Raw genomic sequence first — 144179 nt, forward strand, 5'->3', positions numbered from 1 at the left:
ATTCCTTTCATTTTCATAATATATGCTATGATATGAGTAATGCATGTTGGACATGGCCCTGGAGCACAGCTGGTTTGAGTTAGAGGAAAATCTCTGAAATCTCATCCATGCCAGCAATTCCCACCCAAGCCCTGTAGCACATACGAGTGCTAATTCAGCTTTCCTAAACACAGAGTGATAACTAGGGAGGGTTTATCTCCAAGGGATGGAAACAATGCTTGCTTTTAGATAAGGATTGTTTATGTGTGCTCCTGGCATGAGGACGGGTAGTTGCTCCTGCAGAGCATTTCTCCTTTTCCAGATGCAGTCTGGGCTAGATCTGAGCACTCTGGGCTTCTCACCCCAGCTGGATGAAGCCCATGAGGGATGCTTGCTGTGGGATGGTCCAGCTGGCAATGACATGATTGGTTTTAACTGAGGAAAAGCCATCTTTAGTCTGTTCAGCATCCTGCAGGAATACGTATACCAAGGGTGGGATTTTGAAACTGAAGCATTGCTCCCTTTGGTCTTTTTAAAACCCTAGCGCTTCTGTAGCATTTGCTTAGCCCCAGTCTCCTTTTTTATAGTAAGAAAAGGAATTGTAAGCTAAAATTTAGGTCAAATCCTGTGTTCTTTATGGCCACAAGAAACTGCTGAGTGAACCCTGACTTCTGTGAAGGGCTGCTTGTAGGAAAAAAGCTGGATAAACTGTTTTTCAACATTTGTGGCCTTTTAGACTCACAGCTGAAACCTAAAAGCTGGAGTTATTCTCCAGTTCTTTGCATTAATGAAAAACATAGGAAATCCCTTATAAGCATATGAAAAAAAGGTATTGCAGGAGGGGCATTGAGAAATGATCCTTAACGACAACTTAATGATTTGGAGGTTGTGTTTGGCATTAAGTGTGCACTGCCATCCAGTGGGCACCGGGAAATTCGCTCCCTGTCACCCACTTCCAATGGCCCAGCGCTGCACGCAGGTACCGCGCGTCCCTCCGCTTTTTCAGTTAACATAGGGGGAACCCCACATGGTCAGGGGTTCTTGGTGACCCTCCTACTCTGTCCCAGTGAGAAGATGGGGATGGAGGAGTGACAGTACCCTGGGGATGCTGCCAGTTGTCAGCAGGGATGGCTACAGAAGCCCACAGCCCTTCATCTGCATCGCCCCATCCTGGTCGGTGCAGCCCCGTGCGGGGTCGTGGCACAGCCACAGGTTATTGTGGGGCTCAGCGGAAGATACAGGGTGTTGGGAGTTTCTGAGGCAGTTACCTGCAGCTCTCTGAGCAATCCTCCTTTTGCATTTCCAGCCCTCTACAAGGAGAAGCCCTGGCCTGTGGGCAGGAGTGTATTTTAGAGCTCCCTCAAAAACTGCATCCTGATTATCAGCAGGTTTATTAAAAGGTTTTTCCTGATTCCATATAAACTCAACTGGCCAAAAATCCTAAGAGAAAGCTACATTATTCACTGTGCCAAAACACTACGTGCACCTTCAAAGGAATTTAGAGACACAGCCACTCGTGCTGGGAAGCTCAGGAGGTGGTAAGCATGAAGATTTCAGTTGCACTTTACCTGATGGTCTGTTCAGACCCTAACTTTTGCATGTTGCATACTTGCTTTCCTGCTCAGTGATTTCATTTTTAATGGCTATTACTTGTTCTTCTAGTTGTCTCAGTTGCTCTGCCTTGTCTTGTTTGGTTTGATTCAGGTCCCGAAGCTTCTTCTCCAAATCTGGAAGAGCAGAGACATGCAATGATGCTCATATTTGTTGTCTAAGTAAAATCCAGGGATTAACAGTGTTTCTTTTCCCAGCAGTTTCAGAAGCAATAAGCCCATTTCAAATGAGGAATGTTATGTATGCAACTGGAGGGAAAGTCTGCCTTCTAGATTGTGAGAGAAATGTGACAGAAATTAATTTCTCAGCATGTGCTTTTTGTCCATCAGATGGTATGGGGCAGGACATGGAGCTCTTAAAGGAGTTGCCTTAATTGGAAACACTCAGAGGAACAGTTCGTCCACCGATGTGTGTAAAGCCTGGACAATTCGGGCATAATGGGCTTAGGTCTCCCTCATTTACAGGACTCTTTCTGCTGTTTGCTGTGAAGCTACACCAATGTAAATATACTGGTAATGAGTCAAAACCCAATTCACTGCCTGTTTCCAATGCACTTATTGTCTGGGCAATTTCGAGTGACTGGGATGCTCTTAATACTGTTCCTCAAGGTATCTGCTTAAAGTATTCATTCGGATCCTGTCCTGAAGAATTCACTCTCAGGATGGAGTTTCTGCTTCTGTTTTGCTGATATTACACAGTATTTTTGGACGTCAAGCCTGGAAGGATCCTAGGCCCAAGGATTCCCAGTGGAAATGGCCAGACCTTCAGTACAAGCAAAATTTGGTCCCTGATGTGCAATTACATTACTCTTCTGTTTTGGTGACCCTCTAAACCCACCCAAGAGGCTGTGTGAGGAGTGGTGCCACGGCAGCCACCGTCTCCGCCACCCACGACCCCTCTGCCTCCCGTCCACAGCCCCGCAGGTCCAGGGCACATTGGCTTCATCCTCCACTGTGATGCCTGTGGGTGGTAGCACCAGAGTGTGGACGGATGTTTCCCTGTGTGTTCCAGCAAGCCAGTATTTGCCCCTGGTTTGGTCTGCCATTGCTCAGAGATAATGTCTGAAGGGAAACAACTGATGAAAAACAGCTGCCCTGCAGCTCTCTGTATCATGAGCCGTCACTCAGGTAATGTAAGAAAAAACAGAGTGCAGAGGAAAGATTCAAGGTCCAAATGCCCAGACCAAGTGTATAAACGAAAGCTCCCAGGTATATCTGCAACCATATTTTATGCAGATTTTGTACTTGTCCTGTTTTTAAACTGTCAGAAGCAAATCACCGCAAGTCCCTGTGTGGACACTTCTTAAACTGTTTAGTTTTTTAGTTTTTTAGGTTTTTTTAGTGTTTGCTTATAGCAAACAATTTATGTCAGAAAAAGCACATAAGCCAAATAAATTTAACTGGTTTTAAACTGTTCAGGTAGCTTCAAGCAGGGATTTTCACCAGTTAAATTGTTTTAAACCTGATTTCAGGTGAACTTAGTCTGTTAGTGTCTGTGGGCAAGGACTTCAATTCAGAAATGTCATGATTTTCACTGCTAGCTATGGAAGTGAGAACACCACCTGTTATCCTTTTAATTTTTCTTTCAGTCTCCTCAGCCAGTTTTTCTGCTGCTTCTTTCAGCTGCTTCACTTTTTCTAGTGTTACTTTTGGAGGTACCCGGGCTTTTAGGTTTTCTTGAAGAATGGTGTACTTTCTTTTAATGTCAGCAAATTCCTGTAACAAAAAGCCGTTACTTAGTTTAAGAGCATCTCATAATTAATCTGGCTTGAATAGCTTCTTTGAATCAAACTTTAAGTCTTTCATTCTCTTAAATCTTAAAAAAAAATCCATGAGTATACATTGAACAATGCTTTGCAAAACCTGATAAAAATCAATTAAACTGCCAGTGGAGCAATGTAAAATGTCAAGGGAGGGTGAGGATGTAAAGAAAATATGGTTTAAGATTTCTAAAGCTTATGCTGGTTTTACTTCTTTTGATAGGGCTTTTCTGTACATTTCATTTTTGCTATGAGGCTTAATTCAAATATAATGAATTACCTGTAGCATCTTTTTTTTTAAAATTTTATTTTTTTACATTTTTGGCTGTAGTAATATTTACTGGCTAACTCCATTCCATGCCAATTTAGATTGCTGTTGAGGCTGCAGTTTAGATTTCTACCAGGTTTCTTATAACCTGGAAGCTTGGTCATGCTCCAAGGTTGCACTGTGGGTGCCTGGTTCTCCTTGCGGTTTAGCAAATTTCTAGCTGCCTTAATGCATTCTCAAAAATTGGAGCTACTGAAAAGCACCTGGCCAACAAAAACTCCAAGTAACTCCCACAGCAATTTTCTCTGAAGGAGAATGGCATGGGATGAATGGCCAGGCTGCTTCCATCACGCACATATTTTAATATCTGGTTTTGTGATTTTTCTGTTGTGTTTACTGGTGCCCATGGTGACTACAAGTCTTATACACAGTGTAAGGAAAAATGCCATGGAGTAGCCAAAGAAATGTGTATGTTTTCTTTCATTCAAGCAAACAGAAGTGTTATTTGCCAGAAGCCTTAAAATAAAAAAAAGAAATTATTCTTAACCTGTGGCATTTTACACTGCATGGAAAATGTTAACACAGTTTTGAGGAGAGCAGGGCAACACAATTACACTTCTGAATCAAAAATACTATCAAACATGGAGCAAGTATTTTTCCCCTTAATATACAGCAGAAAGGCTTACATTATCAATATTCTGGGCTTGCTTGTGTGCTGCTTCTGCCTCTGCTCTTGCCTTCGTAGCTTGATTCTTGTTCATCAGCATTTTTGCCTGCAATGTGGCAATTTCATCTTCCATCTCAGACTGTTTTGCTGACAAGTCATTTAGTTCATCATTTGTCTTGTTCACTTTGTTCTCAGCCTAAAACAGAGCAATTGAATGCTGTGGTTTCTTATGCAATATCCATCCAGCTTGCAGTGCATGACAATGAAGGAGATTTATGTAAACTGATTAAGAAGAGGAGACCCTTAAACATTATGGAATCAATGTCATATCTGCGCCACATTCTGGTTTTATTTATTTAAATTTACATTAAGAAAACATTGAGATAAAGTATCCTTTTCTAAAATGTATGTAGTATATAAATTAAAAGATTTACAGCGAGATACCTGTGAGATTTGTGTTCTGATGGCCCGTATCTCTTCATTTAACTTTATTAAGGTGTTTTTGGAGCGTCCTTGGGACTTCACAACATTTTTTAGTTTATTATTAATTTCATCCACAGGCAGAAGAGCTTTAGCTGCTTTGCTAAAATGGAAAAATAGAAGTAAGTGTAATATCATGGTGTGGAGAGCAAAGCAAGAGCATATTTCAAATGCACTCATGTTCACATGCAGGAATGTTCTCCCGAGTCAAACAACAACTGTCAGAATTGTGGTTCCTAAGTTGGCAAAGCAAAACCTCAGTAAGGGACGTTGTGTGGGAGCACATGTGCTGCTGGATTAAAGGTGAGGCTGGATGCTGCCCGCTGCCAGCTGGTGCATAAGTAAGGACAGCTTGCTTATGGGTGAACATATTTTCTATCTCCGTATTTTAAACCTCCCAGTGAACTATAGGTAATGATCTGTAGGTCCAATGTGGACGCACACAGCTACCTTCTCAGTGTCATCCTCAGCAAGTTTGCAGATGACACCAAGCTGAGTGGTGCAGTTGACAGATGTGAGGGACGGCATGCCATCCAGAGGGACCTGGGCAAGTTCAAGAAGTGGGCTCATGAACCTCATGAGGCTCAACAAGGAAAAGTGTAAGGTCCTGCACCTGGGTCAGGGCAACCCCCGGTATCAATCCAGGCTAGGGGATGAAGGGATTGAGAGCAGCCCTGCAGAGAAGGACTTGAGGCTACTGGTAGATGAGATTGGACATGACCAGCAATGTGCTCCTGCAGCTCAGAAAGCCAATTGTGTCCTGGGCTGCATCAACAGGAACATGGCCAGCAGGTCAAGGGAAGTGATTCTGCCCCTCTGCTCCGCTCTGGTGAGACCTCACCTGTGTCCAGCTCTGGAGCCCTCAGTACAGGAAAGACATGGACCTGTTGGAGAGGGGCCAGAGGAGGGACACCGAGGTAATCAGAGGGCTGGAACAGCTCTGCTGTGAGGACAGGCTGAGAGAGTTGGGGTTGTTCTGCCTGGAAAAGAGAAGGCTCCAGGGAGACCTTATTGTGGCCTTTCAGTTCTTAAAAAGGGCCTATAAGAGAGATGGGGATGGACTTTTTAGCAGGGCCTGTTGTGACAGGACAAGGAGTAATGGTTTTACACTAAAGGAAGGGAGACTCAGGCTAGACATGAGGAAATTTTTTACAAGGAGGATGGTGAAACACTGGCACAGGTTGCCCAGAGAGGTGCTAGATGCCCCATCCCTGGAGACATCCAAGGCCAGGCTGGACAGGGCTCTGAGCAACCTGATCTAGTTGAAGATGTCCCTCCTCGTTGCAGGGGTGTTGGACTAGATGACATTTGAATGTCCCTTCCAACCCAAACCATTCTATGATTCTCCTCTTTGACTCAGCAGGCGGAGGAGCCACGAGCTGGTGGGAGCTGCCTCCTTGCAGCAGGTCAGCTCCTGCAGTCAGTGGCGGCTCGTCCCTGCTGGAGAGACTCTGTGGAAATGCCAAGCTGAAATCTGCTGCCGTCTGAGCTTTCCCTCCAGTACTCCTGCCTGGGGTATGGAGCAGCCCTGCCGTGCACTGTGCCACCCCAGCTCAAGACGTCACATCAGTATGAGAATACCCTACTCACTCAGCTTCTTGTGCCTCCACCAGCAGTGTCTGAGCTTCTTCCCTTTTTCTGTTTCTCTTACTTGCATTCAGTTTGTACTTCTCACAGGGCTTCATAATGCTCCTGATTTTGTCAAGCATGACTGTGAGCTCTTGAGAAGTCAGGGGAAGGTTTATTTGCAGAATGTAGTTTGCCACCTTCTCTGTGTCTTCTGGAGGTGCGCTCTCATCTGCAACAGAAACAGAGCTGAGAGTATCCTGAAGCGGCTCCTTCCTCCTAGTGAAATGTAAATGATCATTATGGCTGCCTACTCTTTGAGTTATGTGGGAGAATAAAGCTGACAGGCACAGCAAGGGGGTAAGTGAATTATCTCCAACATTTTGTAATTTAATATTATGCTTCCAGGTACTGCTGTTAGTGTTGTCAGAACTGGCCAAATGAGGATTTGAACCCACTTTGAACTGGGTTATTAAAATTCTGATGTAGAACTGAGCCTGTGGAAGGTTTTAAATCAGTGCATGGCACAGCTAGATGTGTCAGAGCCCATTTCTCTGTCAGCCACCAGATCAAAGAGGTGCTGGAGAGAGTGGAGTGTGAATGGAGTTTTCCAAGCCAGCTGGTGGGTGTAATCCCTTCCCTGGAGCTGCCACAACATTGAAAGTGGGTCCTTTGCTGGTTAATGAGAAAGGCTAAGCTACAGAGGGAACTTGGGTCAGACTCAGATAGGATGGGAATTTCAAGTAGAAAAAACGTATTTTGACAACTCCCCTTACAAATGATCTTGTCCTAGTTCTTTGCTAAGAGGCAGAGGCACACAGAACTAGAGTAGTCAATGCCTTGTGAAGTCTCAGCATTACTTCTGTTTTCTGCTCAGTTCCCTGTATAGACAAGACTTCGGGTGATAAAACAGTTGAAACATCTTATATGTTTGTGCTAGTGCCACAAAGTAACTCACCAAGAATTAAATAGAAGACAGTTGCTGTGCGAACAGTTGTGTATTCCTGAAAGCTATTTTCTGTAGAAATATATTAATCTAAAACTACCATTCACGTCATTATAGAGTACAGCAGATTTAATGTAACTGTACACATCTCAGATGTTACAGTTCTTAAATTCAATTTACAAAACAAAAATTCACAAAAAAATGCTTTTGTAATTGTTAGTAAATGCCATATGTCTACTAAGAAACATGAAAGAAGAGCCAAAGGTGGAATTTGCAATTGCTATCAAATAAAAATCTGAAAATCTTAAGGACTTAAATGGACTTTTTCTTCCAATTCAATCAAATAACTTAAATATTCACCAACAAAGGAGGTCCTCTGGCCTCTGGCCTTACTGCCGTTTGGATGTAGAGGTATAAATGCTGAAGGACTGCCAACATGCAATCCTTAGAAACTATGAGATCAGCTGCATTCAAGAGATTAAAAGAATCCTACCACATTTGAACTCCTTTGATGTGCATCTGGTAAAAAAACTTAGAGTCTGTTTCTTAGAGCATTTTTCTGCAATTGCGAGGGTGGAAGAAGTTTTAGGGTATGTATGGTTGTTTTGTTACTTTTTTACGAGAGCTATGAAGTTCTACCAGAATCCTTTGATTCCTTGAGTTACAGCTTTACGGAGATGACGGAGCAATATGTGTCCTAATTCCCACGCTCCCTGCAGAGAGCCTCTATTTAGGGGCCTGGAAGAAGGGGGTGGAATAACAATTTGAGGATGTATTGGACAGGCCTGAACATTATATATGATATGAAATTGTGGTAGTAGTCCTTTACTCAGATACACTAGGAGCTGAGGGAATTACTTGCATTCTTCAAATAAGTAAATTAATAAAAGCTGAAAATCAGAACATAATAGATCTATTGGAAAACTAATACCAGGTACTGTCACCTGGGAGAAAGAAGCACTAAAAAAAGAGATTGAAAAAGATTGCACAGATCAGGAGGTAGACAAGAAATTTGATGCGTATACAGATAGTTTTCTGGCCATCTATTATCCTATATTTTATTGGAATGTATATTAAAAATTAGTCAGAAAGAACTTTGCATGTTTACCTAACAAGAAGTCTTTCACTTTTCGGATGAACTCCTTAGTGATCTCTTGGTCAACTTCAATTTGATTCTTAGCCCTCTCCAGTTGCCCTTTAAATTGTGAGCCTTTCAACTTGCTCTCTTCTGCCATTTTCCTGATGCTTTTGACCTGGAAGTATTATTAGAAATAGTGCCATTTTCTGGAAGTTATCTATCATTGCTTGGCAAGTTGAGCTCTGACACAAAAATGAGTTTGATCCAAGCCTCAGCTGGAATCACTTGATGTGGCTTTGAAAAGTAGTAGGAGACCCCTTTGGGGAACTCCAGAAGTTGCTACATCATGGCCTTCATCTGGCCTCAGAAAAAGCCTAAATCAAGCATTTTTTTCTCTTCACAACCACTGCTAAACCACAAGCCCTTCTGTTTCTGAAAGAAGGTGCTGACTGTTACTTTCTGTTGCAGTATTGCAGCATGTCAGTGATCAGGTTCAGTACAGAAAAATGCACGTAATTTCATTTGCCTTTTCATACTGGAATTGCTGTTAAAAATACACTTAAGAAGACACAAATAAGAAAGGTAGAGTTTAAGGGCTGTCTTTAAAAGTTACATTTTGCCATTAAATTAGTATTCTTGATCATTTAAACGAGAGTTTTAGATTAATCATCATATTCCAACAGTATTTTACTTTTTTCAGGCTATGCTTTGCCTTAAGGAAATGCACGGGTACAGCTGCTTTGCAGTTTGTGCGGTATAGCCAACTACTTGACGCCCTTCTAAACATCACTGGGGGCAGAAAAGCTTTGTCTTGAAATCACTTGCAAAAGTTATTTAATGGCAAATGTAAGAGTAATAAGATGTTGTATAATTTGAGCTTAATGCTATGCGCAGCAGCAATCCCATTGCAATAAGCATAGGCCATACTCTGGCTGCTGACTAATGGCAACATTTGAATCTTTCCCAATAAAAATATAGACAATATTAGCCTGATGCCACCAACTTCCATAGGCACAGGGCATCATGACCCATGGGATGTTGGCAGTTGTGAGGAAGAGGAAAGCATAGCTAGAGCCATAGTCGCTCGGTGGGACTGGCACCTAATACTCCCAGTACCGAACGATGGTAGGTCTATGGTGTTGGGACAGAGTCCATCACTAGGTCACTGCTTTGACCAAGGAGCAGGTGAGTTTTTGTAGATTTGAGACCTCCCAAATGTCATCCTCCATCCATTTAACTGAACAAACGTAGGTTTGACATACAGTACCTGATTCTCAGGTTCCCGTAGCTGAGTAGTCAAGTTATTTAGCAACAAAGCGGTCTCCTCAGCTTTCCTGAAGGCATCAGTGGACAGTGGAAGAGCTCCACCACAGTTTGGGCCACCGCACTGCCTGAGTCCGTGCCTGTCCCGGCACAAAGTCCCCCCACAGGCTGCTGTGACACAGGGCTGGTCTCCTGGCACACCACAGATCTGCAATAAGTAAGATGCTTATGTCAGGACTCCTCTGGGCACCTGAGAGACACTCCTGAGGGAAGGAAGATGTTTGACATCATATGAACAGCGAACATAGTATGGGATTTTCCCAAAGAGTGAGTGGTCTGGTCTCTCCAACGATGGGTATTGCTGCCAGTTATGGGTCCCCCTTCCCCAATTTGAAAGATGCAGTGGCAGCCCATGGCTCCAAGCCCATCCTTGCAGGAGCTGTTTGTTTGGCTCCATGTGTTGCACTAAGACCCTTGCTTCACTCCTTTATGACAAAAGGGCTGAAACTGTTCCCTGGCCACATCCAGCCCATGGGTCAATGGCTTGTTCTAAAAGATCCAGATCACCTCTCACAAAACATGGTACCATGTCTAGCCCTCCATATATTTTGACACAGATGTTGAGACTAAAGGCCTAGATGGATGATCTTTTGCAGATCTGGCAGTGTTGGCTGAAGGTGCTTACAGGTACTAATTGCTGCCCTGCAGGACAGAAATCCCTTCCCCTCCCATGGGTGATGCAAAGGTTGTGTGAGCATTCCCCATCCACTCCAGGGCAAAGATGCTCTGCTTAGTTTAAGTCACTGATGGAGGAGGTTTGGGTTAATCTTTCTGAATATATACTGAAGTCCTCTTGAGACTAGAGAGTGCTTAAACAGTTCCTTGCGCTCGGCCTGCCCTGGGAGCAATGGCTTCCAGAAGGCTGGTAGGAACCACAGCTGAGACGTGCAGCTGTTTCTGACATGACTGCAAGCCTGTGCCAGGGACGTTTTGTTTTCCAGATTTAAAAATGCGTGTAAGCACCCTTTTAAAACAAAAACTACTAACAGCACCAAAAAAGAGACTTTTGTTTAGCTCCTATTCAAAATTCACAGTGCCTACCTTTTCATTCAATTTTTGGATGTTGGGGCTCTCGATGCTCCTGAGCTGCTCCAGCACACGGCTTGCTTTCAGGGCCTGACGTCCCAACATAGCGAGTGTGTGGTTCCTGGTGTACTCTGAGTATCTTACAACAGGGGTTGTCCCACTGGTCTTCCGCTCTGCCAGCAATGATACTTCAAAGTGTTTCCTAATGTTGCTGATGGCCTCTATAGCAACAGAAATAGGGCTTAGTACTGATTGCATTTTGATTACATTTAATTCATGCATTTACTTCAATTCTGGACAAATGGTGAGTGGCATGTGATTCAGTTTGGTGTCACTGGTGTTTGATTTGGGACACTAGGGAGGGACAGGAGCTGTCATTTTCTCAATCAAGCTTTTTAGTCCTTTACTCAGCCAGTTGCCAAACAGGAATAGTTACTGATCCCCATAAAACCTGCTAAAGTAGGTGCACACACAGTGATCCCATGTCATTCTTCAGAGACCAAGGTGTATGAGAAGCCAATGGAAGGTTAAAAAGTAGGAAAAGGATCCCATTAATGACACAAACAGCTACTGATCTGCATTCATCAGTAGCACATGCATTGCTGCGTTGATTCGATAAAGCTCCTGTCATTTATGCTGTTTTGAAGTTTACGCAGGAGAATTGTTTCTGCCAGTTGTAAGACCTATGAAATGATCAGCTGAGTGCGAGTCAGGAAAACATTTGTCCTGTCTCTGTTCAGCACAGCACCCAAAAGGTAAATGGTCTGCTGAACTGAGGCCAAAATTTAGATTACAAATGGGAATTTATGAGTTTTCTTTGGCTCTGGAAAATCTAATTTCAGAGTTGATGCATTAAAAAAAAGCATTTCCATGATAAGCTTGTAGGCCAGACAAAAATTACTTTCCAGCAAGTCTTCCTTGTTTGCTTAGTGTAAGCTTTCCCTTAAGCAGACTCAAAAGTGTTGGAGAATATTACATTTTTTGCAGATTCATAGCCTAAGGAAAGGACTCAGGCCGTTTGCAAAACACATAATTTAAAGCTGCTGCTGTCAAGGCTTCCCAGATCTCCAGAGAACCCAAAGTTTTCCTCAAATCTCCAGACAGAAGTATGTGCAATGAGCGAGAACTGATGTGTCTGCAGTGAAAAAGCATTAGAGATCATTGATTAACATCCCTCTTTGTGCTCACTGGCTGAAGTCAATGACAAGGCACTCGTCAAGCCCTGCATGCTTTGAATCAGGCACTAAAGCCCTTGACCTTGCTTTGATTAAAGCTGAACAGTGTTTAGTTATCGTGTGGAAGCAGGGCTATGTATTTTATCTTGTAACTCTGGGAAACAATATACAGTTTAAAGTTAGCTCCTCATACAAAATACCTGGCAAGAGGCTGCTGTAACTCCATATATAAGCCAGAGACTGTTTTCTGTGCAACGATTCTATAACAGCAATATTTTACAGTGGTTCAGCTCTCCATTAAGTGGCCCAAATGCATTTTCCATGCTTGGTTTCTGATAGAGCCGTAAAGCTTCCAAGTTCCTTTACGTTAAACACAGTGTCTTTGCACAGGCTTGATTTACAGCCTAGGAAGCCGTACTCACTGCATTACCATACCACAGTGGCTGCAAAGCCAGGGGCCAAGGCTGGAAAGCCATAATTTAATGAGATCTCATAAACTGCAAACATTCTTTTAAGGGCACTTGTATCTTGGTTTTTTCCAGTGATTGAAATTCATCATTAGATATTGACATTTCCAGGTCAGCTGGCTGAGTTTATGCCTGTGAGGAAGTCTCTGAGTCCTGAATTCTTGTTCACTTGATCTTCTGCAAAGAGAGGTAGGTAAGATTCATGTCTCTAGAGCACAAGTGCCAAATGTGCCCCAGATGGGGTACATGGCACATCCTGCTCTACCCCACCTGCTTGGGCCAGCAAAAAAGAGAGGAAGAAGCAGACAGAGCCATATCGAGGATGTGCTGCCAGTCCTGAAATGCAGACGGGGTGAAATGCAGACGGTGCAGGCTTTCTCCCAGATACCAGAGAAGCTGGTTTTCTGGAAGGAAATGCTCTTTCTGTGCTGTTAGATGCTTGGTAGCAAGACCAATGAATGGCCCTGACCAGAAATTCAGCTTAAATTCAAGGTCTTCTCCTCCCCACACCCCCGTGTACTTTTTATAGGGCTGTTTATCTGTCTCCTGAGGCTGAAAGATGAAGCGGGTTTGGAACGTGACCAGACAGCACCACGGATGCTTCAGCTGTGTGTTCAGTGACCTTGCTGGGATTTATTGTTTCTTTGCCTTCCTTTCTCAGAGTCTGTACAAGACTCAGTAGAATTGGGAAGCGGAGCCTGGGAGAGCTATGATGGCTGCTCACGTGGGGACCCGAGTGGAAGAGCTGGCCCCAGGGAACTGCCAAGTACAATAGGGCAGGGGAACCCTAAATCTTAATTAATCCCTCTTTCCCTCTCTTCCTGTCCCTCGGCTTTGTATTCTGTTGACTTTTCCTTCTTTTTTTTTGTTCTTGTCTAGGCCAATCTTTTTCTCACCCAAACGAAACACAGAGGAACTGTAAATGGGAGCACATTGCGTGTAGCTTGTGTCTTCTGTGGTGTGCACATTATCTTTTGGGGGTTCATATGTTGGCAGTGGTCTCTTTGGAGAGTATACTGCTGACAATCTCCTGCTGCTGTGGTTGATCTAGCATCTGTTTGAGACTCCTGACTGATATGTCTCTGTCTTTCTCCAGAAACCAGTCTGTGACATTGTCATTACTGCTATTAGCAGCTGATGGAGACTATACTTAGCTCAAGCACAGACAGTGTAATTCTTTCAAAAATTCCAAGGAACTCAGTTCTGACTTGACAGTTTTTGGTGATGGAGAGCTAGTTCCTTACCACATGAAGTCATGTATTTTCCCATGGGAACACTACAAAGTTGCACTATGACTCTCTGCTTTAATTAAACAAACCATTGCTGTACAACATTCTTTAAGCATTGCTAAGAGCAAGAGGAGCCAGAAGTGGGGAAAATAATCCTTTGCTGTTCTACAGTATGATCTGTGAGTCTTCACTGTCAAACGAGGTGTCTTTTAAATCCTGATGTAAACGTCAGGATTCATGAGACTTCTGACTGACGTGACCCTGGCACATGCATCTGAAATTTAAGATGCTAGAAATCATGGCATTTTAAGATAAAAGGGAGTTTGGAAAGTCAGTATAAAATGTTGTTAGTATTTACATTTTTGCACTACTCTAGGAAGCTAAAATCTAGGGATCTTTGAAATGTTGTATGGTTCGATGGTGAGAAAAGCATTCTGAAATTTCACAGAAAACTTCACCTACTTCAGTTAATGGCTGCCTTACCTTGGAGGTTCAAGTAATGAAAACTTTGGTGCAGATGTATTTTCTGCCGTAGAAGTTCATACACTAGGTCGGCTTCTTCCCCAATGTCTTCTATGTTCTTGTTAAGGTCAGGAAACTCATACAGCGGACTGTGAAGGGGACCCATTTGTGCAACTTTTTGTCTGAAAGGGAAATGGCAGTTATGCAGAAGTCAGACTGGATTGTTCTTAAACTAGAACTGAGATACACAATATTTTAGAGGACAAGAGAAATTTCTAAATGATCAGAAACATTTACTTGTAATGTCTTATTTAGAAAATCTTTAGAATGAACTGGAAAATTCCAGCATTTAAGTATATGCCTGTGAGGGACAGATAACATATATAGGTAATATTTTGTTCACAAATCTATTGAAAACAGTGGTTTAGTAGGGTGCTGATCAGAAGTGGGACTTGATGTGTAGGGGTGGCTGGTGTAGCCCAGGGGAAGACTGCTTTGTCAGACAGGGGATTTTTTCAGGAGCAGCCGAGCCCTTACTGAATGTAGCCCTGAAAATCCCTGATGTCTGAGAGGGCCTCCAGTGAAAGAACAGGATGTCTCAAAATTCTTTCAATTTCAGAAATGGCATCTTCAAAGGCTTTGAAGCGCATGTCACAGCCGGGCCTTCGTCCTCCTTTATCTTCGAGATTTGCAGCAAACCTCATTAACACCTGAACAGTCTGAGCGAGGGCAGTAATTTCAGTGTCCCACTGATCAAAACAAAGATGACATCGATGGCAAGAGGGAAAGTCTTTCTCAAAGCCACGGCCACACTTGTCGCAGAACCGTCCGGTGACGCCAGCACGGCAGTTACATGCACCGGTGGCTTTGTCACACATGGGCTGGCTCGTTCCCTCCGGGTTACACTCGCATGCTGCAAGAAAGGGACAGCGAGTTACATCCAGTTGTTCCTTTTCTATGGGATTAACACATGCAAAAGGTACAATGGTGCATTTCAAGACAATAAAAGCAAATGCAAAAGGAACAATCATGCATTTCAAGACAATAAAACAAACTGGTGCTTGAGTTAGAGACACATGGACTGCCTGGCTAATGGCTCTTCTTCATCTCTAACTTCCGTAGCCCCATCATAATCATAGAAGGAACAATACAGATAAACAATATAAACACTTTCATCTATCTCATAGACACAAATGTATGAAAGCCTTCTTCTCTAGATACATGTCACATCTTCCCTATGAATAAAAAAGGTAAATGCTTCTTTTGAGGCAGTTTCTAATCCAGTTGTCCCCACTTAGTAATACTTACAAATGCAATGTGTCTGTGGATTGCCAAAATAATTTTCCTCACATTCATCACAACATCTTCCACTGTAACCTGGCTTACATGGACACTGGCCTGTAAGCTGTAAAGACAATTAGGATTAAATAACTTCCTGCAGAGTCATATGGCTGGATATACATTATCTACTGTGTTTCTTTTTCTCCCTGTGACTTATGTTATATAGCTGTATGGGCATTGCAGTGACACTGCTTGCACATGATCTTTGAACGCCACGGTTTATAGAGTATTGGCCCACCCTTCCCATCTTCCTCCTGAAGGCTGTGAAAATAAAATGGGCTTTGAGCGGCATCTTTACTTTACTAATATGAAAGACTTTGTATGTTCCAGTCTACAGATGCTCTTTGACAACTCATCCTCTGACTATGATCTGAGAGAGGATTCTTTTTCTTTACGAAACAGATTAATTTCTTATTTTTTGCTGGAGCAAAGTACTCATCTTAACATTTCAACTTCTAACTATATGATATATTAACTGAAATTTAAAACCTTGAGGGCACATTATGGACACTGCCCTAGAAAATTTATTTTGGAATTCAGCTCTTAAATTAAACTGCAGGGAATTACAGATCTGATAACTGGTACAGCTCAGAAAAACAGTAGTAGTTCTTTGAGGTTAAGAGCTACATTTGCTAGGAAAAATAAATCCCCTATATAGTCTGCAACAAACACAAAGCATATTGAAAGGAAAATGTGAAAGCACATCAACAAGAGCTTGCAACAAGTTCCTGGTCCTCTGAAGTCAGTAGCAAAATTGCTGTCCACTCCATGGGACCACAATTTCACCTCTCTATTCTGAAATGTTGGGGTTTTTTTCCTACATTCTAGCCCTAAAAAGTGCACAGGAATTAAAGATGAGAAAAGGTACTCCAGCAGTCTGATAGATGAGGCATGATTAATGTAATGGCCACAGCTGCTACTTTATGAAAATAAACACTTAAAAAATACTCATAAGACTCTTGGGTCCAAGCCTGAACTTCCTTCTTCCCTATATGCATATTTACAAGGCAGTTTTTTTCCTATGTGACATTTTCTTACAGAGTATTTCTAAGACCCATTTGACAAAGAAACATACAGGCAAAGAGAAATCACTTACAAGAAGAGCCACATTATCAGAACAGCACATTTGATATAATGACTCAAAGTGTCATTGCATCAACTGCAAACTTCTGAAGACTTCTTGCTTTCAGGGAGCACAACAGAAAACTCTCCTCATTTATAGGAGGGTCCCCACTGTGCCATGCCAAAACACTGCCACCCCAGTTCCCAGAAAGCAGAGTGATTTTCTTGCCTGGTTGCACTGGTTGCTTTGGGAGTTTTTTGGATCACAGTCACAGATCTGACATCCTTTTCCACTAGCCAGGTCCCAGTAGCCAGGGGCACACTGGTCACACGTCGTGCCCACCACGTTGGGCAGGCACGGGCAAGCCCCGCTGGCTGGGTCACACAGACAGGCTGCGTCCCCCCCCGGGCACATCGCAGGGTGAACACCCGCCGGATTGCACGTGCACTCTGGAAAAAGAAGGGCAGTTACTGCAGCAGACAATAATATGGACAGCTGATGGACAATCAGAGCTGTATATAAAGCCTACGCTGTATGTTTACTTCTCACAAGCTTGAATACATTTTTAATCTCATACAGTTTACTTGTCTTTCTGTTGCAGCTTATATATCGCTTTGAGCAAACTTACCAGGAACTTTCAGTACTTTTAATACAGGCACAAAAAAAAGAAACATAGATAATTCTGAGTCTTATTAGAAAGAAATGTTAAATGTTTTGGACAAGGAGAAGCTGGTTTACAGTAGGCACTATCCAGCGTGGGAAACCCCAGTCAGCCAAGTAAGATAAGAAGTCTTCCTTGTGAAGAGCCAAAAGTTAGTGCTCAACCACTTCTAATGGACATTGTCTAAAAACGAATGAGGAATGGGCTTGAACTGTATTTTAGAGATTCCCAGAAAGAAAGTTTATTGAAAATACCTATATTTGTCTGGCCTGTAGAAATCAGACTCTCAACCAGGCACATTTGTGAAAAGAGTCTTTGAGAAACATTGGGAAGAAACTTATGCCCTGCATCTTCTTACACTCCTGCCTTTCTGTTAAAAGTGGGGAGTTATTGACTGTGTCCTCGTGGAATCTGTTAAATTGCCTGAACAGTCTCATTCTAGCTGCTTAATGAGCACAACTGGTAAGGCAGGGAGCTCAGCAAGGGATCATCCAGTTAACTAAGTATTGCCAGGTTGGCATCAGCCAGCAACATGGATAAACAATTACCTTTGATTCCTTTACTTTTGATTCCTTTCTGAATGGGCTGAGTGCATGTTTATTTTCCTAATATTTTCATTTCACAAATGAGTATTTCCTAGGACTGATATTCAGTATGAGATTTAGTGAGACTTGGATGACAAAGAATTTAATAGATGCCATATTAACGGTTATTTGTATCACTGAATAGAAATGTATTTGGTATTTTCATATTTTGCTCCATTCATCTGCTTTAATTTTACTGTCCATCCAAGGTCTAAGCTCTCTCTATATCCTAATTTCTTTAAAACTTTTCTTGGTGGAAATACACAATTGCAGTGCTGTTGCTTACTTACTTTGACAATCTTGATTGAGGGCTGAGCCAAAATACCCTGGTTTGCAGAACTGGCAGTTTGCTCCATGGGTATTGTGTAAACACTTGGTGCATTCCCCGGTGAGCCTGTTACAGGACTCTGGGTCTGTCACATCAATGTTGTTATTGCAGGGACACGGCGCACAGCCATGCCCAGGGCTGCCTGGGTTTTTGTAGAACCCACTAGGACACTCGTCGCACCGATCGCCTGTGAGAGAGGAAGGTAAAAACATCTGCTGGCTGATGGGAATACAAGTGAAACATGTAATTCCCAGTAATAGTGTTAAAAGATTCAGATTGTCTGTTCAAATGCACATTTCCAATGGAAAATATCCAACTGTTTGAGACTGTTGCCCTTTAATCCTATAATCAGATAAATTACATCTCCTACACTGAAATCTGACTGAAATGCACTCTCCTTATCCCAAGTCATTTTTACCAAGGAAGTCCTTTCAGTAGGAAAAAATAGGTACTCCTCAGACAACACCTCCAAATATCTTTTTTCCAGCAAAGTCCTTTCAATGGCAGGGTAGTCAGGGTTGCCCATATTTGCAGGACATTCCCTGTGGGGCCTTCACCCCAACAATGTCATGGGAAGATGTGGGGTGCCCTTTCCCACAGCAACCCAGAACCCATCAGAACTGTCCTCCATTCCATAACCCAGAGGAGGATCCTCAGGAGGCCAGACAAGCTCTGGGACACTCTGTCCTTGCTTGCTGGCATTGCAATTACTTCTGCACACTATCCAAATGCCCACTCTGATTGGGGTGCTACTTCTCTGCATCTCAGAAACCTTTCTGGACAGGCTGGTGTTGCTGGCACCTCATCCACTGATTCATACTCAACCAAGGACTCTGCTCCTTCGCCGTGGTCCCCAGGACCAGAGCCTTTCACGGTTTCTGAGGAAGTGAGCCTGGTGCCATAGAGGTGACAAAGAGCCTTTCTGGGAAGGAGCAGGAGGAAGGAAGTCCAGAACTGAGGATTATCATGGTTTGTGAGGACAGAAGTCCCCTGAGTAAGTACCAACAAGGATCAGTTTGGCCCTACAGCAATTACTCAAGCAAAATTGCTCTTGATTTATAAAGGAACCTGGCCTAAGTAATGATGATATCATTGGTTTAGTTTTTGGCTGTGTTTCCCATTAGGATTTGCTTCCATCACTGGAGATCTTTCTAATGCCCAAGGAAAGGGAAATATCTCCAGTTTTGCTTGCAGAAATTTAAGCTAAGTCAATGGGATCTTAGGAAGCAAGGCAAAAGTCTGCTGCAAAAATATCTGCTGAGAATGGAAACCTAATTTCTAAATCGACCATTTAAATGGTAAAACAGTCGCTTTCGGGCATAATGTCAAAGCAAGATCCTTCTATATGAGGAAAGATCTTCTCTGATTATGAAATCTTATCAGCTCCTGTTGGTCCCCTGTTCTTTCTGAGTTGGGATTCCAATGCTGTTTTTTTGGAGGTAATGAGCAACTGCAGTTCTCCTCACCTCTCCCCACCAGGTTAACATAGTGTCCCTGGAAAGGAGGAGGTTTGCAGAGAGTGCCATCAGACTAATCATCTGTATCTATATAGGTGAACCCCTTTCTCGAACACTAATTGCACAATTTCCACTCTTCTCAGTCCGGACTTCCTCACCTCATTTCACTAAATTTGGATGTTAACTTTTCTTATCTATTTGATTACAATTATCTTACTTTTCATTTCTGAATAGAGGATGGTAATTTTTCCCTCTTACATTCATTTTAATAGAATCAAAACCAGTCCTTATTTTGCTTTGTACCTGAATATCCTTCGAGACAACTGCAGACTAGTTGTGCAGACTGGGAGTCCTGGTAACAGGAATGTGCAAAATACCTATTGCTTGTAGGTGCCCCTGGGCACATGCATGGGCGGCAGGCTTCTCCCTTCAGAGGGTTTCCATAATAGCCATCCATGCACCTGTCAAAGCAGTCAACACAAAGCAGTAGGGATTGTCAAGTGCTCCTTTCAGTCTCTGCAGGTGAATCATTATATGCATGTATAATTAATTTAACATTCCAGGTCATTGTAATGCTATCCCCATTAATTGGTACAGATTATGTCCAGCTTCAAAGGTGTTCTAAAATGGAAAATCTGAGCTGCACGCCCAAAATCTGAAGCAAAAAGAAAAAAAAACGTGGTTTCTTTTAAAGGGGTATTTCTGAAGACTTTCACCTACCCTGGAACAATTTTAATCTAAATGATAATATATACGTATGACACATCAGAGCTGCTCTGCATAGACAGTTAAAAGATACCAGGTAAAAACTGTGTGTGTTCACCAAGTGGCTGGTGTGACACTAGAAAGTCCTGGCATGGGCAAAAAAGCAATGATTCATTCAGAGCACCCAGAGAATATTGCATATTTTAGATGCAGCATATGTATTGAAATCAGTGCTCTGACATGTTCTGCAAACCCGGGGTGCTGACTTTGTCGAGGTGGTGGTGTCTGTGCTGCTACCCAGACAGACAGGGGGCTCTGGAGGCTCCCCAGGGGCTCAGCCACCTCCACCACCCTGCCCGCCGCCTCCGCGTCCTGGCCCCCCACAGCCCCGCAGCTGCAGCAATGCAGCGGCTTCTGAAACATCCTCAGTCTTTGATCTGCTTCACTATGGCAAATGGGAGCTCAATTCTCTGTGTGTATACAAGCCCGGCTAAAAGTCTTGGATCTTTGATTATCCTCGCCTTAGGGTCTGGAGCTCCTGCAGAGGCACAGGGCAACAATTAGTTCAGCCTCCCATTTTTAATCTATTTGCCAAATGCAAGCACAATAGGCAAAGGCTGTATTGTCCAAAAGCACTGCAATAGAAGCTCAATAGGTGTCATGGGGAAATCCTCTTAAAAGGGAATGACAAAGTACAATCCAGACAAACTAAACAGCTAACGAATTTAATTCTGATGTCTGTGTTGAACTCTGATACTGATGCCAGTGTATGGAATAAAAAAGATGAGCATTTTGAAAGGAGCTGGAACACATGGGAAAAGTAATTTGCTGGTCATATGGAAATAATACGAACCAGCAAACAGGGCATGTTTATTTAAGCTCCTCAGAGATAATTGCAAGTACTAAAATGAGTTTTCAGCACGAGATTAGCCTCTTGGCAATTGAAAAGCTGGCAGGAGTCAGTGTGTCTTGCATGCAGTGCTTTGCACGTCTCCAAGCACATGGGGCCGTGGCGCTCATCTCTCAAATGCCTTCTTGCAGGGAGCCCACTATGATGCCATGTGTGTGCCGTGTCTGCAGTCCTCCCACAGGCGTTACACACACCTTTCCACTCACATTTGCCGAACAAATAGTTACCTGCCAGTAGGCAGCGAGGCCTACTTTAATCCTGGGCTTGGGTATGTGTTTCTAGTTAGGGTCATTGATGCATTCATGGAGATGCAGGTGGGTCTTCAGCTACACATGTTTCAGAGCGTACTGGTGTTTGGGTGTACTTTGCAGTGCTGCCCATCACCCTACCTTTCACAGTGGCTTCCAGCTGTAAACCCTCGGCAGTTCAGGCATGCTCCAGTCACCAGGTCGCAAAGCTCCGCGTAGCCGTTACATGGGCAAGGGCGGCAGTGGGGAAATCCAAAATAGCCAGCCAGACATCGGCTGCAGCGCTGGCCATCCACCTCCCGGCGGCAGGAGCACTGCCCTGTCACCTGGTCACACAGCGTGCTCAGTGAGCCTTGAGGGTGGCACTCACATGCTGGAAAACACCAAAAGCAAAGCTGCGTCCCAAACATGTTGTCACCAACCCTGCCCATTGCTGATGCTGCTCAAAAGCAGTGTGAGCAGCAGGGATGGAAAATTCGTTATGCATGAAGAGCCAGATACTGGTACTGGTGCTGGCTGCCAAATACTCACCATAGCAGCCATGGAAGCCGAAGCCATAGCTGCCCACAGAGCAAGTGTCACAGCAGCGTCCCACAACGTTGGCTTTGCACTGACACTGGCCCCCCAGTTTACTGCAGCTGGCGCTCAGCGACCCTTGGGGATTGCACTTACACGCTGCCAAGGGGAGAGAAAATCAAAATGGGTTTGGTCGTAAAGGAGTGTGACTGCTCTTGTAAACTTGCAGGTTTTACACCTAAAAATAGGAAGGAAAGAGTTTGATTATTCTCATCAGGGGTTCACTAACCATGGCTTAGATTATTTGATGCTGTGGCATTGATGGTGATGGTGTATCAGGCACAAGCACAAGTCTCGGTGTTGGAGCTACCACATTCAGGACACTGCCTTCAGCACATATTTGGGATAGGACAGAAGAGAGGGTAGCAAAATGTAGACCTGAATGGAGATATCCTGTAGTCTAGAAGGGTTTGATATATATCTATGTCTAACTGCAGCACGGGGCATAACCTGCAATTTAGACAGCCGGCACCTGTGTATTGTTTGCTGCTTTCTGGACACCTTGGACTAACTTGTTGAGTGCAGCTGGTCTGCTGACTCACAGAGGATGTTTGTCCAGGATGCTCAGACGTCAGTGCTAGAAAGCCAGAGTGCCACGTTTCATTGGGAGAATCCCATCACTATGGGAATTGGGCTAACAGGGAGTCAGCATGGCCCAAACTTAAATGAGGGGTGTCTGTGGCTGCATAGTCACGACCATATCACGTGATGTGTGGAGTGATGCATCAGTCCTTCTAATGATAGCTCAAACCCAGCAGATGCTATCAGGTCCATTGGACACAAAGCTCCCTGAAAGGAGCTGGCCACCAAAGTTTTCCAGAAAGGCCCTTCCTGTTATTTGAAGTGCAGAGAATTTCCGTTTCTCTGGGCCCAACACAAGCGAAGTCTCCTGAGGCACCAAGTCCATCTGCCTTTTCTGCAGTGGGTCCAGGAGAATGCCTGGGGCTTCAAACTCCAACCACTCTCTTCCTGAAACACTACCAAGGTTTTCTTGGTGAATCTTTTCCAGAACATCAGCTTCAGTGCCGCCATGCCTGGATTCCTACCAGGGCATCCAGCTGGCTTGCAGCATCCAGGGAGAGGGCTTAAAAACACCTCTGTCATTTTACAGCAACCAGAAAAGTACAAAAGTTACTGCTTGGGCCACCTGGTAAAGCTGTGTCTGATTGAAATGCTCCTCAGAAACCACACAAACACTACCATAGTTCCTGTCATGATGCTCCATGAAGCTCATCAGGTGTGATGGACTCCAAGAGCCATGGCACCAAAGTTGTTTGCAGTGCACTCAGGGTTCAGCAGGATGTATCCTGCACGTCCGTACATACTACGTGCTGATCAACCTCACTTACCTACACCACCATGGGCTGAGAGTCAACATATCCTACAAACTCAAGGGAAAAACAGTAAATGTCCAAAAGAGCTGCCTGTGCGGGTTGCTCCTTACCGACGGCACCATTGTGAATACGGGCTGACATGCTCACTATGAGCCGTGCGCATGCTTTGGGCAGGATGTGAGGTCCAACTTCTGATGCTATTTCAATACAGTGATACTTCTGGTACTCGTCTAAATCCTTTTCACTGCATAAGTTCTCCACGGAGCTGATTCTGGGAATAAGTCCAAGCTTTGGCATTAAGAGGGAAAAGAAAATATTTTTGCTTAGATATACTGAAAATCAGAATTTCCCACATTCTCTAACTGTGCTCCACAGTGCAAGGACAGAGGCCTGGAGCACCGTATTTCCAAATCTGCCATTGTGCTGCTTCGTCATCTGAGTTCAACATTTATTCTGAAGGTCTAGACATTCCTTGACTTATTCAAATAAAAGAGACTGTGTATAAAAAGAGTCAGATTACAATAAGACCTCAGATACACGCTCAGAGCTGCTTTTCCTTCTAGGAGGTGCTGCATTGATGACTCCAAAAGCAGTATCTGGCCAAAACTTTTACTTGTATTATCAAGACAGAAAAAAATCTGCCAAAGGTTCTATATCCAAGTATGGACAGCCCCTGTCAGGTCCAGCTCTACAGAAGCAATTAGAGGAATGGGCTCAAAAATATTTTTCTCAAGAGAAGGACCCAAAACTAACACCCAGTTCCTGACTTGGTGGAAACTTGGGCAATGTTTGGACCTGATTCCCAGGAAAGTACAGAACTAATTTTACTTTTCTAATGTCATCTTTAAATATATCCATGGGTTTTCAATTAGATTCAGACAAATTATAGAGATTTTAAAAAACCTAAGAGATTAAGAACTCCATGAATTTATATCCCTAACCACAGCATCTTGTCAGCATATGTGGAGTGAGCTCATAATAAATGAGCACCAGATAGAGGTACATACCCTGACTATTAACACATGCAACAAGTATGACTTGATGAGCTTTTATGGTATTACTCCATGAAAATTAAAACAGATCCAGTTCTGTCTTTCCATACAAGAACATGCAAACACAGCATCAACAGAGGTAAGCGGGAGCATGCTTCCCTAAATTTCCATTAAAACACATTATAAATGATTTTAAAATGTTTTGAGTAAGTCTGTATAGAAAAAAAAATCACACTTGTATAAATACAGTCTCAAAGGAATTGTGCCAGAGCTACTCACTGAGTCAATCAAGATGAACGATTTCACCTTTGGGTCAGAGGCAGAGGGCTGAGAAAAATACACATCCACAGAATATTCTGTTCCTGGCTCCAGGCAGATGGGAGTTTGCAGAAGTGCAATCCTGTTTAGCAGAAATAAAGCACATTTATAGCCAGGAGTGGAGACAAGGCAAGTTTACTGGATGTTGTGAGCACTCCCTTCCCACTGTGTCCCCAGCACACCCCACGGCTGCTGCTGCTGTGGGGAGCACCCCCAGCCCTGCTGCTCCCAGGCTTTGGGAAAGCTGCATAACTTCTGCCTGGATGGTTCACCAAGCGCAATTTAAAACTGGTGAAATCAAGCTGAAAATGGCAGGTTTTCCTACTTCAAACAAAGGAGTTTGTAACTCGCTCTTCCTATTCGTCCTTTCCTATCTCTGTTTGATCAAGACTTCGATCACACCCTCTTTGCTCCTCTCTATTCCTTTACACAGGTCCGAACTGAAAAGCTGGTTTTGAAAAGAGGCTAGGACAGTGACTTTAAGTCAGTATTTCCTTTCTATACTGAAAGAGTTGCAGCTGGATCTTTGCCAAAGCAATGACTAACCCCAGCAGGATCTCAGGCTGCTCTCCTGGCTTGGGCAAACCTTTGCCAGGCTGAGGACTGGAGCATCAGGCTCTTCCTTAAGAGCGTATTGCAGTGCAACAGCAACAGGAAAGGCCACACATGTGTTTCTAATATTCCCATTTTCCCACACATTTATTGCTCTGCAGCACTTCAGTAAAAGATCTGTACACAGAAAACCCACAGGCCAAAGGACAGGAATAGTCAGACCTCTTTGTAGCTGGGAGAGGCAACACATGTGGTTCCTGTGAAAGGCTCTTGTTTTTGCAGTGTTGACTTGACAAAATACCAGCGGGCTGGATGGCAACACTTGCTATCCAGTCTTCCAAGGACTATAAACAAAGGACAAAAATTATGGTCATTTTTCACATCTGAAAAAAACACTTTGCCAGGATTAACAAAAGCCATCTGAATGATTGCACACTGCAGCGACAGAACAGATTTTCTCTTTGTTCTTCACAGAACTTAAAAAAAAAAATGTTATTTGTGAAAAATGCATTGTATAATATTTGCAATGGATAATTGAAGAGCAGAGATGGAAACGGGACCTCAGCTGGTGCAAATGGAAACAGCTCTGTTAAAGTCATTGGAGTTGTTTCCTTCTTAGCACAGTGTTGTCCCAGAGATATTGTTCATTATCTGCCTCCTCTTGCATCTAATAAGGAATGGCAAACATAAAAGACTTAGTAACAAATGTCTTTAAAATTCAACTGTTTAATCTAATCCTTAGAAGGAAAAAGCTACATCAAACCAGCCCACTGCAAAATTGTTCTCACGTTTTAAGACACTGGGAGTTTTGTTTGCCTCGGAACGGCAGCAAGAGAACAGAACACAATAGGCAGAAGGAGGATCTCGAGTGGTGGGATTGTCCCAGGGAACTGCAAAAGCAAAAGAGCAAGTACAAATACTGGTACCGATAAAACACTTGCCTGTGTTTTTAAAGACATGGGTGCGGACTTGGGTTTAATGAGATTTGGGTTAACAGATTTTCCTAGACATGTCTTCATCATTGAGAAATTTCGTCCAGGCAAAAAATAAGATTTTGAATATTTTCCTACAATTTTCACACATCACAGAGCCCAGCTGGAGCAACTGAGAAGCTGGATGTCTGCAAAAGTCCTGGATAAGTATCTACTCAGTTCACTCCTGCCTGTGCACATTTATCTGCTCAGAAAATCCCAGCTATAAATACAGAACACCCATCTAAAAGCAGCTGCATTTTGCACGTGTCTGATTTGTGAACAGAAGTCCAGTCCAAGCAAAGGTACCCAACGAGGAACTTCAGAAGATGTAATCTTGGCCAATGCTTAGAAAATATATGTGATGCTGATTTTTCACATATGAGTGGAAAGAGTTAAGGGGATTGACAGAGAGCATGTTGCTCTGTTGATAAAGATTAAAAGGCAAACAATTTTAAATTGAAATATAAAGAGTGCAACAAGCTGCTGTGTCCTATTATTGACAAAATAGACCCTGCATGTGTCACAACATCACAAGACACACAAGACATCACAAGTACCTCAGGCTCATAACGAATCGTTATACCAAAGTCCATAGCAAAGGGAACGTTGTTGATGGCAAATCTGAGGCCAGCTCCGCTGGGAACGCGGGCGAAGCCAGGTCCTGTCCATGTGACAGACCGGTCGGTGCTGGGCTGCCTGAAAACCACCGACACAGCCGAGTCCTGTCCAAGCTGCGCTGCTCCCTGCAAGGGCATATTGACATTTTCAACAGCAAGCAGAGTCAAGTTACAAAAAAACCCCAACCCTCAGAAAAACAAATGAAGTATTTTCGCCATGTAATTTACTTATTTCAGCCAGCCTCATTTTCTGAACAAGCACGTGATTGACACTCTAAGAACTCTACCATATGTAGGATGTTGAGGCTCACATATAAAGAAAAACTTCTCCTAGCTTTGCAACAACAGCAACAAGAAGGACTAGAATAATTCAGCCATCTCTGTATATGTGTCGTCTCACACTGCAAACCTTAAACAGATTAAGCTTGATTTCATACATGGCTGGACTTTTACTATAAGTTGAATAAATAAATTTCAATACTTAAAATAACAAAGCTGACAGCATTTGAATGGAATAGGTACCATGTTAACATCTAGGTACACCTAAATGTTGGAAATGTCCTGAAAGCAAAACAAAAAAAAGGATTTCACCTTTCATGGGGGCTCTTCCCTCCTAAACAATTCTTTGAACCTGAGCCTACAATGGCACTGGACATAGCAGAGCAAATCTGTTGATATGAATTATAAAATGTCCAGCCCAACTGCATACAAAAAAATTTATTTAATTTGTGTCAGGATTGTAACATCTAGGATTGTGAATCCCACATGCTCAGCCATTTCCTTGCCCTCTGTTGCAAAATAAAATTTTAGTATTTGGTGTAACCTTAAGTAACTATTAAAGTATAATACCTATTTACCTGTTCCAGTCCAGATTTTCTTACACTTCGTTTCTTGCTCCTGTTTAACACAATCCTTCCATTTTCAACCATGAACTCATAGCCTTGCTTTTGGAAGTAGATGTCACACCTTGGAAGAGTGCTTGGTTTAACCTATGAAGTAAAAGTAATGAGAGAGGGGACAGCACTGTCTCAGCAATGTTGAAGGGTAGGTAAGCAGCTAAATGAAAATGCACATTTTAAAAACAAGCTCTATTCTCTACTGGGTGAAACTGTAAACTATGGCCCAGCAGCTGCTGGAAACCCTTTTCCCTTACTCTCTTACAATTAACTTGCACTTCCTCTTAAGCTATGTCCCAGACATCTGTTTTCCATTTAATTATTGGACTGTAGGATGATTACTTGTTGTGATTATAGCTAAATATTTGAGGATATGACCTGCAAATAAACATTTTTTTATTATTCCTTCTCTATAGCTTCTGGGCAACACATTGGAGAAGAAACATCAGTAAAAACGTAGGCAGCAGAAGGAATGCATTCCAGACTTGCACTCTGCATAGGGAACAACTACCCCCATTTTGAGAAAAAAAACCAAAACAAACCCCAACAAACTATTTTTTCTAAAAACACTACAGATAGATGCCAAATTCTTGAGGAAATTGGGCTACAATCAGTGCCATTATATAAGGCAGCAAGAATGAGTCCATCAGGGCAGAGAGGAATTAGACTCTTCCCCCATTAGAGATTCCCAGAAATATCAGTTTGTGATAGCTGTTGGCAACTCAGACACTTTCCTCTAACTTAAATAATTAAATTAATTTCTCTTAATTGACACTAGACCAGCCCACACTTGAGGAGCAGCAAGGACAGCTCTGCAGGTCACACCATGCTGCAGCGACTGTCCCCCACAGTTAGGGGACAGTCATGTCTGTGAAGAACAGGCTGGACTGAGGATGGGCAAGAGTCTTGCTCTGTATCTCCTGCTGAAGAGCTGCTCTGGCTGCTCCCTGAGCGAGGGCTCCTCTCCTCAGCCTTGGCTCCTGGGCCAACATTGTATGGACCCCCAACCAGTACACCACCTAAAAAGCCAACTACGTACCAAGGGTGCAGAGCCAGAAAGGGGCTTTGCATGCTCAGCTTCATAAATATAATAATCCAGGGGTAAAAAGAAGTAGCCAGGGGCTGGCTCATTACACTGGCGGCTCATGATGTTGGGAAGACACTCGCACTGACCGTCCTTTGGTGAACACCTGGGGTAAGAGTGGGTAAAACGAGGACGTCAGAGTGCAGCAGAGCTGGGTCCTCATGGCATGTGAGCAGCTCAGCTCCACCCTTGTTTCAGCTTCGCTTTGTTTCTTCCACTGCCGGATCACCTCCCCTATTAAACTTCTTCCTACCACCCACCTCTTCTATTTCCTCCTGCCGATGCTGGATTTACTCAATGCCACCTTTTCATTGCTTAGGAGATGTGATATGCTTTGTCTTTCTCTGTCCATTCCATATCTGAAGCACAAATCTCTTTGTTTTCTGAGCATCCGTTATTATCTATTCCTGTATCCATTTCTTGTATCTGTTCCTGGATCTATTACTGTATGTATCACTATTCTTAAGTGTTTATCACCCATAATTTTAGAGGCAGGACATGTGATTAGAAGGACCTTTGATTTGATGTGATATGGTAATTTTCATATACTTACACTCTTATTTAACATGTCAGATGATTACTAGCTTTGATTTATCTGCTCACGAGGAGCTGCTCTATGGCATCAGACTATGTGGTCCTACATCTGAAGTCTAACAGCAATAGTGAAGATCCCTGCCCAACAAACTCCTGAAGGAACCCAACTGAAACCAAGCTTGCTTCTGAAATTATATATTTTGAATAGGAGCCAATGCAACAGAAAAAAAAATTCTATCTTTTAAAGTAGATGTACAATGCTAAGTTAAAAATGTAATCTCTAATTTACTTGTAATTTCTATTAATATTAGGGCCTTCGGTTCCCTCAAACCATGCAGTTTATATTTTAAACAAATCTTGACTCAGGCTGATTCAAAGTTGGCTTCAAATGAAAAAAAAATCCACTTTAAAATCACACATAAATTTCCAAGATCCCAACATGACTTTATGCTGTTTGTATGTGATGAAATTACATCTACAGTCTATTCTCCCATTTGTACTGAGACCCTGTTAACCTAATTAGAAAGCGCAGCCTAAGAGTTTATAAAATTAAAACCAAGAAAAACTTGAAGAACACTAACTTACAAGTTATTCTGGGATCCACCAATGTCACAGTCACATGGAGAACAGCCATGCAAGCTGTTGCCAAGACCCCAGTATCCCACCTGGGATAAAAAGAAAGTGAAAGATTTTTTACAGCAAATATTTAAGTATGTAAAGCACAACAGAACTCATTCCCCTGGATGAACGATGCTCCAGAGCACTCCTGGGCTGCCTGCCTGTGCTCGTCCGTGTGAGATTGCTTCTTTTACCAGATAGCATGGGTGCTCAACCACTGCAAGAATAGCCACATATTTACCCATTTATGCAAGCGAGTTGCTCTAGAAATAGCAAAGATGGTCTGAGAACATGGTTTTGCATTTCCTTTGTTTCCCGTGAGTTCTCCTCCTAGTGGAATTTGATTGCATAAATATTTGCAAGCAGTAAAAATGAACCAGATGTGTCCGCACAAAATGGTAACATACAGCTGTAAAATTCTTTTGAATTTTCACTAATTGTTTACTTTTCTAGCAATGAAAAGATGGGAGATGGGAGAGGGGACTTCTAAAACCACATGCAGAAGTAATAACAAAACCTGAGTACGTACAAGGCATTTTTCACAGCGTCGCCCTGTGGCAAACTGCTGGCAGAGACACTCTCCGGTGGCCGGATTGCAGATGGAGAAAGGCAAACTGCCGGCGGGATCACAGTTACAGGCTGCAGGGAGAGAAATGCGTGGTTACCTCTGTGTGGCGGCAGCAGGACTGGCGTCAGCTTAAGATGCGGCATCAGTGTGGTGGGCAGCCTTTCTCCTCTGGACAGATGCCCTGCAGATGGACATGGCCTGGCACCCTGCAGCCCTCGGACTGCCCCCTCAGTGGGGACCCTCTCCGGTGGGAGCAGGGGCTCTGGTGGAAGGCTGGTGTGGTGGTTTGCCATGTGCTGATCTGCACTGTGCAGCCCTTGCACGCTGCTGAGTACCATGTGGTGGGTGTAATGTGCTCACAAACCCACCGTGTGCCTGGGTAGGGGCAGGATGGGTTTTTCAGTGAGCCTCGCTCAGAGGAACAGCTGTCTGGAAGCTCTCAGGGCAACTCAGCAGCTCTTGCCATCTCGGTGCTGGACCATGCAGTGCAGAGTCCATGTATTCTAACAGTGATTCCTGGGATTCCCTCTGTGGCTTTTCATTCACTCTTGTGCAGATTTTGATTCTAAAAATATTTTCAGGTGTTTCAATCTCCTTTTTCAATTAAATTGCATATCTAACAATGCTTCTATTAACAACAGTCTGATCCATTATTATATACTAGGTATTCTGCAAGTGATTTTGCATCTTTTCCATCTCAGATGCTCCACCAGGTACACTAAATTACATTGACATTAAACTATAGTAGGCAACTGGGTATTTTGTGAAGCAGGTAGTATCTGTGCATTAGTGTGTGCATCTGTGCATTTGGCTGCCTCCATCTCTTAAAAGTGCTTTGGAAAGAACAAAAGAGGTGGTTTACATACGCTGGCAGCCCAGAGGGTCGCTGCCACTCAGCCTATAGTAGTTCGCCCTGCACTTGTCACAGCGGACACCCTCCACGTTCTCCTTGCAAAGGCACCGGCCCGCGACTGTTCCCAGAGCAGGATCTGTGCGGCTCTCACACACGCCGTTGTGCAATGTACCTTCTGGGTCACAGTTGCACGCTACAGGCATGGCCAAGGAGACATATAAAAAAAGCACATTTAGATATAAGCATGACAACGCAATTACAGAGTTACAAGTAGGCATAAATACAAGATTCTTTTAAAGATCAGAGATGTTTATCCATGCTTGGCATTACTCATGCACTCCCCACCCTCTCCAGAGTACCTGGGGATGAGAGTGCCCTATAACTTTAAAGTATAGCTTTTGAGGATGCTCTCATGAAAGCTGTAGGGTTGCAGAGGGGTAGCAAGCACAAGCCACCTCCCCAGAGCTGGGATGAGTTGGCCATAGCTGAATTATTTACTGGAAGCAATGGATTCAGCAGGAGACACTGCCTTCATGACACATCCCATTTTTTCCCAAGGCACTAGCCATTTCTCACAGCAGAGCTAACATCTACCACACTGCTTCCCGGGGTAATCTCCCCTTGGCTCCTTAAGGACTTGTCATGCCAACCAATTACTACAATTAAATTATACTCAGAGCATTTTTCCCATCTTATGTTAATACTGAATTTAGCTCCTCTTTCAGAAGAGACATGCCTGAAAGCTCATTTTTCTTATATATGGCAGGTATCTAGCAAAACTTATTGCTCCTTCCATCATTTTGTACCTCTCCTGTAATCCCTGACTATCACAGAAGCAACAGCACTATTGCTATTCATATTTATATTGATGTTGTTCAAGAAAGATGATAGACCTGCAGGATTTCAAAGCTCAGTTTAGCAATGAGTTGGCATATGCAGCCCTGGTTCAAAGATGCTACTTTATAAGGTAGTTTGGATCTTATAGGTTTGGTAACATTTTTACAATCCTATGAACATTTAAGCATGGAGACGCCATGGGGCTGAGAGCAAAGAGAACCAGAACCACTCAATTTTGAGTCATTCTTGCAAAAGCTAAAGAAGCAAAGCATACGGAGACATGCATGAGGGTCCGAGATGACTTTGAGTGGATCCTGGTAAAAGAAACGTTGACACTGGTCACAGTGTTGCCCCATGGTGTTGTCCTGGCAGTCCTCACAAACACCACCGCTGACCCCACCGCTGGTCTGGTACACAGCCATGTCAAAGTGGCATCTGCCAGAGTGGCCGTTGCAGTTACACCCTGAAAACAAAAAAAAAGTGGGATATTTCACACCACGATTCCTGTTATTGTGGTCTTGCCACCATCGCTGTCCACTGTTATCAGGGGGTTACTTGTTACCCATATGATTTCAGTGCTCCAGCAAGATTGTACCTTCCCAGGTCTTGTGCTTTACAGCTGAAGGGAAACAATGGAGATTCAGGACAGAACTGGGGCCTACAACTGGGAACATACCCATGATGGTAAGTGTGCCTGACACGCAGTGGGGAACACTGCTCCACTCAAGAGAGATCTGGCTGAATATTTCTTACAGATCTTAATAATTTATTCTCATATATCCTACATTACTCATTATTGTGGAAATACATATTTTAGCTTTGTCTAAATTATTCTTTCACAATAAAGACCCTATGCAAACCAACTAATGACCTTCTTTTTTTGCAACTAATAGTTGCTTTTTCCTCTATTGTTTTTTTTAGTCTTTATGAAAAATAAGAAAATGAAACAGCTCTCCTTCTTGTAGAGCAACACAGCACCGGTGGATAGAGAAATCCATTTAGTTTTCTAGATGAGGCATGGAAAAGTCTCCTTCCCAGAAACCTAGCCACTTGGTTACACAGGGATTGTGCTACACCCACCCCCCAGCTATTGAAAAGGAAAACAATACGTTTGAGTTACGTTTGCAAGCGTTATCTTGTGCCCCTTCAGCTGGCCTCCAGGGAGCATCATTGTAGAAATCTTTACATCTTTCACAGGACAAACCTTCAGTGTTATGGTGGCAGATACATCTCCCATGGACCTGCAACGTGGTGAGAACAGAGAGGAGGTGAGGTGACTTGAGGAAAGGAGATCATCTGCTAGAGTTCAGCCAGCAAGATCAGGAAAATTCAAAGCTCTTTGGCTCCCTCAGCTGACATAATTCTCAGTTATTTGAGTAAAAGGTCTGGAGAATACCTGCAAACTTTAACCAAATAGCTTTAAAGCCACTGAACAACATTTAGAAAAAAATACTTCTAGAGATATCAAAAGAGACTTCAACTTTTAAAATTCTATATCTCTCTCCCTACATGTCTCTATATCGAGACACATTTTCCAGGAGAAAAAAACTCATTCCCAGAAGGAAAGAAATCACAATCATGTTCCTGAATTTTTTAATAATCCATTTTTCATGGGTTAGCTTTGCACTATCAGCTATTCTTTGTGCCAATGCCTCCTCTCCTGCAACAGAGCCTCTGGGCCCAGCTGGAGTGTGGAATGCACCCAACAAGTGGCCATTCAAGTCTGCACACACCACAGGCTACTTACTGTATTACCTTTGCACCATTACAGCTCTGGTATTTTGCTGCTATTTTCAACATGTCTTGTTCCAGTTGCTTTTGAAACACTATCCTGGTGCCAACCAAGAGACAGCTTCTGAGCTATTCAGCCCAGACTTTTAAAGGAAGAAGCTGTATTGAAACATTTCACAACTTGGAGGTCCAAATGGTCAATCCAATGGTCATCAGAGAAATTCCTTCCTCTCCCTCCTCCATCTCCTCCTTCCCCCAAAATACCAGATAAGGACTGCCCTTGTTGGAGACAGTGCTAAAGACGCACCATCCCAGACTGATGGAAAACATCTCCCCGCAGATTCTGCACAGGAGCACACTGGCTGGCGTGGCCATTGCAAAAGCAGCTGCCCCGTACAACCATCTCATAGACAGCATAGTAGTACTTCTCAAGGGGATCACTGTGCCTTCTTCCAAGCAGAGCATCCCCAAGGGTGTGGAGTTTTGTAAAATTGATCCTTAGGTTTGTCAACGTAATGAGCTCTGGAAGGAAAGAAGAGAAATCAAGAACCCAAGTTCACTCAAAGATGAACAGTACGAAATCTTCAGCTTGGATCAGTCATCCAATAATTCCCTCACACTGAAGAAATACTGAAAGCGATCTGGTATTGGCCGAGACCAGTAACCCAGACAGTGCCAGGGCATGGCCCACTCCTGGCACACAGCTGCGTAAGTGTTGGCACCCTCCTTCTTGACTTTCCTAGTCAATGACTTCGTGGGTTCATGTACAGCTCTGGGACTGCTCCCAAAAGGCACTCTGGATTGGGCCACCCCATCTCAGAAGGAAAGATAACTCAGTTGCATACATGACCTCTGCAGAGCTGTGCCATTTGTCCACAGGGCTAGAGAATAAGACTGGCCCATTTTATTTATTAATACAGATGTCTCCCTACGATTTTTGGTACCTGATTTTCAACATCTTTGACTTACAGCAGCTGAGCTTTTCACCCTTTCAGTGTATAAAACAAGCAACACGAGCAAAGTGTCTCTAGAGAAACCTGTACTGTTCATACCTTGGATATGTGGCACATATGGATTTTCTATTTCAAAGGTGGGATCCAAAGCTTTTAAAACAACCTGCAAAACAAATTAATACAGCTCTACAGATCATTGAAGCTATTCTTTCTGGATATAGATAAAGACTGTTACCCGAGACCCATTAGTTACTAATGCCACCTGACCGATCCCATAAAAGAAAAAACACAAGGCTGTGGCCCTGCTTCAGCAAGTGCTCAAGTGTTTTATGAGTTCATATGGATGTGAAACAGAGGGTAAAGTGCAGTGTTCGTCTTTCCTTCTTACTTCAATAAGGCAAATAGCACTTCAGGTCTCAGAACCTGTGTAAATGGATCTGATAGATACAGACAAGAGACCCTCAGCTCCAGAGAAATAGCCGCTTATGATCTGAACTCATACAAACACAGACACGTGGCAATACCTCGCCTTCAGTGGAGGGCTCGATGTCTGAATATCTTGAATCACAAATGATGTCTCCCACACTTTTTGCTGGACCAGAAGGGATGTTGGGAAAAGAAGCTGCACAGTCCTGTGCAAAATATCTAAATGCTTTCCAGGTCTGACCAAAGTCGGTGGAGCGCTCAACCAGCATCGCTGCAGGTCGAAATGTCTGCAAGAAACATTATTTCAAGAATTCCTTAACCAGGTGTTGATAAGACACCTCAGGGATTGTTCTGTTGAGATTCCTGTTTGGGAGATGTCGACAGCTGTCAATCAAAATTCTGTGTTTGGGAGCTTGCGGGCTCCATACAGGGCTACTGTGATGGTTACATGATTCTCTGACAAAACCAGATTCCTTGTCTGAACCCTCTCAGCAAAAGGGAAGGATAAAGATTACTTTCTAAGGATGGACATTTACCACAACAATATAGGAATTTTGTAGAAAAAGAATTTGTAACCATCTGGATCATAAAGGATATGCGTGAGAAGACTGAATTAAATGGGAAAGAGCAACCTCAGTCCAGAAATGTCCTAAATTCTTAGAGCTTAATTTTTCAATTTTTTTTCAGGTTTAATTCTCACACTTATAGAAAATAGGACCAGAAGGCCCATGAATAGGAAACTACTCAGTCTATCCTCCTCCCCTAAGGCAGGATCAGCTATAACTTAACCATACTTGACAGGTGTTTATCTAACCTGTTCTTACAAACCTCTAAAGATGGAGCTTTCACTGCCTGTCTAAGCAATTTATTCCTGTGGTTAAGTACTTAGTGTATAACATTACATAAAAGCTCTAGTAAAAGACGTACCTTAAAAGTCAGGATAAGATGGCTGAACTGGAATAAAGTTTCTAGGTCCAACCTAATGCTGACGTGGTTAATGCCTGAAAAGAGAATGAAAATGAAGAGCACAATGCGCACATTGGAGGGGTTGCTGAGACAGCTTTCCTGTGGGGAATTTAAAGATGTCTTTTCCAGCATGGCAGCAAGCTCTTTAGGGCATCCCCTATGCGCAAACCCAGTGTGTGGCTGCATCGCTCTCAGGGGGCAATGCGATGTGCTGCCTTTGTGGCACTGGCACCGGCAATGGCAATGCCCCATGTCACTGAAACTGCATGAGATGGCTAAAGGTCCTGTTCAGACCATTCGGACTGTAAGTGATGATGATGGTGAGGTGACGGGTTTACATCTTCCTGTATCCAGTCAAATTTTTCTTAAATCCATGCAAATAGTTTGCTTATTTCTAAGACAAAAATGAAACCCATCAAAAATATGGGGTTTTCTTCATACTAAAAAGATCTGCTAAACCCTTCTATACTGCCAGACCTGAAATTTGTCATGAGCAGAGCTATCACACCAGGCATCTTCCAAAATTGCAACAAGTATGGAAAAAACCCCACAGTTCACACATTCTCTGCAAAGAGCTGCAGGAGCTCAGCGGATATCCCCATTGTTCACATCTGCATGCAGCACCCCAGGGCTCCTGCTGCCCAGGCTCTGCATGAGACCTCATCCCAGCAGAAAGATGGCGAGAGTAAGAAGAGACCCTCATAGCTGGCCACAGCTTCGTTGACATTGGCGTACAAAACTGGTGAAAATTTCTTGCTAAAGTCCATGAAAAAACAAGGCTTATGAATTTTAGTTGGATACCCCAAATAGAGGTAGCATATTATCTTAAGTTTTCTATGCCTTAATTTCCAACCAGTCAAATATTTTTTACATGTTCCCTATATGTCAACTAAAGTACAGTAGATGCTATTCCTCCTATCATGCCTTCACAGAGAAGCTGTAAGGATATATAAATCGATATCAGTGAAGAACTACTACAGAGAAGCTTGCGACAAAATTAACATGTGGTAATAAGAGCGTTAACAGCCAGGTAATAAGGGTGTCAACAGCCAGGCTTCATTTAATTATTTCCTTAAGTACTCATGCTTTACACTGCAAGCGCTATTTTTTTTAATGGATGATTGTGTTTTACACACTCTGTCATACTTTTTGCCACAAATCACATTTCCCTGAAAAGCAGACACCTTGTGAAAAACACACAGCCACCATAGATAACACAGCACTGTCACAGGTCCTCTGGCCAGCTCTTGGAGATACTGTGCTTAAAATTCTTCTGTAGAAAAACAGAATTTTTCAAATCTTATATTGTTACACACAAATAGGTTTAAATCACTCAGTGTTACTGAATCAAAGAATGATGCAGTTTTGTCTCATCTCTCATAAAAGCAATGTGATGAATCGCAATTACACAAATAAATCTCACTGTAACATTTCACAGTAATATTTTCTGAAAGAAACTCACCATTTTCTGACTGCCACCACCTTTTTTTCCTATCAGGCTCAAAAGTTGTGATAACATTTTCGACCATGTGACTGTTGTGATGTGTATAGGGATTATATGGGTATCTGGAATCACAGAGAAAGCACTTCTGTTCAGCCTAGAAAACAAAACGATCAGGATAGAAGATGAATTTATTCTCTTCCCTAAAGATCCAGATGTACATGTATTTATGCCATTGCAAGTTTGGAGGCTGTCATGTTGCTTTGGATGCCTGTGCTTTTAATAACTCATGCTTTCATATAAAAGGGACAATACCAAGAAAATCATTAGAGGGACAAACCATGCTTATAGCAAATGTTGGCCTCAGTTTGCCCCAGGTACTCTATAGACAATGCACTTTTTTGGTTGTGGAAAAGGGATCTCAGCAAGAGCAAAGAAATAAGTTTTTCAAGGTGTTGATTCTGGGTTTAGCTGCCAGAGGGTTTATTCTGCAAGAGTTTCTTGGGAGACATGTATTTTTTTTAAAGTTGAGCTTTTATTCGTGTCTCATAAAAGCTGTAGAAACTTTCAGCCAGAGGCAGCAGTGAGGATGCAGAGGGGATACAAGGGAGGATTGATCTTTCAAGATCTGAAGAAGCCTTGAAGAGGAACATTCACTAAATCATTTATAGACTTTTTTCCTCTCTCTTTTGCACATTTTCAAGCAGCTTGGAGACCCAGCCAGGAGCAGCAGACAGGTGCAAATGGAAGGCAAGGCTGGATCCAGGTATGATGTCAGGTGGTGGTCAGGGCTGACACCACCACGCCGACCACTGTCAGTGACTTTTTGTAGGTGTACAGAAACAAGAAAAAATTAAAAACAATGCAAAGGAGGAAAATCAGGATGTCAATAAGATGAAAAGGTCTTGTATGAAAATGTGACAAACAGAAGACAAAGGTGGCAATGATTAGCCAATATCTCAATGCTGAATGAGAGGCTTTTGTCTGCAAAAGGGCTTTGGAAGCAAGGGCAAGGAGCTCCTATTTAAGGTGATGAGATTGAGTGGGAGATGTAAGGAGAGGTGACAAGGTTAACACGCGGGGCTGGGAGATGACCCGTGCTGAGCCATGCGGACGAGCCCAAGCAGGATGCGACTGCACCCCGCAGAGCCATGGGGCAGCGAATGGTGGTGGCTGCACTGGGTGGGCAGGGGCGGCTGCGCTACACAGAAGGTTTCCACAAGATTTGGGCAGAACCTGAGTGCAAGGACGCAGGGATAAACGAAAGCAGAAGGTGATGCCCAAGCTGTGTGCCTGGCTGGCAGGGATGCTGGCAGGGAGAAGGGGGATGACACAGCACCCCAGAGGGAGCTGAAGGAGGAGGGACAGATTCGGTGCCCTCTGCTGGGAGCTGGCAGGAATGCTTCAGAAAACAAAGAGTGGAAGTCAGCAGCAGGATCTGGGCTGGAAATGACCCAGAAGGGGACAGGCAGAGAGGCAGCCCACCAGGCATGCTCAGGATATACAGAGAAGTATTAGGAATGGTTTGGACATCTTTATATTATGAAATCACCTTGGAATTATTCACATTTAAATAAACAAAGTTATATAGATTTACAGGTATGGTATAATTTATGTGCTTTAAACATTATGAGAAACAGATATTATATTCATTCTATACCACATTTGACAAATGTATGGATGTGCAATTTAGAAGACAAGACAGAAATATGAAAAATTCTCTGTCACCTGGTTTCACAAAGCTCTGATAAGAAGAACTTGGGTTATCAAAGCATTTGGCAGGACTGTGCACACCCACTCTCTGGTTTATATAGATACATATAATATGACACTCAGTCAACTTCTGTTTAACGTTGCTCCATAAAAACCCTTTTGTGCCCCAAAGGACAAGAATGTGCATGTCCACGCAAGGCAAGTCTGGAACATCTCATTTGCCTCTGAAGTGTGCAGCTTTACACTCTCCTCAATACTGAGTCCTCTTTCCTTTCCTTTTAAAACATGCATAATTAGTAAATTCAATCATAGGGCTAAAAACCATTTGACTTACATTTAGAAACAATAAGACACATTAAAGACAGAAAATTATTTGCAGTGCTTCTTTTCAAACACAAAGCAGTCAAACTCTAATTATTTTCAATCTGAATTTTCAATAAGACATCCCAACTGAGTCCTGGCTCTTGGCAGCTTGCCACACTGACTAACAAACTTTCACAAGTAAGGTTTGCTCTAGTCATGACGCCTGACACAGGTCATCAGGAGGGGAGTTGAGGGAGGAAGTATTTGGCTTTGCAAGATTCAAAGCTTCCTGGCCTGCCTTCAGCAAAGCATTCAGGAATGTGCCGGTGAGAATCAAGTTGAGTGGGACTCACTGATATACCTTTGGTGACACGCATACTTAAGGGGAGCTGGTACAGCAGATCACATTTCCAGAGCCTAAGCCTCTGTCTCCCAAGCTCTGCAAAGCAGCAGAATTTGTAGCGCTTATCCTCTTCAGGAGACAGTCACCAGGGGTCAAGGTATGTTGAAGCAGTATTAAATCACAGGGATTATTGCAGAACAGCTGTTTCTTTTCATGAGCTTGTATTTACATAATTCAAAGGATAAGTACAGGCAAGTGAAAATATTAATTTTTTATTCCTCTTTGATCTCCTCTTAAAAAGATTTTTAAAAAGGCAATCATCCAGCTGAGGGCCAGAAAGACGATGTCTCTGAGATGGCTCTTTGTGCCCATCTACCAAGCAGTGCCAAACTCTGAGCACAGCCAGCGAGTTAGTGTCCAGGATCCACTTGTTCAACCAACGTGGGGAAAACCAGCAAAGGGTGAAAAGTGGCTTACAGGCTCTTTTGGAAAAGGAAAGAGGTAAGAGGTATTTACATTTTGCAGAAAACCATAGTTGCAATGAATAACTTGGAGCTGTGCTTGGTGCCACCTCAGTGTGGCAGAACTTTGCACTGTAAATGTGTCACAGTGTTTTGCCAGAAGATCATAAACCGTAACCACTTTCAAATGTTTATAAATTAAGCTGGTTTTTATTAACTTCCTCTTCAGCCTACAGCTGGTATTTCATGAAAATATTTCTATTTGCGACAATTTATTAGCTCAGTGGGGGAAAGTCCTCCAGGACACGCAACAGGGGTATTCCCATTTCTGCCTGCCCCTGGCTCCTGCACACCTGCTGGTCCCCCATGGCCTCATCACTGCGGCCAGGGAGCGAGAGGGATCCCTCTGATCACCCTTGTTTTGGATTTGTCCGCCTACAGGGCCAAGGACTGGACTGCACCATTACCTTTTCGCTCTGCTGGAGATGGCTTTCTGCTTTTATCAATGTTAGTCTAATTTCAGATCAAAAACATGAGAGGACACAGTGTGAATCACTTAACAGGCTGCCTCAGGTCTCAACACCGTATGGAACATCTTCTCCAGCAAAGGTCCGTCGAGGCAGTGCCTACAGCCTGCAGGACCACACTCCTCCTGCTAAGTGCTCACACACACAGAAACTGTGGTCTTCACCTCTGAGGCATGAGTGGGAAAAGGATCTGCAGAGCAAAGATCCGTCAGAAATCCATGTGCTCATTTGCATCTCATGGATGTTTCTCCCTCTTGAGAAGCTATACATCACTGTGGAGCTGTTTGCTGCCAGACTCTCCATATGAGCTGCAATAAGGCACAGCCTTCCACCAAACTTACACCACGCTGTCTGGTGTTTTTTCAGACAACTTCCATAGAAACGTCCTAGTCTGGACAATTTCCTTTTACAGATGAGAATATTGTTAGTAGGCAGAGTTCAGTTTATTAAAAAAGGAAGAGCAAACCAACCTCTAGGTAGCCTAGAATGCAGTACTTCTGAGGGCTGTTCATTCCACAGGTTGACGAGGCCGTTAATCGCTTGCTGCGACCCAGGAGAAGGTCCCCAACGGCTGGGTGGCAGGACCCAGCATCACAGTCATCTTGTGCATGCCGAAGTCTTACCAGCGCTGAGCGCAAAGGAAGATCAGAGAGACTAAATTGTTTTGTATACCCAGCAGTATTCTCCAGAGAAAATCAGTTACATTCTAACATCGTAAATTATCCTTTGCCTGTGCTCCTTTTGTCCTTAATAATATCGTTTCATGGAATATTTAAGAGCTTTGGTAATGAACATACCTGCTGCAAAATTATTATAAAAATATAGCTAACATATCACAAATCTATGCTAAAACTTAAATCTCATCACATTATTGTGCAGCAAACCAATCTGCTATGAGCAATAATTTATTATGCTTCCTACCCTGGCACAACCATAGCCAGCCCTCCTGTAGCAGAATCACAGGCATTTCAGTTGACTATGTAAGCAGAGCCAGATTTGGTTTAATTCTGCTGATTTCTAGTGATTTACAAGTGATAATGGTGAAACTGAGACCAGGATTGATGTCTGTGATCCCTCAGATTTTCTGATTTGCAATGGACCTCCTGGTCCAGTCTCAGAACCCTCCATTCAGACCCCATGGCACGGTCATTAATAATTAAACAGAATAATTCTGACTTCTCTAAGTAATTGCAGGATCTTTTGGTTTATTTTGCCTGAAACAACTTTAAATATTTTCCCTACTATGTTAAGACTTCCCTTACAGGGCTTGTCCTTTTAAACAAGTTCCGTCCTGAAACTCTGAACAGGAATGGGTACCTTGGAGGCTTTATCTGTTCAGCTTTACTTGGCTTAACTTGTTATAAAAAGTGCAGTTAAAAAAAAATACAATCAATACATGAAGATCCCACAGAACACTAGAAGCAGTAATGCAATTACAACAGTAAATATACAGTATTTTACAGCCAGGTTTCAGTCTATGGCTCAGGCTATACTTCAGATGATGAGTGAAGCTTGACTCTTTAGGTATACAGCCATGCATATGTTTGGTTAGCCTGTCCTTTATTTATCCAGATCCATGATATTAGCTGTCAGGAAATAATGATTGTCCCTTTCGGGACCTGATTCTGACTCAATTACAACAGTTACTCAATTACTCAATTAACTTTCCTTTGTATTTAAACGTTTCACGTCATTCATAGCTCCTCCGCAGGAGAGTGAGTAACAGGGACACACTGTCATGTGTGTCTTAATAGCGTATAGAAAAGAAGTACTCTAACAAAACCTTGGACAGAAATGTAAATCACATGGTAATATTTCAAAATTGGCCTGGATGACTGTAACATCTGTACTTACTGAGGTGTAACAGGATGGCCAGCCCCAGCCTCATGCCTCCCCGTGAAACTCAAACCGGTGCCACTGCAAGAGAAGAACTGGTGGGTCACCCAGTGCTTGGCCTCACCAAGGCAGCCCCTGCACATCGGCTTACCCAGAGATAGACTTCAGTGAAGCGACAGAGCCATAACGAAAATGTAACGCTTAAAAGGATATCCTGGCTTTGATTTAGTTTTATTAATAAACTCTCCTGACAATTTTCAGCACTGAAACCAGGATTAAAGGAGAGATACACCTCACAAGAGCTTTCAGAGAAGACTGTAAGAACATATTCACACTTAGTTTAAAGTAAAAACAAAATTCTATCCAGAAAAATATTGTGAGATTTGGATATAAGCTATTTAATCCTAACTAAATTCAGCAGGGCTGTTTGCAGAGATCTAACCTTCTCTGGAGGCTCATGTTTCTTGCATTGACTTAAAACAAAGGCCAAGGTCCTAATGAAGATGCCACTGAGAAATGCCTGAAGTCAGGTTCTGTGAATTTTGGCAGAGACAAGATTATAACCACATCTTCTAAGTGCTGTGAGGAAAATATGTAATGTCTGTATCAGTGCAAAAGACTCATACAGGGAAACCTCAGTGTGAACCCAAGAGAGGTTGATTTTGGCATTTACTTCAAACCCCTCCTCTTCCTACTCACCTGGAGGAAAATAACACTTGCCAACACAAAGCCTCTGTTGAAAAAACAGAAGGCAGCCATGGGTAAAAAAGACAACCCAGCATCCTGCCACTAGCTAGAGCTCACAAACAGCAGCCTGCCCCCCCATTTTTGTGCCTTCCACCTCTTTCTCCATCTGCAGGCACCAGCAGGGCCAGTGCATCCTGATGCAGCTCCACTGCCAGGGCATCCCCACATGAGCGTGCAAAAAGTGCCACTTCCCAGCTCTGTTCTTGTTCCTCACCTTCATACAGCCATCACTGTGCTGAATGAGCTACGATGAGCCAGGGAACAAAGCAAAGGCACTCCAAGTATTTCAGATGTTATGGTAAGAGTAATCTTGGAAGTTATACGTCCCAGTCTCTACCCTAACACTATAATGTTACTTCAACACCAGTGACGCTCTTTAAAGATGACTCACTTTAAAAGGGAAACAAGGACTGGCAAAACCTCAACATGTTTTAGTTCCATGCTTAGCAGAAAAATTAAATACCGAAGAGGTCTTACCTGGGTTTCAGACAGCCAAGTGTTTCAGCTGGAAATGAGCAGAGCCGACTGAGGGAAGCAAGCAAAGGCATACCCGCACGCTTCAGCTGGAGAAGACAGCACGTCCCCCCAGGCACTGAGGTGTAGTTGAGAATGAGACCCAGCCTACAACCTGCCAAAGGCTTGATTTGTGAATGCTTCCTGCCAGGGCTTCTGGCATCAGCAGATCTGTGCAGTGAAAGAAAATTGTGACAGGTTAAATTAACAGCAGAAAAACTTCATGCAACTGAAAAGACAAGGCTGGGATTCTTAAAGTGCTGGCAAACAACTCTTCAGTTGGTCCACTTTGCAACCAAACATCAAAGTCTTTACAGCTATTTAACATCAGAAGTCTAGTGGCACTGGTTTATCCGAACGCAGGCTAGAAAGGACGATTCCTCACAGTAGGTGTGCAAACGGTCTGGAAAGGCTGATTTGGGGTTTTGAGGTGACTGTAAACGTCCCCACCTGAAAGCTGTGATTGCACCCATGTGACATTTTGAGCCAGCTTCAAATTAGCTCAAGCTCTGGATCACTGCCGTGAGCACCAGTTTTTTTCCAATTTCAAGCTAAAGACAACATGGCAACTGGAGTCCCAGCTTTGCACTTCAGCTCAAGCTCTGCCTGGAACTGCTCCCAGCCACAATCCAAGGGCAGGGGCTGTGCAGGGCACCCCGTGGTCACGGGGAACATGGTGATGGAGCAGCTCCACAACCGCCTTCACCAGCTCACGCACATCACTGGCCACTGGTGTCTGATGTCTTTGTTGAAACCTGTGGTGCTTTGATTCCAGTTTTCAGAATGACAGGCTGTCTTGGATGCACTTTTTTAGTTGTGATATATTTGTTATCAGTTCTCCTCTGATTTATTGTAAGGATTAATTCATGATTGTGTCTGGAAAGTATCATCACATCCTCAAATACAAGGTTTTCTAAATGTATGAAATACATATTTCATAAAGTATTCACTGCTTTTCATTGGGTAGCTCCTGTTGTTTCGGAGAAAAAAAGAAAAAAAAAAACCACGAAAATCCCCCCCAAACCACAAACCCCCCCAAATCCACAAAACAAAACAAATACATGTTCTTTAATCTTATTGCAGTGTGTAAGTACTAAGTATCCTCTGCCATTACTATGATTGTTCACTCTACCAGAAATAGCCCATATACTTACATTTTTGGAAATCATCTTCCTCAAGTACACGTGGAAATTACTTGTGGGAGACTTTTTTCAGGCTAATTTAATCTGCATCTGGTTTGTATTCATGCATGATTAACTACTGTACAGATGGTTTATATTTAGTTGGTTTCAATATTAAGAAATAGAAGACTAAATGATATATTAATATATTAATTTTACTTTTTATGTATAAGCAGTATGTCAAGCACTTTCTGAAAGAGCGATATATAACTGAAGAAGGTATTATTATGATGCTACTAAATTATGGAATGGTTGACATTTTATTAGCATATTTGGTAGTGAATTCAGATTTTGTTACAGAGAAGTTATGTGAGAAGTAAGTATCAAGGAAGATTTATTTGCAGAATATAGTCAGTCCTGTGTTTTGATTTATGTAGGACCCCAAACAAGAAGGAGGTTTTAAACTGCTTGAGGCAAGGATTAAGAAACTTCTTTCTTTCTTCTTTAATCTCTGGACTGGTAAAGGATCTGGATTTATAATGCATCACTCATCCCATGCTGGCTGGAGGGCAGATAACATTGCTGCATGGTTTTTCAAGTCATCACAGGTCCTACAGTTGTCATTTCTTAGGCCCAAGGCATATCCGTAGTACAAAGGAGAGGAATTGCTCACACTTCGGCATATATTCCCTTCTCAGACACCAGCCAACAGCGAGGGAAGGCGGCCGGAGCGGAGGCACCAGCCCCGCTTCAGGGTCTGGCCCTGGATGCTGCCTGACCAGTAGCTGGCACCAGCCCATACAGATCTGCACTTTCCTCCAAGGGACATTCTGAATAAAAAGGTCTCTTTGGGTACATCGATTCTTTCCCCAGTAATGAAAACGTGAAAAACATCAGGAAAAAAAAAATCTGGTTTTCTTTAAAGTTTCAATATGAAATAAAATTATTTAAGCCTGGGATTATTCTTGGCGTGTGAAAAATAAGTATTTAATCTAAACAAATCACCTGGGCTTCCTTTAGAGTAAATGGAGAAAGACAGGAACCCCTATAGGGTCCATCCTACCACCTTCTTTAGATACATACCTCAAAGGCATAAATCCTCCTTCGGAGGTATCTGCTGCTTTCCTTTGGTCATGCACAGCCCAGTTCCCTACATTAGGACAGGTGCCTGTATTTTAAGCAGCTAAAGTGTACTGAGACGAATCCCATGCATAAAGAACTGGCCAAAATCATAAATTAAATCTAATGGTTCAAAACCCAAAACAATCTTGCTACATTTGTGTCTCTCCTCTTTTGCTTCTGCTCTAATTTCCTCAAGTGTATCTTATGCTTAAAGTGCAATTTCTCAAAGGCAAAGTCTGTGCATTTCTTGGTTTTCTACACATTGGGAGAATGGAGCACTGAATAATAAAAACAGAATTAAGTATAAGCTTACAATAAAATAAGAGAAGTATTTGATTTGACAGATCTGATCACAAGAGAGCTAAGGACAGCAGAAGAATATGCTGCAGAACTCAGGGCAGGCATGGAGGGAGGCCACCATGTCCCGCGGCCTCTTCACCTCCACATCCCATCAGCCAGCTGCTACTCCATACCTTGCATCCTGGAGCAAACAGCTACTTCTAAAAAAGTATTTGACAATTGCTTAAAAGAGCTTTTCCACATTCCAGAACAATGTAAAGTCTATAATTCATGAGAAGCTTCTTCTTTTTCTAACAGCCACAGCACTCCATGGTCCCCTTCACCTTCTGTGTGCAAGTCAGGTGTTTGAAGTCTTTGTTTTTTCCACCACAAACAAGAAATGCAATTTTAACTTGAATATTATCTCCCTGGCAGGCACGGCATTGCTGATAGTAGTCATCAACACTTAAGACAAAAAAGACAGAGCGGATGATGAACTGTACTGTTTTAACATAGCGTGATTTTCAAAGTGCTAGTCAAGACACAGTATTTCATGTTATTTCCTAAGGTCCTGACATTTCCAAGCTGGCAGTACGACTGGCAGGATGAGAAGTCTGTCACATTCCTTGTGGCGATCTTATCTTAGTTTACTCAGAACGGGTGACTTCATGCAGAGCAACTGGACAAGTTTGTTTCTTAGAACCTTTTCATATCAATAAACAAAAGTGCGTGATATTTTTCATTTTTCATTGCTTTACTGGCCTATTAATCAGAAGTAATTGCTCTCCCTAAGTTCAAGAGAAAAATAGATTATTGCACATGAAAACACAGCAGAGAGGACTTGGAAAGAAAAGAAAAAAAAAAAAAAGGAATATGCTCAGGCAGAAACAAATGAAGACACACATGAGGAAAAGGAAGCAAAAGAGTTTTTCCAACCTGCACAAGGTGTTGCAGCCTGGTCTCCATGGCTGCCTCTGGCACATCTCCCTCTCCTTCCCTCCCAGCAAGACCTCCTGGATGAACCCCAAGCCTGCTTCACCCTTTATAGAGCATGGGCGTCTATTGACGAACTCCACTACCAGTGCCCAGCTCTGGCTGGTGTGTCCAGAGGCTATTGCACTGTGCCCATCACTGCTGTGGGACTGCACCCATCACTGCCACGCCGCATGGGGTGAGACACAGCAGTATCCATGTGTGTGGACAAAGGCTAAAGCCAGAGCACCAGCAGTGGAGAACTATTAGATCAGCACAGCCATACAGTGAAGCTGAACTTGTAGGCACTCTGGATGTCATCCCAAAGGGGCCTCTGCCCTCGTGAGTAGTCTTTCCCTCTTGTGTCGGTAACCACGGTTCCTCAGGGCTTGAGACACAGCCCCGCTTTTTGTTTTGTACATTGTCAGGACAGCTATGGTGAGCTTTTAAATATATTTCTCTAGTGATGATTGATTATACCTGAATAATAAACTGCAAAAACCCATGGAACTGCAATCGGCCTGCTGAAGGCTGCCTTCCAGGTGGGAGCACAAAGCAACGTCCAGCCTGGGGAGCCACAAATACCACTCCTCCCTTGGCATGCCCAGCTCTTTTCTTGCACATAGCAACATTTCCACAGCTGTTGGCCCTGCTACAGGTTTTGAGACACCAACAAAGACCCAGGTGGAAGAAGTGCTTAACCCTGTGGTATTTGGAGTTGTCACCCACAGCTGCCCCGGGGCATTCTGCTGTGTCCCTGCTGACCTTCCACAGCGGAACACAGGGAAAGTACACCAGGGAAAGCACACCAGGGAAAGCAGATTTACCCTCCCAAGCACACACTCTGGGTTGCTGGCTTTATTCAGCCCCATTAAGTCCACACGCAAGTTTCCTTCATCATTTTAAGGAGAAAATTGCATTTTGAGGCTTTAACAGAAGTGCTGTAGGATATATATGTAAACCCCACAACTGTAGGAATTCACCTTGCACATTTCTATTCTAAACCAGGGTCTCCACTAAAAAATGGCTATTTTTAAAGACAACCAATTTTTTTTAAAGTAATTAATTCAATTACTTTCTTCAAGGAAACAAAAACTGCAGAGTACACACAACACAGGCCAGAGCGTATGGTCCTTCCAACGCTGCCAACAGATTGACTCGAGCAGCACGAAGAGCAGTTGTTGAATTAGATTTACCTTTATGCTTTCAAAGAGTCAATCATACTTTGTTCTAAAATATCAATCTATATTTTGGCAAACAACAGACCAAAGAAATTCCTTAGTAAACCAGGGATTAAAATTCTATTATAGCTCTAAAGTACAATTTGTACAAGGACAATACACACAAGAGCTAGGATGATGGCAATGGTTTTCCACGTAACAGCCACTATCCTGCAACATAAAATAATGAAGCTTCTCAGTGGAAAGCTTTTTCCAGCGCAGTATCTGTTAATAGGGCATAACAGTGCTCTTATTCTGCTAATGGTCTCTGTACTGTTGAAAGTGCTAAGAAAAGATTGTCCCATTTTTACTCACCCATATTTGTGGCAATGTTGTTTTAAATACCTATTATTAGATTTTTCATACCTGTCAGCCTAAATTATCTGAAGTATTTTTCTCTAGGTTAAAGGAAATTCTTCTATAAAGGTTAAATTGATGTTGTTTAGAAATTATCCTGGGCTCAGAAAATCTCTCTGGCCCCTGAAAAACCTTTGAGGCCAACTGGCTTAGAAACATTTTGTTACCAATGCAGAAACCTTCCATACTGTAGTCTGTTTGGGAATTAAGGTGCATTTTTTTGGTTTTGTTTTGGTTTTGGGGGGTGTAATAAACAAAATTGTGTCCACTGGAGAAGAGCAGCAGCAAGAGCATCCACTGCAGAGCCACCAAAGCCTGGTGGTCAGAGAGCTCCCATGAGAGCCACTGGCTTCTGTCCTCCAGTCAGAAGCATGAAGTGAAACCAGCTCTTCCACTGTCAGGGGGAGCATCGGAACTACTTGTTTCTGAAATGGAAGAAGTCTGCCCTCATAGTTTCTCCTTATTTTTTACAAGAACCGAAAAATTAAATATTTTGGTTTAGACTGACCTGGAATAAAACAATTTTGATTCATTTTGGTTAGCAAACCTGAGATGGACTGAAAACCACTTTTTGTTCTCATTACTTCATTGGCTGGAGGAAATGTTTTCTTTCTCACATAATTGGAAAACAAAAGCAGCGCAAAAGCACTAGAAATCTGATGAAGTATATTTAGACTGAAACGAATAAAGCTGGATAGCGAGTGTGCTTCAGGAAGCTGTGGAAAGGTCTGCATGGGTATAACAACTGGGAGATTTGACGTTTTCTACCTGTAATCACCAATGCATGTGATACACATGGTGTCTGGCTGTGACCACAACAGCACCCTCTCACACGGCCCCTCTCCCATGGTCACCTGGGAGGTTCCTGGTTGCAGAAGACAAACTTGGGAGAGCAAACAGGCATTAGATGAACCAGAGCTCAGTCAAAGGCCTCAACAGCTACCCTTGCCTAGTTTGGCAATATAAACAGCTAAACTAACAGTTTGGAGATTCCCTGTTTTCAGTCCCAAGTGAAATTCAACACAAATGCTTCTGGGGAGTATTTAAATCTATCAAAATACACATGCTAATTACCTAAAAGTATGACAGAATGATGGCTATGAGCCATTTAATTTTACCTGGGTCTGTCCTGTAACAGCATAGATCTTGATCTTCCCAGGATCAAGAATATATAACTTCTGCTTTATCTTTCTCTCAAGTATTTAATTATACCAGATGGGAGAAAGTAGAAAAATTAATGTCTCCCTTCACTTTCCTGATCTCCCCTTGTCATTTGGAAGGGAAGTGTTGTCATCACCAGGCAGGAGCAGCTGGGTACGATGGAAAACCAGCCAAGCACAGAAAATGCCAGCAGCAAACCTGGAGAGAAGGAAATACCTCTTGCTTTCAAATGCTATGATCGTGAGGCAGTTCCTTCTTGGCAGAAGGCATCAGGAAGAAATATTTCCCTCGCTGACCATCTGTGCAGAGCACATTTCAACAGCAATCGGTTTGCTTGCACGTTGCCCATCCTTTCTCACCAGCCAGCTTGTGACCATTACCCTGAGCTCCCTGCAGCGGAGTTAAGGCAGTAGGTGTCTGTGAGCACCAAGCCCAGTGGCATTTCAGACTCTCCGCTGTATCTTGAAGGGTACACAGCCTGCAACAGAAAACAGGGTAGAAAAGGACCAGAGTTTTGGGGAAGCCCAGGTCAGTTTGAAGTTGGTGATTGAGAGGGTGGGAGAGGGAAGAGAAGCAGTTGATCCAGTAATCCTGGCAGGGAAAAGAATGTTTTGAGAAAGTTCACAGGTCTCACAGGGACACAGACTGGGCAACGAAGATGTGGAGAGAGCTGGGCTGGGGATTACAGACAAGATGTTGGAAGTTGTGGCTTAATCAGATGGACATGACAGAAGTGTCCTGTGCTAGAGTTTGGGAAAAAAAATACTGTCACCCAGGAACAGAGGCTGAAGAAAAAAGGGCTTACCAGGGCTGCAGGGTCTCCATTCACTGCATGGGAAGGTCTATGCAGAACACAACATCTTTTAGAAGAGCTGGGATGCAATGGACCTACTGCACATCTTGTGGTGCTCACGTAGGAGTATCTGGTCCCCTTCAGATTGCCTTGCAGACATGTCCTAAAAATTAATTGAAACCCTGGTGATTGCCAGATTACGCTTAGACTAGATAAAGCTTAATTAACAGTTGTTATCTTTGCTAGGTTCAGTTCTCACCAATCATATTAAAATTGCCAGGGAAAACAACTGGCATGGTTAAAAAAACCAAAACAAAACAGACCACACAAAACAAAAACCACCAAACCATGGAGTTAACATTCTTTATTATTAAAATCAAAAGAATATTTTTGTAAAGCAAAACATTTCTAGCAATTTGCCAAGATTTTCTTACAACCTGCTGGGCCTGGCAGAACATCGAGGGAATAATTGTCAAGAAAACTCTAAAGATTTATTTATTTTAGAGCCCAAACAATCAAATATGCATACTTACCTGCAAAGATTTCACAATAAATTTGGGGAACCTTGCTTTTCTGATTAAGCACCAACTTACATGTGTCACAACAACTTGAAAAATTTTGATAAAGTATTAGTAAGACCATGTCAAACTTCTTATTTATGAATATCCTAGCATTAAATCAGCTCGCACATGGCTTAGCCAGAACTTTCCAAACCCTGTATTTTATGCAATTAACAAATAGCAATGCCTTTAACTCTATCAAAGGCAAATCATTCATATCCCTCCACTATGCCAGACAACACCGTTCTCAACTAGGCAGCCCTGCAGAAGCCCAAATCTTTCCTACCATCCAGGCTTTTAAGACTAGCAATACTTTTCAAGACTAAGCTTTATGCTGGGACACAGCAAACTTGTAGCAAAAGAGTAAAAAAATCTGATTATTTATTAATACAACTACAAAGAAACTTTGAGAAACCTTTTTATTAATGGTCATGTGTTTTATCAGGAAAACTGTGTTCTGAAGAATGGAAAACAGGATATTAAAATCAAAGGAATACTGAATGTCACAATGTACACTAGCGTGTCTTTGTCTCCTGATAATTGCTGGCCGTGTCCTGAGTGTTTAGACAATTCAAGAAGCCAGTATGTGAAAAGATTAGTGGTTTTATGTAACTTAATCAATGATCAAAATATTTCTGTTTTGTAATCACGATCTAATTACTAAAAATAGCCAAGTGGTGATAGATTAGGATTTATTACTAACCTGACATTTGTAATCTAGACAGGAATTCAGCCAAGTGACTGATGTTCTCTTCCTCCCCACACCATACAATCTATCAACAACACATAGCAAATCTCTGCTGAATGAAAAGCACAGCTTCAAATTAGTTATCTGTCTACAACGAACAATTTAAATTCTCGGGAAAAGGAAAAAACCAAAAACAACAACAAAACCCACAACAAACCAAGATTACACTGTAGCATTTTTAACTGCAGTACTTCACTTGAGTACAGTTCTTATTCGAGCTTCCCTGTGAGTGAAGTATGAACCTCATTAAGCAGCTGTACTAAATTGCATTTTAAATGTTATCTATGTCACATATTTTCAAAAGAAGAACTAGAGTTAATATCCCTTAAACAATTCATAGTGGTAAATAATTTTGGATCCTGTATTAAAACAGTGGCGATTTTGTAAAACAGCGTTGTTATATTTACACAATGATTAACAGAAAACAGGATTTTTTCAGATAGCCTAAGTAGCTTTAACATATTTTTCCTTTCGGTGAACTGGACTGTTCTGCCTTTTGAGACCCTATGAAAAGAAATTGTCAAGAAGACCAGTTGCGGGATTGCGTTGAAAAAACTACGCAGAAGACTAATGATCCATGTCTCCTTTCATTACCATCTTATTTTTATTTAAACCGGCTACAGATGCACCAAGAAAATGGAAGACTGCAAATAAATACCACCACAATGATGACAGCCACTTGCATTACTGCATTGCCACCCCTGCTCGTAGAGGGGCGGTAACACTGCCCAGGTTTTGGGCAAGTAACCAGCACCTCTGGACACAGGAATTGCCACCGTAGTGATGGGGCAGGGCGAGCTGACGGTGGGATTGCCAGCTCCTGCTCCTTGGCTGGCGGCTGCCTCTGATGAGGCCTCAGCAGCCCTGCACCTCCACCCTGGCTGGCACGGGGTCCCTTCACTGGACAGACAGACGTACATGTGGCGATCTGTGACTATACAAACCGGTTTCAAGCATTAGCTAAAGTGGGGGACGTATAAACACCGAAATCCACCTGCGATCTAACAGCTCCACCGCCGAAGGGGTGGCCGCCGGGCACAGCCGCCCCTCAGGTAGCACGGCGGGAACGGCGGCCGGGCGGCAGGGCGCAGGGCCGCGCTCCGGGGGGGCCGCGGTTCACCCAGCACCTCCCCGCACGGCACAAGACGGACTCCGGCAACCGACAGCGCGACTCCGGGACAGGGTACGGCGGCGGCCGGCTCCCCCCAGCGCACGGCGAGAGCCAGGCAGGCAGGAGCGCCCCTTCCCGCCGCCTCGTCTCGCCCGTTCCTGCGAGCGTGGTTCTCCCTGATTGGCCGAGGGCATCTCCCGCCGCCATGGCGGCTCTGGGGCGGCCGGCAGCGGCGCGGGCTCCGACCCCTCACGGCCGACCCTCATCTCCCCTCACCGGCGTCCCTTCCCGCCCTCATTGCCCCCTCACTGGCCCAACGGCGACAGCCACCGCCATTCACCCTCCAAATCTCCCAATCCCTCCAGCCCCCCGCCCTGGACTAATTTTCTTCCCCTCCACCCCCTTTCCAGCCACTGCCACCCCCTCATTTTCATGTTCGCTCTCCTGCACCTGAGTCTCCTCCTCCTTTTTACTAAATGCCACCTCGACGCCTCCACGTTCTGGTAAAGCGGCTGCTCGCTGCCCTTCGCCCCGGCCTCGCCTCATCCCCCCGCGCCGCCCCGGTCGCCCCGCTGCCCGCCCGCCTCTGCCGCCCGTTTCTCTCGCCCTTTCTCGGGAACAGCTTCAACGCGCCTTTCCAGCCGTCGCCAAGCACCTGTGCAGTGGCTGTAGAGCAGCAGGCGGGGCTCGGGTTTGGTCCCGAGGTGCTCTAGCCGGGTTTTTAAGTCTTGTCTTACGTACCTTGCATACGGCTTCCAGCACGGTAACGCTGAGGTGTGTTGGAGGGCAGGTGGGAGGTTTGTGCATGTTCACATCTGCTCCTCTTGTTTGGTCTTCCTGCTGTCTTTGGTATCAATGTGTTTCACAGCCTAACATTACTGGGATTTTTTTTTTTTTCCTGTCCTGCTTCGTTTGTGGTTTGCTAAACTGTACGGATATGAGACATCTTATGTGATTTCCCTTCTTTGCATACACCAATGGACTTCATAAATCACCAACGTTAAAAAGCGCTGGGCTTTTTGGCAGGGCAGCTGTATTTTTACATAGATGACTGCACTAAATTCTCAGGGCGCTTTGGGATCTTTGTTAAACACCGTAGTCAAACAAATGTGTATGAAGAAGCAGCAGCTGGGGAGCAGCCCCTTGGTCTGCCTGCCTGGCTTGCAGTTGACAGCTGGATTTCTTCCCCCTTCCCTGCTCCCTTCAGGCTCTCAAAGGTAATTTGGCAGGTGCTCCTAGGCTACCACCATTGAGGTGTGATCAGCAGAGAAGAAAATGAACACGTAGGGCTGTAAGGACAGGAGCACAGTTTGAAATAGAATAGTGTGGTACTTGATGGATGCAGTATGATCACTGTTCTGTCACTTCAGTGCAGTCAAACATATAACGTCAGTGTAATGCACAGTGTTGTCACTATGTAATTTTCTCTTTTTCTTACATTCTGAAAAATATTTACTGCATTTGCCCTCAAAATCCTGTGGAGACATCTGTAGTTAAAAATATGACTGTAATGCTGCAAAGCTGCAAGCGGTTTTGTCCCATGCCACTTCTCCTCCATAAGAGGCATCTCAAGGCGGCGTTGAGCACTAATGCCAAAACGGTTTTTGTCTGTGAGCAGATTGGACTGCTTTAGTTCATAGCCTGTGAGAACATCTGCTGAGCATCTCTGATGCACAGCTAATAACCAGATATGTCGGTTGCTCTTTTCAGGCCTCAGTGCTGAGAGCATTTCAAGGGAAGATAAGGCTTAGGCAGCGAAATCCCTGGCTGCTGAATTATACCCTACAACCACTGGCATGTCAATATAAGAGCTTTAAGTGCTATAGCTAAAGCTGTCTGCTGTTTCTGAGATGAGGGGAAAAATGTACAGATAACCATATTTTCTGCCTGGTTATTTATCTCTTGTAGGATCATTCTCCCACCCTCTTTTTATTTCTGACTCTCCAACCCAATTGTTATTCTAGTTGCCAAAATGATCAAAACAGACGGATCAGAATTCAGTGAGAACATTGGTGTATTGCTGTATCTTCCTTGAAACCCACTGTCTGCCTATCCCTAAAAAGCAAAAAAAATTACTATTTGAATCTGTTTGTACTACTTTCTTGTTTTCAGGTTCCTTTCATTCTCAAGTGCTGTAGATTCCAAAACAAATAGTTGTTTTATTCAAATTGGCATGCTACTTGAGTCTACTTGGATCTACTTTTTCTTCTAAGCCATTAAAAAGAGCAAATCTCTATTAATGCTGTGGAATTCATCACTTTCTGTGTTTCTGGGGTGTGGGTTTTATTTGCTTGCCTCATTATAAAAAATAGTGGAGTCTTCAGTCTCTCTCCTTTCTGATCTATGGATATAAGTGTTTGGTATAATGCTTTTATTTTTAAAAAATCTTACGTGGAGCACTTTTCTTTGAATAATTTTGATGTCACCTAAGATGTCAGTACTTCTGAAAAGATCCTGGAGAGCCCCTCTTTTTGCTGTAGGAAGACATCTGGGTTGGGTCAGCCAGCTGTGGACTTGGGGGCACAGTGGCAGTACCATGACGTAACCCCGTTGCAACTGACTTTGTAAGTCTCTTTTGGTAGCAGGGCAGTTGTAAAGAGTACAGGGGACACCGGCATAGAGGAGAATGAATTGCTGCAATTTTAAAGAAAAATCTGGAGATAAACTAACAATGCTGTTATTAAGGCGTGTTTGGTGAGAGGCAGTGCCTTTTTATTAGCTCCACAGGGAAAAGAACAGATATTTTGGGCATAAATAGTCCGCTTTTTTTCACTTTGGTACTGAAGACTGGCTTGTGAGCTTAAAATCTGTTTTACCCCACTATTATAGCCCACTGTCTTAAAGCCTTTCCCCTCATAGTTAACCCGAAAGAAGCTAATTGCCTCTTTTCAAACATCGTCTGCTTTTATATCCATAGCGTCTAAAACAGTATTACCGCTGCAAGCCAGGTTATAGTGCTTTTCCAATATGCTTTTGGAGACACTTGATATACATAACTTTAAACCATCACTCCGTAACTCGCAGCTTCACAGATGCCTCTCCATGCCTACTTTTCCTCTCGGAGCAGCATGTTCCTTCTGTTTGGATGTTACTGTGCGGGCGGCTCCGGACCCGGCGCTGCAGGAAGCCCCGGGCGCCTGAAGGCTCCGCCGCGGGGCTGTGCGGGGAGCGGAGCTGCGGCCCGTGTTTCACGGCCCCAGGGCTCGGCCCCTCGGCTGTTCCCGGCTCTAAGGGGCCCCGGCGCGTCCCACTGGCGCTGCGGCCGCCGCCGCTCCCTCCGAGCCGTGCGGGCGGGGAACCAACCTCTGTTGAGCATGCGCGCAGGCGGGGCGGGCGGGGCGCCGCCGCCGCTCCCGTCGGCCTGTGCCTCCCGCCGGGCGTCGGCGGCGGAGCCAGCCCGCCCCGGGCCACGCGCGCTGCCATGGTCAGCGAGGCGAGCGCCGGGCAGAGCGTTGCGGCTGCTCTCCCCTGTCCGGACTCGCCCGCGGCGCTGGGTAACGGCGAGAGAAGCAAGAGGTAGGGGAGGGCGGGGGCGAGGTGGTCGGTGCGGCCTGTCCCGTCCCGCGGCTGCCCGGTGCCCGGCCGCGGGCCTGCGGCGGCCGGGAGCGCCCGCGGCCCGCACCGGCGTGTGGGCTCCGAGCTGGCGGCCGCCTCCCGGGCCTCCCTCGGCGCGGGCGGCCGGGCGGCGCTGGGTGCGGGGCCCCGGGAGGGGGCTCGGGCGTGGGTGGGCTCCGCGGTGTGGGAGTGGGAGTCCAGACGCGCACCGGTAGCGGCTTCGCTTCCAAGTTGTCTGAGTAAGCGAGAAGTGCCCGAGCCCCCCAGGTGGGTCTGAGTTGAGGTCGCTTTGCGTGCGTGCTCTGGTCTCAAGTGGCGTTTGTGCTGTGCTTTTTCCTTTTTTTAGCTTGTAGTAATATCTATCTATATATTTTTTTTAAACGTAATCGATGCTTGGATTCATAAGATGTTATTTTCGTAGCAATGGATTCCAAATTTTATATTTGGTGTTTCTGAGGCAGGTGTGTTGAGATGGGCAGGGGGGAAGATGCCAGATGTCTGTCTCACTTTGTAATGGAAAGTGAGTCTCGGTATTTGGGATCAAAGAAACAAGTGAAGAAGTTGGATGCTTCTAGCTGGATTACAGAAATCCGTGTACTCACTGATGGCAGGATGATTTAGAAAGTTTCTTAATAAAGTGCTCTCAAATGTTCTAGGTTTACCTGGTACCTCTTTGCGGTGTGCTGCTCCACACGTGATAGCGGAGAGGACACAGGGAGAGCAACGTGTTGCTAAGCTGACCTCAGTGCTGTCCGTGTAACACAGCGGGCAGCCCCCAGTCATTGTGTCCAAGCAGCTGCTTTGCCATATCTGTGCTCCTAAGTTTTGCAACTTTTCCTTAAGCTACTCTGAGTGGAGTTGAGATGATTCTTTAAAACGCCGTTATGTAGTGTAGTAAGGACACAACCTTGCTTCCCTGAATTTTTTTTTTTTTAGTGCCATATAACCAAACTTCTGTTAAGCACCCATGTTCTCTGCCTGCTTTAACTGTGGTTCCTTTGGATCCTCTACAACACACACAATATCATTTAGTTGGTCTCTGCAGGCTGACTTGACTGATGCTTCCACCAAGTGCAGAGTCTCTGTCTTCTCACCAAGGTCTGAAGTGAATTTGTGTACTGAGGAAATTGCAGGCATAGATTGTGATTCTGCACATGTGAACTTATATTTCCAGTAAAGCATATTACTTGGTTACTGCTCAGCACCAGGGAGTGGCAGAGCAGGGAATAGCTCTCTGGTAATTTCACTAGGCCACACTGGAGGCTTGATGTGCTCTTGGAATGGGGGAGATGAGTTAACAGATTGTGCAAGACAATGATGAGGAGGATTCACACGTTGGCAGTGTAGGTTAGTTTGCCTGCTGTGGTGTCTTTAAATAGGGGGTGATAATACAACATATTCTCATAATACAGTAAATGCACAATGGTTTTTGTAGCTTCAGAAATTCTGGGCAAAGTGCAGCATTTCCTCAGAAGGAAGACAGCAGTGCCAGCCTGTTAAAACACACAGCATATTGGCAGGACTGTGTTGTGAGCATATTTGCATGATTTGGAAACAGTTTAAGACAGTAGTTCCTGGGCAGGCTGCTTCTTTCAGCATCCTGCTGCTTGGTGTATTGACAGCTCCAAGCAGGGCAAAGATTGTGTCATGGACAAAAAGGATTCTGAGGGACGGAGTTAGGATTTGATACTCAATTTGCTTTGGGGGGCATTTTTGTAGAGGAAAAAAATGCTAATTTTATTATGACTTTAAAATTCTACAGCTGTAAAAACGTGGAATGCACTTTATTTCCTTTAGCATATAGCGTGTTCCCACATTGTCTCAATACAGGAGCCCTGAGAAATTTGACATCCTTCCGAGTTTATGCAACCTATTAGATATTATCTGCTAAGTCAGTGACTTCCATGCATTGTCAGGTCTGTTTAGCAAGCTTACTTTAGAACTGAGTTTGGTTTTTTTAATTTAAAATTCAATATATCCAATACCAATAACAATTTAAGACAAATAAATAAATCATAGTAATTAAATGGTGAATGTGCTGGATGTGGCTGCCGTGTAAGCAGCAGTGTACAGGCCAATTTTAACTTTTCTTGAAGCAAGAATGACCATCCAGTTGTCTAGCATGTGTTTCTTGAAAACATATTTCTTAGGTTTTAATTGTCTTATTAATGCTTTATAGTTATAGCCAGTCAATTTGAGCAATGTTGCTTCTGTCTTTTAATCACAATCATTTGTTCTCAAATCAGAGGCAATATATGAAGGAGGAGGTGGAGGAGCGTGCTGAAGATGAGGCGACTGAATCGGAAGAAGACCTTGACTTTGATGAAAGAATTGGATGCTTTTCCAAAAGTTCCTGAAAGCTACGTGGAGACTTCAGCGACTGGAGGCACAGGTAGGCCTTATTAAGATGCTGACATGATTGATGTTGGGGGTTAGCTCAGTGTAGCATGCTCTGGGAGTAGAAGCTTCAATAGGAGGAAGACAGGCATCTGTGTTCATTTGAAACTACCCAAAAGTGGTTTCTTGATTTCTCTTGTGGACTGACAGAGCTCATCAGCTTAAAGACAGGGCATAGTATCTTATCCAAATAGATGCATCACAAGGGAGATTTTTGTGTAAAACTGGTGTGACTGAAACCAATGTAAAGGTTTGAGGTAAAAACTTCTAACCGGTTGCCACTGGAAGTTCACTGTACCAAGGCCATATTAAAACACTCCAATTTGTTGTCTCATTAACTCTTTTCTCTGTGTCAGGTTTCTGGATGATGCTGTGTCAGCATGAGCTGAAATGCAGGTTGTATTTCATAAAAGAGGGAAAACATTCTCCAGTGCTGTCTAAGAGCTGGCTAAGTTAAGCAACAGGATGAAGAGCAGCTCTCTAAAGCTTTTTGTGTTGAAGGTGTAGTTGATTTTAAGAGTAAGGAAAGCCCTTTGAAGAGCTAAACACTTGGCATGTGCTTGTATTGTCCTTATTAGTCACTTGAGCTTCTTTCAAAAAACTGTAGCTATAAGAAATACCTTTTCTATATGTATCTGAACAGAAAATTGTTCCTGTAAGTTGGGTTGGGTTACAGGCAGTCTGATCTGGAAATGGTGACTTAATGTGTTGGACTATTGGAATTGTTTCCAGTTAGATGGGGAACTGCTAGCAGTTAGTTTGAAATGGAGGACAAAAATCTCTCTCGTGTGATTGTCTGAAACTCAGGTGAATAAAAAGTACAAGAAGCAATTGCAATCTGCAGATAAGCCTTTGAAGTCATTACACCACTTGTAGTATAAAAGTAAATATCACAAGGATCTGTATTACTTTGCTATGTTTCCTGAATTGTGCTGTTAATAATTAAAGGATTATTGTATATAAAATAATCTCTAAGAGCTGGTTAAATAACTCTTTGTTAAAGTTAGTCCCAGTGCCTGAGAAAGCAAGTGAGTCGTTTTTAAGCAATAAATGCTTAAAAATTCCTTTTTTTGTAATATAACACCAGAGAACTTCACTTTAGTGAAGGAATGCCTTAAGGATTTCTCAACATTCTTTGGTTTATCCCAGTAACCTTATAAATGACAATATAGGATTGTCTTATTCCATGCTGTTATAAAATTTGAACGTAGTATTCCTGTTGCATTCAGGATTCAAGTGCCAGGCTTACATTCTGGTGTGTCAGGGATGCCAAACAGAGCAAGACTCTATTCTCAGACTTGCAGTGCCTTAAAACCCATTGCAGAAGAAGTACTGGAGTCTTGAAAGGGCTGAGACTCCAGCTGGGGGCTGGGAGAGCCTTCAGAATAGAGGATCTGTCTTTGGAAATTCTACAGACTTTATTTTCCTGTCCAGATCCACCAATCCCTTTGCTCAGAATTACCCAGAAAGCAGCTATGGCTCTATTTGTTTCCTCGTGTTGGGAAAGACAGTGTGGCTCCGGCTTTCCTCCTGGAGTAGGATAGACTGTGCTCCAGCTTTCCTGGGCTTAGTCTGGCCTGCTGGGCTCCAGAAGGAAATGGAAAGCCAGCATAATTAACTGACTAGTGCATCTGCTTTCACAGTGTGCATCGCCATGAAGGTTTTCATATGTGTGATGGCTACATAGCTTCAGCAGAAAGCTAGGACTTGAAACGTTGCTGATCAATGCAGCAGTCAGTGCTGCAGCCAGTGGCTTCTTTTGTGGATCCCGTAGGACCGTGCCTTCTTGTCCCTGCTGCCACCCCTCAGCTGCAGACCACTGTGTAGTCAATCGATGTCCATCAACAACAGGCTTGGTTTTTTTTTTTTTCAAGCTGCCCTTCGCAGAATCCGTAGAAATACTCCCCAGAATGCAGATGGAAAATGCGTACTGCCAATAAGCTGTACAAATCACTGCTGTGCTCCATAACTGAAGTTTCTTTTCAACTTAACAAAAGTCACGATTGTAGCACGCGCTTCTGTGCATCTGTTACTATGTTTCTGACTATGTGCAGCAGGATAATCTTCCCTTTGCATTGTACAAGGTTGCAAGTGTGATGAATAGGCTTCTTTGGAGATAAGTGAGGCACATATCCTGTTAAAATACACCATTTAGTTTTCTTCCTAAAAATAATTTCATATCAGTTCATCACTTATTTAGCTGTTGGTAGAATGGATAGCTATGTGTGGCTTATCTCCAGAGAGAGAATTGTTTGAAATATTGGGGTGGAAGTCCTGACTGTGCATCTAACTGCAAGTAATATAATAAGGGCACCTTTTGCTAACTGGACAACGCATATAATGCATGTTATTTCTGTTATCTGCTAGCTGCTTGGCTCTAAAACTACATATAAAAAAAAGCGTTATAAAAACTTGGGTTGTAGGCAAGTGGAAGCTTGAAGGGACTTCAAGGTGCACCTTCTCCTAATTTCACTCTTGAATTTAGGATTGAATGTGCCTAGACCATCCCTGACAGTGATTTGTGGGCACTTTGTTTTATGTGCAGAGGAGGATCTATCCTGTTAAATCTTCCATAAAGGGATTTTACAATCTCCCCATCATTGTAGGATTTTACTGTAGTTAATGTAAAAAGTTCTTTCTTGATGCAAAGGTCGGACTTGTTCTTTTCCCCTCCTATGTAAAAACAAATACTGTAGATATGAAAACATTTCTCTAAGAGCAGCTTCTGGATTTATGAATCAAATATACCAGTATTATACTGTTAATGCTCAGATTCTGCAATGTTAGAATTTTGTTCTGCTTGTGTTTCTGAATAATATTTCTCACAATCTAAACTTATTTTTTCTTTTGACCACTCAGTTTCCCTGATAGCATTTACGACAATAGCTTTCCTGACTATAATGGAGTTCACGGTGTATCGGGACACGTGGATGAAATACGAATATGAAGTAGACAAGGATTTCACTAGGTATTTTTTATTAATTATAATTCCTTTTAAAAATTAAGTTGTCTGCATTTCAGGAAAAAATACATTTGAAATGTTCACGTGACTTGCAAGCAATTTATGACTGAAATTAAAAATTAAATACTGAAAGGACTTGATTTTTCTTCTGTTGATTGATTTGGATTTTTTATTTTCTGGAATCTACAAATAAGAGAAATTGAGATTTCTGCAATGAAGAAGTCAAAATAGTGTAGATTTGTTGGTGGAGTCCCTTGAGGAATTATTTGTTAGCAACTCAGAGGACATTGTAATACGTAACTGCACATCAGCTGCGTAAACCCACCAGATTCACATGATGCACACTCTAGTTCATACAGTTAGTATATCGCCATTATACTTTGTGCTGCTGGAGATGAACCTTAAGCACTCAGAACTTTGACTGCGTTATCTAGAGATTGTTGCTGATCTTGTCTTCAGTTACGGCCTTCAAGATCAGCTGAAGATGCATTTGCTGTTGGTTTCATGCGCTTGTCTGGACAGCTCTCCTTTCTTCCTGAGGTGGTCAGGCACCCGTGAGTCCTTGTGAAGTTAATGGAGAGTTTGTGTGCTGAACACCTTTAAATATCATGTGTCTGAAACTGAAATAATTTTAAAAGCTGTTTGACTAGTTGCTGTGGTAACAAGCTAAAAATATGTATATTAATTGGATGTCATGAACAGCAGAAATACCATAGGTTTCTGTAGTAAGAAAAAAACAACCAAACAAAAAAAACCCCCAAAATTTAAGGGAGATGCGTCAAAAACTCGAGTTAGATTAAATCCATTCAGTCAGATGGTGGTTTCATATTCAGGTCATTGCTAAAGTAGGTTCTTTCCCTAGTGAAGCTATTGCATGGGAAGGATAGTCTAGAGGTTAAAAGACTATTATGGGGCTTGGGAGTCATCGTGCTGTAGATTTTCCAGTTTGATTGTGGGTTAATCAGTCAGCCTGCAGTTCTGTGACAATTTAAACCAGTGGCGATTGGTATCACTGTAACTGCTTTTCTCCTGTCTGCTGACCGTTCCTGATCCCAGGTCGAGCCAGTGTTGAATCCCATGCTGGTGTGATTTGTTTGTGGTCAGCTAAGTTCCCAGAAGATCCCTGGGGATTTATTCATTATAGTTTAAATGACTTTTGTGAAACTAACATGAAAACCAGTAAGAAATGCCCAGAATATTGGGGAATGCCATACAATCAGACTTTTGGTGTGATGGAGTGATTTTGGATTTTTTTTTTTTTCCCCCTTACTCAATGGGAAGAACTGTGTTTCACCTCGCCTCATTATGGAAACATTCAGGGTAAAGATTTTAACATACAAGGCATTTAGCTATTATAATATAGGAGCATTTTTGAGAAAATAACTATTTCCAGAAGCATTGCTAGCAAAACCAGCGATCTTTATGACATTGCAGCATTTTCTGGGAAGTGGTTTTAGCAGCTTCCCAGCCTGATCCTGAATGTCACTGTCCTGAAGAATTCTGATTAGGACTGGAAATACAGTATCCTGTCTTAAGGACTAAACAGGAGGAAAGTGGTCAAATATTTACTCAGGTTTAGATTTGTAACTCCTACGTAGCCCTGATCCATTGCATTCTGTGGAATTTATTGCACTGTTGTTGTGTGGGGAAAAAAAATGTGTAAAACATTGAGAAAACTGTGCTTAGAGATGAACTCTTGGGCCAGAGGTATTTAAAAAAATGTTAGGAGTTTCATGGTAAACTTCAACAAAGAAATCTGATGGTTTTATCTCTTAAGTTACCAGTGGTCATCAGTGCTTTCATAATTAAAAGTCCACATTTGTTTGCAAAAATTTTAAACAGCCTAAATTTATATTTACTGGTGTAAATGTTATTTGGCTGTGTTTCTGCAAGTAGTCTGAGAAGTTTAGTAGTATATCTCTTGATACTTGTCCTCCATATTACTTATATAGCTATTTGCCTTCTTTTTTTTTTTCTTTCCAGTAAGTTAAGAATCAATATAGATATTACGGTTGCCATGAGGTGTCAATGTAAGTATTCCATCCATTAAAGTTTTGAAACGCTTTAAGGCTCTTCAGAGTATGCATTTGCTTGTACTGTAGTTGGATATTGTTAAAAATATTCTAACAGTGAATTTTTTTCTGATCTTGATGGTATGTAGTTATCTTCATGGCATATGGCTCACTGAAAGAATTGGTAGGAGATGTGAAGAAAAATATTTATGCCATCTTGTTCACATCTTGCAGAACTTTGCTTTGTCTGTCAGGAAAAAAAAAGGATCTGTTGTTGCAATCTCTCTAGCTGGAGTAATCTAAAAGCTCATGGTGAGGCACAGCTCAGCAGCAGGAATTTATCACAACTTTTTATTTATTTATGAACTTGGCAAATACTAACCTAGTCTATTGTGTAACAATACTGCAACCCTCAGGTAATTTCATCCTCCCAATGAACATATGTATGCCTTCCCTTTTAAAGGCAATGCTTACTGTTCTTTTCAACCACTATTTGTGGTTTTGGTCATCCTGGACTGAGAAAGAGAGACAATGCTGCTACCAGGAATGTAAGCAAGTCTTAAGACTCACTTTTTTGGCTAGATTAAATCTTGCATTAATTGAATGGTACTAATGTACCGTACAATTTGTGTTTGTCTTACAAGTATTAATTCATAAGTCATTGCTCCTTACTCTTAAAATTTATTTTAATATTTTTCAATTATTTTCCAGTTAAAATAAAAGTGTTTGAAAATTCCGATTTTAAAAAAAATTTGAGAAATAAACAAAACTTTATCCTCTGTTTTGGCTAGTCTTAGTTTGGTTTCAGTGCTTATGAGATCCTAGAAAGTTTGTGTATCTGGTTCATGAAAGACCTCTGAAGGTGTTACATCTGTGAGACAATACTGCAAATCTGAAGAGTTTGTTTCTGGTCACTGTGCATCAGTTGATGATACTCTGGTATTATGTCTATGATTCTATGATAGGTTGAAAAGTAGCATTCTGTGGTTTCCCCCTACCTCCCAGTTATCTGCTTTTTGCCAGAGTTGTTTTTCTTTTGGTTTGGACTTTATTAACAATGAACAGTAACTTACACTTAAAGTTTACTGCTGTACTGTGAAATTTCATTTCAACTTGAACTTTTTTTTGTTTGTTTATGATAATCTGTAAGACTCTTAATATTTTTCTCCCTGTTAAAAATAGATGTGGGGGCTGATGTTCTGGATTTAGCAGAAACGATGGTTGCCTCTGCAGATGCACTAATCTATGAACCAGTAAGTTGACACTTAGCTTTTTATTTAAAAACGAAATTACTCTCTACTTGGTGCAGAGCACTGCTGGGCTGGCTTGCTTGCTTGTATTTTTTTGCCCACAATTGGGCTCCTGGAGTAAGGTCTGCAGTGGTTACCCCAGGAAGCTGTTAGGGAAAAAGGGTAGCACTGGGATTTCTAGTGATTTCTACAATTATTTTTACATGTGCAAACTCTAGGGATAAATGCTAACAGTATGTGATATGGAAGGAAAACTATTGGAGTTCTCATCAAAGGAGAATTTATGTAACTGCTTTTTAACTAGAAACAGACTATGATTCTAAAAAGCAGTAGAAACTCACCATTATATCCTTATAATATGGAATGGCATTAAAGATTGTAAATTGGGTTAGTATCTTTTTAATTTCTATATTGTGAACTGAAGCCTCTGGAACTGTGTAAGCCTATGCTCTTAAGGTGGTTCTGCTTGCACAGTACAGTAAGCTTTGAAGTAAATATGCTGTATGAAAATAATCTATCATTTTGTCACTGTTTAATTGCAGAGTGACAATAAACCGTGGCAGATGCTTTGTTAACCCTCCCCCCACACCCCACTAAGGAAAGGCAATAGGAGGGCAAAGAGAGGCAAAGAGAGAGAGGACTTGCAAGTTGGAAAAAGTTAAAAATGTTTTACTAATGCTACTAATAAAATAGAGAAAATAATACAAAATATACAAAACCCATCTTGAATTTCTCGGCTCCGCACTGCACCAGCAGCTGCAGGGCAGGCACCCGCAAGTCCTGGGTTGGACTCTGCAGCAAACCAGAATTGATTCAGGGATGCAGGGTCTGTCACTAGGCCTCAGATCGCAGGGACGACTGGCAGGATCCTCTCCAGATGCTGGCCATAGTTGAAGAGAACGAGACCCTTGTGATCTCCCACGTTTATATGATGTATGATGTGGATGGGATGGAATACTTAGTTGGTCAGTTTTAGTCACCTGTTGAGTTCTCTCCTCCTTGCTAATATGCCCCTCTCACTTACAGGACGTGCATTCTTATTAGCGACCTTGCTGTGTCTGGAAAAACATCTATCCAACTTCAGAAAAGTGTGGTTACTTAGAAGAACTTGGCTGAAAGCAAAACTCACTGGAAGAGAAACTGGTCTTGTTTTTAACAAAACCAGGACACATTTGCAGAAAAATTATTGGAGAATGTAGCTTCCTGCTGGATTTACTACGTTCTCTAATAACTGAACCATATTCCAAATTATAACAGTTTTGTCCAAATTCCTACTCATGTGTGCGAGCAAGAGGAGATGGCTCAATGGAAGGATGGGCTCGGGAAGGGGAAGGAGCTTGGTTTTGTTTATTTGCTCTCCTTGGGACACTTCCCCTTTCTGTCAGGACAGTCATCTCTGTGCTGCCGTAGCTGCTGCATGGTAGCAGTTGCCGTAGTGATTGTAGTCTTAGAAAGAGGAAAATTCCCATGCTTGATCTCTTTTAGCCATGACTCTGGGTAGGTTTAAGCATTAATTGCAATTGAATTTACTGTCTCTGGAGTACATCAGCATTAACAGTACATAGATTTGGATTCAGTGCACAGATGTTACTGGTGATACTAAAGAAGTGTTTAGTGTGGGATAACCCTAGAAATAAACAGTCTGCACCTGCACCCTTGTCTTTCACAGATTGCTCCTCTGCTTGTTTAATTGCTGTTTGCATCAAAACCATGCATGTCAGTTAGATCACTTAGAATTAAATTGCCACTCACTGCTTCTTATAGCCCATGTCAGTCAAAGGCTAGAAGGGCAGAGGCTGCTTGCTGAAGTTACAAGAGCTTTAGGAAAAGATGGTGAAGTTATAAATGGAAACAAGTGAATAATTCGGGGAGGGGAAGGGACAGAAATTTTCATACTTGAGCACTAAGTGTATTATTTAAAGTGCAAAGTCCTTTCATAAACTCCAGTATGTGGTACCAAGTATGTTGAGTGGGGAAAAATTTAATGAAATACAACAAGGCCAAGTGTAGAGTCTTGCATCTGGGCAGGAACAACTCCAGGTTCCAATACAAGTTGGGGAACGACTTGTTAGAGAGCAGTGTAGGGGAAAGGGACCTGGGGGTCCTGGTGGACAGCAGGATGACCATGAGCCAGCACTGTGCCCTTGTGGCCAAGAAGGCCAATGGCATCCTGGGGTGTATTAGAAGGGGGGTGGTTAGTAGGTCGAGAGAGGTTCTCCTTCCCCTCTACTCTGCCCTGGTGAGACCTCATCTGGAATATTGTGTCCAGTTCTGGGCCCCTCAGTTCAACGAGGACAAGGAACTGCTGGAGAGAGTCCAGCGCAGAGCTACGAAGATGATGAAGGGAGTGGAGCATCTCCCTTATGAAGAAAGGCTGAGGGAGCTGGGGCTCTTTAGCTTGGAGAAGAGGAGACTGAGGAGTGACCTCATGAATGTTTATAAATATATAAAGGGTGAGTGTCATGAGGATGGAGCCAGGCTCTTCTCGATGACAACTAGTGATAGGACGAGGGGCAATGGGTGCAAACTGGAAGACAAAAGGTTCCACTTAAATATGAGAAGAAACTTCTTCTCGGTGAGGGTGATAGAACATTGGAACAGGCTGCCCAGGGAGGCTGTGGAGTCTCCTTCTCTGGAGACATTCAAAACCCACCTGGACACATTTTCTGTGTAACCTTATCTAGGTGTTCATGCTCTGGCAGGGGGATTTGACTAGGGGATCTTTCGAGGTCCCTTCCAATACCTAACATTCTGTGATTCTGTGAGATGGATTGTAACTCCACACCTCTTCCCATACCCCAGTTCTCTTCTGGGTTCATGGATGGGACTTCAATGCTTCTTGCATGTTTTATTACATATGTGATTTTTGTTTCAGGTAGTATTTGAACTCAGCCCACAACAAAAAGAATGGCAAAGGTAAAGCACTGAGATACATGCCTATGTTTTGTGTTATTTGTACTTAAAGTGACTTTGAGGTACACCAGTCATGTGACAGAACTATGTCTTGGGTCTAACAGTTCCTCTTTGTAATTTATGAGTGCCAACTTGTGGAAAAAATATTAATTTACTTCGCTGTCTCATTATTTGAGATCTCTGTAATGGAAAAAAAAATGGCTTTGGGCTTATTTGTGGAACTGGGTCATGCAGTTGAAAGCCAAGATACATGGAGGCATTCGACTTGTGCTACCATGCATTTGTTCAGAAACATAAGTTTTAATTGCGGGTTCAGACGTGTAGCACAGCTTGATATCTAAATGTCACAGATAGCTTGATATCTAAATGAACAGTAGTAACAAATTGGCATGTTATTGGGAAAGCAAATGAGTTTGAGTCTTTCATAGAACTGAATTGACACACTGTTTATCATTTAAATTGGAATAGCTTGGTTGTATGTGTGATCGCTATACTGCTGGTCTTGTACTAGAACCTGAACCTTATTTGGGAGTCTGGCTAGTTTTCATATTTTGGTAGCACACTGCTGTGAACACCAGAGCTTTAAGCTCTGCATAAAATATCATTCTCAAAGTTTATTTTAACACTTTAATACTGACATGAACCTTGCTAACTTCTTGATTTATAACCTGCAGCTGAAACTGATAATTAATTGTGAAATTATTTTTTGTTTTACTGTTACATGCTTTCACATTTGACTCTGTAATCTTTAGGATGCTGCAGGTAATTCAGAGTAGGCTGCAAGAAGAACACTCTCTTCAAGATGTGATATTCAAAAGTGCTTTTAAAAGTGCTTCTACAGCACTGCCACCACGGTAAGAAAAATTTGGATATTGGTGGTGTTGTTCTGCTCTCTCCTGCCATATTTAATTAGACTTCACATTTTATTGTGGTTATGATTTTTTCCCAGAAGATAAGGTTGTAAGGAAAGAAGACCTTACTGCTTTTTATTGCATTTTAAAATAGTATACTTAATACTTGCTTTGGAGAACAGTTATTTTATGAAAACCTCTGGGGTTTCCAACCTGGAGACTTCCACATTTTGTGTGTACATTTATACTTATATATGTGTATATAATACAGACACACACATAAATATGTACACACACCTTTTCAGTCCATTTTATCTGATGCTTCCTTTTTAATGTGAATTGGTAATGCCAAAGCAATACTAAACAAGTCTTTTTTTAAAATGAAATAATATCTTTCTGTCCAGCAAGTTTTTAAAAGAAATCCTGCTATTAGCTGTGCCTTAATACTTTATGGTTTTAAAAGAATAAACCTTTGAATAAAAGTGTGTTTTATTAGTAAACGCCCTGGTCTAAGATAGCACTGTTAAAATCGTGTGGAGAAACCTTGCTGTTTAATCCAGCTACCCACAAAATGCCGAGAGACTAACATGTAGAAAGCTTGGTCTGCCTGAATCTAGGTGCTATGTGATTTTTCTTTTTTCCAGGGGAAGATGCTTTCTACGTGAAAGCTGAGTTTCCCTTTACAAACAAACAAACAAAACTCCCATACAAGCAAACACCAAAAATACTGTATGCACTTTCCATGTTGTAATCTCCCTGTTTGGGGACAGAATACATCCTTTCTTCCTAAGGCAGAACTAAAGAAGGCTCACAAAATCTTTTCTCTCATTTAGTTGATGTATTCAGATTCACTAAGTCTGTCCTTCTGTGCCGCTATGATGCTTGTTAGTGCAGTATTTGAGATGGTATTTATGCTTGAGATATGTTTAAAATTTTTTCATATCTCTCTAAGGAGCGGATTTGGAAATATGTTCCCAGTTGTGGACATCCCAACAAGTGTTGGAAGAGGAAGGTTTCATAAAAAATAAATGTTGAAGGCTGTTCTTGCTACAGTGTTCATTGTAGCATTAAACCTTTCCCAACAAACCATTTTGGGTACAAATAATTGGAAAAAAAAATCCCCAGGGCAGCAAGTTAGACTTACAGTCTTATGTTTTCTGTTCACATGTTCAGGTATCATAAGTTAGCTTTGTAGGACAGATCTCTGAATATAAGTACAAGCGAAAGCTTATTGGTTTCATCAGACTGACCTTTATTGGATTCCTTCCCTTCTACCACCCCTGCTATAATTCCAGAAGAATACGATAGGAGAGGTAGATGATAATGATATATCTTCATGCTAGGAAAGGGAAATCTAACTGTACTGCTGTTACTTCTGTTAGTGAATATTCTCAAGTACTCTTTATGTTGTTTTTGTTTAAAACAGGGAAGATAATTCGTTACAGTCTCCAGATGCATGCAGAATTCATGGTCATCTCTATGTCAATAAAGTGGCAGGGAACTTTCACATAACTGTGGGCAAGTATGTTCTCTTCAATTCCTGAAAATAAAAAAGAATTGACTTCTACATTATATATAGTGCATGCATGTATATGTGTGTGTGTGCTTTTACACTTTTGAATTAATGACTGGGTTTTATTAACCTTTCCATACACATGCTTGGTACTGTTTTCCATGTAGTATCTTTTCTTGCACAGTTAAAACCAAATTTCTTCACAAGTTATTAAAACAATGTGGTACAGTACAGTGTTGCATGCAATGTAGTGGTTATGAATTCTAGCGTCTTGCAGGATGAAAACTCTTGAAAATAGTGTATGACATGGAGTGGACTGCTTGTACTTGCCTCCAGTCTCTGGGCCTGTCCAAACGTCTCCTTTCTGTTGGTACACAGTTCGCTAACATGGATGCAGTGTAGATATGTGCCATTTCGGTGCTGAGGTAACGTAGCTGCAGAACCATAGTTAGGGAGCTAAATGCCAGTTCATCTTGCTTTGGAGAGAGACTTTCTGATATGTTCAGCAATGGTATTAGCTTATATACACTGCACGCAAACATGTGTTCACTTTTCTCTGTGCCTCCAGCTCTGCTGTCCTCACTTGTCATCCTGTTATCTCTGTCACCTGAGATCTTAGCATGCAATCTGTACTCTCTAATTTACCCACGTGTCATTCCAGCTGCTGTCTTTGTGTGGATATTTCTCCAAATGTCACTTCTGCCTGGTCCTGTACCACCTCTCTGATTTGCCCCTGGATGTCCGACTTCTTAAGCGCTTTTCAGAGCTGATCATTTCAGCCTTTCATCTGTACTGCCATCACTTCTCTCTTCCTCTCTCTAGTTCTGCAACCCTGAATAATCTTTTGCTTTCCTTTGCTTCCTTTTGCTCATCATTACATTTGTGCTTCTGCAAAGTTGCTTTATCTTCTTGTAGGTTTGGGTTTTTTTTTGTGGCTTTTCTAAATGGCTGCCTTTGTACCTTTTTGCTTGGTTATTTATTGTAGTCCTATTTTGACTGATCTCGTTGTCTTTCTCCACCTTCTGTTTGTCAAAAACTTACATGCATTTGGTAATGATTTAACTTAAGCTAAGTAGGGAAAGGTTCCCGCATCATTGGCTGGACAGGTAAGGATGAAATGTGGCTGAGAGGCTGTTTTACTTTCCAGAGAGAATTGCACTTTTTTCCCCCCTTCTTGCTGTTACCAGCCTCTGCATTGACCTTCCCTTGCAGCATCCAGAGCTGAAGTTATCTTAGTTAGGGAGCAAATACAGAGCGTAGTTAACTTTCTTAGTCATAGAGCAAGTATAGTAAAGTTTCATCAGTCACGTGAGCAGTTCTGCAGCTTTTCATGTGTTAGGCCTCGGTGGCTCTTGTGGGAGCCTGGGAAAAATTTGACACAGTAATTTTGTGTGAGAGGGTTTCCATGAGACTTATGTTCCTGTACCTTGTAATTCAGGCTGTCTGTACTTGGCAGTAATAAAAGTCATATTTTTAAGTATAGATACAATTTATATATATATTTGTAAAACATATACGTATTATAGATATTTAAACATATATACGTTATATATATGCACATTTTTATATATATATATAAATATATAAATAAAGTATTTATTGAAATAGAGGCAGAAAGGTTTTTTTTTTCTAGGTAGTCCTCTTTAGGAAAGCTGTATCTTTTGTGTGGATTCACCAAAAAGATTTTTCATAAAATGTATCTTGCTTTCTTTAGGGCAATACCACACCCTCGAGGCCATGCACACTTGGCAGCCCTTGTAAGCCATGAGTGTAAGTTCTTTTTGTCACCTCCATTCGAACAAGTATCTTTTTGTTCTGACTGCTGTCTCCTAATTCATATGTTAACATAGGTTGCTGGTGTAAAGATGTTCTAGCTGGGCAATTGCATTGTAGATGGAAGTGAAGAATATTCTTTGCAATGTTATGACTCAGTAGTGACTTACTTTCATGCGTTGAACACTATTAATATTATCTTTAGGTTGCTTCTACAGTAATGATAACATAGGAATCTCAAATGTATTTTAACACAGATACCGTATGAAATTCCCATATTTCACTCCAAACTACCAATTTCCTGCAAAATCTGTTTTTATAAGGTTACAAATTTCTGACTTTTGTCCTCAGAAACTTCATTTTTAGGTTATGAGTCTAGATATTAAATGTGTGTTCCCGCCGTACTTAATGCGAGGCAAGGGTGACTTACTGTGAAAAACGAACTCGGTGTTGATTAAACCTCCAAACGTCTGCATGTGAATTTATGTCAACACAAGTGTGTAATATTACAGAGCTTAAATATCTTTGTAAAACCAGGCAATGCAGTAACTTGGTAGTTGTTTCATGTTTCCTCTCTACATTTCATTTATGAAATTTTGGTGCTTTAAATACCATTACATACAAGAACCTGGATAGTAGAATAACTTCAGTATTTGGCCAACTGGGAACTTTCTGTCATTAAATTCCAACTTTATTCAGATCTGGGGCTGATTCAGATAGAGAGATAATTTGTTTTGGAAGTTCTTTAATAGAGAAATGTAATTGTTTGTTAAATATTTTGGGTTTGAGTTTTGTTTGAAACATGTACGTAGACATATTGATGTAGTCACAGGCACAAATCCAATTAAATGCACTGGTGTTTGAAATACTCTAACCTGTTTTCCAATGTGAAAAATGGGTGCATCTTTTTCTCTGACAAGAGTGCAGAATCTGATAGTTTAAAAAAACCCTTGTTTAATTCCTCTGTGTTGTCTTTCAGCCTATAACTTCTCTCATAGGATAGATCATTTGTCATTTGGAGAGCTTATTCCAGGAATCATTAATCCTTTGGATGGAACAGAAAAAATAGCATCAGATCGTAAGTGTTGTATGTTTAAAAAAGCATCTTGTTTTCTATATTTTTTCCAATAATTACATTTAAAATACGTTAATATTTCATGAATGTTGTGATTTTCAAATAGCATGTCCTGCTGAATTTGGTAGCGAGCAATGCACTGTTCAATTATCTACATAGCATCTTAAATGGATTATTTTAGTATCAATATTGCTATACTTTGCTGTTTCGCTGAAGTTCATTTGCAGTTTCTTTTGGATTTGTGTTATGTTGAAGTTACAGTATGTCTGAGCATGTTGCAAAGAATTTTGCAGCAGTATGCTACAGTGGAGATTGATACATCTGGTTGTTGTCATAATGGGGAAAAATAAGCCTGATTTGGTTTAAAAACAAAACAAAAAAAAACAAACAAAAAACCCCCAAAACAGCATCAGGAGTCTTGGATTCTCTTCCTGTATTTGGTTTGTCGCTTCCACAGTGTATTTTGTGAGGCTACTGCAGGCAGGGTTTGTGTATCCCTTTGTTTCATCATGTGTAAATAAAGGGGTGTAGTAACCTGCCTCACAGATCTGCCCTCGCCTCGTCCTCTGATGTGCGTTCCCCAGAGCGATCCCCAGAACCTTCTGAAGCTGCTCCAGCCAGAATGGCTGAAACAAATTGCTTCAGTCTATCGGCATTTGTTCTCTTGGGGAATTGCACCAAGACAGAACGATCATAAATGCATAAGCATGCTGGCTGCTGTGGATGAATTCTCTAGAAGTCTGTCTAATCAAGAGAAAAACTGTTATGCATTTAGAAGGGCTTCCAGCGTTGTATAGACAATTCAATGGCTAAAATCTAGTCAAGCTGCTGTTGAGACGTACGTATCTTGCAAAATGTGACTGTGTGAAACTTGCCCAGTTCTGGTGTCCTGGAATGTCTGTGCATTTCGTTTGAAACCTTGAGTGGCCTGACCTTAACAAATCTTGATATCACATGGGTAAAGTGTAAATTCCTCTGAGTACAAATGTGACATAGGCCTTGCCCGTGGAAACTAACTTTGTTCGTGCTGATGGTGCTGAAGTAGCCTTGGCAGCCCTGGGTCTCCTTGAAGAATGTCCCTAGTGTAAATGGCGTAGCTGATTAACTGTTTTAAATATTATTTGTTTGATTTATTTATGAATGTCTCAGATGATCCTTGGCTCTGTACTTAATTCAACAGTGAGATTTGTTTTCTTCTAGACAACCAAATGTTCCAATATTTTATCACAGTTGTGCCAACCAAGCTACATACGTATAAAATTTCAGCAGAAACACATCAGTTTTCAGTGACAGAAAGGGTAAGTAGCAGAGAAAACCATGCAGAGAAAACAGTAATTGTTCTTTACAAAAGCTCAACTGTGAAAATGGAGACTTAGTTGTACTATGGTTTTGAAAGCTCCTGTAGGGTGAAGAGACTTGTGCAGAATGTTCTAGTGCAGTGGATTTATCTGTAAATAATGTAATACTCATGTTAAAATAGATATGCTTGGTGACGCATGCCAACTTCTTGCATTACTGTTTTGCAACCATAAGTCTGGAATCTGATATTATAATTAATGATAGATATCCAGTCATTTCTACTTCACTGGATGCTAATAGTGGTGGTGGTGGGGAAATCCTGTAAGTTTTAGTTCTGTAATCTTGAGTGTAGCTTTACAAATATTTAATCCACCTTTAGCTTTTTATCCCTGTAGGAAGCAAACAAAAAACGACAGCTCATTTGAATGTCATTAACTTGGTTGTGGAGTGTTAGAAATGGAAACAAAGGTAGTTTGTATGAAAAACTTACCACACAAAGTGTATCTGTCTTTCAGCTGTCTTATTTAACCTTTGTTGAACCAACTAATTTAATTATTCGCCAGACTAGAGAGCTTCCACTTCTGGGCTTGGAGAGGCTTTTAATTCTGAATCTATAAAGTAGTTATTGCAGCTTAGTACATGGGCAAATCATAAAGTACTAATTTTAAAGACTGCTGTAAATAAGAAAACGACCTTGTGTATACCAGTTACATATCTCATTTCCAGACACTGAACTCTGTTTTGATCTTAGATTCAAAAGCCAAAGAAAATAATCCTTGCCAAAATTTTAATTAAAAATTACAGATAAAGCGAGAGGTAAGAAGGAAGCCTTGAGCTGAAGGGAAATTCAGATATTAGGATGGTACTTCACTGTAATACAGTTTGTGGTGTTCTCCAAGGGAGAAAAATCTTTTATTTCCTTACAATTCCATGCTGTACTTCTGAAAAATATGGAGCTGGGAGAAGTAGGGTAGAGATATGATGTCTTGGAGTTCAATGTGGGACATGCAGACCGCTGAAGGGAAAGGTTTGGTCTAAAACTCTTGAAAGCTGGAGTAAAGAGAGGAGTGCAGAGGAATTTCATAATGCAATACACCCCCACCTCCTGCTGGTCTAGCAGTCCACTGCATGTTTTCTCCACACAATCTCTGTGACAACTAAAGGACTCCTTAAACTTCTGGACATCAGTCAACTGCTGGTCTTACTCCTTATTGCATTTGTTTTCATCTTGAATTAAATTTTTCTCTCCTCCTGCTATAAAGATGGTTTCTGTGAATTAACTGTGCAGTCTTAGGTCTTTAATTTTTGTGGGGATGTGTTTTTTTTATGGAAGTTGCAACACAGCCACAGGTTGCTTAGGAGAAAAGCTTGTGAATAGCGGAGGTAAAGTGGCATTACATGGTTGCTTGCACTGTCAGTAGGTAGCCCTGTTGCCTGTAAAGCTTGTTTGTGTTTATCTTTGGAAACCAGATATCCCTAGCAGGTGAACTGGGAAAGGCTATTAAGACCAGTTAACGCTGAACAACTTAATGCATTTGTTTTGTAAGGGTAGGCACATATGCAGACCTGGAAAAAGGTGGTCAGCTGGCCATGGCTAAAACTTGAGTACAGTGAGATTTAATTGCCCCTGGTGAAGAGACTGGGAAGCAGAGTTTGAAAGGTGTGGGCAGAAGCATCTCCGCTATTGTTGATGTTTGAGATGCTGTGTTTATCTGTGTTAAAGGGATTTAATCCTTTCAAGGCTTCACTGATATCTGAGATATATGATACAGGGTTGTTATTTTCAGCAACCTTCAGCAACCAACAATTAAATCATCTGGAGCAGCAGAAGCTAGAAGCAGACCAAAATGGTCTGTGGAAAAAGAATTATTTATCTTTTGAGAGTGGAGTTTTGGGCATTCTGTTTAACTTTGTATTCTTTTTTCACCATTTGACCTCAAAAGACCGCTAAGGCTTAGGGAAACAATAGAGGAAAAGCAAACAAAATTATATTTTGTCCTCGGGCAATGGCAAGGTTCTGTTCAGCTACCTGCAGTCTTCTCTTCTTTCTTAGTGTGCCTGACTATCCATCTTCTCATGCCGAATGTTGTCGTGCTCTTGAAACAGAGAAGGCATTCTGTACTCTGGGTTTTTTTGCTGTGGTTTTTTTTTTTTTAAACCATTGCAAAGTTTCTGTGACCTGGTGTCATAACTGATACTTTATTTTGACATCCTTTTTACTTTGGTTTGGCATCAAAAGCAGCAATATGTTTTACGTCAACGTTAGCTGACTGGAGGAGTTGCCTAGTCTGTATTTGCCAAAGTGGTAGTCTGCTTTTGATTTTGTACTGTATTCTGCACATTTTTTGAGCAAAACCCATTAAATCTACAGGTGAAATGGAGCTGTGATATATTGCTTTTCTGTTCAGTCTTGCTTGTCTGTCTTCTCTACTCTTATTAGCCTAGACATGTCTGAGTTTATCTTCAGTAAATTAGGTTCTTTTCTGCTGCCTTTGTATATTTTCAGCCAGACTTACCTGACAGTACATTTATCAGCACCTTTCACTAACAACAATGGTAGCAAACTTCTGAAAGGAACTTAAGATTGTGTTGAGGGTTTTTTTATCCTGAAACCTTTTTTAAAAAGTAGATATTCACAGCAGCCACACACTCCTCTTTGGAGTCTTTTGGTTTTAGAAGTTGGGCAACTGAGAAGAAACTGTAGAAGTTCTTGGATTAGAACTAAGGAGTCTGATGTGTTTAGAGCAGTCATGGCAAGTTAGTCATTATCTTCACCTAGGCATATTTCTTGCTGCATGACTGTCTGAGATGACCTGACTGACAAAAATTTTGAAAAGAGGCTTGATACTGACATTCTGTTTTCAGACCTCAGAATTTTTGAAACTTAAGAATGTGATGTATGTTTGTGGTTTTTTTTTTTCCATCACAGTAATGGATTATGGCATATGTGTAAGTATGCACTGAGAAAAAAAAATAGCATTGATCTAATTTAACTTAGGCTTCTGAATTTCTGTCTTGCTATACTCTAGTTTAGGGACTTCCCTGGTATTTTTAAGAACCAGCAATTAAATCCTTTGTGGCATGTGAATCTGGAGATCTGATCCAAGGAAGAAGGAGGATGAAGCCTAGTGAGTCTTAGATGCAGTATGTGAATTTATATACACCCTCTGGGAAAACTGCCCTAGCTAAAGTTGTTCAACAACTTAAATGTCTCCTGAAGGACTCATCCTGATTTAAGTGACTAATGTTAGTGCATAAAGTAGGAAGAGTTGGGGCACTGTATTATACCAGTGCTTTCATTTGAGTTCACAGGCTAGACCAAGACTGTGACACTTGTCCTCACAGGTACCAAAAGCAACCCAGTTATAAACATCATTGTTTAAAACACCAGGTCAGCAAATCTTGAGGGGATAGTACTGAAGCATGATAGTGAACATTGACAAGCAACACAGAAGACCAGTGACCAGGACAATAAGTTATTTCATGATGTTTGACTTTTAGAAGGTACTGGCCAAAGTTGTCTTGATGTTCCCTGGTCTTCTGTTGATTCCCAGCTCTGATTAAGTAGCTCTTTGTCATCACATCTATTTAGATTGTTTCCTTGTGACTAATAAGAAGTGACTAACTTGTGTTTCTGTCTTTCAGGAAAGAGTAATTAACCATGCAGCTGGCAGCCATGGGGTATCAGGAATATTCATGAAATATGATATCAGCTCACTTATGGTGACGGTGACCGAAGAACACATGCCTTTTTGGCAGTTCTTAGTGAGGCTCTGTGGCATTATTGGGGGAATTTTTTCGACGACAGGTAACTATCAGTGCTTTGGCTCTTAACTCCTATTAGATTTTTTTTTTTTTTTGGTCACTGTGATTATGTTATGGATAAATTACAGGGGAGTTCTGAACCTCTAGCAGGTTTAAGACAAAGTACTCATTTGTGTGCACTGAAACATGCAGTGGAAGCTACTATTTTTTGGTGTCTCAGTTTGGCATTTCTGCTGTTCTGAGAGCCTGTTGTTTCCTTTTTGGTAACTATAGCATAGTTTATGTACTTCTGGAAGAGCAAAGACATGGATATATAGATAAATACACACATACACACACTGACCTCTAATATTCTGTGTATTTCCTATAGTTGGGATCCAGTGCTAAATCAGCGCCAAAAATTGAGATAGAATTTCCATCTGAAGTAATGGGGAGGATTTTCCTTGTGTAACTTGTCAATGTACTGCAGGATTTGCTCCTTCAAATAAAATAAGTTGAAAAGGCAGGATTCACTTATTAGTCAAGACATAATAGGATATTTTGATTAGAAGTTATTTCTTTTCTTGACTTTCATTTGAAGAGAGTGTAGTAAAGGGACCTTGAACTAAGAGCTCTCTTTCAAAGTAGGTGTTTCTGTCCTGCAGAATGTATTTTCACTCATGAAAGCTGGGCAGAGGAAAATACATTTGCTTGGATAGCTTGGGTTTTGCCTTTACTGATGTTTTTCAGAATGTTAGAAATTTCTCTGCCCTTGATGATTCCTTTTTTATGTTAATTTCTCAGTGTTCTACACACCAGTTTACTGAACTGTATCCTGTTTAAGTATTGTGTGGAGTTTTGTTGTAATACTTGCATAAGTACTACAGTTTTACTACTTGTGACAATTTAAATCTCATTTGACACTGCAGGAATTTTACATGGCTTTGGAAGATTTGTAGCAGAAGTTATTTTTTGCCGTTTCAGACTGGGCTCTCACAGATCCACATCGGTAAGAAAAACTTTCTCCAAGTATTAAGTGAGTGGTGCAGCTACCCGAGGATGGATGAGCAGGATGACTTTGGGACTGAGTCCCAGTAGAATTTAAGATGTTTGCAATAAACCGTCCCCTTAACATGCATATGAGCAGACATTTAACAGCTTTTAAAATTAGTTGGAAACTTCAGCATGTAGGGAGGCAAGGTGTTCTCTGAGAAGTGAATTATTGAAACTGTGTCTCTTAGATGTCCCTGCTACATTCCCTCCATCGTTCATCCTGTATTATTTTCATTTTCATATTGCTACAAAGCTGACATGTTTTCCCAGGCCTTGTCAGTCTCCCTCACATATTCTTCTTCTGTGTGGCCTGCTGGCCGAAGAAGAGGCGCTGGGTTTGCAGGGGCTCCCTGTTGCTCCCGATCAGCCCACTGGCTGCTGCCGAGCAGCGTGAAAGAGCAGAGTAGTCTTTGCCTTTCATTTCATTGAGCATCAATAGACTTGCTCCTCTAGCAACTGCTTGATTTTATTTTACTTTTATTTCTCCCATTTAAGCCTGCAGGTAGCCTTTAAGATTTCTGCCTTTCTCTCAAATTTGGTTGCAGTTTGCCAGCTGGCAAGGTTATGTGAGTGGGGAAAGAGTTGGAAAGGCAAGCAGATTTGTGTAGTTTTTGTTTGGGACACCAGGCAAGAGGCATACAAGAAATGCAGAAGAATAAAGAAATATATGTGGGGGGGAAGATTCTGTTTCTGGACAAGCCATTAATAACTCTTTGGTTTTGTTTGACTAGGTCCCACTTCCTGATGGCCACACAAGCAACCACTTACCTCTAATTACAGACAATAGTACGCATTAGACTCCTGAAAAAACTTTCTTCCTGCTGGACACAGAAGACATTTTTATAATAAAGAAAACATTGTGCAATATGCTGAGACAGTGCTGATGGGCAGCAAAATACGAAACCTTTACAAAAACAAACCAGAACAAGCCCCCAGAAAACAACAACAAAACTATTTGTGTAATTTTTTTGTCTTTCTGTGTGCACATGGAGTCATGGGAAGTTGTGAGACCAGTGAGGTGGACCATCTGCTGGAGATTAAAGAAGCGTTGCTGCCAATACAGTATTCATGATCAAGCTGAATGTCATTGTGATGACTGACATCGACCTCTGGAACATCTTGGTGACCTTGGTTCTGTGCCTGGGAAGGGTCTGAGAGGAGCAGAGCACACGTGGGACGTGTGGAAGGGCTGGGCAGCAGGTGAAGGGCAGTACCAGAGCTGGGGTTTGGGCTTTCTTATTCTTTTGTGATGGTGGGGCTGGGGACTAAGATGCTATTCTTACAGCTGGGGAGCAATCCCAGAAAATCCTGAAGAAGAGGGAGACGAGAGAGAACTCAGGGAGTAACGTGCAGCCCAAGCCAAAACTTTGGTCATTGCCACTGCCTTTCCGTAGTCCCACCATTCCTTGCTGGAAGAAACATGATGCGGAGCAGGGGAGAACCTCTGTGTTTTCACACAGCCGCTTCACAGCAGCGAGAATCCCTTCTGGTGTGGATGTGGAAGTGCCCGAGGATGCTGGGAAGGGCTCCAGTGTGCACAGTCTTTTTGAGTTGGAATAATAACTTGCCTTTTGAACAAGGCGCTTGACTGTAGTTTTGATAATAAGGCAAGACTCCCTAGCAAAAGATCAGGAAATCTCTTTGTACTCCTTGGTAAAGAAATTGCTTTGATGCAACCTTTGTTGTACCCCTGCTGCTAGTATGCAAGCCATGGTCTGTAAATCCTGGAGATGGGGAGGAGAAAGAGCAAGAAGCTGCCTTGCTTGGTTCAGCAAAACTGCAGACATGTGGAATTCAGCGCAGCTGCGAGGTCTGCGAGCCTGGGCCGGTAGTGGTGGAGTTGGTAGTAGGTGACTTCAGGGAATCTGAATCATTTTGCTGCAGACAGATGATAAGGGATCTGCAGAATTAATCCTTATTGTTCATGAAGGTTTTTGTATAAGAAATGAAGAGAGCAATATCAGTTTTATATTGTAAATATGCTACTAAGAATGAATGTTACTAATGCAGGTGGTGCTTTGAGAAGTAAAACATCCTCTTACACCTGTGGTTAAACAGTTGCCCCACCAGGGTAAAAAATTAATAATATGGTTCCTTCTCAGCAAAACTGATTTAATAATATATTAGGAGATGATGCTGACCCTGGCCTCACTCACCATGGAATGAATATTATAATTGAGAGGACTAACTATGGAAAAATAAAAATCTCTGTGGCATTGTCAGATTTTGCTGACTTCTGTTAATGTACTTTACAGGACACTTGGGTCTTGGTGATGAGCACAGTGTAAATAAGATAGCAGAACTGCTTTGCAAAGCAAAGGGCTTCCTAAACTGAGAAATCATATGAGATAGTAAACAAAGTATGGGAAATGAGGCAAGAATTTTGTCCAACTGTTGAGAAAGGCAGAAGTTCAAGGAAGCCAGGTCCTTGGGGTTGACAGCCAGGTTTGGGGTGTTCTCTTTTGTGGGTTTTTTAACACTAATTGAAACTCAAGCCGCTTGAGAAACTCTTGGCCTTGGTAAGTAAGAAAATCAAAAGCTGTAAATTTTTGGTTCCCATTTCTCCTTGGCATTTCCCTCTGAGGTTTCTTCCCTACTTCTGCTCGGACTGATTCTGCTTTGGGCTTTCTCCTGACACTTGTTTCTTATCTGCCTGGAACAGACTGTACTGATGGGAGATACTGATCTCAGTTGACTTTCTGTACCAGAACTTAAATGTTATTTTCTATTCTCACATAAAAGAGCCAAGTGGCTTGGTGTGTCTTAAATGCTGTGTGGCGTATTCGTGTTGTTCTGTCTAGAGCAAAGCTTGAGTGGTGGCTGGTTGCTAATGGAAAAAAAAATTGGGATTGACTTCCAGCTGTGAGATGCTGCATTGTGGAGTGGATCCAGGCTGAGCTGCAGGTGTGTTGCTGTGCTGGTTGGTTGGTACAGCTGTTTTTACTGTGGGGTTGTTTGTTTGTTTGTTTTGCTGTTTTTACTGTGTTGCTGCGCTGGTTGGTTGGTGCAGCTCTTACCACTGCAGCCTTGTACCACCTGTATTTACCTTGAGCAGCATGTGCAAGGCTGTTCCAGAGAAGAAAGTTTTTTTTATTGAAGTGATGTTTTTTTGGTCATGTTTATTTATGTTGTGGACGAAAAATGAGAGCGTGGTATGGAAAAATGAAAGGAGTGGGTGCGCCCTCGCAGGGCGCGAGTTGTGTCAGCAGGAGCCCTGTCGCCTTGACTCCCTGTGAGAACTGGAGTGCTGTGGCTGTCCCCAGGTCCCTTGAGCCGTGTCCCAGTGCCACGGAAAGCCAGCGCTACCAAGAGAGGTGGGGAGGGGATGGGAGCGGGTAATTCCTCAAGTAATCCCGGTTTTAGGGTTCAGGAGGAAACACCAGTCTGGGTTTTTAACAGGACAGAGCACCTTTGGTCCGGTCGCCTGTGAGCCGGAATTGCACAAGAACTTGCTGTAAAATCTCCAAGTTAAGATGACACACTTCACTTCTGTGGTTCTGGGTGTATTTTGCAAAATATTTCTAATTAGGGAAAGAAAAAGGTGGGGATGTAGGCAGCCCTGACACCTGTGGAGTTTCCTAAGGGCGCTTGCTTGCTCTGCGGTGCGGGGAGGGGACGCGATGTCTCTGGGCAGGGGATGCCTGTTCTGCGGGGGCTGCAGCAGCCGGCGAGCAGCATGAAAACTGCAGATGTGCTCACACTCCGCAGCTGGGAGAGAGAGTTCTTGGAGGGGGGCAGAATTGGTCATGAGCTGACGTAAGGAGTAAATTCATGTAATTGATAATGCTGCTGTCTCCTAGCTGAGTGGTGTGCTGTGGCAGGTGAACTGTGACGGGGAGGCCGTGGAAGTCGAGCTGTGATGGATCCTGCTGTACACTGTGGCTCCTGTCTTTGTGCTGCCTGTTGCTCCATCTTTCTCACCACCACCTCTGCCGTGGATATTGGTGCGTGGCGCAGGACAGACCATGAGAAGAGAGTGAAATGGGTGTATGAATGGAAATTTCCCTACTTCAGGCTTTCATTCTTCCCCCCCGACTTTTCTAGCAGATGTTTGTGGCTCTTGCTGGCAGGAAAGTGAGGAAGAAAGGCATGTGTTTCTGAAGCAGGAGGGGGGCTGGGTTAAGCAATGTAGCAGACTTTTCTTTAAAAAAGCAAAACCAAGCTGCTCTTCCTTCCCCTGAAATTCTCATCCTAGAAAGAGGTAATTTGTGTTTGAAAGAAGACTCAGCTCTGTCCATCCCCAAAGCAGTGCGGTGGGGACCGGTGCCGTGGGGCAGTGCCCAGCCTCTCCCTGCGGCTGCTGGCTCTGCCCTGGGTGCCTGTTGGTGTCCATGGGGTGCCCCACAGCGGGACAGGGGGATGCGCTGTGCCAGCGGAGTCGGTCCTGCCCACGGCTGGGCAAGGACTCTCCCTCCTCGGCCTCGCTCTGCCTGAGATCCTCTTAAGCTTTTCAGGGACTGATGTGATAGTTGCCTAGGAACGGTCAGAGGCAGGATGTATATCTGGTGTAAATGCAGCTGTGATTAACTGTACAGACAAAGCCAGGGTCGGAGGGCAGCGGTTGCCTTGTCATTTTGGTGTTGAGTTCTGGGTGAGCAGCTCCAGCACTGAGGATGTCTTGTGCAACGTGTTCCTGGTGCCACCTGAAGCAGGAGAGATGTGATCGCCTTGGTCACATCTCCGGTGGCACTAATGATACTCAAACTCCCTGCTCTATTTCTTCAGAGGTAACCAAGCACCGCAGTTTTGGGGTTTTTTTTTAATTATTTTTTTCTGGGAAGATGGGAAATGAGAACAGCTTGTTTGGGGATACTTGCAAAGACCTCCCATCCGTTTTTAAAAGGCACCCCAGAAGGTGGGGTTGTCGGAGGATACATCTACTATACACGTCACTTACTTGGATTGGTGCTTAGTTGCAAAGTTACTTCTTGTGAAGATACTTTATTTTCTACCAACACTCAGTTAATGCAAATCGTGTCTAGTATTTGGCCTTGGCAGTGGTCTGGTGTTTAGAGACAATATTCTTGCCTGCATATATATTTAACATACAGTAAACGCTTCCAGAAGCCGTAAGGGACTCTGCTGCCTGCGATGCCCTGGCAAAGGTTTGGCGTTGTAGGTCTGTCCTGCCCTTGCGCGCCTCTCTAGAGCGCTGGCATGTGTTTCAGCTGGTTTGGCTAGTATGGTATGAAGTGTTTCATCTTTTCCTTCTGCCATGGCTTGGTGTGCTTTCCAAAGCATTTCTGGTTGCTGCTGGCCCAGGATCAAGGCAGTGTCACCTTTTTCCTGTCTTCCAGAAGAGTTTTCTGAGAGTTGGTCCATAAATTCCTTAAAGCAGAGACCTTTGAGGCTGGATGGTGCAGTGTGCTGTCTTGGGGGGCAGAGCCAAAGGCACGCTCTATGAACACGAGCTTCTCCCTGGCATCGACATAACAGAATTCAAGCAAAATCTCATGGTGTCTTGTTTGTTTTTCTTTTGTTTTGTGCGTATGAATGGAAATATTCAGAGTCCCAGGACCAGCAGCTTGAGGTGTGAAAAGCACCTGGCCAGACTGGGCTGGCTTCAGGAGGACCCTGGTGTGGTGTGGGGGCGAGAGGCGGCTGCAAACAGGGGCCGGGCAGGCTCGGGGCGAGCAGGGCTCGGCCAGGCTGCTGCGCCCGCGTCTCTGCAGCGTCCCAGGCTGGAGGCGTCACAGCGTGCCCCTCTGCACCAGGGCCCTGCGCTCCCCTGCCTGTGCCAAGCCCAAAAGCCGTTCCCCAGGGAGCCCCACGGGTGGGCTGTGCCCACGGGCAGCCTGCAGCCCCCGCGCAGGACCCTCGCCGCGGGCAAAGCAAGCGGCTGCGTGTTGCTGGGCGGTGGGAAGGTGCTGCCCCGTGGCACGAGGGTCTGCAAGAGTTGCTGCTGGAGCTGGGGAGCTCCTGCCTTCCTCCTGTGGCTCCTCCATGGCAGAGAGTGATGGGTCCTCTGGTGGAACCAGGACGCTGGTTTTTCTGTCTTTCAGCAGTGATGGGGCAACTGAGCAGCCACTGCAATTCTGTGCTTTGCTCTCTTGATGTCTTGGAGACACCAGTGTGGAAGGGGAACGGTGCTGGTCAAAGCTGACGTAGCCAAAGTCCAAATGGCTTTTAAACTAAAAAGCAAAGTTCATCCAGGATAAAACTTTTGGCTGGAGAAAAATGGGTAGGTGAGGTGGAGCAGAACTAAAAATGGTTCTGTGTCCGTGGGCCCTTATCTTCAGGCCTGGATTCAGGCAAGCTGGTGTTTTTCTGATGTCCCTCAGGAAGGGACTGTCCCTGCTCCTCTCCAGGGCCAAAGCCACCGACATCCTCTCAGCAGGAGTCCCCCCTGCCCGCCTCTGTGCCCCCTCTGCCATGGGCTCCTTGCAGGGCCAGTTGCACCAGGGAGTGATGTCTTGGAGCTGCCCAGCCTGGGCACCCCTGTGCTGGGAGCCTGTGGGAGCCGGGCTGCATGGGCCTTCTTGGAATGGCAGCCACTGAATATTGATTTTTTTTTTTTTTTTTTTAAATTATTATTTTTACTTCCCCCCCGCCAGCTCCAGCAATGGGGATTTCGGACACTTCCATCAGGCCCGATTGCTCTGCACCCACTACTTCTGAGCCCCTGCAGAGCCCAGGTGTTTCTTTCGCTTTCTGAGTTTAGCTGTAATAGCTGTAAAACCAGGGAACCGATTTTTTTTTTTTTTTCTCTTTTTTTTTTTTTTTTCCTTGCAAGCTTTCCTGTAATTACAAATAACAAGGTGGGAGCATCTTTTGCCACGAGATTTTCCAGTTGCAGAGTGCTCAGCACATATGACTATTTTGGAGGAGAAAAAAAATTGGGGGGGAGGTGAGTTTTGACAGATGGATAATACTTGAAAATTACCATTTTCTGAAGCTTAATGACCTGGCCGATTGTTATTGAAAGTGAGTATGGATGACTGTGGCATTAACCGAGCACGGCTGCCACGCAGGGCCGGGCAGCCCCGGCCTCCGGCTCTCGCCCTTTAGGGGCTGCTGTTGCTCCGCTGCAGCCGGGAGCGCGGGCTCCAGCCGGGAACTTCTCTTCAGAGTTCAGAAATTCACTTTTCAAATGTTTGAACTTCTTCGGAGTAACAGGAAACTCATGAAACCTTTACTTGTGCGCGTGCGCAAGTTTTGCCTCGAGCTGGCAGCGTCAGGCTGACGTGAAGGAACCGTCGCCCCAGCAGCCTGTGGAGGCAGGCGGGGACGCCCAATATCGGGCCTCGTGTGGCTGGAGTGCAGGCGCTTGGTCCCTGTCAGCAGCGCCCAGACAGCCTGGCTGGGCTGGAGAAGGGGTTGGCCCCGTTGCATGGGTGGTTTCCCTGCCGAGAGGAGGCCTGGGGTCATGTCCGAGCCCTGGTGGCTTGTCCCAAATCTGAGGTGGCCTCCCTCAGTCCTGGGAGGTGAACCAGGGGTGCAAATGGAGCGCTCAGGGTTTAGCACACGCTTAGTCGAGCCCCAGCGCAGCAGCCCAACTGTTGTTGCTTTACCCACCCGTGGGTGCAGCTCAGCAGAGCGCTGTCAGAGCAGCGGCTTCACAATGGCAGAATTCATGGGAGTTTTATATGGGCGTTCGTCAGGAAATGCTGATGATAATGTAATCCCTAGTGCATAAAACTGGCTTCCCCGTACATTTGCGGAGGGTTCAGTGGCATTTTCCTGGCTGGTGTGCGCAGACCTGCTGCACAAGGGGCTCGGGGGCAGCCGCGGGCAGGAGGAGCCCATCTCCCAGCATCTCCCAGCATCTCCCAGCATCTCCCAGCACGGTGCACCTCTCTGGGAGGAAGGTGTCGGGGGGACAGATGCTGCCAGAAGTAGCTGGTTTTGGCTGCCCTGTGTCTTGCCAGCCCCCAGAAACTCCATTGCACCAGGGAGGGCGGCTGGGCTTGTCATTCCTGAGCCTTCCACGGCCTTTACTGAGGAAGGCTGAGCAGATTTTTCCCCTTTTCCGGCTGCTGTGGACTTGGTCAGTGAGCGGGAGCGAGGGAGGGGAGCCGCGCTGGGGATGACCGTGAGGCAGCTGCCGCCGTGTCTGCCGGCAGCTTTGCCACTGCAAACCAGCCCAGCCTCTGCTCTTCCGAGGGTGAGCAGCTCTGCAAGGAGCTCTGCAATTTTTTTTTTTTTAAAAAAAAAAAAAAGAGTAATGTGACCTCTGATGGTGACAGTGCAAAGCTGAGGTTCCTGAGCCTCAGCTTTAGCTCAGTTGGTTTAGAATCTAAATTGCAGAGCCCTGGAGTCCGGGGGATGGCTGTGGGAGCAGATGGTTCTCCCTGCCTCAAGGAGAACAGATGTTTTCAAGGCAACTGCTGAGGTGCCAAGGCAAGAAAAAGCAGAACTGAGCATCAATGATCTAAAGTCGATACAGTTACAGTGCAATGAGCTGGGTGCTTCCATTGCCGCTGTGTGATTTTTCTCCCTGCAACATGAAGGCTTGTTGTGCAGCGCCGTGTCCTCCTGCTCAATGGTCCTGGGCTCTGTGGGAGCAGATGAAACTTGCAGCAGGGGAAGAGGCGGCAATGCTGGAGGCGTGTGACCCTGTGAGCTGTGCCACTGCACTCCTGCCACCGTGTCAGGCTGATCCAGGGGCTGCAGGGGAGCCCAAGGCCTCTCCTTTCCTTCTGTGACTAGTTCTGGGTCGTCCTTCTATCAGAAGGGATTTTAAATGGGAGCTTGTCACAAACTGGTTTTTTTCCCCCTTTCGCAGCAGCGCCCTGGAAAGGATGTTTTGCTGGGCAGCCCCGTGCTGCCAGCCTGCTCCCTGCTGCCCCGCAGAAGGGACAGTCGGGGTGCTGCGCAGTCATGCTTTCTGCCCCCTGCCAGGGCACCCCGCGGTCCCTCGCGTCTCAACGGCAGCGCTGAAGCAGCGCCAGGAAAGTGGGACGGGAAAAACGCGGCGAAGGGCAGAGAAATAAATGGTGCAGAAAACACAAAACGCTGGAATGGCCACAGAAGATTTTAATTTATTTCGCCTCTTCTATCCAATTTAACTTTTCGGGTCATTGACAGTAATGGGCAGTGGTGGAAGTGAAGTAAATAATTACATACGCCAGAGACAGAACATTGGTTTTTTAAGTCTCTTCTCACTAATTAGTGACAGCATTTATAGGCACTGATGGCTTAATGAACCCGACAGTATTCACCTGCCGCCTTCCCAGGCAGCAAGAAAATCAAAGCAACGCAGAAGAAAGGGAAAAAAGAAAAGGCCTTAATTTTTACTTTTGTTTTGGTTTTAGCAGAGTTGTATTATGCTACTTTTAAAAACTTACTTTTTTTTTTTTTTGGTTGACTTATTGATGTATTGTTATTTAAAATAACTTTAAAAACAATAATTCCAGTTTACTGCTCAGTCTGAACAAACTATGTCAAGCGTAGTTACCAGTCAGCATAATGTCACTGCAGGGAAAAAGTTTTTCACAATTGGATCGTTGCAATTTTGTTGTGTTACTGAACAGGACCTGGTGTAAGCAGTGAGTCCGCCCCGGTGTCTCTGTGCTGCATCTGCACAGCCGGCACACACAGTGAAGAACGTTCTTAAAGGTGAACACGGGAAATTTCACTTACGTTTGCTTCTCAATTTCTGCTAAACTAGGTTTCCCATTCCTAATCCAACAATAATACATCTTGTAGGGGTTTTTTTTTGCTCTATAAAGTAATTAATTTCAAAATACAGCTATGCAGTAAGTATGATTGTCAGCTCTCGTGATTACACAACTCTGTATTTATATACTAATGAAATTGTTCTAAAGATACATGCCTACCTAACAAGAAAAAAAATTGGAAAAGTGTACAACATGGTTCTCTGCTCAAACAATACATTTAATTTTTATTTATACTTGTTCAAAGGCCTTGAACGAGTTTTATAGAAGAGAATGTGCAGGTGAGTAGTCCTGAGATGAGTTCATAATATAGATGAAGAACTAATTCAGACAAAAAAACCTGAAAAACTGCTAGTTCTGATCAGAAAATCTGGTTTGCTTAAGACAGGTAATGGGAGGTGTTTTCAGATTTTTTTATGAATGACTTGAAAGGCCATACAATGAGAAGAGGAATTTTTCATGTATCTTTTCTACTTGAAAGACTGATGGAAAAATATGAATGTCATTGTCTTTTCCTCATTCACTGAGCCTCATCCTTTTCCCTTACTCCTTCCTCATGTCCCTGGTATCTGAGGAGTTCATCACAAAATGCATTATTTGTCTTGCTCCCTCCAGGTAGATGGGTTTGGTTATTAAAAGCAGTAGTAATGACAAATGCCCAGGTTTGGGGATCGGCTCACACCCAGGAGGCCTCGTTCTCTTTCCTCCATTACATGTCCCAGTTTCACCCCAAAGTGGTACATAAAGAAGTAACGGGATAATAATAAGGGACACGTTGAATCACGGCCAAACCATACTGCTTGTTTCCTGTGAGCAAACAGGCTCCATTCTGAAGCAAGAGTCATCCTTCTGGGTGTTATCCTACGTACACAGGAATTGTTACACCTGGTAGGGCTTATACTCTTATGTCAGGGTGTCAAACTCATTTTCACCAGGGGCCGCATCAGCCTCGCAGTCGTCTTCAAAGGGCCGGATGTAATTTTAGGACTGTATAAGGGGAGGACTAGTTGCTCTTGTCTCTTGTTCTTTGCAATCCCTGTCACACCTACTGCAGAGGCCAGATTGGGTCTAAAGATCATTATTTTCCAGGGAATCTTGGACAAGGTGACACAAGGACAGTCGGTATTGCTGACCAGTCACCTCCCAGCTGCGGGAAAGGCTGCAAGGAACACACAGGAGAAAACAAAGTGGGGAAAGGAGAAGGACTCCAGATGTGCACCACGAGACAGATGCCACACGGGAATGCAGCTGTGTCAGCGCAACCGCAGAACTAGGCTCTTGCATCATCCTGGGCTCTTGTGTCATCCACAAAACTCCACACAAAAGCTCCTCTGTGGAAATTCAGTGATGAGAAAGTAGACTATGTTATTAACAAAGTACAGTTTTAATAAAAAGGTTTAAGGCTTGCATCTCAAATTGACTTATAAATAAACATAATCACAATACATATATTCTATTTTTTTTAAAAAAGTATTCATAATAATATATATTTTCCGAGTTATAAAATCCCATATAAATAGCAAATTATTCTCAGTATGCAGAATACAAGAATACATAAAACCTGGGGTGCATATCTGAAAGGAATCCTGAGCACATGCTCAATAAATGGCAAAAAATAGAACAGTGATACAGTCGGACACAATAAATGCTGTTGTCCTAGTATATAATTTCTCCAAAACTGTAAAAATGGAACCGAGAACTTTTTCATTGCTCAGCCTTGTTCAGCTCCATAGAAATAAACTGAAGAATGGCTCTGGATACTCCACGCCTTGAGATTTCAGGAGCACCCTATAGATTCTTTTGGTATCAAAAAAAGAAAACGACATCTGTCTTCTGAGGGACAGAAATAAGGCACACACTTAGAGCAGGTCAGCGCGGGCTGTAAGACGTCGCTTGGACTTACAGCCAGAGAGCAGCAAAAGGCATCTCTTGAATGAAGACGTGTGGCAACAAATTCTGGTAGTTACAGGCAAGAGGTGGCCAATTCTCAGTATTTCTCAAGGTTCCCCTGCTCATCCTCAAAACAGCAATATAAATTAAAACAAGAATAAGTGGAAAATTTGCAGGTTATAAATATAAAAATGAATGTTGTGATTTTTTTTTTATTTGTGGGGTGGTTTTTTTTTGTTTGGTGGGGTTTGTTTTGTTTTGGTTTGGTTTTCATTTTTTTTTGGTTAGATTGAGATATGGAAACAAGCAAGTTGGACTAAGAACTGGCAGTCTGGCTACAGCAGCACGCTTCTTTCTTTGTGGTACATTTGCAGCAGCATTTAGAGCAGAGCTTTCCCCTGGTCTTTTTCCCTTCCGACCCAAACTATTCCATGATTCGACAATTCTATGTTTCTCTCTTGGCTTTTCAACGTGATGCGTACAGCAGCTAGATGTAAATGGTAATGTTCAGAACGGTGTGACTACGTCTTGTAGAACAAGGCGGATGCCGTACTACAAGAAGGCACCAACCTGCAGAAGCCTGGTGGTGTATTGAAATTCTGAATTCAGAGCTATTTTGCTATTGTAGCATAACTCTTTTTTTTTTCTGATCATAACAAAAAATGTCCATTATTCATGGAATAAAGCCTGTTCTGCTTGTTGTTTTCAAGGAGTAACGTAGTCATTATATGTTCCTTTAAATACTGCTGTTATTTAAAATAGTATGTTTTCTGTCACATACTCAGGGCAATGAGCTTTGACTTATTACTAAAACATGAGTCATTAGAGCAAACTCACACATGCAAACTGCAATAAACATAGAGGCTTAAATTTTGTTTCTTATTACAGCGTAAGCTCAGTAGAGATAATGAAGCAAATAGGAACCATTTATAGTCTACTGGCTTATTCCCAGTTTAACCGGGATCAAAAATTGGATGAATAATGTTATACTGAAGTTGAGCCATAGTTGCTGCGAGCAGAACGTCACAAGTAAACAGATGCGGGATGACACTTCAGATTCAGAAATTCTCAATAGTTTTCTGCCTTTTCAAATATTACAAATAATTTATCCTTCTGTTTCCTTGGTATCCTATGGATACTGACTGCTTCTCTTGTGGCAATTTTCTTCATGCTTTTTGGTTAAAAACCCCAGCAACAAGAAGTTGTAAATATTGCACAGTACATTAGGATGGAAGACTAAAAAAGAGAAAGACACTTGCAGGGTGACTTTTCAGTCCAAAGAAAAGCTCTTCATTTTTTCTGCTAATTCCTGTCTCACTTCTATATGTTTTTTCAGGTTTTGCACTTCATGTGGCAGGTTAATGTCCCACACTGACACGCAGGATTGTAATTCTGGAAAACAAAAAAAATATTGAAAGCTGCAACAGAGAAGAATTATTGTACACTTAGAAGTGGTTTTGTTTATCTGCTTATTTTTTAATTACTTGTAAATTGCCTCAATGGAGCATGATGCTTAGGACCTGGAAGACAAGTTATATGACACATTATGTGTGAGGTAATGCAGTTATGGGCTACAAGCTGTTTGTGCTTGCACAACAATTCAGATTCCAGTTCCTAAACTTAGAGTATACCATTTAAAAGCACTTGAAAAATCATTTCTGGGGCCTGCGGACCATAAGGTACTGACCTGAGCTACAGTTAATGCTGGTACTGAGGTGCCCGCAGAAAATTTTGTCTCTGTTTTCCTGAGCAGACATACCCTAAATGCTTATAAGACTCAAAACCTGTAAACTAAAAATGGAAACTGATTTCATAAAGGAAATTTCACCTGGAAAAGGTAATTTCTTCAATCTCCCTTCATGCAAACGACTCTTTATTAATGGAGAATTCACATTGCTTTCAGTGGAATAAGGATAACTGAGAACACTCACATGAGCAGGGACTCACAAGCTCACAAGGTTCGTGGAGTCTCCGATTCCTCTCTGTATAATTAATGGCACTCAAGTACAATAAAAAGGCTAAAAGGGCAATTGGTGTTCTTATGGTAACAATCAGGGAATATTAGAATATAAAAACCACTGCTGTAAGTTTGATTCTTATTTTATTCCAGTCAGTTCATCTACACTTGCCACTCTTAACTTTCTACTGGCATTGCCACATTTTTAGGAGTCACTGAAACTGGGATGAGATAAAGGTAAAGAAGGGCATTGATCAGAGCATCAACTGTAACTGTTCTTAAAAAAACCCAAAGATGGAGATTATTTTCCTTTTCCAGCACTTGGCTACCCTCATTGTCAGGAAGCTTTTCCTGATGTCTGACCTAAATCTCCCTTGCTGTAGTAGAAACTGGTTAGTCCTTATCCTGCCCACAGGCAACTTGCAGGAGTCTTTATTCCCTTCCTCTTTATTTACATATGTGAAGCCTATTATCACATACTCTCTAAGCTTTATTAATATTAACCAACTCAAATCCCCGCAGCATTTCCTCACAGGTCGCGTTTTTCTCCTCTGGACTGTTCCCAGTAGCCCAGATTATCAGCAATGTCCCACAAGGGAACGCTCCTCCAGCGGAGGGGAAGAATCGGCTCGTGTCCTACAGACACCACTTTTTGGTGGGTGTGAGAAGAGTGTTTGCCTCTTCGGCAGCAACGTGACACGGTTGACCCGTGTTCAGACTCCGATTAATTGTAGCCCTTTTTTCTGCAGCACTGCTATTTAAGCTGATCATTTCCTCATGCTGGTACAACGGATCATTCCTAATTAAGTACAATGTCTTGCGTTTGTCCTTACTGAATTGTATCCTCTTTCCTTCCAGACCATTTGCTCTATATGTCAAGGTCATTTTGAATTCTAATCCTTTCCTCCAGTGCGCTTGTGGCTTTGTCTTAGCTGAGAATTGTCTGAAATCTGAAAAGCAAATTCACTATTCCTTCATCCACATCATTCATGAAAATGCTGAGGATTCCTAGCCTAGCACAGACCCCTCTGGAAATCCATTTGATACATTTTCCAATTAGACAATGCCATTTACTTTCCAAATATAGTTTTCCAGCAAATTATATTACATACTTTAAATAGTGGCTTCCTCTGATCCATGTTTGGAAGTTACTGTTAGTTTGTATGGAGCCCAGAAGTGCAAAAGACAACAAAAAACTAATAATGACATTTCAATAAAATTACATCAAATGATGATCATCAACTCTCCACTCTCAGTGGGTAGTTGAGCATAATAGTGTCTACTCCACTAATAACACAAGTTAATAAAAGGTGGTTCAGGTACCTTTGTGATATTTGTTGTCTTCGGTGTCACTTTTATAGCAATATCCCAAAACCAGGACTGCATTCTTGAGACTCCCTTTTTCAAAAATAAAATGTCAAATTTTAATTTTAATGGGAACTTCGTAATTTAAAGACAGAAAGAGCAGATGACATCATGCCACTAAGAGGACAGAAAGCAGAGTTCAGTCAACTGGACCCTTTATTCAAAACCATTAACCACGACAAACCCAGACACAAAAACAATATAGTTCCCATCTCCATTTAATGTAGGGGTTTATCAGGGTACAAAGGCATGAGCGCCGGACCAGCCGGCCAGGCTGTTGAACAAGCCCAAGAACAAAGCACCTATTCTACACCACAAGCAGAGGCAGCAGAGCCACAGGAAACAGATGTCACAGCAAAGGGACAGGCTGCAAACGAAGTCCCAGTGCAGAGCACAAACAGAAGGTGCCAGTAATCAGTTTGGTTATGAAAAAACCCAACCAAATATGACACAAACTAATTAAAAGGATTCTGAAGTAAAGATGGCAAGTGTGTAGGAAAGGAGAGTTAGCAGGGAAGTAGAAATAGGGGATGGATCACAGGAAGGTGCCTCCTGAATAATGTGGAAAAAAGACCAGGAAGAGAGGAGTGGCTGGATGACAGAGGGATAAAGTGAATGTGCTGGTGTTTCAATAACAACTTGTTGCTTATTCCCAACATGACATTTTTATAAGTGTCTGCAAGACAGAGGGAAGCTGTCAGGTGTCCCCCTGCCGCAGCAGCTCCCTGTCCCGCCGGCAGCCCAAGGCGGGCAGCGAGCAGGGGGCCGTGGGCTGGCACAGGACACAGGACCAGCTCCCCGGGCCACGGATCGGGCCAGGGAAGGACCAGCCCTGTCTGCAGACACCCCAGCTCCAGACCGCGCCCCACGCCTCCCCACACCCCTCATACCTGACGTCTTACACACTCCCCAGGGAAAAGCTGAGGAGGGGGCAGTTTCGGGGGTGTAAGTAGGCTGGATTATGGCTCACTGTGAAACCAGAGTCTTGGAAGTCTGGTGTGACCACACCACAGCGTCCCCCCCGACATGTTCCTTCTGAATCAGCAGGCACTTCTAGTGGGTCCCCCAGGACCTCTGCAAGGTAGAGGGAGATTTCTCCTGCCCTGGGGAGATCTGCAGTATATTCTCCTTTGATACTGATGTAAATCTGCTTATGGTAGATGATGGCTGGTGGGAACCATAAACATCTTCCATGCTCGGATTTTTCATCACTTTACTTTTTTCTATAACCAGTCCCATCCATACTCCTCAGAAAGTGATTGGAACTTAAGTATAATGTTCCTTATTCAGACTGAGGTCCTTCCTTACTATATAGAAGTCTAAGTTTTCACTTGCAAAATGAGCTACAGATTTACGTATAAATCATTCTCTATGATAAGTCTCATGTCTATTATAGGGCAATATGTCAGGTGAGAGAATAAGACATTATATTTCCATATTCATAGATGAACTACTGATAAAACTGATGTCTTAAAGTCTGGCAATTTCTTTTCCCTGAAATATTTACATCTGGTTGACATCATATATTTTAATCTTAAATGAAACTATTTAATACAAAAATGTTTCCCTCTATCTTCTCTCATTTCACACAAGCAACGTGTTACTACTGAAGAATTGCTCAGCAGCCTCAGTGCCATTTGCACTGAATCTGTGAAAATCCCAGTAAAAACATTCTTTGAATTTAGAAAAAAACCCAACCCTTATAAATAATTGCTGGGAAAAATGATAAAAAGAAAAAAGTACTCCTCAAACTGCATGTATCAATCTTACTTGCTATTCTTGAGATTTGTGCAAATGCAGCTAAACTATTCCTACTGAAGTATTAACTTTCCTATACATAAAATTTTGATTTAAAATGTTGTGGTGACTTGAAACAAAGAATATGAGACTCAACGTTTTAAAATACACTGTATTATTCAATACAATATACTTTCCCTATCAATGACCCTAAAAAGTGAGGCAAAATTTTGTTTTCATAGTAAGTATTCTTTACAAAATGCTAAAAATAAAACGTCCATTTATAGTACTAATATTGTAGCTATCAGGACTAGAAGGACTGAAAATGTTGTGGTAGTGAATCTGGACTCTATAGCTGGCACCAGCTGAGGACAGAACAGACTCTACAAACCTGCTCCCAGACAAAGGCAAGTTAGAGTAAGACGTAGCTTTTTCGACTCGTACAACACTGTCAGCACTGTGAGCTAACTGCAGTCTATCGATGCTTCTGGTGTCAGAAAGGAAAAAGACAGCCCTCAAATGAAGCTCATGGTGGAACTGAGAAAACATCCACAGCCTGCAACAATCAAGTTTGCCAGCAGGATTACAATGTGTTTCCGAGTCCACAACAACAGCTTCCAAGTCTGTTTTTGACAGCAAACATACTTTAAATCACACTGACAAGGGAACTCCAGAGTTTTTTTCAAAATGCAGTGGAAGGCGATGGGAACCCACATTTTGTACCACAGAGTACTTTTTGAAGTCGTATATTTTAAGTGTACCCAGCACTGTAGTACAATGAACTCTGGAGTTGGTATGGCCTTCAGTACTTTCGAGAGAGATGCAGGTGAGTGTACAGGGGAAGGAAGTTACAACAGCCAAGAAGTGCCCCATACTCAGCTATGCTCCTCTGGCTGTTTGTAATTAACACCGAAACCCCACAACTACTGTCTGCCTACAGCAGCTGGAAGCAACTGGCCCTGGCGACAGGAACAGCTCATCTGCACAAGTCTGCACCCTGAGTCCAAACATGTGGTTCTGCTGGGATCTGCTTGTGGCCCAAACCTAGAAGAACCATTCCTGAATAAGGATGGGAGAGGAAAGCAAGGCAACAGGCAATTAAGAAAAACTTATTAAAACCTAACAAGCTCCACAGAGAGAGAAGCCAGAAGCATAGAACTTAAGGTGGAGAAAGAACATGGGCAGACACAGATCCAGACGAAGACGATGGGGCAGAAGACGGGTGAGAGCTGCGCTGAAGCACAGCACACGGATGCACTGAAGGTGACTGTGTCCATGTGCCGATCAGTGACCGGCCAGGGCAGAGCTGTGGTTTTGAGTGGGCACAGGTGTGCCAGCCTGCTGGTGTTCAGCTAACAGCCCAGTGGCTGACACTGACTGAACGTGACAGCAGCGGAACAGAATGAATGAACAAAACACAGAAAATGCTAACCTGTTCTTGGAACACCATGGCAAAGAGGAGACAGCAATCCTGAACTTGGCACTGGTTTCAAAGTTCTTGTCACTCGATGGTTTTACTTACCTAGATGAGCTGTTATCATGACTCTGACAGAATCACAAAAGTTGTCTATAACTCGAACAGGACGACGTGTTGATAAATCAAGCAGCAAGATATGGCCTCCTCCTGTCCCTATCCACAGTGCTGTATTTTTCTGCAGGCAAATTGTCTTCACTCTTCCAGAATAAGCCAGTTTATGTTTTGAGTCCTTAGTTAGTTTTTCCACTTTGTCCCTATGAGTACGGAGAGAATTCGTATTAAAATCTCACGGCACACTATTCCACAACTGCTAAAATGACTCTCTCAATACCAGCCTTTTAAACAACCATTGATCAAGACAAGCCGCACAAATCTCATGCTTATCAGTTGATTGACTTGAAACAAACTGGGATGAAAACTACTGGACTTGTGAGACCCAACTGGTCTCTTCAAAAGACCTTCAAATAGGAGGCAGGTATATTTCTCTGTTCACTCCCAGTCTGCAGGAGAATAACTTCATTGCAAAGTGGGAGAAGAACACCTAGAGCTGCTCCAAACCTCAACATGAAAATGGAATGGACGTGGCACATTAATGGAGAACAAATTAAACGCAAATGAAAATCAGCGTCACTGTTAATGAAACTCTGATCTCATACTGAATCTGTGCACTGGAGAGAGAAGATATTCGGAGTATGCAGGAAGTAACTGGATGCAAAAGCATTAGTATCTCTTCTTTCTTGAGCAGAGTTAAATTAATCTTCTCAACATCATAGATGAATTGTGAAATATCATAAGGGTCTTAAAAATTGAGATTCTGCACGAGATATTCTGAAGTTCTGGGCCAAAAGAGAGAAAAGGAATTCCACATTTGCCCAAAGAACTGGGCAATTCCCTTACCTCCAGGAGGTTAAGGTACTACGCTAGAGAAGGCGATCTGATATCCAGGTTTCTATGCATCAGGCCGTCAATCTGAAATAAAGCACTTACTTAAGAAAATGTGCACAGTCAATTAGTTCAGAAAGTTTTTCTGTCTTCTTGTCCCAGATTTCCACAAAATGGCTGTTTTTCTTTGCCAAGTAGATGGATTTGTCTATTGCTATTGAAATAATGTTTGCATCACTGTAAGCGTTATGACAGAACCTAGAAGAGAGAAGAACTCAAGTTAAATACACAGAAAATATATGGTAGAAAAACTTGACTATTCTGAGCGGCGTTAACTTCCCTGTAACTCTTACAGAACCACTCAGCCTTCAAACCAAACTGGCCTAGGATACAACTGAAAGGATTTGCTATAATCTTCCTACAGTTTGACAAAAATTCTCACAGTAATGGTGTTGTGCTGATGATATCCCTGGAGGCGCATTAATGCCCCAAAACCTGTTAATAAATCTTTCCCATTTATCTGCTCAAATCACATACGCTCACAACTTGCTTTATATTAACACATTATTTTCCAAAGAAAATTAATTTCCCAGAATAATGATCTCTATTAGCATAAAATCAAACACTGTGTTCTCTGCTCAGGAAAATTTCCCCTTAACTTCAGAGACGGATTTGCCCATGTGAGAAGTACATCAAACACTCCAAAAACTTCAGTCTCTATTTTCCAATAATTAGAAGTCGGTAACCATACATGATTTAAGTCTATAGGGCAGAGATATGCACACATATCATACTGACCAACATGCAAGAACAAATACTATGCTAAGCATGTGTGTATAAATCTAAATAAAGTAAACAGGGCCTGGACAAATGCAACTGGGGAAAAAACCTGATCTGTTGCATTTAAATAAATCCTTTATTTAGTAAAAATAATCCTTTATATAGTAAAAAATGTATATCCCTTGTTTAAAAGCAGCAACAAATACTTCAAACATTACTTACTGACCTTATTTTAATGCACATTATATTCCATCTGCATTATGGAAGGAAAAGAATGGAAACGAGAACTCAAAGAACGAGCTCTAGAACAAGACACCACATCAAATACTGCCAGAAATCTTCAGTGAAAGCAGCAACAGAGCCAAGTAACATAATTTTAAAAATAAACTTACAGTTGACTTGTCTTTGTTTCAATGAGCTTTTGAATAGAGAAATCACTAGTTAGGGCAACGATCCTTGTTCCACAGCCTCCCCAGATTATATTTTTCTCAGATAAGTGTGAGGATTCATTTAAGCACATGAGTGGTGTGCTAACATTTCCTATAGCTAGTATCTTCAGAGGTGTAGCACCCTTACACTGCAAGAAAAAATACACTCTCCATTAGAAACAAGGAGCATACAGACACTCAGAAACTGTTAAAAAGAGGCCACACGGCTTGCTGAATTAAATTTACACAGCCAGATTTTCTGAACCATTATTGTATCTTACCAGAATGTTAGTGACTGAAAAGCACTATAGTCTCATTATAGATGTCCCACAGAAAACAGCCTGTGTGAGTGGGAAGGGGAGAGAGCTGGGACTGATACTTCTGCAACCCCAGCACAGTTCAAGAACTGGACAGAAGGTCACATCTGTATCTTGGAGACGTCCCACACTGGGCCATATTCTGGTTCTGCAATGCACTGCAAATGCATAACTGTTCTAAATTGCATACGGCCAGGAGCCAACCCTCGGGAACCAGCTGATACAAACTGCCCCCAGCATTTCTTTATCTGTTCTGTGAGCAGCACTCTGACCTACAGAAAATCTAAACAACATTGTCTTTTTGGAGATCTCCATTCTACGAAAATTTAGCTGGAACAAAATGAAAAAGTAGCTATAACAGCAATAAAGGAGATTAAAACTGCTACATTCTTAATAAGAACCATTAATGTCACTCTCTAGTCAGTTTGCCAGGCCTTTTGAAGTCCTATAATGAGAAATAAATTCCTGCTCTTAACTCTATTGGTTAAAACAGACATCGTAAAACATGTGCAGTTCTGCCAAGACTGCAGCAGAAAATTATTTTTAGTTTTAGAGAAGCAATTAAAAATAAGCTTTATGAAAGAAAGCTGCTATTGGTAGTTGCTTTACATATATTTTGTAGAACAGACAGTAAAGAACAAGTCTACCTTTACTGCTCTGTCTTCAAAAACTGCCAGTCTGCCATCAGCTGTGCCTACCAAGAAGAAATTCTTCTGTTTGCTGAAATAAAATAAAATAATAAATTCTAGAAATGCCTTAATCAGGTAAGGAGAATTTCAATGAGGAGCCTCTGGTATTTCAAGAGTTTCACTGAACACTAAAAGCAAATACATCCACCTGTGGTCAGGAATGTAGTCTCCAGTTACACTGAGTCCAAAATTAAGTGAATGTGTAGGCAAAATAAGCAGTTGTCTGAACAAAACCACATGAGTGTACAGATGCCATCTTCTAAACATCTCTGTTTAGTCGTATTTTCAAAATGTAACCCGAAATGTTTAAAATTCATTCGTACCTTTGCTTTGAAAGAGAATTACAGTATAAACAAGTGATGGAATCTGACATTTTCTGCAGACGATGCCTTCTTGTTTCATCTTCTGTGTTAAGTGCCCACAGGGAACCAGACTGGGTTCCTGCTACAATCCAGTTTTCTTTATCAGTAGGAAGGGTTACTAAGGCCAAACTTAAAATTTTACTATCTGTGATATCCTGAGTCAGAGAAAAAAAAAAAAGAAAACCAACATGGTTATGATTTCAGTAAGGGTAAATGTTAGTTAATTGCTGGTAACAAAAATAAAGTACAATCTTCTCGGACCCTGGACAGACCCAGGTCCTAATCTCCCCATTAAGAAATCTAATTCCCTAATAGCAGAAAACATCTTCAACTGTACCATCTATCTTAAAAGTTCTGGGAAGGATCCCTCAAACAGTACTCAGGAAAATCTCTAAGCTGAATGCTGAAAAAAAAATTCTCTCTATTCTAATGAAGGTCTCAGAGCTACCAGAGAGTTAAGCAAATGGAACTACACTGCAATATATGTTCAGTTAAATTACTAACAATAAAAGTACTGGTCTAATACTTCTTTTTCTCATTTTAGTTTTAGAAAAATAAGCCACATAATTTATACAAAAAGCTACCAGTTCAGATGTATCATGGTCAACAGATGGCAGATGGAAATAGAACTTAACTTTGATGATGAGTCACAGTTCTGGCACACATGCTCATCACAGCACATCAAACCTGGGTCAAGCCTTTCCCCTTTTCTGATGGCAAAGGACCAAGATGCACAAAAAGCAAACGAAAAGAGCTGGAGGGTATCAACCAAAGCGGCACAAGGAGGTGGCATCCATAGGAAGAGAGGAATTGTTAAGAGACCAGCTGCATGGTTAGGGAGGTAGAAATACGAAGGGTTGTGTAACTATTACTCCTTGTTCTTTCCTCTGTGCTAGAAATAGCTTCCATCTGAGGGGAAGAAAGGAACCCAGTAGTGGAAAGACATCACTATGAGAAAGTTCAGACTGGATGGCAGGAAGAGAAGAAGTGACTGTGTTTCTGTTTCATTTCATGGATATAATGATGACTCATTTATGAGCAAACTTTGTTCTCTCAAAGGTTAGCTTTCCAGAATTAATACTCTACTGTTAAAATGCAATTAATCCTTCTGAAATACATCTGGGTGACAAAAAATTAGAAGAAATGGCAACTTTCCCACGTACCTCACAGGTATGTCCATCTGTATTTAGGTTCACAAATGAAAGTTGTGCTTTTTCTGTGTTCCCATTGCCTATCCAGACTCCTGCCTTCTTGCAGCTTTGATTGGCAGCTACCATGCACTCTGCTGTGGACGTGCTGGGTATTGAAACATACCTCATCAAACAGATAAGCTCTGCAGAATTCAGGATCTCATAAACCTACAAAGAAAGCCACAGCATGTACATGGTAATAACAATGGCTTGTACTGTGATAAATAAATAACAAGCAATGGATAACATGGTGAGAGATGTCAACTAAAACCCGGACAATGGTACAAATGAATACACTAAGTAATACCTGGGAAGATGTTGGTCGTTCCTGAGGGTTTTCCTTCAAACACTTTTTAATTAAATTTTCAACTTCAGGCCATGGGGCACATCCATATTCTTTGACAGGATCTAAAATGTAAAATTAGATAACTTATTAACCAGCCTTTAACATAGCTCAGAAATGAGAGTTCTCAATCACTTTCTTCTTATTTAAAGAATTCATTTAACTTCTTACAGAGCTGCTCTAAGAAATATCATACTCTTAGGTAAAATGTCAGCATGAACAGCTTGGAATTGCTCATCTGCCATTAAATGCTAGAGCATGAAATGCCAGAGCTAGAGTCCTTTTCATTAAAAGCAGTTAAAGCAAACGGATTTTGCTTTAACATTTTTTTAATGTCCCTATACTGGGACTGAATCACAGATATGTGACAGTTGTGTTTTGATTAATGCTGACCATTCAAGGGCATGTCATTTCAGTCTGTAGTCTTTTCAATTCCTGTGAACATTTTTCTCCACATTTATTCTTCTGTGTTTGGGCAGAGTACGTAGAATACAGATGAATTCCCAATAAAATGTGTAGCAATTTAGATAAACAACTCCATATAGTATTTATGAGATATGGAAGTTTAAATGCCCACTCAGTGCTTTGAATGTGCATCTTATGACTATAGGTGCTGACCTCTCTAAGAACAAATCACTCATGAATAATGGTGCCTGTGTTCCTTTTCCATTTAGTTCATCATAATCCACAGCAGGTATTCCAGTCCTACATTGACAGAGGTAACATTAATGATAAATACCTGCAAATGAAGATATCCTGTTCAGCAAATGACAGGCACTGTTTACTGGTGAGCTCAGCCAGCCCCTTTTTTGGTGGAAATACATAAATGATGACCATGTGCACCAATGGGACTGTACTATCTCCAGAAATGAATACTTTGATTATTTTATAGGGCTCATAATACAGAAAACAGTCAAATGGAGAGCTGCCCTCAAGAGATACTTAGTTGTCAGTTCTTGGGATGGCCTCTTTAAGGAGGCGGTTTAAACAGCCTGAGCTATGAATTGAACTATTCTCCTTAAGGAGCAGAAAACGCATGAACTGTCTGTCCCTCCTAACAGAGAAGCCATGCCACATGAAGTGATACAGTTGCTGCCCTTTCCTAGACGGAGTGACTTTTCAATCTTAAAGAATGTTTCATAAGTATATCCACTATTGCACGGCAATAAATAAGAATGCCACACATTAAGCTTGTAGTACTATAAAAATTCATCAGCTTTTTTCCACAGAAGTTGCCAAATACTGAATTCCACTGTCCAGCTGACTACAGCATCTCCAGTCTGATAGCCTGTCTCATCTCCCTTTCAGCAGCCAACAACTACGTGTTCTAATACAGATAGAATATGAAGAATGTTACATAGCTGTGCAGGGACCTCACACTCTTGACAAGTTAAAAGGGAATTCCTATTTAAAACCTTAAGGGGTAGCTGCCCTTTTAATGTAGTAGCACCTTTTTGTTTTTCAAGAAGATTTCAAGGGGTTTTTTGAAGATTTTAAGATATACAGCTTCTCAGTAATGGAATTTTTAATGTAATGTATCATGATCAAAGAACAGAAGTGGAATTGTGTTTATCTTAGTGCATGATATGCATTATCACAGCAACATGTAAGGGTCAGGTCCAGAAATGGTATTAGAAGCTACCTTCAGCAACATCCATTTTTAGCTGGGTCTGGATAAAGTCCCAACTATACAAAACCTCTGTTTCTTTATAAAGTGAACCAGCTGGATCCCTTGAAATTGCAATGAAATTATAACCAGTGTGATGTTGAATAGATGCCTATTTCTCACTATTTCAAGACCATGTGAAATTAGGAGAAGCTTCTAAAAACTGCGGTTATTTAGTCTCCTCCTCTGATCACTTATCACAAGGTAAAACATGAGAGGTTTTATTTTTGGAGGAGACAGGACAAATGGTGCACTTTCATGTTAAAACTTAAACAAGGCATACCTGGTAACTTTCCTTGTATTGCTAATTCATCAAATTCATTTGGAAACTTCAAGCCTTCCATTATTCTACCTCCTCCTGTTAAAATGTCATAAAGCAGCAAGCCAAATGAATAAACATCAGCTTGCTGATTGTAAATAACATTTCCTCTGGCAACCTCCGGTGCTCGAAATCCTGCAAATAAATCATTCATTAATAGTTATGATTCATAGCACGATGAAGCCATCTTTATCCTTTTAAGAGCAAACACTTACTGATAAAAATGTCACAGGAAGTAAACCAAAAATAGCATGTTATTTCTGGGCTGCCAATAGTCTGCTTGTGGCAGACCTCCAAAAATATCAGCAACCAGTATAATGGAAGGGAACAGTACATCAGTTACAGAGCTCCTGCACCACTACACATAAATTAATTCATTTATCAATTAATATTGAAAATGAAGGACAAGTCTGCAGACTTTACTGAAGGCCTAGCATTTAACACTTGAAGTCACGCCCTCATACACAATTTCAAAGACCTAAAGGCACTTTTCAAAGTTGTTGAATTGTTCAGTACTTTAAAATAGATACTGATATGTTCTCTATAAAGTCAGGAAACAGTGAAGGTATTTATAGTCTTTGAAAAAAATTAAGACTTACTTATGCATTACTGAAAATTAAAACAACAAATAATTTTAGTAGTACAATTTCAATATTACAATAACCATACTGAAACAAGACAGAAAGAAATAATAATGAATGCATGTAATTTATTTTTTTTGCTTTTTAAACTTTTAGTATACTCCTTGATTCTTCTAAAAGGGGTTAAAACATGATTAGGAAGAAAGGCCAAGAGGTATAAATCTGGCATCACAACTTGTAATACAATTAGGACATTTTGTGATTTTGACTGGAGTCAAGTTTTGACTGGAGTTCAAGTTACTTCTTACAGATTAAGTAAAAAACGTATTAGCTATTTTTTGACCTAATGTGCTGGAAACCAAAGCATTTTTCCATACCTGGTGTACCTTCAGAGGTTTTTATTCCCATTCGGCAACAATATTGGGCAATGCCATAGTCGGCTATTTTTGCAATAACAGCTGAATTGGGATATAGGGTAAAGAGCAACACGTTGTGAGGCTTTAAATCACGGTAGATGATCATTGCTGAATGCAGGTACCTGTTAATCAAAACAGTATTTATTGAAAGCATTCCTAATTCAGGGATGCACCTATACACACACAGTGAACACATTATGCCCACAACAGTAAAACATGCTTTCAAATGTTAAAAAATGTCAAACATGTCAACGTGACACCACCTTATGGGATACTGACTTCAGAATTGTTCTGAAATACTATTTACTGGCACATAAACATTGCAGTATTCTAGTACCAAGGCTCATGTGAAGTGTCACTGGAAGTTGAAAACTGAATCTTAGAAGTTTAAGCTTCATTGGTCCCTGGGCTCCTTTGCAGGTTTTGTGGTTTTACAGTCACACATCAATAGCTTCTGAAGACATTTGATTTATTATTATTAATTTATTTGACATTTTAATGAGAAATCAACAGCCACATACAAATTCTACCCCGAGCTCTTGCTATTTCTCTACTTATATGAGCACCACTTGTTAGCAGAAAAAAATAGGTAACCAAAGTTTGTGATATAAGTTATCAGCTAAACAATAATAAAAATACAAGCACTTTTCTGACCCAGGGAATATTCTGCTTGAGGTATAAGAAAAGATAAGCTTTTCATTTGCAGTATATCCCACTTGCAGCTGTGTTGTGTTTTTACAGCAACGTAGAAGTTAAATTTACCTTAAGCCATCAGCTACGTGCAGAGCTATCCTGTGCTGAAGCGTTCGAGTTAGACTTGCGTTGTCTTGTTGGAGCAAACGATCGAGAGATCCTTTAAGGGCTAATTCCATCACCAGCATTCGGGGACGGATTGCAGCAGCCAGCAGAGACACTAAACTGGGGTGATGGAGGTGACAAAGCACTGCAAGCTCCTGTAAATTGTAAAATCAGATGACATACTGCAAATAGCATAATCTCTGCAGCTCAGAAGCAAACTCAGCAATGTTTTGGAGTGAAGTCTTGCGCTTCACTTAAGCATTTAAGCTCTTCACTAGGGTTGGTATTGCAAGAGCAGCACTACAGAAAAAAGGCAATATTTCTTACTTGTCTTAGGAGCCTGAGGGAAGTGTGTTTATTGAAAATCTTTACAGCCACCTCTTCTCCACCATAGGATGCACGGTACACAGACCCAAACCCACCGTCACCTTTTCAACGATAAAATTGAAAACAACATTAAAAACAGAGCTGCGTCAACCATTTATCAAAAAAATAGCTGAAAGGGATCCATTTTTAAATGTTTGGATCATCTGCTGTGTTAAGCTTCATGATCAGTAATCTAAACACATAAAAAACTGTTCTAGCATACAAGTTAATGGAAAATTTAAAACTCGATAGCCTGAAATTCAGAATACTTTAAAAAATACATTTCCACAGAAGAGAAATCTGTAAAATGTTTTCCATATGTTGCAGAACTGACTTCAATGTCTTTATTTACAGAAGCTCGGTAAAAAAACCCCTACAAAATAATGCTTACCCAACAGAAATTCAGGAGCTTCATCAAATTCCAGGTCATCATGGTTCAACATAATATTTCTGGGCAAATCAGCCAATATCAAATCGGGAGCAATCTGAGCTATTGGAATGGTATGTCTTGGTTGATCTGGATTTACCAAAAGGTCACCTAAGGAAAAACAAATGAGACAATGGAAAAAAAAAAAAAAAAGAGGTAGTCATTACTCAAAAGGCACAGAAAGGTACATGGATCTCTGTGAGTGCATATGATCAATGTACCTAAAATTAAATCCATATGTGTGTGTGTGTATTTATATACAAGAACACAAATGCGTAAACACAGGTACATACATATATATATGGAACAGAACACTAAGTTTAGCATTCGACTTAGTGTAACCTACATGTTTAAGTATTTTCCAGGTTCTGTATATGTGCCAATCAAATGTGATAGCAACTGTTGCTAGGAAACAACACCAAACTAACCAAGAGACTACTTTTCGGTCTATAAAAAGAAAGAATTCTATATAGTATGTAGATTGTCATCTGAATATTGCATTTTAAATTACTGTTCTACGTGGTCCAACCAAAAGATCTAGTATCAGTTTTACTATGTGCTGGATTCAATTTCATGAATGAAGTTGCGTTATCAGTATCATGACAAAATTACTCTTTTCATTATTGCCATTTGTACATGACTATACAGAGTAGCTGCAATCTGTCCCATATTCTATACTTAAACAGATGGCTCTTACATAAAAAAAGAACAAATGGATTTTGACTGATACTGTAATTATTTCTTGGAGAAATGAAATTTTTTAAATCAAGTGAAATACCCTAATGCTATAAAGAGTATGTTGTATAATATTTATCTGTATACATGTTTACCTCTATATACCTCAAATGGCATAAATATATACCTTCTTCAGCTTTTTTAAGTAAGTCATCAAGCAGTATTTTTTGGTGTTCTTCCCCATCTTGAAAGCTGTACATAGCCCATTTCTTCAACAGTGTTTCCCCTTCACCACACACATCTATATCCAGCAAACCTGGAAACCATTCTTCCATAAGAGAATCTATGTGATCCACAACTTGCCCCAAAAGGATGCACCCTTTAAGAAACCAAAAAAGGGAAATTACAGCCTTAATCTGCCATCCTTGTAAGTACAAAGGTAAACTCTACATTCCAAAGGCAAAAGCACAACAAACCAAAATGCCAAGCTGCAATCAAACTGGAGCAAAAATCAGGCTCAGGAATAATTAACCTTTTCTGCCAGAAGGTGCTGTAATTTTCAAAAAACTGTCTGGGTTGTTGTCAAATACTGCCGATTCCACTAGACAATAAGCTTCAGGAGACCAATTCAAGTAGATGCCTTGTCTCCAGTACATTCTATTAGGACGAAGAGCTCGTGCTAGAAAACACAAAATTAGATTAAAAATCTGATCCCCAATATGAATGTCATATTTTAAAATGTTCAGAATAATTCACGGTACTTAAAATATTTAATTATGATTGTAATTTTATGCTTATCCAAATAACAAACAAAATAAAGGCTACAACTTTACAGACAGAATAGCCCCACAAAAGCTGAATATAGGTCAACTGGTGTTCAGTTCTACGAGGTATATCCACAAAATAAATACTTAGTCAGTTATAAATCATACTTGTTGAGCACTAGCAATGCATATTTTTCATACTTTATTTGTCACGAGTATTCATAAATCACACATTAAAAAACCCAAAGATTAATGAAGTTGCAAAGTTCAGCAGACAGATCTCATGTCAAAGCACGGAATTATTGGAAAAATATTAAAGACACCCCCCCCCGGCCCATCTGATAAAAGCAAAGTTTTTAGACTTTCATAAAGGGAGAATCAATGAACTGCAGAAAAGCAGTTTGTTTTTCTGTGTGGAAGACATATCCTTTCCTGTATTCCTTGTTGAAGCCAATGCAAATATTGCATAAAAACAAGGATTTCCTCCATCTTTAGCATGTGAAGGAGAGAAATAGGCTGCTTACAGCCTTCGCTTTCTTTTGCACACTACTGTAAAGATCAAGCACTATCTTTTCCTGGGTGTTTCTAAGTTATAAAAATGACTGCTGTGCTTTTTCTCACATTTGTGAAGCAGCCAGAAATTAGGTAAAGCAAAACAATATTGGGGATTAGAGCTTTAGCATGCAGGTGATGGCTTTCAAAGCAAACATGCTCACTATTGCACGTACCTCTTCCTGACAGCATATAAGGTGATATTTCAAGCAACCTGTTGATCAGCCTGGACCAAAATCCCATAGGAAAGTATGGCATCTCATAAAGCCTGATGATAATTTCTGAATTTTCACAGTGGGGAAGCTCTATAACAGGTCTGTGATCAGACAAACTGAAAGAATAAAGATATTAGACCATATTTAATGATGTACTTTATCCAAACTGACTGATGACATACATTATTTATTATGTAAAATGTATTATTTATTAATGAATGAATGATTCAAATGATCAGGGAGCAGACAGTGTATTTGCTTATTCTGCTTACTTGTGCTAAAGTGAAGTTCTGCTGTAATTTAAACCCAAGAGAACCTCACTAACACTCATTAGATATTGAATGTAAATGTGAGAAAAACCTGAGACACATATAAGGCAGGTAACGCATTCAGATAAAATCTTCCTGTCCCAGGACTTTGAAGAACATAGAAACTCTAATCAATGCAACCATGCAACATTCTCTCAATTAAGCAAAATAAGCATTACAAAACACATTAGGGAAATCTCTTACAGGCAGAGAAACTGTTTTACCCGCTTCAGATAAAGCAAAAACATTGCACTGAAATTCGTAACACTTTTTGTCACCACATTTAATAACTAGACTGTTTGGAGGAGACACTGCCTCCGAGTAACTTGATGGGGGTTCTTGCTCCAAGCATATAGGCTACAGACATTCATGGTTATCTTTTATATTGCAATAATTATCTGTAATGCTGGCACACCACAATGTAAATCTAAATTATAATCTTCCTGCTGTAGTCTGAAAGCACAGTAAATGTAAAAGAAATATTGTCCTCATAAAGCATTTTATCATGTATAGGTTCCATTTACCCTCCAAGTTAATGTGATGTAAGCTTTATCGGCTACAAGATCAGCTTAACGTGTCTGTGAAAGCCTTTATTAAAATGTAGTGTAGTAAGTATATATCATGCTTTCATATACCGAATTGCTTTGATGGTCAGTTAAACTAGTTAGCCTGATGGGAGGTTTTTATTTTGATCGATCTCTATGGCTCTAATTTGTGAGGTGAGGTCTTTTCTTACCTGCTTGGGATTAGTAGTTGGTCCTCTCCTAACGGCAAAGCAATCTGAAACTTTTCCAGAAGCTTAAAGTATTGTGACATGTAGATCTTAGGAAACTTGCTCTTCTTTAAAAGGAATTTTTCCACATCTGAACGCTTTACAATTCCCTTAGGATATTTAGAACAGCCTTCCACTTTCACGGTGAGAATCTTTCAAAAAAAGTAAAACAATTTCAGGTGTGCAGTCATGATTAGATTGCATTTTCCTGCAATATTGGTAGCCTATTATTTAGGGGGAAAAATGGACTCAGTTTCACAGTGAAACCAAACATTTCCATAATACTAGTCAGCAAGAAGACAGCAGTGAAAACATTTTGCCTGTCCAAGCCATTACTGTGCCACCATTCTCCAGCAGCTTTCACTGCTCCAAATTGTATGGAAATTTATTTGTGAACATGTTCTCTGAAAGGAGCCTGTGTACAGTGATTTTTCGTATCAGCACTTCACACAAGCATATTGGTACTGACAACATGATCTTCTAGGTCTTTTCTCACTCTTAATCCCACCAGCTTTAAAGGCTCAAACTTATATTTTTGCCATCTCATTTCCTGCACTGAATGAAAGGTAAAGTTTCAGAGGTTAGGAAATCTGAATATATATATAAAATTTTGAGAGTGTTTCTAGATCAACATATCGATGATGGTTTCACTTAAGCAGTCAGTCTGCTGCTACTCTCTCATCCCAACATATGAATCCATATCACTCACTTTTCTCTGCCATCAGTAACAAGCTCTTCTTGCCCCATTCTTACTACTTTAAACCAATGTTCCAGTTATCACCTCAACCTATTGCAACATATTACAGGATTACTCTGCATCTCTGGAGTTTTTCTGTTCTACATGTATTCTTGTGTCTGGTGCAGTTTAAATTATATTGGACATTACAGTGTAAGAACAGAACCACTGAGACAGACAGTTGCGTAGAAAGCAAAGGAAACAGAAAGAGTCAGGTAAACTAATCTGAGCCCTGAGACAATTCTAAATCATGAAACAGTAAAGAAATAGTGAAGAAGAATCACTGATAAGGTACAGTGGTTTGAGACAAGGGAAAGATTTCCATGAATTTAGATACAATAAATAAACATAGTCTAACCTGTGCCATGATTTTACATAACCACTTAGGATCTACAAAATACAGATCTCTCAGCTGTAGTGCTGGGTCTTGAAAATGAAGGAGTACTCCTGCACAAAGAATATTTTAATTAGCAATACATTTCTCAAGCTCCATATTAAGCAAAATAAACACTCCACTCTGGGCTATTTTTCTCACATGACTTGACATAAACCACCCAAATAATAAATTCAGCTATTGAATTTATGTCAGTATCTCAGTAGAGTAGCATGCAATCAAGGTTTGTTCAACTTTTCCTTTATTTTCAGATGTTTTGCTAGATTTGCAATCTGACTTGGGTTTTTGCCAAGCATCTATGCCCTGTGTGATTTATTATTTAATCTTATGAAGTCTGTATGGCACTGAGATAAGCTGTTACATATATTCACCTAACTGCCATTCTATTCCAGCTACTACAGCAATTGCACCTTCCTTCAGAAACGATGCTAACTTGCAGGTCTGATGATTTCAAGGTCGGATAAGATACATATATTGATACAGCAGTGATCCTTTATATCATAGAATTACTTTAGGACATAACAACCTGGATTATCAAACTAATGTTACCCAAGCTTAAGCATTTCAGCTTAACACTTTGTGGCAACCCTGTGCGAGATTTAAAAATGTGTACAGGTCTGTCTGCTGCAGATGTGCACCCAGGTGCTAGCAAACATACACCAAAGACAATATTTTACCTGATTCATTCAGAAAGTGAATGGCGTGAGGGAGTTCATTTTCATCCAGTTGTAACTGGCTTTCTTGTACCAGCTCCAGTAAGCGTTTCTGATCAATCACAGGAAATTCGACTGGGACATTTTTACGTTCCAGCAAAATTCTCTTCTCCAGCTCCAGGTAGCTGTCAGGAATTAGCTGACCAACCACTGGCTGATCTCTGATCTGTATAATTAATAAACTTAAATGTAATAATTCATTTATGTGAAATGCAGACAGTAAAACTAAGATGTTAGGTGGGTATTTCCACTCAATAGTAGCAGCAAGAAGGAACAAGAACACTCATTTATTAACTAACACGGCTTCCAAAAGGTCAGTGTAACTCATTATTCTTTCATAATTATAATATGAAAATATTAATTCTATAAATTCACAAATAAGAAAGTATTTCCATATTACATGCACATAAAAATAAAAAAATATGTCTTCTGAGAAATTCAAAGAGAAGCTTTGATTTGAAGTAAAAAGAAAACATTCAGTGTATTAACAGATTATGTCATACATCTCAAGTTAACAAGAGACAATGGGCACATGAATAAAAAACCAATACTTCTTGTAATCTGTAGTATCTCTAGACATGTCTTTAGCTAAACTGTGGGGAAAAGGGCCATAGCCCAGTTAAGAGTCTCCACTGCTGATAGTCAGTGGTCAAGAGGAGAGGAAGAAATAAATTTGGCTGGGTTAGTAACACTTAAGGGAAACAGAGGTGGGTGCTTTGCCCCTGTTTCCTGAGCCTGAGTTCCTTCCTGGAGAAAATGACTTTCAGTATTATCCAGCACCTGACCAGGTTTTTCATTCTCAGTGGGTGCTGAGCTAGTCATTTTTTTGAGGAAACATTTCCAAATTGGCTTCGTAGTTTGTAATCTTCCTCTCAAAGAAGTTAAACACCAATGCACTGCGGCATTTTTATGTGTGTGAAAAATGTAATTAGTACCTTGTGTAATTTGAAAGAGTCAGAGCACTTGATGAGAATGTTGAATACTCGTCTAACTTCTAAGCAGGTACCTTGTAACACTCCTTTCACAAAGTGTCTACATTATTTATGGAAACTATCTCCTTTCCTTCAGGCTACCTTATGTTTGTGTAAAAATTTAAACATCAGTTTAAGTCACAAGAGATGTGGATGTTACAGGAGAAAAATTTAGGTACCTAAGAGTGAAATATTTTCAAAAAGCAGAACTTCCGAGCGTTGAAGAAGTACGGTGAGATATAGGGCTACGTATATCTTTGCAAACACCAGCTCTGTTCATGCCAGCTGATGTATGGGAAGTGGAATCAATCCATTCCACCTGAAACGGTCCACTCGGTGCCACTTAGCCCTGGTTAGCTGTTCCTTGGACCATGGAATGAAGTTGGGCAGATCATGGATGTGGCTAAGCTGGTAGTTTCTGAGAGAGAAACAAGAGATGTGCGCACTCTGTCTCTCCTTTGTAACACACCAGTGTGAGGCTGCTCATAAATACAGCATTTGCTGTGTAACACCTTCCGAGCAGTAATTCAGAAGAAATTTGAGCTCTATTGTGATATATGAAGTTCTGCCATTGACCTCAGTAGCACAGGACATCACCTTATCTGTTTAACATTTTACATGATCAATATTGTATAAATAAAAAAATTAAAATATGTATATTCTTTTTGCTACAGATTTGATCTTGTTTTCCTATAAGCTCCATGTCTGGGCTAGTCTCTTCCTACTTGTCACTTAGAGATTAATGCTGTGGCTAAGGAAATAGCAGGGAATAGGTGACAGGGATGACCCTGGAGACAACGGAACTACAAGCGCAGATTCTCTGATTTAGGAGGAGCATTCAGTCCAAGGGGTTTTCTCTTCCTGCTTTAATTCACTTTCCTCTTTCTAGGAATAGTTTCACACTATGTAAAATGAAATCAGTAAATGCAGAAGAAGTTTGCTGTCAGAAATCACAAAATCTTATTTCCTGGTCCCCTGAAATCTCACAATACTTACAATTGCAATTACATGTTGCCATCCAACCAAAACCAGGTTTTGATCAGATATCTTAACATGAAAAAGATGGCCTATTTTCAATTACATATGATATTTATAGACCTAATGCTTGAAAACAAAATGGAGATTTTTACTAAGTTGATTTTTTGGTAGAAAATTAAATGAAAACAAAATTAGTCATTTTCATTCATTACTTTGCTGTGTGTAACATTTTATAGAAGGCAAGATGAGTTTGCTATCTCACTAAAAATGTATTTAATTATGTGTTTAATTAAATGCTTAAAAATGTATTTACTTAACTAAAACTAGGATGTTTTCAACATTACGAACAGTACGTAGCTTACCTTGAAGTGAAGACTCTCCTTTATTATGATTTTCCGAAGTCTGATAATGGAATCGGATTCTTCTGTAGCATTCACAAAGTGGTAATCTTGGATTGCTGGGAAGCCTCGCTTATTCAACAGCTCTCTAGTAATTTTACTCATGCAGGCCTTGCGTTGCATTTCATCAGAAACATCTAAATGAGTGCCAACAAGAATGACGGGGGATGTTGAAGCTCGAGCCTGTTAGTAAGAACCACACAGTTGATTAACGCAACTGTGAATGTTGATGTTATTGTTTCATATCCATATAAAATGTGAGCAATTTAGTCAATCAATACAACGAAAAAAGCTACTCTTTCTCCCTCTTTAAATAGACTTCTTTTAAAGAAGTTTGAAATCTGAAATACTATTTCATGCCTTTATTCAAAGTTTAAACTGCAACCCCTTATAATAGCCTTGACTAGATAAAGCAGTAAAAATTATCAGCCTACAAATCTGATACATATTTTTTAACATACAGAGAGCAGTCTATTTCAAAACAGAAATATTAAAAAACCCAGCTTTTTCTAAAAGGAACCAGTGTAGATCTGGATTTCATACTTTGCAGATTAATAACATTGTCAGTAAAATAGAGAGACAACACTTTTTCATTAAAAGTGCCTAACAAAATGGAAAAGCAAAGGGTGCTCTGCTAGACGCCATCAGAACAGTGCAGCAATGAAACACCAGCAAGTACAGCATAGCAAAGAACATATCAGAAATGGCCTTCATCAACACTTAACTGACTGTAACTCTCTGTCCTGTATCACTGCTCAAGGTGAAAAGAGTGAAAAAGATAAGTTTAACAAACAGGATCAGTATGCAAAATCTTTGTGTAATTGTATTGTCTGGCCAAAGCCAACCACCATACAAAAGTAAAAGACAAGTAATTCTCACTATGGCGTGGTTCCATCAAATAAAACACTTAGAGCAAAAGAAAAACATATAGGCACATTCTCAGACCAATTTCCCTACTACAGTCCTGGAATAATTCCTATTAACAATAGGATGCTAAGCATACACTTAACAGCATGATTTCAAACCTGCATCTAGTCAGTTTTAAATTAGTCAAATTCTGCTTTCCACAGAATTTACAGTAATGTAAAAAAAACCAAACAGGTTTAACTCATCATTCCTTTAATACTACCCCTTTCTTAATCAGTCAATTCAAAATATTGCAGAACATAGAAATGATTCCTCTGCACATCACTCTCTACCATTTTAAGTACAAAACAGTGCTGATTATGTCTTTGTATGTCTACATATATTTTCATATCCAGTATATGATGCATTTCAGCTCTTGCTTCATCTTTTTTATTCATATTTGCTGAAGAGCTTCTTTCCTCTTCCCCTCTCTAAAAATATTTGTGGTTAATTTGCTGTTCACCAACAGCTCCCTGGGAAGTGGAATTCCATTCTGTACATATCTACGGCTTACCTTGATGTTAAAAAGCCACGGCTTCATAGCATCCACCTCTGCTTGTCCTTTGCTGAGATCATAAACAGCAAGATATAAAGCTCTTTGGGTCATAAAATGGGGATGGGTACTGTAGAACTCCTCTTGTCCTAATGATAAAAAATGTTTACTGTTTAGTACTTCTCCCAATGAACATCTTCAGATCACAAAAGGGCAGCAGAACACTTATTCTCAGATCACTAATCCACAAATGCAATTAATGTTTACAGAAAACTATCTAAATTGACAGGAAACCTGTAATAACTATGAATTTTAGGTAGGTACTCGGTGGTAACTCATTGACTGAATTGTAGTGTTGAAATATGCAAGCTACTTTTAAATCAAGAAGCATAAGATTTAACAACTGGATAAAGATGGTTGCTGCAAAGACAACTTGAAAGGTCACGATCATTTTAAAACTCCAGTACTGAATTTCTCCCTCACTCTTTCCTTCCCTTCCTTCCTTCTTCCATCCCTTTCTCCTATCCTATCAGCAACTTCAAAATAAGACTTCTAAGTTCACACAATTAAGCACTTAAAATCACAACTGAAGCTGGACATTCAGCTTGAGTGCTGCTCTTCTGTGCATATCCACTGAAATGTATAGACTGTTTTTAAGTGATCACAGACCAATGCTTAAAAATGACTTTTCTATAGCCTAAAATACCTCTGAACTTTAGAAGTGCTTCTGGAGCCCCCCAAACTTAGGTTTTCCAAAAGTCCAAAGTTCAAAGACTCCCCCTAAGTGCTTTGTTTTCTTTGACTTAAGGAAACAGTGACACTGTAGAGCGTAGAGAGACCCAGACTGTAAACGGGAGAGAAAGAATTGAGTGGAAGGTGATTCTTCTGGTGATTACAAGCAGTTTCTTACTGCTCTGAAATGACAATTCTAGAGTGCTATGGTTGAAATTAGTGGTCAGACCATGTTTGGTGAGGAGAAACTCCAGAGGCTTTATATTAAATTTGAGAGATTAGCTGCCAGTTTACAGAATTCACTAATTTATAAGCGGTCACTTGGCTTTTGGTATAAATTTGCATGACTTTACTGTCCACAATTTGAAATTTCACAGGCTGACTGTAAGAATAAGTAACGCATTAAGGTGTTAGAAAAGGTAATAGTAAAGAACAATAAGGTCTTGAAATACCTCCAAAATCCCACACATTTAATATAAGCTCTTTCTTCATTTTGCCCTTCCCTTGAATGATCCAGTCTTTTACATCAATGCCCACTGTAGCTTTTGGAGAGCCCAATTCTGTTCGTTTGCATTTCATTAGTTGTTGTAGCAGGGTAGTTTTCCCACTGCCAGTGTTTCCAACAATCATGAGCTTCATTCTGTTATAAGGCACAGCCTTCTTCAGTCGTTGTTGAAGAAATCTGGCATAAAAAAATTGCAGAACTCACAGAATTGTATAATAAAGAAGAATACCAAAAGAACTCAAGACCGAGGAAAAATCTAAAACCATACCATTTTCTTCAAATTTTCAGTATCTGTTTGATATTACTTGGAATTTAACAGTCCGTTGTAATTTCTGATTTGAAAGTTAAAGCTTAATTCAGAATGTGTCTCTTTTTTGTTTTGTAATTACCCAAAAATGTGCTCTGAGCAATGTGCTTGGGAACACAAGAAACATATTAGAAATAATTGGTAAGCAGCATCTATAGAAAGATCAAATTCAAAAATAATACTACTATAGTCAAAATCACTATAATCTATTTTATGTGTGTTGATTTGATATGATATAATACCTTCCATAGAGTAGGCCACTGGATTTCGTATGACAAACCAGCACGTCTTTTCAGAAGGATATGTTGTTTTTAATGCTTATTGCATATCCCAAAAAAGCAAAACAAGAATATTCAAGAACAATAGGGCAACAAACCTGATAATGTCTCTGGCTTTGTATCCCACATGTTTGAAGTCTAAATTGAGATGGAGTCCTTCCAAAGGAAGGTCCCAGACTTTGGACAGTCTTCCCATTTCATCTGGAAAGAATCTCAAATCAGGATTGTGACTTACATCCAGAGAAGTCAAGTTCTCTAGGAAGCCAATCTGAGGAGGAATCTAAACAAAGAACATTTAATGGGCAATTAAACATTAAAACATGTATGAGCATGAATACATTAAATATTTGACAAAACTAGGTGTTATTTTTACTGCTGCAGTTTAATCTTTTTTAATAAACAGGCCTAATATCCCACACTAGTAGACAAAGGACCTCATAATGAATTAATTATACAAACTGATCATATGACACATTCCAGACAGAAAAGCTTAAAAGAATACAGTGATTTTCATTCACAGGAAGTACTATTCGAACTTACATTCCATTTTACTCATCAAATTTACTATGATACAAGAGGTGACACGAAAATCAAACGAACATTGAAAAACTGCATTCAATTGAAAAGTAATTTAATTTTCTTTACGTAGAATCTTACACTTTACCTCCTTTAACTTGTTGTGGGACAGGTGTAGCTTTTCTAGCCTAGACCATGCACAAGCCTTTTCACTCAAGTCCAAGACATCTATTTGATTATGATTAAATAACAGCTCCCTTAAGTTTAATGATTTCCAGTGCACTGGTCCAGGAAGGCTTATGATCTTGTTTTGGCTTAAATCTACTGATCGCAAACTGAAAATATGAAAATAAAAAAATAAAGATGTTAGCAAATGAAAACAATAAAAATGAGATTAACTGGAACTGTATTCATATTTAATAAATAAACAAATGGATTAGATACCAGAACAGGCCGTTTTCTGACAGGAATGTAGATGGAAGAAGATAGAGAATTACTTCTATGAGCAGAAGTAATGAAGATGATATTGTAAGTTCATTACAATAGAAAAAATGATAAGAATACACATATGATTGATTCAGTATAATATTCTTTCGGTATATTTGTCTGTGAAGGAAATTGCCTGGTCATGAAAATAAACATCCACACTGTACTGTGTGTATATGTTTCGGACAGTAAATTAAAGAGTCACTTTAAATAAGTGTACATATTGTGATAATAGTCCACTTCCTCCTTCTTTCTACAGTTTGCAGATGTGCATGGCTCTGGTCTGATTAGTAGCAGACACAGATAAATAAGCTTCACACTCCTGTAGTGCAAATATTCAGTCGTTGAACTGTAACCAGTATAGTTAATATACATTTAGACCCAGGTAACAGAGAGCAGAGTTTAGCTCAGGATTCCAATTACACGTGAGTGCAGGACCACAGAGGACACTGTAGACATGCAGTCTAACTTACCAGAATAAGTGTATTTAAAAAGTTAATTGCAATTTAACATAATACTAATATGTATTTTCATGTGCTTTTAAAATAAATTTCAAATTAAAAAAAAGCAATGGGGAACTTGATGGTATTATCAACTTTCTAAAACCCAAGATTCCACTTATAAACTATGGATCCTCATGTGGTGATCTGAACTCTTTCTTGTTCCTAACCAGGAGACTAACATTAGAGAGTACGGATGCCTCACTCTTTTATCGGAATGTTTCTATGGTATGTGCATAAATTATATAGTTCAACTACATATGTATTTAAGAACTTCATAAAAAAGAACATTTCATTTCTGTAAGTCATCTGTTGGGCAAATGCTGTTTATGTTACTATGGAACATGAGGCACGAAAAAAATCCATGCAACTCCTGATTGATTTGTCTGGGCTGGGAGATATAGAACCTGAAAGCTGCACCTTTTTCAACACATTCATTACATTTGTTGCTGTGAATATAAATGTTAGCATGCTGAAACAGTGTAATATCATGTTAATAATGACATGCTCTATGGAAATGTGATTAATCTAAGTTCACAAACCTGTGGATCTGCCCTCCCCATGGTGCTATCACCACTAACATCTACCCACATCTACCAGTAACTGATTTGATCATCCCTTCCAAGCACTCCCTTCACAATCTGATTCCAGTGACCTGTTAAGGTCAGGAACTTCTACAAAAAAAAGCAGAAGTCTTATTTTCACATAAGCAATGCTTTGAAGGTAGAGCAAAATAGATGTCACATGCATCTTTATCACAATTCCATCTAGAGGAAGTGTCATTCTCTGAGAATAAATATCTTGTCATATTTGGGAAGTGAAAAGCCAATCTCGGTAGCCTTGTGCAGAAGTCTGCAGAACTTCTCGAAAAGGACAAATTGCCAGTATCTTTTTACTGTTGTTTTCAAGAGAGTGACAAATTCATTCTGGACTTCTCAGCAAGAATTGTTGGCTTCAGTAGTCGAGCAATATGTTTTCAGTTACAATGATTTGAAGCTGAGGAACAGAATTTCTCAAAATAATGAAGAAAATGTGACTGATATGTCTTTAGTTAAAAGCTACTAAGCTTTGGATTTACCCTGTTAGAGACGATTTCTTGAAAATCAGTAAAACATGAAGAATTTTCTGCTTAACAAAAGTCTTGCCATCACATTTTCTTCAACAAGAACTTGAGATTAAATTCAATAAATAAAGTAATAACTTACTGTGGCAGAAGAAGAATTGCTTCTGGAACATTAATAAAACAATTCTGGGATAATTTTAAGCTTGTTATGCTGGATGACAAGTCTGGTATTATTTCTAGAGCAGAAAAAGAGGTTAATCCTATTAGTTTTCAGAACTGTTTACATTATTTTTAAGACTGGAATTTTCTAAAATCAAAGATGGACCAAAAGGTCAGTCTATCATCTTCTATATAAAGGCCTTTGTACAAGCTACCAAAGGCAGAATCTGAATATTTTATTTTATTTTAAAGCTTATTTAAAACTAAAATCCCCAAATGAAGGAAGTTTAGAAGTGAGTTAATGGATTGGCTTTTATCACATTACATATTATTACATTTAATCTCATATTGGCATTAAACACTGAAACAACTTTACTTAACCTTTACTATATTGCCAGTATACGTAACATTCCCGTAATTCAGTGAGTGGTGGGTCTTATGCACATAAAAATTACACTAACGGTGTAGCTGTGTTTAATGCAGGTGTAAGAGCAACCTTGGGAAATACTGTGGCAATAATTTAAAAGTGGAAGACTTTATGTCTTGAAGACAGAAATAAATTCTGACAGTAACTTATGAACTCAAGCAGCATTACTAAAGTCTCATTTATGTAATTGGCATTTTTCATAGGTAAATAATTTTGACACCTTTGTGTAAAATATGCTAAGCCACTGAAACACACTCTGGACTCAATTTATTGCTTGAACACTGGGTTCTAGTGAAGGTGATGCACCCTGTAGTACCTCAGATATCTGCACATGGCTTGGAGATACAACATAGGAGCTACGAAGACCTGCTTTTTCCGGACCAGAAGCTGAAAGCCAAGTGGGATACTTCATGGCATCTCAAATGACACTTGCGTTCAGGCAAGTGAATCAAACATTCTGTCTTATTCACAAGACAACATGGGATATATAGTGTGGTAATATTTAGAATCATAGAATCATTTTGGTTAGAAAATACCTTTAAGATTACTGAGGCCAACTGTTAACCTAACACTGCCAAGTCCACCACTAACCATGTCCCTAAGCACCACATCTACACGTCTTTTAAACACTTCCAGGGATGGTGACTCAACCACTTCCCTGGGCAGCCTGTTCCAATGCCTGACAACCCTTTTGGTGAAGACATCTTTCCTAATATTCAATCTAAATCTTCCCTGGCACAACTTGAGGCCATTTCCTCTTGTCCTGTTGCTTGTTACCTGGGAGAAGAGACTGACGCCCTCCACACTACAACCTCCTTTCAGGTAGTTGTAGACAGCAATAAGGTCTCCCCTCAGTCTCCTGTTCTCCAGGCTAAACAGCCCCAGTTCCCTCAGCCGCTCCTCATCAGACTTGTGCTCCAGACCCCTCACCAGCTTCGTTGCACCTCAATGTCTTTCTTGTAGTGAGGGGCCCAAAACTGAACGCAGTATTTAAAGTGCGGCAGATCAAATGTCCATCGCCGCATTGGAAGTATAGCACTTCAACAGTGATCAAAAGCTGATGCTTAGGGAACTGGATAAACAGGACAAGCATACATTTTTCTGTTCTCCCAAGACTCCAAATGCTGGCGGCTGAGGAATTTTGTGACTTGGAATGGCTTCTAGAAGGTGGATCCTATTTTTGCAGATACTTACCAAGAGCATTCATCCTGGCGTTGAACTGCTCCAGTTTTGTACAGCCCATGAAAACATTCTCAGCAATGGATGAAATATTGTTCTTACTAATGTTTAAAATTTTCAGTTCTTTCAAGCATACGGGTGAACACAAGCATGAAATTTTGTTTCTGTGATAACAAGAAAAAAAAAAATGTTTTATTCAGAAACTATTAGCTAAAAAGTGAAAGGAAGGAGTATTGACCCGACAATGTTATCCTTACACTGGATAACCAAAAATAAGACTTTTATCTATATAAAGATTGACCAGTCAGCAAAAACAGTGGTACATATGGCAACATGGAATAACATGACTGATATTAAGATTGTTTTAATTAATTTAGAGAGCAAAAGTCAGAATGTACTACAAGGTGCCATTTCCTGATTCCATACTGCAGTCTAATCCCGCATAAAGAGAACTGTTGCATTTGTGAGTAGTTCTGTTTACTAAAGATATACTAGAAGAGAACAAGATAAAGATCCTGAAAATACAGAGATAAAAGAACCATGCAACACTGTTTTGCGAGGGTAATATTGCTAATAAAGTTCAAAATAAAGCTAATGAAGAAATGTAACAGGATTTTGAATTTAAAATATTGCTTTTGTAAATTTAATTCACATATTTACTACTGCTTGCTTTAGTTACCTATGTTGCCAACTTCATTCTGTGTGGATTTCTGTATAAAAAGTGTCACCATCTTATTTGGCATCAATTATGGGAGATAAGACAGTATCTGAAGTTTGCAGAGCGATAAATAACAGCATTCTTAAGAATTCCATTTAGGTCTGAATTATCTCATTCACTAACACATATGATAAAAAGTGCCGGAAAAAACAAACAAACAAACAAAACAAACATATTTTCTTTGCTTCTGTCATTTAAACCATATCAATAGCAATAAATGCAACTCCATGAATCATACTTCCAAAAAACCTTTGGTGATTAAGAAATACAGTGGAAACTGTATTCTGTATTCAGAAAACCTAGCTGAATATGTTAGACAATACAGACAGTCCTGTGGATGAATACTATGGCAGTAGAAAAATGCTGAACTACATTTTTAGTATGTTACTGAAACTGCAAAGCTATTAGATTCTGCCACGGCCCACAGATACTCTCATGTACTTCGTAATACAACACTGAAAATTGTAACAATTTACACATTTGGAAGATAATGTCAGTGCTTTACTGCTGACTAAACAATCCTTTCTGTGCTATAACAGTAATCGTTCTGGATAACAAGTGTATGATTTTCTGTTATGTTTGTTACACTGCAGTCCATTTACTAACGCTACTCACCCTTCAAGCAATAGCTGTTCCAGATTTTCAGCAACATTTGTAAGAAATTCAGGAATGCACACCAGCTGATTGTATGAGAGATTGAGTTGCTTTAGAGTTGGACATCTGAAGTATGGATTCAAAGCAAAGGAAGGTCCAATGTCATTTCGAGAGATATCAAGATTTGCAATACAATTCATTTTCAGTATGTAAGTCGGAAAAGAAGTAAATCGGTTACTGTGCAAATCCAAGTACATCAAGCATTTCAAGTTCTGAAAGAAAAGGATTTTTTTTAAAAAAAAGTTAAATGAAAACATGAATTTATAGGTTTTACACTGAGTCATATTTTATACAATTTATTAATTTACTTATATTTCTCTCACTAGGAAAAATACCAGAAAATATCAATCATACCAATGAACCCATAATATTTATATTACAGAATAAAGTACAAAGTATTCTTCAAAATTAATTAGCTCAGTTTCATAAAATTAAACAGATATGAATTGCCTGCAGTTCTCGTCTCCAGTTATTATGTTAGTCAATATAACATGTTCTCAAGCAGTCCTCTGCAGTAAATGACTTAAAACAGTTCCATGAAAATACTTTTATTTCTATCTTAACATAAATCCACTGAATGAAAATTGAATGAATGTATGAAGCATGTAAAAATATACACCCATATTAATGAGTAGTATTGTTATGGGTACATTGTTAGAGACAAAGAATTTATTGTAACTGAACTCTACTTGTATTACATAAAATTATACAGATTTACTTCACATAGTTGTTCTGGAATGTTTGTAAGAGCATTTTGGTGGAGCTCCAGTTTCTCAAGATGTTCCAGATGACTAGTTAAGCAGCTATTCTGGCTGATGGCATCAATGTTCTCCAGCTCATTTGATGAAAGATCTAGTGATTTAATATATTCTTTCTCTGAGATCAATGAAGAAAGACTGTCTGATGGTCTTATATGTGGTGAAAATTTTGAGAGGCCTTCTATTAAAACAAAAACATTGGAAAAATAGCATGATTTCATTTATCACATAATTAAAAGAAAGATGAATCAACTTGGGATCTAAAGATGCAGAGGACAGTGAATGGTTTGATATTGGTTAATATCCAAATCCATGACAACTTCTATTAAGAAATTTATAAGACAGTAGGGAAGAGATGGTCACTTATGCATTGCACAACAGAAGTAGCTTTTGAAAGCTCATAAGGACACTCATGGAATCTCATTGACTGTTTAATTCTACATAAATTATTTGTGAAGTTCAGCATAAAAAATTTCCTATATATACACATAATCTGTATTCCACTGTAGTATTCCAAAATGTATCCTCTTCTTTGTAAACAATACATAATCTGACTAAAATCTTTGCATACTATGCTTTGAAAGCATTAAGGATGAAAAATCTGTTATATATGTTAAATGGTATAGTTTACTTACTGGGGGATTCATCTGAAGGCAAGAATTTTCTTCTTTGTTTCATTAATGGTTCATAATCTGAGCCGGGTCCCTGGAATATCCCAGAAAAGAACAAAAACCAGTTATGTATATATACAGATACCTGAAATGGCCTGAATTCAGTACATTTCTCTTTATTGTGGTTTCTTTTTATCAGAACTTCCAGGGGTAACACAAAGAAACTGTACATTTCAACTAAAAATAACAATAGGTCGTGTCTTTCTAAAACTTAGTGATCCATGTAATATGAAAGAACAGTAGATTTAAAGTACAATGGAAGTAGTGCATTTTTTGGCAACCTAAAATGACTTTCACTAGGGTGGGGTGATGGGATGGAGCAGGATATTACAAAAAAGAACCTTCTCTAGGGAGGCCAATCTCTCCAGTTTCCCTTTACAGTCAAAGGAAAGAGATGAGCTCCTTTCAAAGAACCTGGCTTTGATTTGTCCTCTTATGTCTTCTTGTGGAATTGCTCTCTCTTCATTGATGGCAGCAGCACTCTGAAGTTTGGCTTCACTAAGGGGTAGGTAAATCTTTGTGAATAGGCCCACAGTTTCTGTGTCTGCATTTGAACGTCAGACAAGAAACATGAGCAATTCACAAGAATATGTAGTTTTTCTTGATAATAAATTTTTGCTGAAATAAACTCTAATCTCTACAGTGATCTGGAGCACAACAATTGCACAGCAATAGAAGGAAATATCAAATGCCAACAGTGAGACAAGAGCCCATATGGTTACATGACCTTTCCTAACACGTGATTATTAACAATTTTGCAGTAGGCAACACAGATAGACTTTAAGCAGCCTGGAATGAATAAAGATCTGACTTACCACAGAGTAGGAATGTCGTGGCAAAGTAGGAGAACCTCTCTGAAATGCCGTTTCCCTATAACAGTCAGGAATTGCAATGGAATTGGACTTCTTTTTTGTAAAAAGTGAACATTCACTTCCTAGTCCAAAACAATAACACAGGAGGACAAATAAGTAAGCAAATGTATTTAAAGATGAGGCTCTGAATACAACTGTAATGTAGATGCTAACATACAAAGGAGGGATGCATTTCAAAAGCATCAATATTGGCAGGATCTCACTGGTCAATTGTGTGTGCAATAGGCCAAGAGTGCTGTCAACATGTGTTAGAGTACACGGGCCATACTAACCTGCCATACTCCAAATCTGACCTGCAGCTTGTTACATTGATGCTTTATGACTTGAAATTTCCAGCAGGTTAGGATTATTATACATGTTTTATAACACGTCTCTGTGCTACTCCAGTGCAAATAACTTTTATAAACAGAAAAAGTTTGTATTTTAATAGATAATTTTGCACTTCCACATTTATTGAGAATGAAACATCAATTGGCATTCTGGTTTTGGTGATTTAGGGTTATCTGGACCCATTTAGTGTTCCTCTTCTCAAAGCTATTTTTAAAGCTCCTAAAATCACTTGTTAGTGAAGCGTGCATTTTTTTAACATAATTTACATATGACTAAACAACTTTTCTATGTGGGACAACAAATAGTACCTATCAGTATTATACACCCATGCTACAGTCCTACAGACTGAAAACAACAGGAAAACAACAACACAGAACCAAAAAAATTCCTTAGGATTCTCTGATTCAAAAATTCAAATTCTTAATCTGTGATGATTTTAAGTATCCAATAGTTCTAAAACAACAGTGGCATCTGAACAAACAAAATGCATCTTGTAAATTAAGGCCACTTACTCTTATTATTAAGTTACTGATATTATAGACAGAAATGCTGGTTTTTTAAGTTACGTCATTCAGATTTCCTAACATGCTTACCAAGAATGATGTTGGACTGAACACAGAATTGTCATTCACACTTTCTGATCAATTAGATATCTTTGGGATAGGGCTTGTTTCCCCTGCTTTATTTGTTAACAATATAGTCCTCTATACCAGACTTAGCTGTGCGCACTTTATTAACAGAAACCCCCGAGACCAGGGATTTCTAGATCACCATACACTCGACTTCATGATGAGAAGCACTTGCTTCTTGCTATTGACTATAAAGGCAGCATACCAGAGTAGCTCAGAAACAAGACATCAAAATAGTCAATATCTAAATCTGGCTGGATGAACCCCACTCTTTCCCTCTACAAGAAACTGAATGCATGAAGAACTAATTTTAAATGGATAACTCAATAAAATGCTTTAAAGTCCTAAATTTGTAGATAAAGCACATACACGTCATTAACTATTTTCCAATGTTACCACAAACAAAATTTTAGATAAAAGTATTTTTTTCATGGGAAGTGTTTTATCTCAAATACAAACAACTGATTTATGGCTATGGTCTAGCACTGGTACACTAGATTGGGATTATAAAAAGAAAAAAGAAAAGCAATTACCTTCACTATCAATATCATCAGTCAAAGGAAAAACGCTGTCCACTAATGGGTCAGAAATGAAATTCCAATCATAGTTTTTATCCACTCCATCTTCAGAGGAGTTTAGATCAGAGGAGGCTTTTGATCTATCCTCTGAAATATTCTTCATCTGGAATTTAAGCACCATTCTTGCCAGTGCTGAACCTGCATCTGTATGTGTAAGAAACCAACAAGAGCATATTGCCCAAGAAATCCAAATAGCTTTAAAAAAATAACAGAAATAACTTGATTTATTTTCAAAGTTTGTCAATCTTTCTATAATCAGCTGAATGCTATGAAGAGATTTTCAACTGAAGGTCTTTATCTAAAACGCTTACATTGTAGCATCAAGAGATATTAACACATTTCATATAGCAAATTCTATCTATACTCACTTTGTTTTCTTAATGGAGTAAGTTTGTCTGGGAACAAAGGAATGAGCCAGGAAGGTTCTAGTCTCCCAATACCGAATCCTCCAAGACATATACTGCTGTTGGCGACATCCAGGCTAAGCTTCTTTAAGAGCAAGCTGATGATTTGGCTGTCTCCTCTCTTTATACTGACGGTTAAGGCACTCCGAACATCCTGCTCTCGAGCACCATTGGCTAACAGCAATTCCACCAATTTAGGATTATTTCCTTTCTCACAAACCTAACAGAAAAAAACAACTTAAAAACTGTATGTGAGGTATTCACAGAACTGCTCAAACTGCATTAAGACACTTGTCTCAAGTTCGGATTCACTGTATTTTTAAGAATCATGTCTCTGTTTCAATTACACAATTCCCTGCCCCTCAGAGCATATGCATGACTAAGGCATCTGAGTACAAACTCCCATTTTCCTGAAGTTTTTTCCCAAAATATAACAAATGCTTGAGTTCTGTAATTGTAATTTCTGCCATGAGTGCACACAATGAATGGTAATTTATGCAGTTTGGTTATTGCATGCAGTCTATGGCAACTCCATTGATTTATCTGTTCAGTCAAAAAAAGAAACTTAGGGGTTATTTTGTGATGCCATTTAGGTATCAGATGAACAGGCAACAACAGTGAGACTCATCAAGCCTTGCCTAGTGCTAGGGAGCTCAGGTCCACTGGTTTCAGTCAGCTTTACTCCTTCCAATCTCTCAGCCAGCATTGCTACACAGACCAGTGTTGATTGTGAATATTACAAATATTTTAAATAAATACTTCCAATTACTTCAGTATTTTCACTGTGGTTCTCTAACACTGATTTGCCTACCACAGACTCCATGGACAGATCCAAACTCAGCTGTGCTTTATCACCCAGCCAGCCCTGCCAGCAGAAGCGAACACTTCTAATTTGCTTCAGGTGGAGTTACCTCAGACTGTTTAAAACCTTGACTCTGAAGCAAAATTAGGAAGTGCTCATGCACACTGTTTCTCAAAAAAAATTTAAATGCAGTCACATTTAGCAAGAAGCACTTGTAAGCAGGTGGGAACAGTCTCTGTTGGCATGGCTGAATCACACTAACATATTTCAAATACGTGATGATCTCGATGTGGCCACAGTCTGGATAAAGTTCTTCACAGCTAGTGTGACTGCAGACATTCCAAGATGTTACACTCCTTTAGGTGTGCTAATAAAAACTTAGAACTCTAACCAAAACAGTTAGATCAGGACAAAACCTGATTACTATATTCATGTTTAACTACCACACAAAGTCAAAAAAATCCACCATTCCAGGGCAGGCATTTTGGCCACAGACTTCTTTGCAGGTCTAGAAGACAGTGGGACTAAGCGCACTGAAATCTGTCTATGCACAGTGCTGCTTGCTGGTCCATCTGTACTTCAGCCTCACAGAGCTTGGGAAGAGCTGAATTTGGAATATCAGTTCATGGACTGGGCTCTAATGGGCTTGAGGCCATCTACATCTGATTAGTTCAGAAAAAATGACTGGGAGTTTGCAAAGCTTGAGCTTAAGACTTCTTCCTCAAAGATACTCCAAAGCTAAGGCTAAGTCAGAACTTGATTGAGCCCAGGCTTGCAAGGGAACAATGTAAACCATCAGAAAGGATGGACTTTAAAGTGAACATGCATCAGAACTGGCAGTGTGGGCACGTTCTAGGTGACAGTGACCCTATGAGCTTCAATAAAGTGAAGGGTGTTCCAATGAGCCTGAAGTCACCATGAGCAGCAATGGTTAACACCACTCCTGTCACAGTCAGATGGCACAGGGTATTGCTGCTGTGTTCTGCCAAATATATGTGTATATGAAAACAGAAAGGAACACAAAAGCATAAATTTTAAAGCAATAAAACTATATATATTTCCATACATTACCTGATAGATCAAAGAGTTTGTCTTTGTCTTCTTATTAACATCAGCTCCCAGTATAAGTAAGCATTCAGCCATAATACTATTGTACTCAATACATGCTTTTTCCAGCATCATATTTTTCAAATCATCGTTTTCAGCTATTTTAGCAAAACATCTGCAACACAGGCTTTGAAACTGAACGGGAAGACAAACAATCAAAGTTAGGACAAAAAAAGCACCAAATTTTTCTGGCTGTGGAGCTGTCAAAAGAGAGAAGATACCTGTCGATCTCGCTGGTCAGTGAAACACATGGACATCTGGTAGAAAATGACTGTGTCAAATGATTCATGTATCAGCAGCTTTGCAAAACAAGGTGACAAACCAAGAATTGACAAGATTGCATGAAATCCCTAAGAACACAATGAGAAGATTGCAATAAGTACAATGTTTAAAAGTGTATCTTAAAACAGGTTGTGCAACCAAATAAAATTTCAGCCAAAAGATACATGCTTTATTTTTTTCTTCTTGTTTTTAAACATGCAATAATTCACAAATTGGACAAGATCAGGAGAGAAAGCAGAAACACCTAGTGTCTCTGTGTTTATATAGCTGTAGTTTCACGCTTGTTTGGTTGTCCCACTTAAACAGATATTAACTGACACTTTGAAAAGCCAAATTATGCACCATAATTTCTGACAACATCCTGCCTGGCAGTGACAAATGTACTTGTGATTTCCTGAAAATGCACAGAGGAAACGATCTCCTTCTAAGGATAAGGGATGAAGATGCATCATGTGTCACTCTGTAATCCTTGAATTTGATAAAAATACATAGGCTAAATGAAAAACTTAACAGTTGACTCTAAAAACTAAAAGAAATACAAAATTATGCCATGATTCTGCAAGTAAAGTTCATCTAGAAGGGTGAACTGGGTAAATTACAGACTCTTTGTCCAAACCTAATTGAGACTAAATCACTTTAAGTAACTTCCTTATTCCACCACATTATTTTGATTTGTTTCTACACTGGTTGCTAAGCTAAACTTGGAAGGGTTGGGGGAAAAAGAGCAGTAAAGGGAAGCTGCGCTTGTGACATTTCCATATGGATCTGGAACAGAAGTCCAGAATCTCTCACCAGAAGCTGATCTCACAGGAAAGCTCCATTCCACTAGAAAAACAAAACTGGCAACAAACAGGGAAAGCTTCTGAAGTAGAGAAAAGAGAACTTCCACACAAGGATGACTGAATGTGTGTTTGCAGACAGAATAAGAATTCTCCTTCCACACTCTGAAGCAGGTCCAAAGTTTGACACAGTATGCCAGTAAGGTCCTTCGTAAATACAGCATTCCTACACTCAGCTTATTGCTGGTGACAGGGCTGGGAACTCAGTTATTTTCCATTATTTTTCAAAAAAGGGCAATCGATACTATAATGACAGCTACTTCATTGAAGGGTTATAGATTGCCTGAATGATGGACCATAACTGAGAAATTTGTTCTTGTTTGCAGATCTCAGAAGTATTAAATAAACACCTAAACCTACACTTACATATTCTGAATTGAAGATATGCCTCCAAGAAAACCATCTCTATGACAAATATTTTGGTTTAATTTTAAAGGCTTATACTAATCTAGTAATTGCAATAAAATCAAAATGAAGTAATTAAAATTAGGAATTCTACTTCAAATATAACTACATTAAAATAATTTTCTAAAGTTTTCCCTTTGGCTTTCATCTTTGTATATAGAAATAACACATACATGCATCTGGATTTCAGTGACCTCTTTAAATCGCCGCAGAGTAGAAACCAGAACCGTTGACAGGACATGCATGGTTGCAATACACAAACTCTTCCTTGTAATCAAAGAGCGTAAAAGACTCAAACCCAAACACTGTATATCTAGAAGGAAAAAGAAAGATTGATAATGTTGATTATTCTGACATTCTGAGTGGAATAAAGCCATGACCTAAGTAGTGTTATGCTACTAATATTCCAGAAAGTTATTTGCATAAGTCATGACAAGGCCAGGCACAACCACAAAGTGGCTGAACCTGAGGACTGTGCAGTACTGTGCCCTTTTCCTGCCACATAACCTGCATCACGGCCAGTACTAAAGTGTGTAATAGGTATGTTACAGCTTCTGTGGTTAGTCAGCCTCTCCTACTACGTCATCCATATTCTACTAACAAAATACCTTCCCTACCTTGTTCGTCCGGATACATCTGCAGGGTGTGAAGCACAGTGTCAGTAGCTCCTTGCTGGGTTAAAATTTCTAGTGCACCAGTGCACTCAGCTACAGAAGCAAGTAGTTTGAGTCCACACTTCTGAATGCTCGGATTTCCAATAAACTAATGGAGAAATGAATATCAAATGAGATCAAGTTTGTTCTGCTTACAATGGCAACAGAAGAGTTGCTTGTTTTTAAAGCTGTTATTTGAGAATAAGTGATTGTTGTTCTTAAAGTATGAGAAATTAAGCTGATGCGACAATAAATAACAATAATCACAATTTCAGAAAGGTTCCCGTTTCAACCATCAGTTTCAGCTGCTCACAACCTCCCCAGATTTTTACCTTTGATTCTGAAAATATTCCCTAGCTAGTTTTGTAATGGAGAATGGGATTTTTTTCCCCTCAAAGCTTCAGTACAACCATTCACAAGTTCACGCCATTTTGCTGTAGGACAGGGAGAGTGAGAAAATGTACTCCCTTTGTAGTTAAAAAGGAACAAAACTGGGTTCTTTGGGAATGGACACAATTGATAAGCATTATCACAACTGAAAAAAATATGAAAAGAAAAAGATACGAATTAACATACCTTTTACCACACCCCATCAATATTTTTGTTTGTTTATTTTAGTTATATAGCGATTCAACAGGTTATTTGTGATTATTTTTCCCATTTTTCCCCCAGTTCTAGATAGAGGAAACCTGGATGAGGCCTAGATCTGAAAGTGTGCATAGCTGTTACAGTGATCTGCAAATCTGCAAAATTATTTCAGTGGAGTCATGCCCATCTTCCTTCTCACTCCTCTAGTTTTTTATAAAAATATGCTAATTTCTAGCCCTTGTGGCTGATATTGTAGTACCCAAAACACAAACCAGCTGGGTCAGAAAAAGCAATCAGGATGGTCACAAAGCACTGGAGACTTCAATTCATTCTGAAGTAAAAATTAATTTGCCTCCCTTGTTAACTTCTCTATCCTGTATCTTCAGGTCAAGAAATGCCCTTTAGGTGCTCTAGCACTCTATTGCTGATACATTGTTGAGAGATTTCTAAAAAATTGTGAATTGCTACATCCATTTTGACTGTGGTCATGTGAACTTTGTAAACCTTGTAGAGGTGGGATTCTTCTGAAGGCCACAATCTTTCCTGTCACTAGGATTTAAGGTTAATCTGCTGTGCGAAGTGCTCAGTGCTTCCTTTGCTTAGACTTTGTCTGCTTCAGCCTTTCACTTTTCAGCTTCCCCTTCAAGGCACTTAGATCATTCTGTTTTCAAGTGGCTGGAAAAAGTTATAGAATTGAACAGTGAAAGGAATGGAGACAATTGAGAAACACTGCTCTGTTGAAAGAAAAGGAGTATGTATCCATGAAAGCCATAATAAAGAACCACTCAGTTCTGTGTGTAGTTGAGGTGTAGGTATAAGGACACTTTTCATGTATAAACTAGTCCATTAAAAAATCAGAAATAAACCGTATGCTTGGAAAAAAAAATAGCCTTGTTTTTATAATTATCCTTTAGAGTTACAGTATAAAGGATCATCAAATACACTCCACAACAGAAAGTAAGAAGCAGCCCCAAATGATAAATGAAACATAGGACTTAAGATTACTTCAATCAAATCAATAGGAAAATCAATGTGGAACTAAAACTTACAAATGATTCATGATTGCAAGTGTAAAATATTGACAAAATTAATTAGAATAAAGCTTTAACTATACCCTGTTCAAAGCATTAAGCACCAATGAATGAGTCCCCTCCAGCAGACACTGGCTTTTAATGACTTTTACAGTAAGTGCAAAAGCAGCATCTCCCACATCTCTGGAAGAACCATTCTGGTCATTCTTTGTATCTGCAACAATGGAAAACAGCCTTTCTCAGAAGAACAGATTTAATATTCCCTCCAGTATTAACCCAATATTATGAACCCAACACAACAATCAAGTTGAACACACAGGTTTTATCAGCTAACTCAGAGAGTGTATTTCTCTGATCTCATGACATTTTCAGAATGCTGTAGTTAAAGAGACCAGAGTCCCTCCAGATTTACACTATAGTGTGAGTACATTGTGTATGAAATGACGATTTCACCATATGTTTGCTCGTTACTTACTGTGAAAATGCAAAATCATGCCTTTGGCTAAGGTACACTGCAATATATCACTTTTTGAGCTTTGGGGCTTGTTGGTGCTCCTGATACCTACTTCAGAATGTCTCTTCCTTTTGGAACGAGACACAACAGAGAAGCTCTCAACTAGTTGCACTTTCTCACTTGGCAGTACATCATAAGCCAAAATTTACCCAGAGATAATGTAAGTGAAAGGTGAATGCAAATAAAAGAACAGAGAAAGGTCTTTCAGATTTGCTTTTCTTGTAGCTATTGGCACTTGCAGTCAAGTGGCACTACAAAAAGTACCCAGAAATCCTTTAGAAGTCACTTCAAGCATTCATATTTGTTCCAGTTACTATTTTCCCCATGAAATACTTTTTATTCTCTAAGGAACCTGCAAGTTCCAACATCCAGTTGGCATTCTCTTTGTTTGATTATGCTTTAGAAGGGCCTCACTTCCGGGACACTGGCAAAAAAAAATTGTCATGCCTACATGATAAAATACATATATCAAGTGTTAATTCTGCTGTTTATTGAAAAAAACCCCAGAAAAATATTAAGATTATAATTCAAAGAATAGAAGGAAATGGAAACCCTGCAATCAGTCTGCATATTAGTCAAGTTGCTAGTTTCAGAGTTATTTGTTTTGTAAATGTTCAACTACAGCTGCCCAGAGATACTTGCAAAAAGTTGTTCTGAAAAAAAAATCAGTACCCTGTGTCTGTACTCTCACACTTAATATCAGAGGAAAGAAACAGGATATACAGTAGTAAACTGATAAGAGGTAAAACTTTCCCCAAATTCTATTAAAGGTATAGCACTAATGAAAAACATATTTTTCCCACTGTAGCTTGCCTTTAAGGACTCTTTTTTTAAAAGGAATTTCTAAGCTGGTCAGTTTGGCTTCTTCTTTTCTGTAGAAAATAATATATAATAGTATATTTCATATCTTTAAATCACTGTCTTTTTTTTTGGTGTCAGATGTCCGGTTTCTATGTTCCTTCCAAGAGATACTATTAAAACAATTGCATTTTGTGGTACAATAATGTAGATGTCATTATCACTGTTGGCTCTCACTTAAAGGATATCTATGATGAAAATACACAATCACAGCAATAGCTCCACACTCATTCTCTGAATTTGTTAGATGTAATGGAGCTAACTCTTCACTGATAAAGTAGAGAGGAAATCAGAGGGATAATTTTGGTCTGTTACGTTCAATACCTCAAAAGTTTTCCTCCACCTTGTATGTTCTTAAAGAGTTACAGCTGCTCTCTGCTATGTCTCCAGTAAATTTTGTGAAGTCCCATTGAAGGTTGTCTCATTACATAAACCCCAGCTACCTAATTCTATTCTCTGATTTGGTGTATGATGCCACACTGTTTATATTTTTAGATGACTTACCAGGCATCATAAAGTGTAAAAGGACTCGAAGTGCTTCCAGTTGTACAGAGAGTGATTTTTCATGTTTCCTCATGGCTTTTACAACTTCTGATGCAGCTACTGTCATTGTATCCAGATGAGGAAAACTGAAAATATTGTTTATAATATAAATAAAAAGAATGCATTTCTAAATTTTACATTTATTTCCTTCCTTAATTAACACTGTGTGATAACCTTTTAGAACACTGTAAATCTGGTTGGAGCTACGAAATATATATCAAACTACAGCACTTTTCTTCATCATAGCAAATATATTTTTTTCATGCTATTCCATGAATTCAGTCTATGTAACTAATTCCATTCTAGGTTACCAAGAGGTAATTTTCAATTCAGTCCAGAACAGTGATCCACAGAGAGTACAGTATTTCATTCAGGATGAGTGGTGGATTCACATATTTCACTTTGACTCCAGTCTAGATATGAGAGAAGACACATTTTCCTTAATTTAGTGCTCCACAACTGTCATAAAGTACTGATAAATTGAGACATACTTGTAGAATAAACAGAAAAGTATCAGTCATGTCATATTCTAATCTTGAAGGAAAAAAAAAATCTCAATGTCATTAGCACTCCTAGAAATGACAGTAGCCAAAGGCCACTAATTCACTTAGAATCACGTTCCCATCCTGTATACCAGTATTTATGAGTCACAAGATTTATTTTCCAGTCATGTTCTAGAGCATCTGCAAAAGCCAACACGAAAGTAATATTAACACAATGTTATTTAAATAATCAGAGTTAATATTGTGGGAAATGTCTTAGTTCTCACTGGAACTCAGTGTGGCTAACAGGAGAGGAGACCACCTAGCAACAGTTTATTCAAACCTCACTGCTTGAGAACCACGAAAGGAAGAACCTGCAGCTCCCCACACACCCACCTGGGCATGTGCTACATGGCTTAAAAAATTCAATGTCTTGAAGAGGGCTGTCAGTGAAACAGTCACTAATTTAAATGTAATCACTTACAGCACTGAATCTCACCAACTTTCACTTTGGAAGTGGCCATGTATTTCTAAGTACATTACCTTCCTTCAAAAACATGATTCAGAATCCTGCAGGCACTTTCAGCTACTTCAGGAGAATGTGGATGTTTCCTCATTATGTCCAAAACATTCATGTGCATTCCTTTAGCCAAAAGCGTCTTCCTAATATTTACTACAACACAAAACAGCAAGCATCCTATAAGTAAATCTCTCATCATGACCAGTTCTCAAAACCAACAGACCTGCTAACTTTTTCCCCTTTTTTTCAATATTTTTTCTCACCAAATGCAATATTTATGGAAGTATAAATTAGAATGGGAAACAAGTTGAGCTAAAGGTGACTTCTATTTACACAGATTAATCAAAAGCACTATAATTCCTGAATGCCTAATAAGTTTAAACACATCTGCTACTTGTACTTACATAAAGTTAACTTAAGGGAAGGAGAATGTATGGCTTTACTTTTATTTTCAAAATTGTTTATTCTTAAACAAATTTTCCTCTTAACCGCATTCTGTGTTCATGTAGGAAAACAAGAATTTAGAACTTTCAAAAAACCTTCTACCTTCCAAAATAATGCTTCAAAAATGAAATATTTGTTCACTCTATTTAGTTTGTTAATTCATTTTTTAAAAATTCAATATCCAAGCACATGTTGTAGCTATAACTGTAACCAATACAGATCAGAACACTATAAAAATATTCTACATTATCATAGTAACTACCACCAATTCTTGTCTTTCCCAGTTCAGTATATCCATTTCAAATGGTTAATTGAAGCAATATTGCATGATGCCAGAGGGTTTTATTAAGCTTATTTGTGTCTATAATTTCTGGTGTAAGCACATTCATTTAGGGGGAAAAAAGAAGGGGAAAAAAAAAAGACAAAATAAAAATTTGCTTTAGATTTCTAAAAGGAATCAGAAGCCCACTTGTCAGTAACATGTTACCAAAGTACCTGGTATAATATATGATAACAGTATGCATACATTTATGAGATCTATTTCTTCATATAGATATATATTTATCTCATAAATAACTATAAAACCTTTTCATTGCTAGGTTTTACGTACTTGGATGGCTATGTAACCTAGTGATAAAACAACGCTTTCTCACCTAGGGAACCGGAATTAACTGCTAGTCTTTATCTTCCTATCTAGCCAGTGGTTTTCAATGGGCAGTCTACAAACCACTTGAGGTCCATAATAATTTCAAAGGGTTCTGGGAAAGGTATCTAATAAAAGCAGGCCAACTGTCAGTAGGCTTAAATACTCTACACGTGGCTCTACATCTCCACTGAAAAATTTTGAGGGGGCCTGCAAACTGAAAAAAGTTAGGAAACCATGTTAGGGACACAGTCAGGACTAATGCAATCTTGAAAACTGTTACGCACATGCTTAAATTTCTACACGATTGGATTCACTGAAGTCAAAAGGACTGCTCAGATCGCCTGTGTCAAGCAAGAATATGGTATTTGTCGGGCTGTAATCCCTATTCACGTGATTTTCAACAAATGCTGCTCTTGATGAAGTTCAAACGTGATAAATATTTAAACAAGCATACAAAGAGAACACACTCTTTTCATGTCCCCTGCTCCAAAGAATAGCAATTGCAACACATAAACTGGCAGTGAGCTCTTTATTTCCACATACTCTCTTTGACACGAGCCAACAATAGCTTTTTCAAAGCAAGGAATAAACTTCCTACTAAACACGACTGCATAATATTCTAATCACAGGGAATACTCTGTTCATACAGCAGCACACTAAATATTCTTTAATATTAAAGCAAAAACGTTCTGCTGAATTAGAAAGAAAAGATAATTGAATGCCCTTACCATTTTGTTGTGACAAAATTGCCAAGGTACTAGCAGCTGCCTGAAACACTTCTTTTGAAGAGGAGTGCATCAGCATGGAGAGCATCACTGCCCTGTCTATTGGGAACCTTTCACAGAGAGACAAATGACCTTATTACAGCAGTTACTTCATAATTGTAGTTCAGTTTCCTAAGAAGTTATTAAGCAACATAATTAAATTTTCAGATGATTGCACTTGGCTTCTAATATGTTTCCAGAGCAACGGCTGACTGAAAGCCCTTTGCAAAATACGTATATTTAGCCTACTCTGAATATCACTGAATTCAGTTTGAACCATGCTTTCTGGACTTGAGGTCCAGAAAGGAGTATTGAAACAGGCTTACAAATATTTGAATGATTAAAACTTTAAGCAACTCTGAGAAATAGTTTAATTGAAATGAAAGACTGTGTTTTATGCATGCCTGGATTCTCCCTGATGAGGCAGCACCCCCTCTACTATGCCCTTTCATCTGATTGGTGGAAAAACGAGCACTGCTTTACCATGCTACTTATGTAGCAGCTATCTTAATTGTCTCCATTTCCCTTACTCTTACATTCTTTCATCCTCTCTATCCTTGTTGCAACTGAAGAAGAAATTCCTTGTGAACTGTAAAAAATAGCCCCATTAGGCTGTGTTCTGACTCTCTATTAAAACAGTAGCAATTTTGCCAGAGTCAAGGTTAGTACGCTTTTCAAGAAAGAAACTTTCCTGAGTGGTGTTGTCACCATGCATTTCATCATGTTTTAGAAAACAAGAAAGAAAAATAAAAAATAATTGAAACATGAGACCCCAAATGCCCTAATAGTAGGCTTCTATTTTTTTCATTTCCAAAAATACAGTTCAAGATATTAACACTGACTGATTATTTCCATCTCCAATCTTCTCATGAAGGTTGCGTTGATACAGAAACAGATTTTTCAAAGCCCAGCATGCGGCCTCCTAAATATAAACCAAGAGGAGACAAAAGGATTAAGACAATATGCCTTGAGAATATCAAAAACATACGAAAAATTTAAATAGTTCGACTGTTTTTCAGTTCATGACAAAGATACAAGGTGCTTTGTGTAGAAATACAACAAAGTGTGGACTGTCACATTCTTTATAGCAGGGATAGGTCTGAGCTACAAACATGTGCCAGGATCTCATTGTTTGATTTGCATTTTGACACCTATTTTAGGCCGAGATTAATTCTGCTGTTGATGGGCCTCTGTTTTGCTGCTGTATACAGAGGAGCTAAGTAAACAACAATCTTTGGATGGCCAAAGTTTCAGGTTACAAGTCTCAACTACCTGCATTTGATCCAAAAAAGTAACTGAAACCAGTGGAGGTGAATAAAAACAAGAAAGGCAAGAAAGCTTAAGATTATTCTAAATCTAATCCAGTCCTTAAGACCTTGTTTGCCCGAGGATGTACAGGAGAAAAAGATGTTGCTAAACATTTTATTTAATGCATAATGCAGTCTTTCCATACCCCCATCATCCAAAAATTCTCACCAGCACATCTGTGTTTTTTCGGTGTAGTTCTAATGCTCTGTAACATGCTTCCAACCAGCATAATTTTTCTTCCTCCTCCTCTTCTTTTCTTTCCTCTAAGTCTCGGTTTAGGAATATTGTTTCAGCTTGAAATAAAAAATATTTACAATAAATTCTGATTGTGAAAACAAAACAATTATGTCTTAACCTTCTTGTAGTCATGAAGGTGGTCACACTGCCTATGTGCAAAAATCAGTGGGAGCGTTAGCCTTTTCAGGGGACGGAGAAGTCTTTTGACATAAACTCTAGGACAGATTTGAAAAATGTCTTTAAGGTTATAAAGGGACTAACCCCCTTCATTATAGTGTAGTAAATTAGATACATAGTTACAGATCAGTCAATGCTCAGGCTCTGAAAAGACCTGCACATCCTTTTTCTTTGTGTGTATTTACATACAGAATACCACAGATATAAAATATAACTGATACATTTGCATGTAACCACTTATCACAGAGCCATCTACACTCTGAAGCAGTGCCATTAAGAAAACAAAATGCAAATTGTAGTTGCTAAGAGAGAAATATGTGGTCCCAGAAAGTGCAACAGAACTTAAAAGAAATCACTTCATACCTGTGATTTTTCAGCATTTAAGGAAAAAAAAAAGTCATCAAAAATATGTACGTACGGTCATACTACATATGACCATAATATCTGAAGCTTACTGGAGTGTATACTGATTTCTAATCTTTACTATTTCGGGGACTCTCAAACAGTATTACTACTGACTTCCGTATGGGACAATAACACAAAGACTAAGAGGATCAGGTATTTGTCTTTTTGCCATTAGCTAACTAACTTCTGTTTCAAAATAATAGCTAGAGTGTACTCAAGGAAAAGTTTAAATTTCTTAATTGATTTCAGAACTCAAGCACAAGCATTGATTTGGTGCTGCTATCAACTGCCACAATGTAATGAGTACTGTCACACATGGCAAACAATGCATCAAAGTTCTGTTATCTCTAGAGATTTTACTCTAATTAGGCATTATCCAATATTTGCCTATGGACAAACAGGTTGCTTTGATAAGATCTGCGAACATAACTTACTGGCTCTGAACACTGTGAGGATGTCAGGCACATAGTTTGGACACAGCCATGTCACAGTCAAACAACAAACTGTGAGCATGCAGGAAATCTAGCTCTGTCAAAGCGATCCTGCCTGAGGCTTTCATGTTGAAGAAATGGAGTTTGAAATGATTACAGGAAATCACCAGTACAAAAAAATTAAGAAGTGGACAGATAAATGACGTAATTTATTTATGCATTTAGAAAGGAATTTACTTACTCAGAAGAGCTAAACAACTGAGACCTGCAGCTTGTAACTTTGCATTTTCAGGATACGTTTTAACAGCCTTCACAATGACTTCTGGAACCTTATGTAATACAAGGATATTAAAAAAATTTCCTGAAAAGAAACGAGATATTAAATGAATATAAACACATATGTAGAGTTTTATACACATTTAGCATAAATTTCTCAGCACACAACGCACAAACTTTGTCTGTAGCAAATGTTGGATTTCTTATTATAGAGCATGACACAACAATGTTTTACTTGTGGAACAGAGAGGTCAAGGACAAAAAACAGTTGGGGTCTAGGTCCTTTGTGGTTTTTTTTACAAAAGACTGAGGTTTAATGCAAAAAAGAAGTGCACATTGTCATCAAAATTAGAAAAATACAGTCAGTGTATCACTTGCAGACTTCCTGCCAGGAAGCAAACGAAGTCCCAGTCTTGAATTCCTGCAATGTTTTGATTTATCCTATTGAGCAAGTGGTTTAACCCTGTTTTGCCCTCTGTTTTTGCCCTCCTTATTAAGTAGATCAAGGTCAGCATTATAAATACAGAATACATACATTCTGGAATAGCAGAAAGAATTACCTTTTGATGACAAATGTATTTAAAGCATAACTTTTATCATAGCCTGTACTGTATTTTATATTAGAGGTTGAATATAAGGAATTCTGCAAAAAGCAAGCAAATGAAAATAACTTTCCCATTTGTTGTAAAAACAAGTATAATGCATAAAATAATTCGGCAACATTCTGTTTGTAAAATAGAGTTTGATAGCTATAGTTTCTATATTGGTATCCAATTTTGTTTAATTCTTGATTAGTAAAAATGAGAATCACACTAGCAACGTAAAAAGTCAAATTAAAATCTATCGGTGTTTCTCAAACCCTTCAGGTAAGGTGTGAAAGATTATGCATGAAACTAAGAAGTCTCCCATATTTGAACCTAAAAAAAATATAATTACAGAAGAAAAGCTAACCTCATTTCTTTCCCTCAGGTCTGGTTCAGAGCCCTGTAGGTGCCGACTACCATCAACATCTAGATTTTTCTCTGGGAGCTAAGTACCTCTCCCAATGTTTTATAATTTGGTTCAATTAGACCAAGTTAACAGAATTCTAAAGAACAGACTTTAAGGCAAGTCCTTTCCAGATTCACCATTCTAAAACCCTGGCCTTAAATCCTATTACAAGTGCAACTGGAAACAGTATTTTTCTTCTTACTCTGTAGTAGCGTGGTCATGTTATATCAGCATTGCTCTTTCTTATCATATTTTAATGCAAATAGTATGTTTGTGTAAATACATTACTTACCACACATAAATTAATGCTCTTAGGCTATGTAATGAGTAATTATGTTGGTTTGTGTCTGGCCAAACAGGTATCAGTCAGTTAAAATTCTGATGACAGTCAAGCCTGGGACAGTCATTACCAGACTAGCAAGAACACATGATGGTGATTTTGGAAGGCAGGAGATGCTGACTTTATGATTTCACTGCCAGTGAACATGTGAAGACAGTGTCCATGAGAATAACCTGGGAAGCCACACTGGCTATGTGGAAATCTTCCAGACTATTTCCAGGAGCACATAGCAATTTCACATCTGTTTCCCTAACTGTGTGGTGCTGTGGACACCTCTTCCCATAACTCTCCTGAAGTGGCTCCTTATCAAGATGAAGGACATCTGTTATGCTGAAAGAAGAAATGATCTCGTGGCTGCCACTATTACTTGTTAGTCAGCACAAATGCATGACAAACGTGTGACTGAAACCCGGCTGGTCATGCTCAGGGCAAGATTAAGGCATGTCAACAGAGTTGCTGTGTCCCCACAAGTGCTGGGCTTCCCTGCCTATCTTCAGCTAGCCTTGGACAGGAAACCATTCAATGGTAACATCATCTCTTGCCAAAAAACTGTAAACACCACATCAGTGGCCACCACATTTTCTTGCAATTTTTATTTGGCTTTCTGAAGGGGAACTGGAAGTTGTTCTGGATTGCACTCAAGTTTGATCTGTATTTTCTACAATATCTGCATGAAGAAGCAGAAACAGATGGTGAAAGGATGGGACTGACTTGATTAAGGGGAGTCATGCACAGGTACCAACATCTGCAGTAGCTTCAAGCCACCACCTGCAAGAACGGGAAAGTCCAATTCAAGAGAAAGACCTTGGCTGATGAAGAACCTGTCATGAAGTGTGAGCTCCTCGGGCAGCTATTCACAGTCTTTTTCTGTGCAGCAGGGGGAAAATCATATTTATTTTCATTTGAACTTCCAATTACATTGTCCTTGCAACTGCTCAGATCAGCTTATTATAGTGGCGAGAGAGAGCACAGAGCTGCTTAGAGGCACAATAAATCCCTTTTGATATTGCCATCATTTCTCTTGATGTATCACTAGCCCGTGTTAGCCCAGATAAAGTACTGTTGCCCAAGGCAAGGGAGGTCCAGGAACCAGTGGTTCTTTCACTGCTGCAGCACAGTGGGACCGGCACCACAGCTGGGCAGGAATGCAGCACAGGCCTCTAAAGGTAAATGCATTGCAAGAAGCTAAAACACAGCCTTGGAGAATACCTCTCAGGCAATCCTCTAGCACCAGTTGTTTCTCACACACTCTGCATTGCCACTTCATGAAAGAAATCTAGAAGAATTTTTCTTCCTTTCCATAGTAACTTTATATAGAATGAGATTTATTATCTCCCATGCTCATCTTGTGCTTCTCCCACTCTTTTGTCTCATTTTTTTCCCCCACTCTAGTCTTTTATGG

General features: G+C 40.8%; 3 protein-coding genes across 3 annotated transcripts in view; 1 reads left to right on the top strand and 2 right to left on the bottom strand.

Annotated features, from left to right (window-relative positions):
* Positions 1-1566: 1566 nt before the first annotated feature.
* On the bottom strand, positions 1567-42838 carry LAMB4 (laminin subunit beta 4). Its single transcript, XM_065632367.1, has 34 exons — positions 42805-42838; positions 41421-41578; positions 37625-37760; positions 36124-36197; positions 35295-35483; positions 34870-34933; positions 34125-34339; positions 33207-33327; positions 32361-32549; positions 31263-31442; positions 30358-30467; positions 29796-29875; positions 28632-28782; positions 27554-27685; positions 26637-26822; positions 25328-25449; positions 24515-24635; positions 23354-23531; positions 21865-22008; positions 21475-21706; positions 19774-19931; positions 17976-18200; positions 16669-16889; positions 15345-15441; positions 14574-14949; positions 14058-14218; positions 10719-10924; positions 9622-9825; positions 8385-8529; positions 6355-6562; positions 4729-4867; positions 4304-4480; positions 3152-3305; positions 1567-1706 (listed from the first exon to the last, which is right to left on the bottom strand). Exons 1-34 carry the CDS (start codon positions 42836-42838, stop codon positions 1567-1569), a joined length of 5427 nt encoding a protein of 1808 aa, XP_065488439.1.
* A 13995-nt stretch (positions 42839-56833) lies between these two features.
* Positions 56834-82655, top strand: ERGIC2 (ERGIC and golgi 2). Its single transcript, XM_065637700.1, has 14 exons — positions 56834-57006; positions 59292-59437; positions 62302-62410; positions 64388-64434; positions 65599-65669; positions 68542-68582; positions 69332-69433; positions 70857-70952; positions 72658-72713; positions 73696-73794; positions 74992-75089; positions 78736-78898; positions 79764-79843; positions 80619-82655. The coding sequence occupies exons 2-14, from the start codon at positions 59332-59334 to the stop codon at positions 80682-80684; spliced, it is 1134 nt and encodes a 377-aa protein (XP_065493772.1). The 5' UTR covers positions 56834-57006; positions 59292-59331; the 3' UTR covers positions 80685-82655.
* A 7129-nt stretch (positions 82656-89784) lies between these two features.
* The window catches only part of LRRK2 (leucine rich repeat kinase 2), a 67891-nt gene continuing 13496 nt past the window's right edge, over positions 89785-144179 (bottom strand). The window contains exons 8-51 of the mRNA XM_065640529.1: positions 141413-141532; positions 140090-140214; positions 139456-139535; positions 138578-138684; positions 136783-136912; positions 135719-135843; positions 133926-134056; positions 132188-132332; positions 131744-131883; positions 130266-130394; positions 130009-130179; positions 128100-128355; positions 127687-127875; positions 126138-126256; positions 125287-125356; positions 124612-124832; positions 123855-124105; positions 122537-122685; positions 120899-120992; positions 118856-119042; positions 118290-118471; positions 117554-117783; positions 116391-116518; positions 114935-115153; positions 112588-112789; positions 111875-111963; positions 110745-110932; positions 109662-109816; positions 108702-108848; positions 108357-108548; positions 107459-107605; positions 107029-107129; positions 106666-106856; positions 105865-106025; positions 104871-105041; positions 102886-102986; positions 102552-102746; positions 101350-101543; positions 100985-101057; positions 99985-100169; positions 98918-99070; positions 97976-98184; positions 94675-94749; positions 89785-92786 (exon numbers count right to left, since the gene is read on the bottom strand). Of these exons, the coding sequence (XP_065496601.1) occupies positions 92665-92786; positions 94675-94749; positions 97976-98184; positions 98918-99070; positions 99985-100169; positions 100985-101057; positions 101350-101543; positions 102552-102746; positions 102886-102986; positions 104871-105041; positions 105865-106025; positions 106666-106856; positions 107029-107129; positions 107459-107605; positions 108357-108548; positions 108702-108848; positions 109662-109816; positions 110745-110932; positions 111875-111963; positions 112588-112789; positions 114935-115153; positions 116391-116518; positions 117554-117783; positions 118290-118471; positions 118856-119042; positions 120899-120992; positions 122537-122685; positions 123855-124105; positions 124612-124832; positions 125287-125356; positions 126138-126256; positions 127687-127875; positions 128100-128355; positions 130009-130179; positions 130266-130394; positions 131744-131883; positions 132188-132332; positions 133926-134056; positions 135719-135843; positions 136783-136912; positions 138578-138684; positions 139456-139535; positions 140090-140214; positions 141413-141532 (6749 nt within the window). The 3' untranslated portion in view covers positions 89785-92664. The remainder of the gene's footprint in view (positions 92787-94674; positions 94750-97975; positions 98185-98917; positions 99071-99984; positions 100170-100984; positions 101058-101349; positions 101544-102551; positions 102747-102885; positions 102987-104870; positions 105042-105864; positions 106026-106665; positions 106857-107028; positions 107130-107458; positions 107606-108356; positions 108549-108701; positions 108849-109661; positions 109817-110744; positions 110933-111874; positions 111964-112587; positions 112790-114934; positions 115154-116390; positions 116519-117553; positions 117784-118289; positions 118472-118855; positions 119043-120898; positions 120993-122536; positions 122686-123854; positions 124106-124611; positions 124833-125286; positions 125357-126137; positions 126257-127686; positions 127876-128099; positions 128356-130008; positions 130180-130265; positions 130395-131743; positions 131884-132187; positions 132333-133925; positions 134057-135718; positions 135844-136782; positions 136913-138577; positions 138685-139455; positions 139536-140089; positions 140215-141412; positions 141533-144179) is intronic.

Source organism: Caloenas nicobarica, chromosome 1 (genome assembly GCF_036013445.1).
Source record: "Caloenas nicobarica isolate bCalNic1 chromosome 1, bCalNic1.hap1, whole genome shotgun sequence".
Classification (NCBI taxonomy): Eukaryota; Metazoa; Chordata; class Aves; order Columbiformes; family Columbidae; genus Caloenas; species Caloenas nicobarica.

Coding starts and splice junctions, on each gene's coding strand:
- LAMB4 (XM_065632367.1), bottom strand. CDS start 42,838: ATGAGGCTGGGGCTGGCCATCCTGTTACACCTCA. Junction 36,198..37,624: donor GTGGTGGCAGTCAGAAAATG/GTGAGTTTCTTT, acceptor TTCTCTTTTCAG/GCATTAACCACGTCAGCATT. Junction 21,707..21,864: donor CGGCTTCCATGGCTGCTATG/GTGAGTATTTGG, acceptor GGTGTTTTCCAG/CATGTGAGTGCCACCCTCAA.
- ERGIC2 (XM_065637700.1), top strand. CDS start 59,332: ATGAGGCGACTGAATCGGAAGAAGACCTTGACTTTGATGAAAGAATTG. Junction 70,953..72,657: donor TTTCACATAACTGTGGGCAA/GTATGTTCTCTT, acceptor TGCTTTCTTTAG/GGCAATACCACACCCTCGAG. Junction 78,899..79,763: donor GGGAATTTTTTCGACGACAG/GTAACTATCAGT, acceptor TTGACACTGCAG/GAATTTTACATGGCTTTGGA.